This window comes from Megalobrama amblycephala, linkage group LG1 (genome assembly GCF_018812025.1).
Source record: "Megalobrama amblycephala isolate DHTTF-2021 linkage group LG1, ASM1881202v1, whole genome shotgun sequence".
In the NCBI taxonomy this organism is placed as follows: domain Eukaryota; kingdom Metazoa; phylum Chordata; class Actinopteri; order Cypriniformes; family Xenocyprididae; genus Megalobrama; species Megalobrama amblycephala.
In genome coordinates, this window is record NC_063044.1 from 71,524,774 (window position 1) to 71,639,632 (window position 114,859).

General features: G+C 40.6%; 1 protein-coding gene and 1 long non-coding RNA gene across 2 annotated transcripts; both read right to left on the minus strand.

Annotated features, from left to right (window-relative positions):
• Positions 1-8,056: 8,056 nt before the first annotated feature.
• On the minus strand, positions 8,057-102,134 carry LOC125277941 (suppressor protein SRP40-like; the record flags this gene model as incomplete). The annotated part of the gene is made up of 11 exons (XM_048206612.1): positions 101,735-102,134; positions 97,387-97,446; positions 97,216-97,293; positions 71,995-72,087; positions 71,824-71,901; positions 49,494-49,586; positions 9,080-9,139; positions 8,812-8,856; positions 8,588-8,665; positions 8,356-8,384; positions 8,057-8,080 (listed from the first exon to the last, which is right to left on the minus strand). Coding segments are annotated over exons 1-11 (1,023 nt in total), but the record flags the coding sequence as incomplete, so codon positions are not given.
• On the minus strand, positions 79,468-82,575 carry LOC125248789. The gene is made up of 3 exons (XR_007180381.1): positions 82,532-82,575; positions 79,860-79,931; positions 79,468-79,718 (listed from the first exon to the last, which is right to left on the minus strand). It is a non-coding gene; the product is annotated as an uncharacterized LOC125248789 (long non-coding RNA).
• Positions 102,135-114,859: the final 12,725 nt, after the last annotated feature.

Sequence of the window (114,859 nt, forward strand, 5' to 3'; positions counted from 1 at the left end):
TTGTATGTGTAAACAACATACCTGGCAATAAAGTTCTTTCTGATTTCTGATTCTGAAATATGTAGAGTTGTCCAGAGTAGGTCCAGAGTTGCAGAAAAACGTCACTCCTCCTACTTTAACTTGTCCTCTGTCACACAAGTTGTTTATTGATCCAGTGAAAACCACGGATGGGATGGTGTATGAGCGTAGTGCTATTGAGGATCATGTGAAGCAGTAAGTTATCTACAAATAAAAAGCTAACTATAACAATATTTTTAAATATAAAGCAGATTATTCTGGAATTTTTTTTTTCTCCCATGATTTAAACTGAAGAATTTACTAGAATTTGACAGTTTGACAGATCTACATTAGACAAATATTATATCGAAGTACCTCTTTGGGCTATTGTGTGGGGAAAATGTATGTTTTAATTTTCTATTTTTGACTTTCATTATAATTTTAGGCATGGAAGCACTGATCCACTGACGGAGGATGTGCTTCAGATCGCACACTTAAAGCCAGACCTGCACACAAAGAAGGCTGCTAAAGAATATCGCATGTTACAGATCAAGGAAAAACCCATTTAGGATTTTCCATTCAGATGATAATCTTGCCAATTTTGAGAGCAGATTTGTTATTATCCCTGTTTGGGACCCTTTGTTCTCACATTTTCTAAAGGGGGCTTGCTTTATCTTAATGTGTACAATTTTACCCCTTTTATTTCAGCAGTATATTGTAGCATATGCACACGTATCAGGATAATCAATAAACTTTGGAATTTTCAGAACGCTTTTAACCTCCTGAACTCTGCATGTAACTCACGAATCGGCTCCGGCCGGTCTCGGAGTGATTGTGACTGGCATTTTTGTTACCCTCCGAGGTAAGACAGAGGGCCCAATTTCCTAGCTCTTGGGACATCAAAGGGGGCCCCTCATGTGAGTGCCAGATCACATTCCAACACACACCACACGCACACAGACACACACACACACAAAAACACACAAACATGCATTGAAGACTGTATATGTAAAATATAACTATGCCAAAATGTACCCGTCATGTATCTCATGTTTCCTAGTGTTTAGACTTAGTTTAAATGACTGTATTTGTGCTAGTGTTCATTTTAATGATGGAATTTTGTCTGTAAACCATAACTCCTTCTACATGCTTTTCTTATATGTCAAGTTTAGATTCATTTTAAAGCTATTTCCACGTCTCATTCACCTATGTATCTTACATGGCTGTCAAATGCATTGATCGATTTGTTTAATGATGCTGTGAAGAAAGCACTCCATCTCGAAATCCGATCTGATAGTCATAAAGTATGCAAATTCAGTTAGGAGACCAGACAAATGAAACGCTTGCCTGCCAACTTTGCACCTATGTCATTGGCTACTCCAACTCAGGAGGTGTGTTCGCTTGATTTTCCATAAATGCATCAACAAGCAACTTTTCCTTTGTCTCCCGATCGTCTCTCGACTGCCCCTGAACTGCCTCAGGCGACAGCGCTGTCATCACGCGCTCAGCTCCTTCCGGGACGACCATCTCCTTGGACTCTCTCTCTTCTTTCTTCTCTGTCATCTTACGCGTCAGTGAAACCTCGTTTGAAAACCCCGCCGGAGAAACCCTCTCGAAAAGGACCAACCAAGCCAAGCACCTTGAAACTCTGCTGCACACCGACTTGAACCATATGGAAGTATTACTTTCTCTGAAATTAGTTTAAACTGATTTCTGTGCTGGCTCTCAAAAGGGTTAACTGTCGTAATTTGCCATTCTTTGACCATCCTCCCTTTCCTGTCTCTATTTTCCCTTTTGTATATATTTGTATATTCTGTATTTAGACGTATAACCTCTATATTAGTAGTTTTCATATATTAAATACATTATATCCATGCTTTTTGTTCTCTTACTCATTCAACAAAAACCAGGTCACTTTAACGTTTCGATTCTAATACAATCGCTCTATGTTTGATGCTATCATAGGAATTTATCCTCGTGGCCAGAGAAAAAACTTCCTTTGATAATATTCTATGAGGAGCTTAGTTTGCTGGACAAATGAACAGTTTCTCTAAATAATTATTAAACCAGAACTAATCATATATATAACTGATTACAATTCGTTGTAATGAATTCACCATATATGGTTAATTCCCCCTTGAGTCGGTATGTGCATAATAATTATTCATAAAGCTTTATGAATAATTATATTCATATTCCACCCATAAATTGATTAATAACTGTACAATTGTTACAATATTATTATATTTCTGTAATTCAAAATGTTGATTTTGGTTTTATGTTGCTTTAATCAGTTCATGACTCACTGTCAGTTTTCTGTTAGTAACAATTACTAAATTACAAACCAATAAAAGTCATATTAAAACCATGTGGGCAGTTTTATATTTCAATCCTTACAACTAGTATCTATTTTCATGCTATTAGTACTTATTTTTAGATTCTAGTATCTATTGTACTTACAAGTGCTACTAGTGCTTAGTTTTTATTTTTAGGTACTAGTACCTTTATAAATATACTAGTAGCCTACTTATTCATTAGATACTAGTTATTATTCCAATAGTTTCTAGTTTTTAATTATACTTAAGAAAAATGAACTGGTAGGCCTACTTATTTTTTTAGACCAAAGTTTTGCTGAACTTACTAGTATTTTTTAAATTTGTTTTTCTGCTTAGTATTCTAAGGTCACATATGGGTGTAATAAAGTGCACAAAAATAATTTTGATCTTCAATCTTTAAAAATATAGCTGTGAGCAGCAATTATCGGGGTTCAAGCATTTAAGGCCTTTGCGCCATTTATATGTTTGGGTTTATGTTGACCTGAAATGTAGGGCTGACACCATAAAATATGCCTGAAAAAGAATATGCTAAAACACAGAGAATGAAAAGGCTTAAACAGTAACACTTGATACACACCGAGCATACTGAACATACACACACACACATTTTTTTTTTTGTAGATTCAGTATTTGAAATATATGATGGGTAACAATTTTTTTTCTGCAAATCTCATCAGTATAACTCCATATTCAGGTTTTATTTTACTCATAATGCAGCACAACTGTCAAAACTAATACTTGAATGGAATTGATGAATAGAAGTGATGAATTCTGACAAAAAGTGATAGTAAATGCTAGAATGGTAATTATTATTTTAACCAGCAGGTGGCAGCAGAGTACCACTCATTGGCTCACTTTCATGTTTTTGGTATTGGTTTCAAAGCACATTTTCCGTGGTAACGCCATAAAACATTATATAGATATTTGTAATAAATGATATGTAAGAAAATGTTTCTTCCAGGTTTCAATTTAATTTTCAGGTCTCAATGCAACATTATTGCAAAAACATACCTCAAATGAATAAATGAAGTGGAAAACCTTGACAAAATATAATTTGTAAAGTTATAATGATTTATACATTTTAAATATGACTTCAAATGAAAAATCCCTTGGAAAAAAATAATACTGAGCAGAAGAATATATGCTATTACAGGTGCTGGTCATATAATTAGAATATCATCAAAAAGTTGATTTATTTCACTAATTCCTTTCAAAAAGTGAAACTTGTATATTATATTCATTCATTACACACAGACTGATATATTTCAAATGTTTATTTCTTTTCATTTTGATGATTATAAATGACAACTAACAAAATCCCAAATTCAGTATCTCAGAAAATTAGAATATTACTTAAGACCGATACAAAGAACGGATTTTTAGAAATCTTGGCCAACTGAAAAGTATGAACATGAAAAGTATGAGCATGTACAGCACTCAATACTTAGCTGGGCCTCCTTTTGCCTGAATTACTGCAGCAATGCGGCGTGGCATGGAGTCGATCAGTCTGTGGCACTGCTCAGGTGTTATGAGAGCCCAGGTTGCTCTGATAGTGGCCTTCAGCTCTTCTGCATTGTTGGGTCTGGCATATCGCATCTTCCTCTTCACAATACCCCATAGATTTTCTATGAGGTAAAGGTCAGGCGAGTTTGCTGGCCAATTAAGAACAGGGATACCATGGTCCTTAAACCAGGTACTGGTAGCTTTGGCACTGTGTGCAGGTGCCAAGTCCTGTTGGAAAATGAAATCTGCATCTCCATAAAGTTGGTCAGCAGCAGGAAGCATGAAGTGCTCTAAAACTTCCTGGTATATGGCTGCATTGACCTTGGACCTCAGAAAACACAGTGGACCAACACCAGCAGATGACATGGCATCCTAAACCATCACTGACTGTGGAAACTTTACACTGGACCTCAAGCAACGTGGATTGTGTGCCTCTCCTCTCTTCCTCCAGACTCTGGGATCCTGATTTCCAAAGTAAATGCAAAATTTACTTTCATCAGAGAACATAACTTTGGACCACTCAGCAGCAGTCCAGTCCTTTTTGTCTTTAGCCCAGGCGAGACGCTTCTGACGCTGTCTGTTGTTCAAGAGTGGCTTGACACAAGGAATGCGACAGCTGAAACCCATGTCTTGCATACGTCTGTGCGTAGTGGTTCTTGAAGCACTGACTCCAGCTGCAGTCCACTCTTTGTGAATCTCCCCCACATTTTTGAATGGGTTTTGTTTCACAATCCTCTCCAGGGTGCGGTTATCCCTATTGCTTGTACACTTTTTTTCTACCACATCTTTTCCTTCCCTTCACCTCTCTATTAATATGCTTGGACACAGAGCTCTGTGAACAGCCAGCCTCTTTTGCAATGACCTTTTGTGTCTTGCCCTCTTTGTGCAAGGTGTCAATGGTCGTCTTTTGGACAACTGTCAAGTCAGCAGTCTTCCCCATGATTGTGTAGCCTACAGATCTAGACTGAGAGACCATTTAAAGGCCTTTGCAGGTGTTTTGAGTTAATTAGCTGATTAGAGTGTGGCACCAGGTGTCTTCAATATTGAACCTTTTCACAATATTCTAATTTTCTGAGATACTGAATTTGGGATTTTCCTTAGTTGTCAGGTATAATCATCAAAATTAAAAGAAATAAACATTTGAAATATATCAGTCTGTGTGTAATGAATGACTATAATATACAAGTTTCACTTTTTGAATGGAATTAGTGAAATAAATCAACTTTTTGATGATATTCTAATTATATGACCAGCACCTGTACTTTGAAATATATGATGGGTTACTATGTTTTCTGCAAATCTCATCAGTAAAACACCATATTCAGGTTTCATTTTACTCATAATGCAGCACAGCTGTTATACTAATACTTGATATACTAATACTTAAAAACTAATACTTGAATGGAAGTGATGCATTTTGACACAAAAGTGATAGTAAATGTTAGAATAGTGATTTTATTTAGTCTAAATGTGAATTTAATAGAACAGTATTAGTGTGTAGTATGACAAATTACTATTTTAACCAGCAGGTGGCAGCAGAGTACCATTCATTGGCTCACTTTCATTTTAAAAGAGTATTGGTTTTGGTTTCAAAGCACATTTTCTGTGCTAACGCCATGAAACGTTCTTACAAGCACACACATTTTGTTAATATATACATTTCAAGAAATATGCCATTATAATTACAGGAGCATTGTCATTTTTCACCTTTTTAACTGTTATAGATGCACATTTTGCCTGATCTGACTGAAATTTTGCATGCTTGTTTTGAAGCATATGTAGAAGCTTCCTTGAGGAGTTACACTCATTTCAAGGGTTTTATCATTTGAAGTCATATTTAAAATTATAATAATTTTACAAATCACATTTTGTCAAGATTTCCTCTACATTTATTTATTTGAGGTATGTTTTTGTAATATCACATTGTAGTTACCTGAAAATGATGTTTTATAAAGCCAGCAATAATGCTGAGCAGAATGAGCCAATGAGTGGTCATTTGCTGCCACCTGGTGGTTTAATGGAAATTTCAGTATATATGCTATTATAATAATAGGAACACTCCAATTGTCATTTTTCATTTTGTCCGATCTGACTGAAATTTTGCATGCTTGTTTAGAGGCATATGTCACAAGTTCTAATTTTTAAGATGATCTCAGCTTTCCTTGAGGAATTTTTGGTACACTTGATCGAGGCCACAATTTAAAATGATCCTATTATATTCATCCCAATATAAAATTTCAGCTCTTTTGATAATTATTAATCTAGAGGGTCCAGAGAATTGTACTGCATTGGTTTTATTCAGATTAAGCAAAAAACCTAGGACTAGTTTGCAAAAGTAGTTTATATGTATTGTATGACCCAGCATTCAATACCAGCAGCTGGTTGCATTATGGGTATTTGTTTGTTTTGAGTTGATTTATGTGTTATTTAAGCAAGATGGTTGGGTTTTTGCAAAGTTATGTGTGTTTATGTTTAAAGTTAGTTTGGGTGGGTTTGGTTCATTTACCTAAAAGTTTTCCATTTGTAGCTGAAAATGGTGTCGTGTAAACGCTCCACAAAATTTTAAAATTTCACACCCATCAGTCTAAACTGGGTTCAGAGATGATCTCAGAAGATGTCATTTCCTCTTCTTTGTTTAAGCGAGTTTCTTTAATAATCTGTGTGGTCAAACTAACAGAGTTCTCACACTCAGCAGTGAACATGTTTCCAGACCTCAACAGTGAGATCACACCTCTGAAAATACCTTAGAAAGCATATCTAAACTATAAAACTAGACTAAAGATCACGCAAACAGTTCTGAAAACACTAGAACTCAACGAGGACAAAAGAAAAAGTGTGTTAGTTTGACCACACTGTTTAGACATGGAGAAAGCCATACTTTCATTTGCATATTTAAAGTCCTTCTGTGGTGAAAATCAAGTTTTTAATGTTGAAATCTCTGGTGTTTCTGACATCACAAGATATCTTGTAACCAATCATGTCAACGTGTGGGCGGGCTTTAGCATATCATTAACAGCGAACTAGCAGAGGAGTCTTGAGAGAAGACAGGTTATCCTGGTATATTTTTCTGTTGATATGAAAAATCATGTAGATTTAGCAATATGGCGGGTATATGACATATGTTATGACGTTATGATGAAATATATGTCTTTCTCCACTGATGTTCTGAGTTTCCCTGGACCCCTGGTTGAGGACCAGTCCCTTATGAAAATTAAACATGGTTTATGATAGTAAAACGTAATAACCATGTTTTGTTTTTTTATTAAAAAAATACCAGGGTTAAACTATGGTTAGTGTAGCAAACCCATGGTTGATTTGTGAGCATGTTTTTTATGTTAACCATGGTTTATTTTTGGAAGTGTGAACAGAGGTTTCTGTGTCTCATCTACAGAGTCTGCTCAAGAAAATATGTGTAATGATGGAAAATATATTTCACCACAAATACATGTTTGACATTGACTATTTTATTATTGACAAAAATATCATATTGTGATGAACACTTACATCAAATATACATCAAATACATCAAAAATACATCAAATAGCTTTGGCTGTTCTCATAATTAGTGCAAGCTGACAGTTAATTAACTGCTGGAGAAAATACATGATTTAATGAGAATGATGTAAGAGAGTTAAAAGTGTCGTCATTTTCTAGACTTTGTCCAAACCTGCAGCTCTGAATGAATAATAAAGACACTAGCATTAACTGATCAACAAGCAGACAGAAACTATACAAAAAACATGCTGAACTGAGAAAAATAAGCAATAACTACAAATAAATCAGAGCATCACTTGGGTTTGTTTGTGAACATGTAAAAGACATTGAAAGTATTTATAATGGCACTGAATGACACCATTAGGACTCAGTTCTATTAGATTCATATTCTTCTGCCCATGTGGTTTTTGTGTCATTATTTGACTGATTTGTGATGGTTCTTGTTCACAGAGGCATAAAGTTCACTGCAGTTTTCCTGAGATCCAGCTTTTGCTCCTCTGATGGAAGCATAAGTCACTTTATCATCACAGCGAACCTGAATGAACATCACAGTTATTGTTTCAACACACAATTATTACAGCATGATGTTTGAGCTCAATTCATGACACAAATTCAGAAGAAAACACAAACTATCATGTTGAGAGAAGCTGGACAACATCAAGGAAGTGTTTCTCACCTTCTTCTTCTGGTCTTGGTTTTTACTGTACGCAGTGACCTCAGTAATAAGTCACATGATCATCTGTCTGCTCCTAAACACCAATGAAAATGTTCAAAATCACCAGCAGTGTCAAATATACACAAATATGCAGAAATTGACGATGAATCATATTGATTCACTGGCAGTAGATGAATGTAAATGGTTGAGTGTATTTGGTTCATCATGTTTCTGATCTGTGAGTTTTAGAGCAGATAACAGTTCAAATACACTAAATGTCATGCATATAATCCAACTAATACGAGTGTCATATTTCAGGATCAGAGCTTATAAACACTAATAACTCATGGATCGACCTACAATACTCACCTCAGAGTCATCAGTTCCTCTTCTGTTATCTGAAACATAACGTCAAGAGAATATTGATGATCAAACACACAATACAGTCTCCAATTAAACTGATTTTAGAATAATTCTAGTGCTGTAGAATAGAAACATTAAACTCTGTCTGAGAGGAATTCTGTCTAAATTACACGTTTATTTCATCAGATGTTTTGGACTTTTTGTCTGTTATAAAATATGAGAAACTGTAAAAACTCACCGTCTCTTTTTCTGCGAATCATCCAGAGAATAAGAGCAGGAAGGAGAACAGCGAATGAAGCGACAACAATCACAATCACTGAGAGAGAGACGATATTACAGTCATATTAATACTGATGTCCACTGAGCTCATTTTCACTACAATGAGTTCATTTAGATCCTGATTCTAGAAAAACTCCAGAGTGTGAAAACAAGCACTGAAATGAGGATGATCTTCATACACACCTAGAGAGGTTGGAGTCAGTGTTGATGCTGTAGTTGATGGCACAACTATTAAAAACAAAATCATATTTGAATGCATGAACACAACATCAACATAGTTTCTTTTCACATTCATTTTCATGTTTCTGGATTGTAGGTGATGTGTGAGAGAATGTGAAGTGAGAATGTGATGTGGATTACAAATGAAACATGTCTCGAGTCAAAGCTTGTGATCAGATGAAGATTCAGTTCATTTAGACACTGATTCAGAAATGAGTGTGTTCATACACACCTTGATTCAGAGAGATTGGTGTGACATCTGGAGTCAGTGTTGATGTAGTTGATGTTACATCTATTAAAAACAAAATGGAAACACAAAAATCATACTTTAGTGCATGAGCACAACATCAAGACGTTTCTTTTACAATCTAGATCAGCTTCATATCAGTGTGAGTCTCAGTTACGCTGCTGAAAGATGATGATTTGAGTTTTTAATAAACACTTACTATGATTTTAACCATTTAAACTGATTAACTCAGTTCTGTCTTTCACATGTGTGATGAAAGAGGCTAGCTGTATGTTATGATTATTATGATTGTTTTATATCCATGCATCAGACAACAGACTGTAGAAGAAAACATTATAGTTATAACTCATATGTATTAAAATGTATAGAATAACCACTGAAATAAGAAAGTCATGAATAAACACCTTGTTGTTCAGTAAATCCAGGTGTTTGTGCAGCTGCTGTCCTCTCAGAGTTTGGAGTATTTAATGACTTCTGATTCTCTGTACAAATGAAAGGATGGATGAATTAAAGCCAGTGTGAACCAGTGAAGTGAGAGACTGATGATGTGTGACAGTGATCATGTGATCATGAACCTTGTGTAGGAGCTGCTGCTGTAGTTTGGCTTGATTTCTTCTCAGAGTTTGAGAAGATGAACATTCAGATGTTCATCTGTAGGACATTAACATCATATTTTACAGTAGTAATAGTTGTCTTCTCACCTGAATACTTGACAGTGTATCTGACTGAGGTCTGGAGTTGATTTCTGAGAGTAAGCTGACATCTCCACTCTCTGTTGTCATCTTCATTCAGGAGTGTTGTAGTCAGAGTGATGATACAGTGATCTGATGAGAATAATATCTGATATCTGGAGTCTGTCTTCAGATCAACACCAGCCTGATTCACCCACAACAGCTGAAGACCTTCAGAACTGACCAAATAATCACAGGGGGATCCAGTATATGAATACAACTGACAGGAGAGAGTCACAGAGCGACCTGGACTGATCTCAGTCTGTGATGGATGATGATGATGATGATGATGATGATGATGGAGACACTGAAACTGAACACAAGACACAAATCACAGACTCTTCAATCATCATGTGAGTTTAAAGGGAGAATCTGCTCTTTTTAAATTGATCACATAATCATAAACTTACCATGAAGAACATGCAGATAAACACGTGCATCAGTTCCTTGTTGTTCTCCATTCACATATTGTCTGCAGCTGTATAATCCATAATCTTCTTCTGTGACGTTCTTGATGTTCAGAGAGCAGTCAGACCCCAGACTCAGTCTCTCATGTCTCTCTGTGTCTTTCTTCTTCTTTATCCCTTCAGTAATCAGTTCAACTGCTTCTAAATGTGTGAATCTGTTATAGATCCATGTAGTTGATTTGCAGTCAGAAAGAGTATTATTACAGGGCAGACGGACATTTTCACCAGAATTGATGAACACATGAGCATCATCCACTCCACTGGTACCTGAAACACAGTATATTTGAGTGATCATTATGATCTATATTAATAAATGAAGATATAAAACATATCAGCATAAAAATCAGAATATGCAGCTCATACAGTCTTTTTCTCCCTCACTTCACACAATCATCTTACTCTCCAGAATAAAGTGTGTGTCTTGATCATGTAGCTGTTGAAATCTCTGAATATGAAGATAATTGTTGATCATCAGATGTTTGAGTGACTCTATGTCCAGTATCAGGAATAATACAGTATGATCTGTATGTATCAATACACAACTCTGAGATCACAACGTGAATGTGTGCAAGAATAAACTGAGCATGTTCAAATCAACTCTTTCCAGACTAATTCCACTAAATGTCTTTAGAGAAAATCCAGATTTCTTTACCTGTGAGAAGTGAAGAGAGAATGATCAGTCCCAGCAGACACAGATCACACTGATCAGCCATTTTCTGTTTCTGTCAGTCTTTCTCTTCATTATATAGTTACAGCTCCTCCTTTAATCATCATCAGCTCCTCCTGTGGTTGAGAACTTCCTCTGATCTGAACTGAGTGTTTAGTCCTGACACTAAGATACAGCTCTGCATTTCACTGACAGTCACTAAAGTCAAAACAAGAAGTGATCAGAAAGATCTCTGCTGTGAAACTGTGTTTAATGTGAAAAGCTCTGGAACAGAAAGTGAGCTGAACTGGACAGTGACATCTGTCACACTGTCACCGGTTCAGTGTCCGGTGTCGTTTCAGTTGTATGTGTGTCTCTGCCTGTTGAAACTTTATTATTAAACCCTGTTTTGGATTTAGTCTTCTTCGTCTTCATGCATTACAGAAGACCGGATCCATTATAGATTACGCAAGGAATTTTGCGTTCTGAGCCACGATTTCTTGTTATTTTCGTCTTGCACACTCAACTGCCCCTACGAGGACGAGACCCTGAAGTCGTTGTTCTGGATCGGGGCGAACTGTCACCGTCCTGTTGACCTCCCAGATATCACCGGATTAAACTGGAGAGAAGTTATCATCCGGTGTCTGGAGAGCATCAGTCAAAAACCAAACCAAAACCCATAATCAATAACATATTACTAACAATTAATTATAGGTCATGTGCCTCAACAAGTAAAGTCATCACATAATGATACCATTACCTAAAGATTAATTAAAGCAGACAGCAGGAAGTATGTAGCTTTGACCATCATGGTAATTCACACATATGAATTTTTGCTATTAGTTAATATAATAAGTAATTAAGAAATTAGACCAGAGATGCAGGAGGTAGGGGTTTAGCAAAGTGCTGCTTTAGACAATATTCAAAGAAATTGTCGTTGAGCATAAAAAGCTTCAAATTTACAGTGTAATGTTTATTTATAATTTAAATAATGTTTTGCTATGGCATGCATTAAATACATATTATATGCAATAAAGTTAATAAAAACCATGCCATTCATTTGTAAGGCCGTGTCACAGGACTGTCAGGCCGGTCGGCCATTTTAAACAGCCATTACTCAGCCTGCTAGCATAAAAACTGTTAACATGCAAGCAAGGATTTTCAGTAACCCTTTTAGACATGTTTTGGATTTAAAACTTTTTCATTATTTTTTGGGATGTTTTACTGTGACAGGGCCTGACCCTTTAGCTCATCCTCCTCAAAAATAACATACAAAAACATGCTTAAAATCTCTGTATTTAAAAAATGAAGCACATGATTTGTAGTATATTAAGTACAAAATTAGTGCACGAAAATAGAGCACTTTAAGTACACAATAGAAGTGTACTGGTTTTTCACCCGGGTGTATCTTTTTGATCAGGGCATCTATGTATTATTATATGCAAACTCCTCCTCCTCATTTTTCCATTACAGACTTATTTTGAATGTTGTTCAGGAAACAGAGGTACAATCAGTTATCCAGATACAGAAGTCACTCAATGTTCACCAGAATAAAATCACTGACAGCCATTTACATTCATATCTCCAATAGGTTCATCTGAGAAATGTTCAAACTTTAAAAGAACAGAGGTACTCATCATTACTTTGATTTCAATGTGATGAATTCATTAAGAGCATGTAGTGTTGAAGCAAACTCATCATGTTAATGTATTTGGTCTTGGGAATTGATCTGCTACACTGATGCTGCTGTTATTGCTGCTTCAGTAAGACGCTGCTGCATCAACAGACAAACATCAATGTGACGTCCATAATGACATCAGACATCAAGTTTCCATTGTAAGTGAACACTGAAACTCTGACTCTATTGCAAAGACTTTGAATACATCATATGAATGTTCATGATGTCACCGTTTACACAAATTCATGTTTGGTTTTGTTGTTTACAGGAAGAAAATGAAGGTATCCTTTTCAAAAACTTGGACCTTTAAACCTTTTATTCCAAATTTTCATGTAAATGAATGATCAAAACACATAAAAAGATTTTTACATTTTTAGCTGCAAATGGTGTCGTGTAAATGCTCCACAAAAGTGTGAAAATTCACACCCATCAGTCTAAACTGGGTTCAGAGAATGATCTCAGATGATCTCATTTCCTCTTCTTCTCTTTAAGCGTGTTCCTTTAATAATCTGTGTGGTCAAACTAACTGAGGTCTCACACTCAGCAGTAACATGTTTCCAGACCTCAACAGTGAGATCACACCTCTGAAAATACCTCAGAAATCATATCTAAACTATAAAACTAGACTAAAGATCATGCAAACAGTTCTGAAAACACTAGAACACAAAGAAGAAAGATCTTTCTGAAGATGAAAAGCATGAAATGGTGCAATGTTGTGCAAAAGGCATGAAAACAACTAATATTGTGTGAAACTGAATGGAGATTATCAAATTATCATAAGATTTGTGAGTGATTTAGAGCACAGCAGAACTCGGTCAGATAAAGTCTTATTAATGAGAGTTCCTGTCAAAAAAATAATTGTATTAAAAGGGCAGCTATTAAAAAAGCCAGTGTTGAGCAGCAAACAGGTATTTGAAGCTGCCTGTGTCTCTGGAGTCTCGAGAACCTCTCCATGCAGGCTGGCAGTTGTGCGTAAAGATGCATTTCAGCCACCACTAACCAAACCTCACAGAGAGAAACCTTCTCGGCATCACGAGGTACTCATAGTGGCCAGTAGGAGTAATGAAGGCGGTCTTCCACTCGTCCCCCTCACGTTTCCGGATGAGGTTGTACGCGCTGCGGAGGTCCAACTTCGTGAAAACAGTGGCACCACGGAGATGTTCCAGGGCCGCTGGGACGAGAGGAAGGGGATATCTGAATTTTACTGTAATCTTGTTGAGTGAGCGATAGTCGATACAGGGCCGCAAGCCTCCGTCCTTTTTCGCCACGAAGAAGAAGCTGGAAGCAGCAGGGGAAGTAGACGGTCGGATGTATCCTTGAGCGAAGGCCTCCTTGATGTAATCCTCCATGGCCTTCTCAGACAGGTAGAGCACTCACACACAGGAGACGAGGCACACAGAGGGAAGGAGGCACGCTGGAGACAGGTAAGTATGGAGTGGGGAGTCGTTGAGGTAAGCATTAACGTGAGTATCTGCAAACGAGACCGGACATGGAGTGCTGTGTGTGTGTGCTCTTTGTAGTGCTGTTGATTGGTGCAATGATGAGGTGCAGGTGGCGGTGATCAGTACTCTGGGGATGGAGTGCGCTGTGATTGGTGGATGTTGGAACCTGACGTGTCTGTGACAGTCTGAGAATTTTGGTCTTATTTTAGTCAGAATTATCCATGACTATTTTCGTCTAGTTTTAGGTAATGAAAACTGATGACATTTTAGTCTAATTTTAGTCAATAAAAATTGTATTTTAGTCTCTTTTTAGTAATGCAATTCTGTTTAACCCAATCAGTATAGTATAAGTACCTAGCATTTTTTTTTTGTTTTGTTTTTTTTGTTTTTTTGTTTTTTTCCTAATCGACATACACAAAAGTAAAGACTCATAACTCAAACTGTAGCAAGTGTAATGGGTACAGAAAGTTTACTGTTAATTGTATATATTGTTTATTAGAATTCACCCAAAAATTGTTTGTATACATATACCTGATATATATAACTGCCTAATTGAAATGTGAGCGCTTTCACCTTTAATTGTGATGACATCATGGCATGTCATTTCCTGTTCTGGCCCCTCCTCTTCCTCTTTGCATTGGTGATGCACTGGAGAGGTGAGGTTATTTTGGGCTCTTGTTAATCTTTTTTTAATCCTTATTTTAATTGTTGCTTTTATACTTATATTTTTGCTCCAATTTATGTATATATTCTTATTTTACACATCTGTGTGGTTATTTTTGTCATTTTATTCTTTTTGAGTTAAATTTGTCTTGTATGTGGAAATGAAGCACATGGTGACAGGTGTACATCATATTAATTTTAGGAATCGATGGTGACTCTCATTGTATTAAGAGGCTATTTTTATTTGTTTATCAGTTATGTTTTCGGTTACATTTATTTTCTTGTTAAATGTGATTTATTTTACCTCATTGCATTGGTGATGCACTGGAGAGGAATCGAGGGTGACTCTCATTGTATTAAGAGGCTGTTTTTATTTGTTTATCAGGAATAAAAGATCAGCGAAACTGCGAATGCTGTCCTGTTCTTCCTTCCAACGCACAACACAACGCAGAGAACAGACCAGTTACACTTGGTGCCGTGAATATTTCGGGTCATCAGATCAGCGCTTCGCAGATCGCCGTGGTTGCATGACGGATCGCGCTTCGTCGATCTTCTTCCTCATCGCCATCTCTCGTGGCGGCTCCGTGCTCGCGCATAAAGAGGGCGCGTGTGTGAGAAGGACAGCGTGTGACATCGCGGAACTATCATGAGGATACAAGCAAAGACGATTTCAGTCCTTTGAAGCGATCAAATGTCACTTTTTCAAATGACCGTTATCAGTCTGTAGTAGTTAATGAAGAGATGTCATATCGATCACAAGTTCAATATGGAGTACCACAAGGCTCAGTACTAGGACCGTTGCTTTTCACTCTGTACATGCTGCCCTTAGGAGAGATAATTAGGAAGCATGGTGTTAGTTTTCATTGCTACGCTGACGATACTCAGCTCTATATTTCCTCGCGCCCTGACGAAACCTACAAATTCACAAAACTAACAGAATGCATATCTGACATTAAAAACTGGATGACAAGAAATTTCTTATTATTAAATTCAGAAAAAACTGATATCCTAATCTTTGGACCAAAAACTTCCTCACGAAAAAACCTTGAATACTCTCTAACACTTGACGGATGCTCCATTAAATCTTCGTCCTCAGTTAGGAACCTGGGTGTGCTCTTTGATACCAATCTTTCATTTGAAAGTCATGTTTCTAGTATCTGTAAAACCGCCTTCTTCCATCTAAAAAATATATCTAAATTACGACATATGCTCTCAATGACAAATGCGGAACAGTTGGTTCATGCATTCATGACCTCAAGACTAGATTACTGTAACGCTCTACTGGGTGGTTGTTCTGCTCGGCTTTTAAACAGACTACAGTTGGTCCAAAATGCGGCAGCTAGAGTTCTTACTAGAACCAGAAAGTATGACCATATTAGCCCAGTTCTGTCAACATTACATTGGCTCCCTATTAAACATCGTATAGACTTTTAAAATCTTGCTACTTACTTATAAAGCTCTAAATGGTTTAGCTCCCCAGTACCTAAGCGAGCTCTTGGTGCATTAGTCCTTCACGTCTATTGCGATCTCAGAATTCAGGCCAGTTGATAATACCCAGAATGTCAAAATCAACTGAAGGCGGCAGATCCTTTTCCTATTTAGCACCTAAACTCTGGAACAATCTTCCTAGCATTGTTCGGGAAGCAGACACACTCTGTCAGTTTAAATCTAGACTAAAAACACATCTCTTTGCTCTTGCATACACATAACACATTATCAGTACATTAACATTTTTCAAATCCGTTAAAGGATTGTTACGCTGCAATAATTAGGTCGGCCGGAACCGAGAACATTTCCTATAACACTAGATATACCTGTACATCAGAATAAGAATGGCATCTACGCTAATATCAGTCTCTCTGCTTATCCTGAGGTTTGCCGGGTGCTGGATCCAGGCCGTATCCAGATCAGATGGAGAACCTGTGTCTGGATCCTGACTACAACGTAGCCCAGGAGACAATGGGCCTACAGATCCAGTTCTGGCTGCATCTATAATTCAGATTTTTAAATCCCCGTATCCGCTTACATATATTTATATATAATCTATTTTTAATCTCTATAATAAAAATGTATAATTCAGATTTTGATCTCCATATCCATTTACATATATTATATATATCTTCCAAGGGGTTTTTTCCCTCCTAGGACTTTTTTCCCAGTGTTAGCACGCTGGGTTTTTCTCCTAGGGGGTTTTTTCCACCCCTGGGAGTCAGCCGACATTGGCTTAATGTAGCACCATCTTGTATATGTATTACATATTACCACGCTTGCTTGTACAGCTTATTTATAACCACTTCTCTTTTTTCTGTGCTTCTAACATGTAAAGCTGCTTTGAAACAATTGTAAAAAGCACTATATAAATAAATTTGACTTGACTTGACTTGTTCCAGTCTACCGCATCGTCCTCATCTCCTGCCTCGTCTTCATCGTCTTCCTCGTCCTCCCCATCTACAAAGGAAAGTAAACAGTTATCATCCATAAAGTGTTCTACGTGTCAAGATATCCTCCTGTGTTCAGCTTGTGTCTGATACCTCTGTTTAATAAACTGTTTCACTCTGCACTTACCTCTGTGTCCTCGTCTGTGTCTGACAGGTATTACATTAACAGTAAAGAACTGTTTTGGATGACAGGCAAATCTCTGTTTTAAAGTGAAGGAATTGTAATCTAAAACATTACCACTCTCATCCATTAGATCATCATTGACCAAATATTTCTATTTAACCAGTCCTCGGAAAATAAAGATTTGTTTCTATGTAAAATATATGTGTTATTCCAGATAGAAGTATTGTGGGGTACTTCTTAGTGAAATGTTGATAGTTTCACTGAGAGTTTAAATAAGTCACATTTGAGAAGAAAATAAATAGATTTGTTTACCTTAAGATTTTGAACTTCTAAATCAAGTTCTTCAATGTGCAAGTCAGAATCACAGCGATCTCTCCAATCATTGTTAATGTGGGGAATTAAATTTGTTATTTATCAAATAAATTATTACACTCTATTGGGGAGGTCTCTTAGCCCCACTTTTTGCTCTTTCAGTCGTGTAAATTCTGTGTTTAAATTCCATCTCCATTATCACGAGACCCACGACACTCAACGATCACGGCATCCTCTATCCACCGGTGTTTAGCGTTTGTAAATGCCGCGCTTAAAGACACTGCCATCGGACGATTCAGAGTTCCTATTCCCGGAGTGAATGCAACCAGGAACATGCCCGAGGGAGAAATGAGTTCCCTGGGAACTATCTTAGTGGCTAGTTCCTATAACTGAGTTCCTAGAATTATTCGGTGTGAAAACCCCTTTTATGAATGGTCCATTAAATCATTAGGCTTGTTGGACTTGAAGTGGCGCTGCACAGATCGATCGGTGTGTGACATCAAAGTACTGCAAGAGCGTTTAGAGAGCAGAAGGATCCATATGGGTTTGAACCACTCTTGCTCTGAGACGAACAGTTCTGCTTCGTCTTTATATTTTCGTTGGCAAAATTGAGCAAAACAGACAATATTGTCTAAAATAACATGATATTAACTTCTTATTTATTGAATGTTGTATAAAATCAGCATCACATTTGCGCTATTCTAGGGTGCGTATCCCAAAGTGAACTATGGTCGTAAGTTCCATCATTACCAATAGAGTTCAATGGAACTTACGACCATAGCTGAATAACAGATACTTTTGGGAAATGCACCCCTGTACAGAAGAACTGCACCTATACGTAAGTCTGGGGGTGGGCCAAATGCGTTAAATGCGTTAATCATTTTAACAAATTCTTTTTTTAACATGATTAATTAATGATCATGAGGCAGAACAGAACAGAAAGATGATTATACAGTCTGTCCATTACTGTACTTAAAATTATATTTAAAGCAGTTTATACCAACCACAAGAAAATGACTTTGACACTGTATGGAAATATGCATATAAATGAAAATAAATCTTGACTGTTAAAAAAATTATAATAATCAGATTTTGAAGGTGTCACTATTTCTTCAGGGAGTTTTTCTCTGTTTTCTGAGAAGAAGAAAATCAAACAATGAACAATCCTCTGTGAGTTTTTGCTGTTTTAAATCTTGTTTCAGATGGTCTCCAAATTCAGCAGTATTTTATTGTAACATTGTAGGCATCTCTATTTCCTCTGGGTGCTGCGAGTCCTTCCTCCCTGCAAAATAAAAGCATCGACTGACCTCTCGTATGTGTTTTTACCATGATTGCAGATTGTTCCAGATCAGATGAGTGTGAATCATCAGATTGTGTGAAGCTCAAACTCACCAGCTCTTCTTGCACAGATGATCTGAAGAAGAATCACAGTAGGAGCAGCAAACACTGCCATCCCAACAATAATCAAAATCACTGCAGGAAACATGTGTGGAAGAAGAAGAAGAAGAAGAGAAACTGGACATGACTGAAGTCAAGGGGATTCAACTATAAAAGATTATAAAGCATTTAATACACATTTAAATTCCAGTGGTTATCTGCATTAATGAACTGCATGCAAAGACATTTAATTCCAGGGCCATTTTTTAAATGAGATTTATAATAAGCTGCAGCTGTTCTCTCTCAATCTGACTGTTACAGGAGGCCCTCTTGTGGCCCGAGAGAAAAGAGGAAGGATTTTACTTCATAGAGTCAAAGTTCATGATGAGTGGCTCTAACATCTCTAGAGAGAACAGTTATACATTCAGATAGTGGTTATACATATGATTCCAGATAAAAAAAAAAATACTTTTCTTCTACAAACTGATTTATTTCAGCTGCTGTCGTTCTTAAACAATGTTTGTGAAAAGCTGTATTTTCTCTGCAAATGAATATGTAGAGAAGTTCCTATAGTTCTACTGTAATTGGCATTGTAAAGCACTGAAATGAGTAAGACATGCATAAAAACCTCGCTGAGAAGCAACTGCAGATTTTCTGTGTGCAGCTGAAGTCGTCTCAGAGTTTGAGCCGCTGACTGGAAACTGTGTCTCTGAATCAACTGGAGCTGCAGAAGATGAAGGTTCAGATGAGTCATACTGTACAACATTAACATCAGTTTGCTCTGAATGACATTATTAATCGTCATCTCTGTGTCAGAGAGTCTGTGGAGTTATTGAGTTAATATAAGGAAGTCATGAATAAATACCTTGTTGTTCAGTAAATCCAGGTGTTTGTGCAGCTGTTGTCCTCTCAGAGTTTGGAGTATTTAATGTCTTCTGATTCTCTGTACAAATTAAAGGATTGATTAAATTGACTGCTGAAGATGAATGTTCAGATGTTCATCTGTAGGACATTAACATCATATTTTTAAAGTAGTAATAGTTGTTTCTCACCTGAATACTTGACAGTGTATCTGACTGAGGTCTGGAGTTGATTTCTGAGAGTAAGCTGACATCTCCACTCTCTGTTGTCATCTTCATTCAGGAGTGTTGTAGTCAGAGTGATGATACAGTGATCTGATGATATTAATAATATCTGATATCTGGAGTCTGTCTTCAGATTCACCCATGACAGCTGAAGTCCCTCATAACGGACCAAATAATCACAAGTTGTATCATAATATGAATACAACTGACAGGAGAGAGTCACAGAGCGACCTGGACTGATCTCAGTCTGTGAGGATGATGATGATGATGATGATGATGATGATGGAGACACTGAAACTGAACACAAGACACAAATTACAGACTCTTCAATCATCATCTGAGTTTAAAGGGATGGTGTTCTTCATAAATTGACCACATAATCATAAACTCACCATGAAGAACATGCAGATAAACATGTTCATCAGTTCCTTGTTGTTCTCCATTCACATATTGTCTGCAGGTGTATAATCCATAATCTTCTTCTTTGATGTTCTTGATGTTCAGAGAGCAGTCAGACCCCAGACTCAGTCTCTCATGTCTCTCTGTGTCTTTCTTCTTTATCCCTAAACCAAACAGTTCAGCTGCTGCTGAATGTCTGAATCTGCTGTAGGTCCATGTAGTTGAGTTGCAGTCAGAAAGAGCATTATTACAGGGCAGACGGACATTTTCACCAGAACTGATGAACACACGAGTCACTTCTGCTCCAATCGTACCTGGAACACAAGTACATTTGAGTAATAATTCTCAGTGTCAAATGCCAGTGCATTCAGGAATAAAAACGTATTTGCAAATAGAAAATGAAGAATAAAGCATGTTCAAACTAACTTATTCACAGACTCCATGACATTAAAACATTGTTTTGTAAGCATTTATATTTAACCCTTTCATGGGAGTTTAAAGAGCATGCAGAAATGCATTTACCTGTGAGAAGTGAAGAGAGAATGATCAGTCCCCGAAGACACAGATCACATTTGTCAGCCATTTTCTGTTTCTGTCAGTCTTTCTCTTCATTATATTGTTACAGCTCTTCCTTTAATCATCATCAGCTCCTCCTCTGTATATTAGCTTACTGTGTTCAGACATAAAGTCTAGCATGCATGTCTCTTCCCACCAGTCTAAATTGAGTTCAGAGATGACCACCGCTCTATTGTGGTTAAACTAAGCTCTCACATTCAGCAGTAACATGTTTCCTCACCAGTGAGATCACAGATCTGAAAACACTACAGAAAACGTGTAACGTCACATGCACAGCACACAGACACCTACCTCAATTAAAACTAGACAAAAGTTTATGTAAAGACGTGTTGTCTAACTCCAATAGAGTTAAATTAAATTCAGTGTAAATGCCAATCCTAATGCGTCTTTTTCATTATCTACACGGATATTAAAATCACCAACAACAAGGACTTTATCTGCAGCTAGAACTAACTCTGATAGAAAATCAGCAGATTCTTTGATAAAGTCTGTATGGTGTCCTGGTGGCCTGTATACAGTAGCTAGCACAAATGTTAGGCGGGATTTGTCCCTTACACTTAATTCTTCAAAAGAATTATAAATTTAACCTCTGAGTGTTCACAGTGTCAGGACCCACTCATTGTTGTAATCATACTTTAGATCTAATATTGATGCCGTTGAAATTCTGCAGCAGAGTGACGACATCTCAGATCATTATCTAGTGTCGTGTATACTACATTTAGTCAACTGCCTCTCTGCCATAAATATGGTAGAACTATGACTTCTACCACTAAAGATCGCTTTATAAATAATCTTCCTAATCAGTTTCATTGCCTTGGCAGAACTCAATGTTGTCATGATCATGAGTTGGAGTGCCCTGTTTAGCCACCAGAGGGCACTCCAACATGGACTTTTGTCACTTGTCAGAACTTCATTTCCCATAATTCACCTCCTGGACTCATTATCCTCGTTTCATTGCACTCAGCTGTTTTGTGTTTGCTCATTAGTTCTGTCTATTTATACTCTGTTGTTTCTGCCTTTGTTTGTGGTTCGTTGTATTGTTACATGCACTTTGTGTCTCTGGTTTTCTATTTTTTGTGGACTGTTTCTGTCGAGTTTGACCCTTGCCTGTGTCTGGATTAAGTTTTGGATTACCATTAAAGCTGCGCTTGGATTTTATCATCTTGTCTCTGTCCATTCTGTGACAGAACGAACCACCACTGCAAGATCCAGCAGCATGAGGGTTTTTCTGCCAGCCACGGGCAGGGAGCATGTGGCTTTGCTGGGGGCGGTGAGGGCCTTGCGACAGGGAGAAGAGGAGGTTGGGTGTTTTGCCCAGTTTTTCTGGGCAATGGTGGTGGGGCTAAGATACAATGATGAGGCTCTTAAGGACTTGTTTAATGGCTGTCTAAGGGACCCTCTGTCGCAATGGGAGATGGAGGGGCTTCGGGTCCTGGGTTTTTGGGACTTTGTTGGTTATCTCTCCCATAGAGTCCACTGGGCAACACCTGCTCAGCCAGAAGGCGCTCCAGCCCGTGAGTCCACTCCAGAGCCCGCTCCAGCCCATGAATCCGCTCCAGAGTCCACAAAGGAGGTGGGCGCTGAGTCTCCGCTTCCCACACATAAAAAGAGGAAGAGGAGGAGGAAGGCTTATATCCCTCAAGATCTGGAGGCCCCCCCAGAGTCCGCTCCAGCCAGTGAGTCTGCTCCAGCCAGGGAGTCCACTCCAGAGCCCACTCCAGCCAGTGAGTCCGCTCCAGCCAGTGAGTCCGCTCCAGCCACTGAGTCCGCTCCAGCCAGTGAGTCCGCTCCAGAGCCCGCTCCAGCCAGTGAGTCCGCTCCAGCCAGTGAGTCCGCTCCAGAGCCCGCTCCAGCCAGTGAGTCCGCTCCAGAGTCCACTCCAGCCAGTGAGTCCGCTCCAGAGCCCGCTCCAGTCAGTGAGTCCATTCCAGAGGTTGTTCTCTGTTTTCCCAAGCGCCTTGCCCTGCCGGCGCCAACTATGCGCCTTGCCCTGCTGGCGCCAACTATGCGCCTTGCCCTGCCGGCGCCAACTAAGCTCCTTGCCCTCCCAGAGCAGCCCGAGCCCGCTGGATTAAGGCCATCTGCCCTGCTACCGCCGTCTGACCCTTCTGCCCTGCCTCCGCCATTCAAGCCTTCTGCCCTGCCGTCGCTGCCCAGGCTTTCTGCCCTCCTGCCACTGCCCGGGCCGTCTGAACCGTTGAAACCCGCCTGGTCTGTTCCTCCAGCACCGCCCTGGCACTCAGCCAGGACTTCAGACCTGCTGGAATCCGCCTGGTCTGTTCCTCCAGCACCGCCCTGGCACTCAGTCAGGACTCCAGACCTGATGGAACCCGCCTGGTCAGTTCCTCCAGCGCCGCCCTGGCACTCAGTCAGGACTCCAGACCTGATGGAACCCGCCTGGTCAGTTCCTCCAGCGCCGCCCTGGTATTCAGCCAGGACCCCGACCTTCTTAGAGCCCCCGTGGTCTGTTCCTCCGGCTCCTCCCTGGCCTTCAGTCAGGGGCTCTGGTCCTGGCCCACCGTCCCTCCCCCTGGTCCTCCTCCAGTCCACCTCAATCCTGAGAGTTTTGTTTTTGTTGTTGTCTCATGGAGCGTCTGGTAGCCGCTCCGTAGGGAGGGGGTACTGTCATGATAATGAGTTGGAGTGCCCTGTTTAGCCACCAGAGGGCACTCAAATATGGACTTTTGTCACTTGTCAGAACTTCATTTCCCATAATTCACCTCCTGGACTCATTATCCTCGTTTCATTGCACTCAGCTGTTTTGTGTTTGCTCATTAGTTCTGTCTATTTATATTCTGTTCTTTCTGCCTTTGTTTGTGGTTCGTTGTATTGTTACATGCACTTTGTGTCTCTGGTTTTCTGTTTTTTGTGGACTGTTTCTGTGGAGTTTGACCCTTGCCTGTGTCTGGATTAAGTTTTGGATTACCATTAAAGCTGCGCTTGGATTTTATCATCTTGTCTCTGTCCATTCTGTGACAGAACGAACCACCACTGCAAGATCCAGCAGCATGAGGATTTTTCTGCCAGCCACGGGCAGGGAGCGTGTGGCTTTGCTGGGGGCGGTGAGGGCCTTGTGACAGGGAGAAGAGGAGGTTGGGTGTTTTGCCCAGTTATTCTGGACAATGGCGGTGGGGCTAAGATACAATGATGAGGCTCTTAAGGACTTGTTTAATGGCTGTCTAAGGTACCCTCTGTCGCAATGGGAGATGGAGGGGCTTCGGGTCCTGGGTTTTTGGGACTTTGTTGGTTATCTCTCCCATAGAGTCCACTGGGCAACACGTGCTCAGCCAGAAGGCGCTCCAGCCCGTGAGTCCACTCCAGAGCCCGCTCCAGCCCGTGAATCCGCTCCAGAGTCCACAAAGGAGGTGGGCGCTGAGTCTCCGCTTCCCACACGTAAAAAGAGGAAGAGGAAGGCTTCCATCCCTCAAGATCTGGAGGCCCCCCCAGAGTCCGCTCCAGCCAGTGAGTCCGCTCCAGCCAGTGAGTCCGCTCCAGCCAGTGAGTCCGCTCCAGCCAGTGAGTCCGCTCCAGCCAGTGAGTCCGCTCCAGCCAGGGAGTCTGCTCCAGAGCCCACTCCAGCCAGTGAGTCCGCTCCAGCCATTGAGTCCGCTCCAGCCATTGAGTCCGCTCCAGCCATTGAGTCCGCTCCAGCCACTGAGTCCGCTCCAGAGCCCGCTCCAGCCAGTGAGTCCACTCCAGAGCCCGCTCCAGCCAGTGAGTCCACTCCAGAGCCCGCTCCAGCCAGTGAGTCCGCTCCAGAGTCCACTCCAGCCAGTGAGTCCGCTCCAGAGTCCACTCCAGCCAGTGAGTCCACTCCAGCCAGTGAGTCCACTCCAGCCAGTGAGTCCGCTCCAGCCAGTGAGTCCGCTCCAGAGCCCGCTCCAGCCAGTGAATCCGCTCCAGCCAGTGAGTCTGCTCCAGAGCCTGCTCCAGTCAGTGAGTCCATTCCAGAGGTTGTTCTCTGTTTTCCCAAGCGCCTTGCCCTGCCGGCGCCAACTATGCGCCTTGCCCTGCTGGCGCCAACTATGCGCCTTGCCCTGCCGGCGCCAACTAAGCTCCTTGCCCTCCCAGAGCAGCCCGAGCCCGCTGGATTAAGGCCATCTGCCCTGCTGCCGCCGTCCGACCCTTCTGCCCTGCCTCCGCCATTCAAGCCTTCTGCCCTGCCGTCGCTGCCCAGGCTTTCTGCCCTCCCGCCACTGCCCGGGCCCTCTGAACCGTTGAGGACGGAGGGGGTACTGTCATGATCATGAGTTGGAGTGCCCTGTTTAGCCACCAGAGGGCACTCAAATATGGACTTTTGTCACTTGTCAGAACTTCATTTCCCATAATTCACCTCCTGGACATCCTCGTTTCATTGCACTCAGCTGTTTTGTGTTTGCTCATTAGTTCTGTCTATTTATACTCTGTTGTTTCTGCCTTTGTTTGTGGTTCGTTGTATTGTTACATGCACTTTGTGTCTCTGGTTTTCTGTTTTTTGTGGACTGTTTCTGTGGAGTTTGACCCTTGCCTGTGTCTGGATTACGTTTTGGATTACCATTAAAGCTGCGCTTGGATTTTATCATCTTGTCTCTGTCCATTCCGTGACAGATGTTGCAACAGAAACCATTGACTCTCTCTCTTTTCCAGCACATTATTGCTCCTTTGCACGTACAGAAGATTAAGGAAATTAGTCCAATGCAGTGTTACAATCACACTTTCAGACTTAAGAGAGAAGCCCAAAAAATGGAACACAGGTGGAAGAAAACCAAACTTGAAGTTTATCGAATTGCATGGAACGAGAGCATGATTTAATACAAAAAGGCCATACCTCTAGATCTGCTTATTTTCTGACTTTCTTAGAGGAACACAAACACAATCCTAGATATTTATTTGATACAGTAGCTAAATTAACAAGAAATAAAGCCTCAAACTCAGACATTTCCAAACATCACAGCAGTAATGACTTCATGAACTTCTTTACCAACTGTTGGAAATCTCAGAAGCATAGACCAGGAGACTTTGGGATCTCTTGAAGCAGAAGTTACTCTTTATTGAGAAACACGCTGTGCGTCGCTGTGGTCATCCAAAATCTAACTAATGCAGTGTATACATGATGTTTTATAGGCATTCAGTGGGCAGTCCTTAAAGGTGTTGCCCTTACACACAGCCTTAGAAGTGACCACTAAAACAAAAGCATCTAAAGACAATACAGGAAATTACCCCCGACTGTGCCCCAAATGGTATAAACAGTAGCTGCTTACGAGAGCTAAGACTATGTAAACATTCACACATAGTTTGACTTCCAATAGGAAGATCAAAGCATTCAAATGCATAGGTGCTAATCCAATCAGTCTGACAGTTATTTAACCGCTCGATAAAATAGATGATTTAATGAGAATGATGTAAGAGAGTAAAAGTGTCCTCATTTTCTAGACTTTGTACAAACCAGTTTCAGTTTCAGTTTCAGTGCAGCTTCAAAGCAATAAGATGACAAGATGGCGCCGATGTTCATGGCATGCATGCCGTCAGTCTCTGAGACTCTCAAGCCTGTTTGTACTATGTTTTTTTAATTGCTTTTTAAATTATGGCATTTTTAACTCACCTGTTGTCTTAAGTCAAAGCGTGTCTCCTGGGCTAGTTTACGACAGGCAAACTCTGCTGAATATTGGACTTTTGGTAGATGGACAAACACCTCAGTTAATGCCGGGTACTGGCGGGACTCTTCCGCCACTGTTGGCGTCTGTGCCGCCCTACCTTTGTCGGGTGCAATGTTTGCCGCCGGGAAAGAAATGACGGAAGCGTAGAGGGAAAAGAGGTTAAACTTAAACTTGCCCTTGGAAGTAACCGGAGGAGATACGGGGTTCAAGCTCTGGTAGTTGACGGAATGGACTGCTCTCGTTTTGTGATATGGCGCTCCATGGAATCGTCATATAACTGGAATGTTCCGATTCTCCCTACTTTTACTGGATCGCTACAAGTGTTTCGCTCACCGCGTCTTCGACTCGGCGGGGAGAGATTGTGTAATATTAAACCACTGAATCGGACAATACATGCTGATGATGATACAATGAAGCTGAAGATCAGTTGAAACATGCTGAAACAGGACTTTGTGCAACCTGTACTAAAAAAACCCAACTTAGATCCGACTGACCTGACAAATCTTTTTTGTCAAAAATTTTAGAAAAAGTGGTGTTTAGTCTGTTACATGTTTTTTTAGAACAGAATAAGATTGGTGAACTTTTCCAGTCCGGCTTCAGAAAGTATCATTCCACGGAGACAGCCCTTGTAAAAGTTTTTAATGATTTATTGGTGACTGTGGATGCTGGTGATTCAGCAGTGTTAATTTTATTAGATCTAACTGCAGCCTTCGATACAATAGATCATACAGTGCTGTTTTCACAGCTAGAAGAGTACGTAGGTTTGCAGGGTAAGGCCCTAAATTGGTTCAAGTCATACTTGACTGACAGAAGCATGGCAGTACAATATGGATCATATACATCAAGAACAACATCGCTCATATGTGGTGTGCCTCAAGGCTCTATCCTGGCCCCCACACTTTTTTCACTTTACATGCTCCCATTGGGGGATATTTTTAGAAGAACAATATAGCATTTCACTGCTATGCGGAGGTTTTACAAATATATCTACCGTTAACTAATAGAAATAGTCTAGAACCTTTAATGTCCTGCCTTTCTGATATTAAAGCATGGCTGGCTTCTAATTTCTTATATCTTAATGAAAACAAGATGGAGGTTGTAGTGTTTGGCCCCAGAGGAGCAAAATGCATGCTCTTATATCATCAAGACTGGACTACTGTAATTCGTTATATAAAGGAATTAGTCAAGCGTCTATCTTATGGCTGCAGAAGGTTCAAAATGCTGCCTCGAGATTATTAATGAATATTAAAAAACATGAACACATCACTCTGTCCCTGGTCTCCCTGCATTGGCTTCCTGTACAGTACAGGATTGATTTTAAGTTACTTTTACTAGTATATAAAGCTCTGCATGGCCTTGCACCATCTTATTTATCAGATTTGTTAACTGAACATCAAACGGGAAGAACATTGAGATCAACAACTCAAAATCTACTTAAAATTCCAAGGACCAAGTTAAGCCGGAAAGGGGATTGTGCATTTGCGGCAGTAGCACCTAGACTTTGGAATAGCTTACCCAGGTACGTCAGGGATGCTGATTCCGTACACGTTTTTAAAATACAACTTAAGACATACTTGTTTTCTATGGCATATCCTTCTTCTTGTTTATTATTACTGTTAATGTGTGTATTGCTATTATTAAAATTGTATTTATTAGCAATGCCAAGGTCATGGGTTCAATCCCAGGGATTGCACATACTCAGATACAAATGTATAGTATAATGCAATGTAAGTTGCTTTGGATAAAAGCGTCTGCCAAGTGCATAAATGTAAATGTAAAAGACATTGAAAGTATTTATAATGACATTAGATTCATATTAGATTCATATTCTTCTGCTCATGTGGTTTTTGTGTCATTATTTGACTGATTTGTGATGGTTCTTGTTCACAGAGGCATAAAGTTCACTGCAGTTTTCCTGAGATCCAGCTTTTGCTCTTCTGATGGAAGCATAAGTCACTTTATCATCACAGCGAACCTGAATGAACATCACAGTTATTGTTTCAACACACAATTATTACAGCATGATGTTTGAGCTCAATTCATGACACAAATTCAGAAGAAAACACAAACTATCATGTTGAGAGAAGCTGGACAACATCAAGGAAGTGTTTCTCACCTTCTTCTTTTGGTCTTGGTTTTTACTGTACGCAGTGACCTCAGTATAAGTCACATGATCATCTGTCTGCTCCTAAACACCAATGGAAATATGAAAAAAGTGTCAAATATACACAAATGATTGAAGATGAATCATTGTTCACTGGCAGTAGGATGAATGGAAATGTTGAATGATGGTCATTGGTTCCATCATTTTTATTATTTTTAATCTTCATTTATTTTATTCTTTCTGCTGGACCCAGAGATAGAGGAAAATGCTCTTATATTGATAATTTGGGTAACATAAAAGGAAACAAAGGGTTTATCACCCAGCCCTCCTCCAGGGAAGGGAGTGGTGCGGTCACCATCTCCTGATGAGCAGTCCCGACCATCTCTGGGTCGCCCGTCTTAGGGCCTCTTGCCCTTGGCTTTGCCTCCCTTCTTGGTGGGGGCCTGGATGGACTGGGCGCCCCACTTGCTACCAGCTCCTCGGCGTGGGTCTGGACGGGCTGGTCGCCCTGCTAGAAATCGACACCGCTTGGATGGAGGCTGCTGCTACAGCACGGGAGGAAGCAGCATCTGACCGCCAGGGCAGGATGTGGCTGATAGCTTCAGACGGCTTCTGTACAGCCGAGAACTGCTGGGCGAAGTTCTCGGCTGCGTTGCCAAAGAGGCCAGTCTGGGAAAGCATAGTCATCATTTATTTCAGGATTTGACTCGGGCAACGCTTCAGTTCCCAAAGGATGCAACACAGCCAAATCATCATCTCCAGAAAAGTCTGGCTCACCCTCCAATGCAGCGATCAACATTCGATCGGTCGATACGGCTGGTACACACCTTTCAGATGGTCCAGCGCGTTCCCTCTGCAGCTCTACTGGCTGTAGAGTGCAGGAGGGATGAGGGTTCCTAGAGGGTTGGTTCCCTGAAGGAAGTGTGATCACCGTAATCCTCAGGTCACCAGCACCACTGCCTGAAGCAACCCTCTGAGGAGGATTGGATCGTAACATCGACACTGGGATTCTGCCTCTTTTTAGGAGTTTTGACCTCAACTCTGAGATGGTCATCTTCCCGCAATGGGTACATGACTCATCCACAAACATTGTCTCAGCATGCTCGGTGCCCAGACACATAAAAAACAGTGATCGTGACCATCCCTTGGCGCCAGGTAACGACTGCATTCAGAAACACAAATAGAATGTCATCTGACACAAGCTCTACTAACGTAAGCTTATTCAGCATTCTCTGCATTGCACGGTATCGTTTCTCTCATCAATTATATTCCACCAAGAACCATAAGATCATCTAATGCAGGTTTATTGGAGGTTCCTAGTTTTAGATGAAAGAAAATCGGTGATGCGGCCTTTGCAAATTATGCAGCAAAATTATGGAATACACTACCATTGTCACAGTTCCCTCCTGTTCTGAACTCCATCTCCCATGATCCTCCCTGTTCCACACCTGCACTCATTTCCTCGTCAAGAAACTCTTACAGAGTTCCTTTGTATTAGATCAAAAGGGTGCTTCTACTAAATACTGAGCAAAGGGTCTGAATACTTAGGACCATGTGATATTTCAGTTTTTCTTTTTTAATAAATCTGCAAAAATGTCAACAGTTCTGTGTTTTTCTGTCAATATGGGGTGCTGTGTGTACATTAATGAGGAAAAAAAATTAACTTAAAGGATTTTAGCAAATGGCTGCAATATAACAAAGAGTGAAAAATTTAAGGATTACTGATTACTTTCCGTACCCACTGTATGTCCCATGCTAAGAAGTGAGCGATAGTACTAGCCCTGCTAGTAAGAAGAAGACAGAAAACAGCAAGGCAGAAGAGGCTGTGGGTGCATGAAACCCTCAGGCCCAGAGAACAGTTTGGAGAGTTCAGGCTTGTGAAGGAGCTCTGTTTCTATTGGCCGCGCGGGTAATCATCACAGAGCGCAGCTGAAACATTTGGCTATTTTGAATTCTGCTTTGGTGAATGCAGTAACAAACCGTCCTAGTGCCATGCAAGCCATTGAAATAAATGGGTTTCATAGCGCAGCACAGTGCGTTCCGCGTCCTGTGTGAAAGTGCCTTCAGACATCAGTCGGCTTGCAGTCTCGCGTTTGTAGGAAGCAAAAACCGGCTGGACACATTTTTTTAGGTCCAAAAAGAGGGCATGTCCGGGAAAATGTATCATCACCCTATTAACATTATATTTTACAGTAGTAATAGTTGTTTCTCACCTGAATACTTGACAGTGTATCTGACTGAGGTCTGGAGTTGATTTCTGAGAGTAAGCAGACATCTCCACTCTCTGTTGTCATCTTCATTCAGGAGTGTTGTAGTCAGAGTGATGATACAGTGATCTGATGAGAATAATATCTGATATCTGGAGTCTGTCTTCAGATCAACACCAGCCTGATTCACCCACAACATCTGAAGACCCTCAGAACTGACCCAATAATCACAGGAGAATCTATAATCAGAATACAACTGACAGGAGAGAGTCACAGAGTGACCTGGACTGATCTCAGTCTGTGAGGATGATGATGATGATGATGATGATGGAAACACTGTTATAGTTATAGTTCTGTAACACTTCCGGGGCGCTCCTATGATTGAGCGACTCGCGGTTAAGGCTCTGTTTGTGTGTATTTATTGTTTTATATGTTTTGTTTTGTTTTGTTTTAAATTTGCGTGCACTTAGCGTGCAGTTTCTTCTTGTATGATGCATGCCGTTTTTAAATTATGGATACTGCTATTGTGGACTTTTTTGTGCGCTCAACCTGTTTGTGCATGTGGGAGCCTACCAGCTGACTCACAATCAACGATCTGTGGCTTAATGACATACACTCGACTTGAACTTCTAAGCCTGCGACATATTCCGTCAAAAATACCTATTTCGCCACTTCTGGATTTAATACCCAAGCATTTGCTAAGGAAAAGAATTCGACGGAAAAGAGGATCAAGAGGAGGTATTAGAAACCGTGTGAGAAGACGTGGAAGTAAGCTACCTTTACCTGCTTTTATTTTATCAAATGTGCGTTCATTACGGAACAAGGTAGATGAACTGTCTGTCTTGATGAAGACTGATTCGGACTTTCGAAACACAAGTTTGCTTTGCTTCACTGAATTGTGGTTGTCTGAAGATGTTTCATTGAGTTTGGATGGATTTACTTTTATACGATATGACCGGGACACTGTGAAAACAGGGAAGGCTATCGGAGGCGGTCTTTGCATGGCCGTAATTGATAAATGGGCAACTAATTTCACGGTGCGAGAGACTGATTGCTCACAACACTATGAGATTATGACTGTGTCGTTTCAACCTCATTATTTACCTCGTGAGTTCACTCAAGTGACTGTGATTCTTGCTTATGTTCCTGGCCTGATAATGCCCTTGCAGCTGAACGTTATAACAACGCTGTGTCCAGAGCAGCTGATCAGCCTATCTTTTTGCTTGGAGATTTTAATAGCTGTGATGTTGGATCATTTCTTCCACAGTTAGAACAATATGTTACAGTTGCAACACGTTTGAACAGAATGCTGGATTTGTGTTTTGGTAATATTCCTGGTGCATACGTTTCTAAATCCCTTCCTGCTCTTGGCTTCTCAGATCATAATGTAATATTACTGTTGCCAAAATACAGACAGCGACTGAAATCACATAAGATTCAAACAAGGGCCATTCAGGTTTGGAATAATGACTCTGTGGAAACTCTGAGGGGGTGTTTTGAAGCAACTGACTGGGAGATGTTTTTCCGGAGCAGCGAGGGGAATTTGGACTTACTTAATGATTCAATTTGTTCATATATGTCTTTTTGTGCTGGTAATGTTATTCCAACTAAAGAGGTGAAACTTTATCCAAACAATAAGCCATGGGTTGATAAAGAAATGAAACACTGTATCAATCTTAAAAAAAAGGCATTTATTGAAGGTGACAAAAGGCGTGTAAATGAATTGAGGAAGGAACTGAAGATTAAAACAAGGGTAGCCAAGCTCCGATATAAAGATAGAATGGAGGAGAAATTTACAAGAGGGAATACAAAAACTGCATGGCAGAATCTTAATATGATGATGGGGAAGCAGGTTTCAGCTCGTGTGCAGTGTTCAGATCCTACCTGTGTTGAACAGTTGAACAATTTTTAAGCAAGGTTCAATGTGATTAGCTCTGTGAAGGTCTGGGACCTGATTAAAGATATCAGTGTTCCCACTCCTGTCAGTGTGGATGAGCAAAGGGTCATTTCCATTCTTTCTAGACTAAAGCCTGGGAAAGCTCCAGGCCCAGATGGTCTTGGTAGCCGTATATTGAAGGAGTGCTCAGCTCAATTAGGTGGAATGGTGACTCAGCTCTTCCAGTGGTCATTGAACACTGGACATGTTCCAAAAGCATGGAAAGAGACGATGATAATTCCTGTTCCTAAAAAATCTAATGCTAAAGAGATGGAAAATTTTAGACCTGTGGCACTCACCTCAGTTCTCGGTAAATGCATGGAGAGGGTGGTAGTAGGAGAGCTCTCTGCCAGTGTAGGTCAGTGTTTAGACCCGCTTCAGTTCGCTTACAAGTCAAAACGGGGTGTTGAAGATGCTTGTCTTACTCTTCTAGATACTGTTACTAGACATTTGGATGCTCCCAACTCGCTTGTTAGGATTTTATTTATGGATTTTACATCTGCCTTCAACACAGTTAATATTAATTTATTGTTGGACCGTCTTCAAAAATTGCAAGTTAACTTGACTCTTGTGCAATGGATTAAGGGTTTTTTAACGAATAGACCCCAATATGTTAGAATGGATGACCACAAATCTAGTAGTATTATTATAAATACGGGAGTTCCACAAGGTTGTGTCTTATCACCTATTTTATTTTCCATATACACAAATGAAATCATGTGTGGAATTAAGGGCATATCACTCTTGAAATACGCAGATGACATGGCGTTGGTGGCTTGTATGACAGACAAGCAGTCCCTGGTCATATATAGGCAATTTATTGAATCCATGGTTGGTTGGTTCCATGACAGTTCCTCAAAACTGAACATAAATAAGACTAAAGAGCTGTGCTGTGGGGGGGTTCATCCATCCAAAACTTATTCTTCACTTTGTGAACCACTTAGGTTAGGGGGGCAGGAAGTGGAGCAGGTTGAATCCTTTACATATTTGGGCACTATGATTGACAGCAAATTATCTTTTACACAACATGTGAATGGTGTCTGTAAGAAAGCTAATCAGCGTTTATTTCTTCTGAGACAGCTGAAAAGATTTAATGTTAGACAGGATATCATGACTACAGTGTATCGGTCACTTGTGGAATCTGTCATGACGTTTAATATCGTTTCTTGGTATAGTCTACTCTCAGCTGGAAATAAGGAAAAATTATCAAGAATTATTAAGCAGGCATCAAAGATTATTGGGGTCTCACAGCTTCAGCTTTCAAATCTTTATTATGCGGCAGTTAAGAGGAAAGCAGTTTATATTATCTCAGATTGTACACATCCTCTTTACAATGCTTTTCAGTTACTTCCATCAGGATGCCGGTTTAGAATTCCTTTGGCTAGGAAGAAGGCTTACAGGAATTCTTTTGTGTCCAATGCAGTAACTATTTTAAATAAGGTTAAGTGATTTTGTGTTTTTAATTCTAGGGTGTTTTGTTTTACAATGAACTGTGTTGTGGATTGTATGTATGTATTGTTATGTTGTATTGTATGAGAGCCTCTTAACCTAAGAAAAATTTCTATCATTGTTGATAGACAATAAAGATTCTCTGAACTCTCTGAACTCTCTGAACTCTGAAACTGAACACAAGACACAAATCACAGACTCTTCAATCATCTTTTTAAACTGATCACATAATCATAAACTTACCATGAAGAACATGCAGAAAAACACGTGCATCAGTTCCTTGTTGTTCTCCATTCACATATTGTTGGCAGCTGTAAAATCCATAATCTTCTTCTGTGACGTTCTTGATGTTCAGAGAGCAGTCAGACCCCAGACTCAGTCTCTCATGTCTCTCTGTGTCTTTATTCTTTATCCCTAATTCAATCAGTCCAACTGCTGCTGAATGTGTGAATCTGTTACTGTAGATCCATGTAGTTGATTTACAGTCATAAAGAGCATTATTACAGGGCAGACGGACATTTTCACCAGAACTGATGAACACATGATCATCCACTCCAATGGTGCCTGAAACACAGTATATTTGAGTGATCATTATATTATATATTAATAAATACAAACAAAACATACCAGCTAAAAAATCAGATTCAAATCATAGTCTTTTTTTCTCATGATCTCAATCATCACACTCTCCAGAATAAAGTGTTTGTCTTGATCATGTAGCTGTTGAAATCTCTGAATATGAAGATAATTGTTGATCATCAGATGTTTGAGTGACTCTATGTCCAGTATCAGGAATAATACAGTATGATCTGTATGTATCAATACACAACTCTGAGATCACAACATGAATGTGTGCAAGAATAAACTGAGCATGTTCAAATCAACTCTTTCCAGACTAATTCCACTAAATGTCTTTAGAGAAAATCCAGATTTCTTTACCTGTGAGAAGTGAAGAGAGAATGATCAGTCCCAGCAGACACAGATCACACTGATCAGCCATTTTCTGTTTCTGTCAGTCTTTCTCTTCATTATATAGTTACAGCTCCTCCTTTAATCATCATCAGCTCCTCCTGTGGTTGAGAACTTCCTCTGATCTGAACTGAGTGTTTAGTCCTGACACTAAGATACAGCTCTGCATTTCACTGACAGTCACTAAAGTCGAGACAAGAAGTGATCAGAAAGATATCTGCTGTGAAACTGTGTTTAATGTGAAAAGCTCTGGAACAGAAAGTGAGCTGAACATCCAGAAACCAACCAACTCCATAAGAAAGAATTGTGTTCACTTTTTTAGACTAAGTATCTAAGTAACCACATTAGCTAACTAACCACCAATAAGTGAGCAGTAAATGCTATTTTAGTGCAATGCAGAAACATTCATACATTAATCCCAATTTCAAAAATTAAAACTTTAAAAATTTGGAAACACTTTACAATACGAGGCACTAATATGAAATAATGTATTAACTATTGCACAGATAATCATGAGATAATGTATGACTGAATGAAGAAATAAACCATTATGATTTAGTATTAACTAATAGTGTAAATTCATGTGTTAATTACCACAGTGGGCCCTATAATACACCCGGCGCAATGCGACACAAGGCGCAGCGCAAGTGTGTTTGCTAGTTTGCGTCCAGCGCCGTTCGCGTTTTCCCGTTCAGCGCCACGTCCTTAAATTAGTAAATGCATTTGCGCCAGTTAGTGCGCCGCTGGTCTAAAAAAAGAGGTGTGTTCAGGCGCATTGCTATTTTAAGGAGCTGAAAATAGACTGCGCCATAGACCAACTCAAACCTGGTCTAAAGTCTAAAGTCAATGGCGCAATATTTTTTTTGTTAGAGCGCGTTGGTAGAAACTGCGCCTCTGGGCGCGTCCACAGTGCACGTTGACTTTGCTTATTACACACAAGGATGCGCATCACACAAACATGCCAAATATTAAAAACAAAAGGATTACAGTGTAAAAGAATATTATTGTGTAGGCTACATAAATATAAAAATGTAATGATGAATAGTTATTGCGTGTATTAGAATTAGGCTACCTATTTTCAATTCAGCCTATTACTACTTATAATGATGAACGAAATTGGCTAATTAATTGAACAATCGTGTCAATACACACACATATATATATTAACTGACTTTAACTTCGCGCACGAGCAGATCGGTTTCTTCGCTTGAAAAGCGTTCAGCTTTTCCGCCAACAAATTCCGCCATGTAAATAGCAATCCGCCATGGCGCGAGCGCATCTCGCTCTTAAAGGGAATGGGAGATGACACTCTGATTGGTTTATTGAACGTTACGCCCATTACTCATTAAGAGAATAGGGACAACCCATTTCAAAAATGCGCCCCGGCGCACGGACCGTTTTTCCGTCGTTAAAATAGCAAAAGTGGATTTGGACACGCCCTGAGTGCACCTGCGCCGTGCGCTTTACACTTTGCGTTTAGATCGTTAAAATAGGGCCCATTGGGTCAAATAATGTACTTTATCTTCCAGTTGTTTGCTTTAATTAATCATTAGCTAATTATTTTTAAAGGTATAATTAGTCATGTGCCTCAACAAGTCAAGTCATCACACAATGGTGTTTCCATCTGAGTGTTTCTCTGTTCACTGCCTTCACATGTTCACAGGTTTTAGCATGAACACATTTTCACATGTGCACCATGAGGCTTTTACTAGATCAAAAGGCTACTAAGTTTGTGCTTGTGAAACCACAAATTCACAACCTTCAGAAGTGAAGCAGCTTAAATGAGCAGATGCATCAAGATCACACTTCATCTATATATAGCTAGATGAATCATAGGAAGATAAATAATCTGTGATGTTTATTTCGTTTGGTCAAAGAACTTTAGGCTTACTTCACACACAAACAATTTCATAAAAGTTTGCTGTGAATTAAATACTCTTACCGTAAAGCAGCATAATTCCCAATGTTAATTATGAAAAATTCTAAATTGCCCTAATTGTTATCCAAACTGTAACTGATACATTTTCTCATTGTAAGTTCATTGAACAATTTGTTCAAGAGTGTGCAATTATGAAATATGCACATTTTTTTACACTAGTACTCAGAGTTTGTGAAACCACAGACAGATCAGATCTTCAGAGGTGTTGATGAGCTAAAACACTTTACATGATCTGATTCATCAACATCACACTTGAGATACTGATGCTTCTCATAAATAAAGATAAATACATTTTTATGAACCAAAACTAGCTTCATAGTAGCACGTTATAGGATGTTCTGAACATATGCATATTGGTTAATTGTTTTGTCTGCTTAAAGCAAAGGTTTTCAATTGTTTGATGCCAATGAACCTCAAATAAGATAAATTACCTTTGATCGACCCAATGATCAGATCTAAAGCTCTAGATCAGGGATGGGCAAACTAAGTACCCATTAGTTTGTTAATTTTCCTGGTTGTTACCCCCTTATTCCCCAAACTTTACATATTGTTCCCTTATACCTACACATACATACTTTATAGGTACAATATAATTACCGAAAGGTACTCTGTTAATTCTATTTACTTGTTCAGTACTTTTGGGCTGTAATCTAAAGCATTACCTGTGTAAAACAATATATAAAGGATTGTATTTCTCCATACAACTTTTCCTTCCCCTGTGTTATTCTGTGTATTGTATCATACTCTATGCGTAACCTTTTCTCTAGTTTAAATTGAGCGAGGTGTCTGTGTGCGGTGCACTTAGTGAGACATTACATGATTTCTGTAGTGTTTTTAGAGCTGTGATCTCACTGTTGAGGTTTAGAAACATCTTACTGATGAGTGTGAGAACTCACAGTTTGACCACAATAGAGCAGTGATCTTCTCTGAACCCAGTTTAGACCGATGGGAATGAATCTGGACACTAGCATTTATGATACTATGTCTGAAGCTAATGTGCAGATGAGGAGCTAATGAGCTGATAAAAGAAAAAGCTGTAAAAAATATAATGAAAAGAAAGGCTGACAAGGCTGATTTGTGTTTCCTGGAAAACATGAACATGATCTCTGAGGCAAGAGCACCTTCTACCACATGCCTATATGCCCAAAAATGGTATGTTTTTTTTTTTCCGGCTGCTGTTCAGCCCAAAATATAGACCCCTCTATCTTGTGAGATCATATAAATACTCTAATTTCTACTGGAGCTGTTGAACGACGGATGCACCCCGTCTACGGTCAAGGTGTATGTGGCAGCTATTGCAGCAAACCATGCCCCTATAGCTGGTCAGACTAAGTCTTGGTTGTCAAATTTCTCAGGAGGCTGAGAAACCACCTTGCCCCCACACAGTTCTATCTTGGGACCTGTCCACAGTCCAGAAGGCATTCAGAGGAACTCCGTTTGAGCCACTTACAATGGCTTATCTTCAGCCTCTCTCTGTAAAGACCACCCTTCTGTTGGTTCTGGCATCGGTCAAATTACTTGTCAATCTGTAGGCTGTTTCAGTGGATGTGTCTTGCCTCAAGTTTGGGCCTAATGTGTGAAAAAGTATTTTCCCCTATAGTTACTAACTCCCCAAAACCATGAAACCTTTTTCATAATGGTTTTCAGCTGAACTAAACACAGCCACTCCTGATTACTGCAGCTCTGTTCAATCAACTCTTAAATACAACTTGAAGTTATCTGAAAGGTCTTACCTGGTAACACACTACACTGTAAAAAAAATTCTGTAAAAAAAAAAAGTTGAAATACATGCTAAACGTTTAACATTAATGGAAAAATGGTCAAAGACCATCAAGATCAGATGAGCAGAAACACAATAACTACAACTGACTTCCAGCCACAGCCTTAGATGAAATCAACTGCAAAGGAGCAGAAGCTGTATGACTCTGTAGCCCAAGACTGAAGCTAAGCAGGGTTGAGTCTGGTCAGGACTGGATGAGAGACTCCTGAAAGACTAGGCTGCTGCTAGAAATATGGTGTTAGTGAGGCCAACAGGGGGCGCTGCTGTAGATGTGACATAAATAAAGTAAAACTGGTTTGAAGCTGGTTATTGTGTTTGTGTTGTTTAATCCTCCTCTGCTGAAATTGAGATATTTAATGCCATACAGTCTTATATTAATGAGAACTGTGTAACATGGCTTACAGCGGGGATCATGTTCATACAATCTCACAAGCAACAATCATAAAAGACTATTATAAATCATATAGTGTGAACACGGCCTAAGACTGTGGCTGGAAGTCAATTGTAGTTCTTGTGTTTCTGCTCATCTCTTTTCTCTTTTTTTCTCTTCAGTGATTCTGCTTGTTAACAGCAGGTGTTCATCACTAGTGCTCAGTCATCATTTAATTAATCGCTTAATTATCTCATTAACTCCAGCACTGCTTCACTGTTACTTTTTTTTTTTTTTTTTTTTACACTCTGCTGTTTTAAACTAAAAGAGGAAAAATGTGGTTTTACCATTCATTTGCATGAAAACAGAATTTTGGGGGCCTGAAAACTGGGGGCTTTTGAAAATGGGTTTCAAAGTTTTTGAAAAATATTCTGTTTTCATCTCCATGTAAACAACAAAAATGCAAAATTTTGAAATCAGTGACATCAAATTCATGTAGTGAATATATGAAAATATGTAGTGTTTTAAGTATACCGTTGTTGTGTAAACTTGCTGAGACACGAGAGACAGTGTTACAGTACAGAGGGGATCGGAGACACAAGTAAAGGTTAATGATGTTTATTGAAACAACCAGAGCAGTGCAGGTGAGTGAAGCCAGATAGAGTTCGTGATTGTGGGTGACTGGAATACTGATACTTGTTTCTTCTAGGATTCTTGGATGGAGGATGATCTTGGGAGCTGAAGACACACAGAGACACTCACAGAAGACAGGAGAACACTGAGGATCTAGGAGACACCCTGGAGACAGGTAAGTAGTCATTCGAGGAGTCTGTAAAGTAAGCATTCAGGTAAGTATGCATTAATGAGACCGGACAATGACTGTGTGGCTGTGAGTCTCTTTTCTAGTGCTGCTGATTGGGATAGTGATGAGTATCAGGTGTGTGTGATCAGAACTCTGGTGAGGGAGTGCGTCGTGATTGGGTGAGTGATGAGCATGGCGTGTCTGTGACATTACCCCCCCTCAGGAGTGGACCATGGACCCCGACGTCATGGTGGTCAGCCTCTGCCTCGTGGAGCTGGTCTGTTGGGGTTTCTGGCATGGAAGTCATCCAGAAGACTTGGATCGAGAATGTCAACTCTGGGAACCCATGATCTTTCCTCGGGACCGTATCCTTCCCAGTCAACAAGATATTCCAAGTGACCACTATGGCGCCAGGAGTCCAGGATGTCTTTCACCAGATATGCCACTCCGTCCTCCACAATGATCGGAAGGGGGCGTTCTTCGGCATCGCCAGGCTCTGTGGAGGGAAGAACAGAAGGGTTTTGAGGTTTCAAGAGGGAAACATGGAACGTGGGATGGATTCTGAATTCAGGTGGAAGTTGTAACTAATAAGTGACCGGATAAACTTGACGGATGATGGTGTAGGGGCCAATTAATCTGGGACTCAGCTTTCTGCAGTGTAGACGCATCCGAATATCTCTAGTGGATAACCAGACCTTATCTCCAGGTTGATATACAGGTGCTTGAGAACAACGAAGATCTGCTGTTAACCTGCGTCTCCTGAGGGCCCTTTGAAGTTGAAGATGAGCTGAGTCCCAGACCCTCTCGCTCTCCCGGAACCAGTAATCCACTGCCGGGACATCTGATGGTTCCCCGTCCCAGGGGAACAGTGGGGGCTGATAGCCGAGTACGCACTGGAAAGGGGTGAGACCAGTGGGGGGTTTACGGAGGGAGTTCTGGGCGTACTCGGCCCAGCCCAGGAACTGGCTCCAAGAGTCCTGGTGGCCATGACAGAAGGTACGCAGGAAATGGCCAATCTCCTGTATCTTCCGCTCCGTCTGCCCGTTTGTCTGGGGATGGTATCCAGAGGAGAGGCTAATGGTCACATCTAAGAGGTTGAAGAACGCCTTCCAGACACGGGATGTGAATTGAGGTCCTCTGTCAGATACAGGATACAGGGCTCTTGGCTATTGCACATTCCCTGCACCCTTCTACGTACCTCCTGACATCCGATGTCATGTTGGGCCACCAGAAGCATTGTTTTAACAACAAGAGGGTTTCATTGACCCCTGGGTGGCCAGTGCCCAGCGACGAATGTGAGGAGTGAATGAGGGGAATGCGTCATGTCCGTGGGATGTAGAGCAAAACTTGGGGGCAACCCGGCGGGGTGTTGGTGGAGGCATTGGACTCGGGCAGTGTCTCCTCAGACCAGGTTATGGGACTTACAATGAGATTCTCTGGAAGAATGGGCTCTGGATCTTCAGTGTTCTCCTCGGGACTATAGATACGTGACAGAGCATCAGATTTTACATTCTTGGAACCAGGACGATAGGAAATTGTAAAGTTGAATCGAATAAAGAACAGGGCCCATCTGGCTTGATGTGGTTTCAGTCTTTTAGCATCACGCAGGTACTCCAAGTTTTTATGATCAGTTAACACCAGAAATGGATGACGGACTCCTTCAAGCCAATGCCTCTATTCCTCCAGGGCGAGCTTGATGGCAAGAAGCTCCCGGTTGCCGATATCATAATTAATCTCCGCCGGGTTGAGTTTGCGGGAGAAGAAGGCACATGGATGGAGTCTACTTGGTTTCCCCTGCTGCTGAGACAAGACCGCTCCCACTCCTGTGGTAGATGCATCTACCTCGACCACGAAGGGAAGTTCTGGATTTGGATGAACGAGCGGTTGTGACGGCGGTCTTGAGGTCTTCAAAGGTTTGCTTTGCTGCCGGATTCCAGGACAGAGACTTGGGCTTGCCACGGAGCAGGTTGGTAAGTGGAGACGTGACGATACTGTATCCCTTGATGAATCTTCGGTAAAAGTTGGCGAATCCTAGGAGTCTTTGCAGTTCTTTCACAGTCACAGAAACGTGAAACGCCAGTCTTTTATAGCAGAAACCTTCCTCTCGTCCATGCGGACGCCACTGTGATCGATGTAATATCCGAAGAACTGCACTGAGGGCTGATGGAACGTACACTTTTCTGCTTTCAGGAACAGGTTGTAGTCCCTCAGGCGTTGGAGGCAGGGGCGCCGTTGGCACGGGGGACAGGGGGGTCGGGACCTCCGCAGTTTTAAAAAGACAGAAATTGACCCCCGCACTTTTGATAAGGGCTGCTTCAATTAGTCACACACTATATCATCTTTTAGCTTAGGATATTTTCTTTCAAATGAGACCATTTTCACGTTTCTGTGAGCTTCCGTTCGTAAATAATCAGCTGTTTTGTCGCGGATGTGAACAGGAAATGCGCTCTCTAACGGAGAAACACAGGATCTCCAAACCATCGATCAAAGCGTGCTAACGTTTTAGGACAGGTTGATGGTATATAAATCATGCCCGAACGTTGGCGTTTGTCAATCAAGCCAAACCGTCCATTCAGAAACCGAGAAATTTGACACTTTAAGGTAAGGAGGCTGATCTCTCAGGTTGACGCGCGAGCTGGCTTGACTGAAGTTTTCGTGAGGATTTATAGTTTATGGACTGTTTTGATTTCTGTAATTACATCTTGAAAGGCAAAAACATTGATGGCATCTATAAAAGAGATATCTGAAATAGAAACGAAAGTGATATTGCCTCATCCAGTGGAGGACGCACGAGAGGAGATCTGTGCGTTCCATTGGTATGTGTATACTGTAATAGTGCATTTGCACAATGCTTATCAGTGGTGTGCACTTTGATCGTGAAAGTAAAAGTGCCTTTTGCGGTCACTTCGCGGTGTTCCCGATGTGAACGTGAGCTCCAGTCCATTACAATTTAGAGCGGTTAAGGCCCGGGTATACTTCATTTCCCCCGTTCTGTTCAGTCTCGTGCGAGCCTTTCAGAGAAACTCCTTTGCCCATGAGCGCCGAAAGACCATGGGAAAGATGCGTTCGGCGCATGCATATGTGCACCGCACATTGTCATAACACCCACACACAACACCTGGTTCGACCTCCTCTCTCCCCCCCCCCATGCTGAGTTCCTGACTTCTCACACCGCTCCTTCCCCTCAGGCCATGCAAACCTCACAAATCTACTATCTTAGTTGTTTTAAGTGACATCAATGTAATGACTGAGACAAATCAGACACAGTTATTTGCTAGTTAACCAATAGTTTTAAGCTCACTCTGGGGTCTGGCTTCCATCCCCCGAGAAGTTCTCAGTTACAAGTTTTATTGCACCAATAAATGCCGCATGGAGAGCAGAGAAGAGACACACAAAAATGTGCATCTTTCCTGCATTATCCACACATAACACAGACTCTCTTGCATTAATGTATAGACAGATAGTTCTATAAATGAACATGCACAATCCCAGGAAATGAAATATTATCCATTATTACCATTGCTGTATTACAATCATTGTATTCACGTATGTATGTGTATGTTTTATGATACATTTAAGGTAACTTCAATCATGCCATGTTTAGTGTCTATGCGTTCGTATCGGGAAGATTTAAATGCTTGTGTATGCGGTATGTCCATACCTGCTCAACACATAAGTATTACAAGAATCTTTAATAGTTCTTATTCAAAAACTCAGCTTGTTAATCTTTCTTGGTTGTAAAAGCCCTGACAGGAGGTGTGTTGTCACCCGGAAATACAACACCTTCATTGGCTGCATCAACCTTAAGAGGTTGGACTTTGACCAGAGGTTAAAAGCTAGAGAACAATGCCACACCCTCTCTTTTTCCCTGCTTCTGGACGACCGAACGGATCTTCTTGCGGCCGGCCTAGGCCAGGTCTGCAAGGCCTGTAGGCCTCGGCCTACAAACTAGCCATGTGCTCAACATCCAACATAGAAAAGACTGGCAACAACTTCAGATGAAATCCTCAAGATCTCTCCTCAACCTGGCGATCTGACGCTCTTCAACCTAAAGGCATCTTGCAAGTATCGTACATTTTAACACTAAACAGCGATTTAGTATTAATTTGTAAGACTTACATTTGCCATTGCTGAAGAAACTGATGATTCCTTTCCAGGTTGTCTTTGACTTATTCCTATAGCTCTAGTAACAGTACCTCTTCTGGTTCAACCCTATCATTACTCATTCTTACCTACAGTATGTATGTGTGTGACCTTTGTTGTATGTTATGTGTTTGTTTGTTAGTTTAGTTATGTGTTTGTGAGTTAGTTAATAAAGATTGTGCACAATACATGTTTGGTTCTGACTCTGTCCGCTAATAAATTGCCTCTTAAGTGATTTAGATCCTGAATCCATGCTCTAAGTAGCACGGTACAATAAGAATGTTGTTTTTCCATAACCTGGAAATGAACATTTCTTAGAATTATTAAACAGTCAACACTGAGTGTTCCCTGGACAACAGGTTAATTGATTGTAATATTAAGATTACTGTAGCTATATCCAGTTAATCTGATTAACAGATTTACATATTCATAATTAATCATAATTAATAAATCATATTGAGTTATGAATAATTATTAATATTTCCCATTTGAGTTAATTCGCTACATCAATGTAAATACTTCTGGTGCGACTGGTAATGATGGTTTCACTCCCACATCAATAGAACAGACAAGAATAAAGAAAACAAAACTGTTCTCCTGGTGTGGGAGATGCCACAAAAAAAAAGCTTTATTAACCATATGTTTGTTCCCCAAAACCAGGCGTATGACCCTTTGGGGCACGAGAAAGGTCCAATAAAAGCTGCATAAATATTTGGGTGCTAAATGTTTACTGTCCTTTTGTTAAGACTTGGGTATTTAAAGGGATTTGGCAAACCACTCAAGGAAGAATCCGTAGTCAGAGCTTCCCGCACAATTGCTGTGTATCTCTCTATTTGTCAGGTATGCTGACTCTTTGAAATTCTTTTTAATATCTTGTTTGGAATTGTATTTTGTATTTTATGCTGATCAGTTGTGTGATGTATTCTTTTTGATTCTTTTAATTGATGTTTTATCCTGCCTGGCAAAACCAATAAATGTTAATCTTGATTTATCTTGGATTCCTCTAAATTCATTATGACTAGTAGATTATTGGAGTCCGTCATTTCCGTAAATCTGTGTCAGGACAGGTTAAACTAGAGAGCCCCATGAAAGGAGCATGTAGCACATTATGGGACTTTTTGAGTTTGTCTGTTATTGGCTTGGCAATTTGCAGTACCATGACTAAGAAAACTGTATTTTTGTATGAACAAGCATGTGGCGGTTTGACTCAAATGCATTAGTAAACTCTGCACCCTCTGACCAAGAATCATAAACTGGCGAATTTATGTCCGTGAGAACGCAGTCGGCCGATGCGAAATTCTCTAAGCGATGATGGGTCTGTAATGAACGAATAACTGAAAATATGAGATCCAGATTAATCAAAGATCTAAATTAAAGCACAACTAATCTTATGATCAGCTATTACATCAGAAAAGGACATACACGCAAAATACCTTCGACCAGACCACTAGATGCCGTCGTTGGGCTAGTGGGTGGAACCTTACACGATCACGAACCTGTGCAGGAACTCCCGGAGCACCTCGTGCATGAAATCCTGAAATACGGAGGCGGCGTTGATGAGTCCATAGGGCATGACGCAGTACTCATAGTGTCCGGTAGGGGTCACAAAAGCCATGTTCCATTCATCCCCCTCACGTATATGGATGAGGTTATATGCACTGTGGAGGTCCAACTTAGTGAACACAGTGGCGCCGCGGAGATGTTCCAGTGCAGATGGGACGAGAGGAAGAGGGTATCTGAACTTGATTGTTATTTTGTTGAGGGCTCTGTAATCTATGCAAGGCCGCAAGCCTCTGTCCTTCTTGGCAACAAAGAAGAAACAAGGAAGCAGGGGAAGTAGACGGGCGGATGTAACCTTGTGATAGAGCCTCATTGATGTATTCCTCCATGGCCTTCTCCTCCAGAACGGACAGGGAATAAATCTTCCCTCTGGGCACTGGCTCACCGGGGATGAGGTCAATAGCACAGTCCCATGGCCGATGGAGAGGCAGCCTGGAGGCCTTCTTCAGACAGAAGACGTCACTGAAGTGGGAATAACAATCAGGAATTTCTGTGGAACGTTTTTCAAGTGGACTCTCAATGGACGTGGCACAGACTTGGATCTTCTTAGAACTTGGAAAACTTGGAACAGGACTTGGAACAGGACCTGGAACAGGACTTGGAACAGGACTTGGAACAGGAACTTCAGGAAAACATCCAGGAAAACATTGGTTACCCCACTTCAGGACATCTCCTGTCCACCAGGAGATGATCGGGTCATGTTGCTCTAACCATGGGCGCCCCAGAATCACGTCAGATGTTGAGTCCTCCAGAACCAGCAGATGGATCTCTTCATGATGTAGAACACAGATTTGCAGTTTTAGAGGTCCCACCATATAACGTACTTGACGGAGAGGGTGTCCCGTCACCAAGTGGATCTGGTAGATTTTCGGCATAACTGTAAACAAATCTATTTATTTTCTTCTCAAATGTGACTTAAATTTATTTAAACTCCCAGTGAAACTATCAAAATTTCACCAACAAGTCGTTTTATGTTGGAAATTGACACACACACAATGTTACACAATGTTACACCCCACAATACTCCAATACTTTGTTATTTCTGGAATAACAAATATATTTTACATAGAAACAAATTTTACAAGGACTGGTTAAATAGAAATATTTTGTCAATGATGATCTAATGGATGAGAGTGGTAATGTTTTAGATTACAATTCCTTCACTTTAAATCTTAAAGTGATTTAAAAGTATCTTTTAAGATTCTGAACTGCTAAATCAAGTTCTTCAATGCGCAAGTCAGAATCACAGCGATCTCTCCAATCATTGTTAATGTGGGGAATGAAATTTGTTATTTTATCAAATAAATTATTACACTCTATTGGGGAGAAGTCTCTTAGCCCCACTGTTTGCTCTTTCAGTCGTGTAAATTCTGTGTTTCCATTCCATCTCCATTATTACGAATCCCACCACACTCAGTGATCATGGCATCCTCTATCCACCAGTGTTTAGCGTTTGTAAATGCCGCACTTAAAGACACTGCCATCGGCCACTTCAGAGTTCCTATTCCTGGTGTGAATGCAATCAGGAACATGCCCAAGGGAGGAATTTGTTCCCGGGGAACTATCCTAGTGGCTAGTTCCTATAACTGAGTTCCTAGAATTATTTGGTGTGAAAACCCCTTGTCTGAATGGTCCATTAAATCATTAGGCTTGTTGGACTTGAAGCGGCGCTGCACAGATCAATCGGTGTATGACATCAAAGTACTGCAAGAGCGTTTAGAGAGCAGAAGGATCCATATGGGTTTGAACCACTCTTGCTCTGAGACGAACAGTTCTGCTTCGTCTTTATATTTTCGTTGGCAAAATTGAGCAAAACAGACAATATTGTCTAAAATAACATGATATTAACTTCTTATTTATTGAATGTTGTGTAAAATCAACATCACATTTGCGCTATTCTAGGGTGCATATCCAAAAGTGAACTATGGTCGTAAGTTCCGTCATTACCAATACAGTTCAGTGGGACTTACTACCATAGTTGACTAATGATACTTTTGGGAAATGCACCCCTGGACAGAAAAACTGCACCTATACGTAAGTCTGGGGTGGGCCAAATGCGTTAAATGCGTTAATCATTTTAATGCATTTATTTTTTTTAACGTGATTAATTAAGGATCATGAGGCAGAACAGAACAGAGAGATGATTACACAGTGTTCATTACTGTATTTAATATTATATTTAAAGCGGTTTATATATGAACCATAACAAAATGACTTTGAACACTATGCAAATATCCATATAAAGGAAAATAAATCTTGACTGTTAAAACAATTATAATAATCAGATCTTGATGTCGTCATTTCTTCATGGTGATCAGAGTTTTTTCTCTGTTTTGTGAGAAGAAGAAAATCAAACAATGAACAATCCTCTGTGAGTTTTTGCTGTTTTAAATCGTGTTTCAGATGGTCTCCAAACTCAGCAGTATTTTATTGTAATATTGTAGGCATCTCTATTTCCTCTGGGTGCTGCGAGTCCTTCCTCCCTGTAAAATAAAAGCATCGACTGACCTCTCGTATGTGTTTTTACCATGATTGCAGATTGTTCCAGATCAGATGAGTGTGAATCATCAGATTGTGTGAAGCTCAAACTCACCAGCTCTTCTTGCACAGATGATCTGAAGAAGAATCACAGTAGGAGCAGCAAACACTGCCGTCTCAACAATAATCACAATCACTGCAGGAAACGTGTGGAAGAAGAAGAGAAACTGGACATGACTGAAGTCAAGGGGATTCAACTATGAACAGTTATTGATGAAGCATTTATACATTTAAATTTTTAATGGTTATATCAGCATGAATGAACTGCATTCAAAATGAACTGTTCTCTCTCAATCTGACTGTTATAGGAGGCCCTCTTGTGGCCGAGAGAGAAGGGGAAGGATTTAACTTCACAGAGTCAAAATTCATGAAAAGCAGCTCTAACTTCCCTAGAGGGAACTCAGTTATACATTCAGATAGTGATTCTAAATAAGATTCCAGATAAATAATAATAATAAGAAGAAGAAGAAGAACTGAGTTTGATTTATTTCAGCTGCTGTTGTTCTTAATGTTTGTGAAAAGCTGAATTCTCTGAATAGGAATATGTAGAGAAGTTCCTATAGTTCTACTGTAATTGGCATTGTAAAGCACTGAAATGAGTAAGACATGCATAAAAACCTCGCTGAGAAGCAACTGCAGATTTTCTGTGTGCAGCTGAAGTCGTCTCAGAGTTTGAGCCGCTGACTGGAAACTGTGTCTCTGAATCAACTGGAGCTGCAGAAGATGAAGGTTCAGATGAGTCATACTGTACAACATTAACATCAATTTGTTCTAAATGACATTATTAATCGTCATCTCTCTGTGTCAGAGAGTCTGTGGAGTTATTGAGTTAATATAAGGAAGTCATGAATAAATACCTTGTTGTTCAGTAAATCCAGGTGTTTGTGCAGCTGCTGTCCTCTCAGAGTTTGGAGTATTTAATGACTTCTGATTCTCTGTACAAATGAAAGGATGGATTAATTAAAGCCAGTGTGAACCAGTGAAGTGAGAGACTGATGATGTGTGACAGTGATCATGTGATCATGAACCTTGTGTAGGAGCTGCTGCTGTAGTTTGGCTTGATTTCTTCTCAGAGTTTGAGCTGCTGACTGGAATCAGAAGATGAATGTTCAGATGTTCATCTGTAGGACATTAACATCATATTTTACAGTAGTAATAGTTGTTTCTCACCTGAATACTTGACAGTGTATCTGACTGAGGTCTGGAGTTGATTTCTGAGAGTAAGCTGACATCTCCACTCTCTGTTGTCATCTTCATTCAGGAGTGTTGTAGTCAGAGTGATGATACAGTGATCTGATGAGAATAATATCTGATATCTGGAGTCTGTCTTCAGATCAACACCAGTCTGATTCACCCACGACAGCTGAAGACCCTCAGAACGAACCCAATAATCACAGGAGAATCCAGCATACGAATACAACTGACAGGAGAGAGTCACAGAGCGACCTGGACTGATCTCAGTCTGTGAGGATGACGATGATGATGATGATGATGATGGAGACACTGAAACTGAACACAAGACACAAATCACAGACTCTTCAATCATCATGTGAGTTTCAAGGGAGAATGGTGTCGATTGTATATTGACCACACAATCATAAACTCACCATGAAGAACATGCAGAGAAACACGTGCATCAGTTCCTTGTTGTTCTCCATTCACATATTGTCTGCAGCTGTATAATCCATAATCTTCTTCTGTGATGTTCTTGATGTTCAGAGAGCAGTCAGACCCCAAACTCAGTCTCTCATGTCTCTTTGTGTCTTTCTTCTTTATCCCTCCAGTAATCAGTTCAACTGCTGCTAAATCTGTGAATCTGCCATGGCTCCATGTAGTTGATGTACAGTCAGAAAGAGCATTATTACAGGGCAGACAGACATTTTCACCAGAACTGATGAACACACGAGTCACTTCTGCTCCAATCATACCTGAAACACAAGTACATTTGAGTAATCATTATGCTATATATTAATAAAGTATATTTATTAATGACAACAGGACATTCTCATTGTCAAATGCTAGTGCATTAAGGAATAAAACAGTATTTGCAAACCAACTTATTCACAGACTCAATGCCATTAAAACATTGGTATGTAAGTATACTTATATTTAACCCTTTCACAGGAGTTTAAAGAGCATGCAGAAATGCATTTACCTGTGAGAAGTGAAGAGAGAATGATCAGTCCCAGCAGACACAGATCACACTGATCAGCCATTTTCTGTTTCTGTCAGTCTTTCTCTTCATTATATAGTTACAGCTCCTCCTTTAATCATCATCAGCTCCTCCTCCTCTGCTCATTTGCTTACTGTGTTCAGACATAAAGAGTAGCATGCATGTCTAGACTCATTCCCACCAGTCTAAATTGAGTTCAGAGATGACCACTGCTCTATTGTGGTTAAACTAAGCTCTCACATTCAGCAGTAACATGTTTCCAAACCTCAACGGTGAGATCACAGCTCTAAAAACACTACAGAAAACATTTAATGTCACACTAAGTGCATAGCACACAGACACCTCGCTAAAAGTTTATGCAAAGACTGTGAACACTCAGAGGTCTAGTTTCATGTATAATTCTTTTGAAGTGATGGTGCTTTATGTAAGTGACAAATCCCATTTGACACTTGTGCTGGCTACTGTATACAGGCCACCAGGACACCAACAGACTTTATCAAAGAATTTTCTGATTCAGAGTTAGTTCTAGCTGCAGATAAAGTCCTTGTTTTGGGTGATTTTAATATCCATGTAGATAATAAAAAAAAACCTCATTGGGATTGGCATTTACAGACATACTAAACTCTATTGGTGTTAGACAACACATGTCAGGACCTACTCATTGTTGTAATCATACTTTAGATCTAATATTGTCACATGGAATAGATATTGATGCTGTTGAAATTCTGCAGCAGAGTGACAACATCTCAGATCATTATCTAGTTGTCACAGGCACGCCAGGCTCCACAGTCACCCAATCACAGCGCACTCCCTCACCAGAGTACTAATCACCCACACCTGTCACGCATCAGTACCATCACCAGCAGCACTACAAAAGACACAGCAGCACTCACAGTCACTGTCCGGTCTCGTTAATCCATGCTCACCTGTTATGCTTACTTCCAGGACTCCTCTAAAGATTACTTACCTTTCTCCAGCATTCTTCACGTCTCCTAGAGTTCTCCTCATCTCCTGTGAGTGTCTCTGTGTCTCATCTGCTCCACGTCTGCCTGCCATCCACGATCCCTGGGAAAACAAGACAAGTATCAGTTCCACGATCACCATCTGCCATGAATTATACCTGCCTTCACTTACCTACACTCTGCTTACCATCTCTGGTTGTTCAATAAACACTACTTGTATTATACCTGTGTCTCCGTCTCCTTCTGTATGTAACAGAAGATTGGACCAAAACCGTCTGAACAACCAAGATGAGCACTCCCAATCCGTTTCCAGACCTTGTTGATGCACTTCGCCGCACACTCACCAGCACTCCCACAACAACACCACCAGCTCCCACTTCTGCATTCCCCGCTGCATCTCCTTCGCCACCCGCAGTCTCCAGATCCATGGCCAAACCGGCGCCCTTCTCTGACTCGGCGGAGGACTGCAACGGATTCCTGCTTCAGTGTTTGCTGGTCCTGGAGATGCAACCACACCTGTATCCCAACGACAGCTCCAAAGTGGCATTCATAATCTCTCAACTCGACGGAAAGGCTCCTCACTGGGCTGAACCACTCTGGTCACAGAAAAACCCCATTGTTCAGTCTTTGTCAAGCTTCACTGCTCATTTCAAGGAAGTCTTTGGAAAACCAGCCAGGGATTCATCAATCGCTGAGAGATTATGCAAACTTAAACAAGGTTCAATGTCTGTGACTGACTATGCTCTCCAGTTCAGATCCCTAGCTGCATCAAGTGGTTGGAACAAGCAAGCCCTCATTGCCACCTATCGTCAAGGTCTGGATCCCCGTGTGCAGTTGCATCTCGCTGCATACGAGGATACCATCAGGCTCGAAAGATTCATCCAACTCTCCATCAGATTCGCCACTCGTATGCAGTCGTGTCTCGAAGAGCACCAGGGCCAGTCGTTCTTCCCATTCATCCTCCGCCAGCCAGAATCTGTCAGCCTGCCAGAACCAGCCAGCGAACCCATGCAAATAGAAAATTCGCGTCTCTCTTCTGCTGAGCGGCAGAGGAGGCTGACCCAGAATCTCTGCCTGTACTATGGCCGCGCTGGGCATTATATTGCTGAATGCCCCACTCGCCCCGTGCGACCCATGGTGAGTGTTATCATGCCTACGTTGAATAAGATGAAACCACTCACCATTGTTGTAAACCTTACTGCTGCCGACTTCTTCTGTCTTCCAGTTAATGCTCTCCTCAACTCTGGGTCAGCCGGAAACTTCATCTCCGGAGCCCTCTGCCGCCAGCTTCAACTCAAGACAACATCCACGCCGAAAATCTACCAGATCCACTTGGTAATGGGAAGACCCCTCCGTCAAGTGCGTTACTGTGTCGGCCCTCTCCAACTCCAAATCGGCATTCTTCATACAGAGGAGATCCACCTGCTGGTTCTGGATGATTCAACGACTGACTTGATTTTAGGGCACCCCTGGCTAGAGCAGCATAACCCCATCATCTCCTGGAGAACAGGAGAGATCCTGAAGTGGGGTCACCAATGCTTCACTGACTTTCCTGAGTTTCCTGTTCCTAGTCTCGTACATTCCAAAGAAGTCCAAGTCTGGGTTACGTCTGTGGAAAGTCCACTCGAAAACCACTCAACGGACATACCGGCATGTTACTCCAACTTCAGCGATGTCTTCTGTCCTAAGAAAGCCTCCACGCTGCCTCCTCATCCGCCATGGGACTGCGCCATAGACCTCATGCCTGGTGAGTCAGTGCCCAGAGGAAAAATCTATTCCCTTTCCATCCCGGAGGAGAAGGCCATGGAGGAATACATCACCGAAGCTCTGTCTCAAGGCTACATACGCCCGTCTACTTCCCCTGCTGCTTCCAGCTTTTTCTTCGTGGTGAAGAAGAACGGAGACTTGCAGCCCTGCATCGACTACAGAGCTTTAAATAAAATCACCGTTAAATTCAGATACCCGCTTCCTCTCGTCCTATCAGCGGTGGAACATCTCCGCTGCGCCACTGTGTTCACCAAGTTGGACCTCCGCAGCGCATATAACCTCATCCGAATACATGAGGGGGGCGATTGGAAGACAGCTTTTGTGACCCCTACTGGTCACTATGAGTATCTTGTGATGCCGTATGGACTCGTCAACGCCCCCTCCGTAATTTAGGATTTTATGCATGAGGTGCTCTGGGAGTTCCTGCACAAGTCAGTTCTGGTTTGCATCGACGACATCTTGATCTACTCCTGGAGCTTGGCCAAACATCGCAGTCACGTTGCGGAGGTCCTCCAATGCCTGAGGGCTTTCCATCTGTTTCTAAAAGCCGAAAAGTGCACTTTCCATCAGCCCTCAGTGCAGTTCCTGGGATATAACATCGATTGCAGTGGCGTCCGCATGTATGAAAGGAAGGTTGCTGCTATAAAGGACTGGCCCATCCCCACCTCTGTTAAAGAACTACAAAGATTCCTGGGTTTCGCCAATTTCTACCAAAGATTCATCCAAGGTTACAGCATCATCACCACCCCACTCACGGATCTGCTACGCAGTAAGCCCAAGTCTCTGTCCTGGAGTCCAGCTGCCACGCAAGCCTTCGACACCCTCAAGAAACACGGCGCACTCCCCTTATTTTACGCATCACACACGTCATTGGGCACTGGCCACCCAGGGGTCAATGAAACCCTCTCGTTGTTGAAACAACGCTTCTGGTGGCCCAACATGGCAGCTGATGTCAGGAGGTACGTGCAATGGTGCAGGGGATGTGCCATCTCAAAGAGCCCTCGTCATCTTCCCTCCGGGAAACTACAACCTCTGCCCGTTCCCAACCGCCCCTGGTCACACCTAGGAGTAGATTTCATCACAGATCTTCCAGTCTCCAACGAATGCACCTGTATCATGGTGGTAGTGGATCGGTTCTCTAAGTCCTGTCGATTAATTCCCCTGCGAGGACTTCCCACGGCAGTGGATACCGCTGAGATCATGTTCAACTATGTTTAAGATACTATGGACTGCCTGAAGATATTGTATCTGACCGTGGATCTCAGTTCACCTCATGAGTCCTGAAATCTTTCTTCAAGCTCCTAGGTGTGACCATAAGCCTCTCCTCTGGCTACCATCCCCAGACAAACGGGCAGACGGAGAGGAAGATACAGGAGATTGGCCATTTCCTACGTACCTTCTGTCACGGCCACCAGGACTCCTTGAACCAGTTTCTGGGTCGGGCCGAGTACAACCAGAACTCCCTCCGTCAGCCCACAACTGGACTTACTCCCTTCCAGTGAGTATCAACCCCCACTGTTCCCCTGGACCGGGGAACCGTCTGATGTCCCTCAAGTGGATAACTGGTTCCAGGAGAGCGAAAGGGTCTGGGACTCAGCTCATCTCCAACTCCAACAAGCCCTACGCAGGCACAGGATGACAGTGGACCTTCGATGTTCCAAAGCACCCAACTACCAGCCGGGACAGAAGGTCTGGCTGTCGACCCGGGTAATGTCACAGACACGCCAGGCTCCACAGTCACCCGATCACAGCGCACTCCCTCACCAGACTACTAATCACCCACACCTGTCATGCATCAGCAACATCATCACAGGCACTACAAAAGACACAGCAGCACACGCAGTCACTGTCCGGTCTCGTTAACGCATACCTACCTGTTATGCTTACCTCCAGGACTCCTCTAAAGATTACTTACCTTTCTCCAGCGTTCTCCACATCTCCTAGTGTTCTCCTCATCTCCTGTGAGTGTCTCTGTGTCTCATCTGCTCCACGTCTGCCTGCCATCCACGATCCATGGGAAAACAAGACAAGTATCAGTTCCACGATCACCATCTGCCACGAATTATACATGCCTTCACGAATTATACCTGCCTACACTTTGCTTACCATCTCTGGTTGTTCAATAAACACTACTTGTATTATACCTGTGTCTCCATCCCCTTCTGTATGTAACACTAGTCTCGTGTATACTACATTTAGTCAAGGTTGCTAAACTGCCTCCCTGCCATAAATATGGTAGAAGCTTGAAGCTGCACTTGAAGCTGGTTATTCTGTTTGTGTTGTTTAATCCTCCTCTGCTGAGATTGAGATATTTAATGCCGTACAGTCTTATATTAATGACAACTGTGTGACATGGCTTACAGCGGGGATCATGTTCATACAATCTGACAAGCAACAATCGTAAAAGACTATTATCTATATCTAAAGACTATTAATCATACAGTGTAGTTCTTGTGTTTCTGCTCGTCTCTTATTTTTTTTCTCTTCAGAGAATCTGCTTGTTAACAGCAGGTGTTCATCACTACTGCTCAGTCATCATTTAATTAATTGCTTAATTATCTCATTAACTACTGCTTCACTGTTACTTTTTTTTACACTCTGCTGTTTTAAACTAAAAGAGGAAAAAGTTTTTATGTGGTTTTAATTCAATTCACATTTATTTGTATAGCGCTTTTCATGATACATATCGTTTCAAAGCAGCTTCACAGAGAATGCATGTCAACATTACAATTTAAAGAATGCAGTTAGCAAATAATGTAATAATTTAAGCAATTAATTTACAATCACTGTTAGCAGTTTAACTGAAGGTAGAAGCAATGAGCTCCTGGAAAAATGAATTACATATTAACAATAATTAGGATATATATTTAGGATAATTAGGATATTAGATTCTCAGCCCACTGAGAATCCTGTTGAAAGTGCCCTAGTTATTGGTGATTCTATTACACGGAACGTGAAAATAGAGACACCAGCCACCATAGTCACGTTTGCCGGGAGCCAGAGCACCTGACATTAAAGCAAATTTAAAAGTGCTGGCTAATGCTAATCGCAAAATACTCTAAAATTATAATTCACGTCAGCACTAATGATGTTCGACTTCGCCAGTCGGAGATCACTAAAATTAACATTAAACTCTAATAAGTTTAATTAACATTAACATTAAAGAGGTGTGTGAACTCGCAAGTACAATGTCAGGAGAAGTAATTTGCTCTGGTCCCCTTCCTGTTCGTCGGAGTGATGAGATAGTTAGCAGATTATCATCACTCAATGGCTGGCTGTCTAAGTGGTGTCCACAGAATAATATAGGTTTCATAGACAATTGGAAAAGTTTTTGGGGCAGACCTGACCTGTTGAAAAGAGATGGTATGCATCCGTCCCGGGATGGTGCTGCTCTTCTCTCTAGTAATATGGCACATAGTCTTAGAGATGAAACAAACTACGGCTAAACCAGACAAACTGGCTAAACCGACCGTCTGCTAGCTGCCTCATGTTACAGAAGTCAGATAAATCCCAACACATAGAAACTCTTTCACCACGATATTATCACATAGAGACTGTGTCTGTACCCCGAATTAGTAAATATGTTCAACAAATAAAAAAACAGTTATAATACTAATGAACAAATGATAAAGCTTGGGCTGCTGAATATTAGATCCCTTTTTTCAAAAGCACTTATTGTAAATGATATTATCACAGACAATAATCTAGATTTGCTGTGTTTGACAGAAACCTGGTTAAAACTGGATGATTACATTACTTTAAATGAGTCTAGCCCTCAAGTTTACGATTATCGACACAATCCTCGACAGAAAGGCAAAGGGGGAGGTGTTGCTATGGGTTTTGTTTTTCCTCGCTCCTTATTGGCTGTCACATTTGATTTGCGACTACCATAGAGCGTTTGCGACATGCTGAATTTGAGTTGCTGTGTTAGATTCAGCGCGACGCTTAAAAGGATGGAAATGCAGACCAGAGGAATGTTTGCAGCGATTAAACACTTTAATTTCATTCTGTTACTCACACAAAATTATGATTTGCTGTCATTTGGCTGGTAATGTAGCACATGCGTCGTTTTGTCTGTTCTGTATACTGCTTTTTGTAACGTTTTAATTAAATTATTGTGACTAGCGTACATTTATCTGCCTGTTACACTACATATATTGTCAAAATGGTTATGCTTAAGGTTATAGGGTGGAGTAGGGAGCTTAGAATTATTCTTTTTATACAACAGTATATCAACTAAGATAACAGTCACTGTAAATATATCTATATTGCGTTTTTATTTTTGTGAAGTGGCTAAAAAGTGGTCATGTTTAGGTATGAGGGGTGAGTTAGGGGCTCAAAGATTTCTATATAATAGTAAAATATATTTGCATAAAAATATTATAATTTTTATATAAAAATATATAATTTAAATATTGGGATTCGTATAGATTTTTATATCCTTTAACTGAAAGATATACTTTGCATATGGCAAATAAATGGTATATTTACAAATTGCAGTTTGTACATAATTTATAAAGATGATCTGCAAATGGATCTGCTCGATTGTTCCTGTCTGCCTCGCTGCTGGTGGTTTGCGTCTCCGTATAGCTTTGTTTTCTCTTACGTTTATTTATTGAATCTCTTACTTTTATTCATTGTTGCTTATATTATTATTATTGCCTACCACATTAATCTGACGTCGCTAGCTTGTAATCTTTGAATCTAAATCGCTGTTACAACGCGTTTGCATCTCGCTAGCTTGTTAACTTGTCATCAGTCTCACGCGCTTCTCTTCCAACGCGTTCATCAAACAGCTGTGGTAACTCGGATCGAATCAGTCTACAAACACGGTGAGTCATGTCATCCTCTCACAGAATTGTTTCCTGTTCCATCTGTCACATGTTCAGTATAGCTCTCTCTGTCAGCGACGAGGGATTTACATGTCATAAATGTAGGGAAATAGTCAGGCTGACAGAGAGAATCTCAGAATTAGAGACACGCATCCAAACTTTAATCGAGGATAGTAAGAATACAGGGGCTTCAGAAACTGTTTTGGATGCGACTAGCTTAGTGAACTCTGTACATTGTTCGGTTCCGGCTGTAGAGCCCGCGCAGCAGGGCACTTGGGTAACGGTGAGGCGGCCTAGCATCAAACAGGTTCTCCCCACTCAGTGACACACCCACTGAGAATCCTGTTGAAAGTGCCCTAGTTATTGGCGATTCTATTACACGGAACGTGAAAATAGAGACACCAGCCACCATAGTCACATGTTTGCCAGGAGCCAGAGCACCTGACATCAAAGCAAATTTAAAAGTGCTGGCTAATGCTAATCGTAAATACTCTAAAATTGTAATTCACGTCGGCACTATTGATGTTCGACTTTGCCAGTTCGACTCTTACATCTAGATATTATCACATAGAGACTGTGTCTGTACCCCGAATTAGTAAACAAAAAACTTCTAAACCCATTTAATGGCAAAAATGTAATTGATGTTCAACAAATAAAAAATAGAGATAATAATGATAAACAAATGATAAAGCTTGGGTTGTTAAATATTAGATCACTTTCTTCAAAAGCACTTATTGTAAACGATATTATCACAGACAATAATCTAGATGTGCTGTGTTTGACAGAAACCTGGCTAAAACCGGACGATTACATTACTTTAAATGAGTCTAGTCCTCAAGGTTATGATTATCGACACAATCCTCGACAGAAAGGCAAAAGGGGGAGGTGTTGCTGTAATTTATAGTAATATTTACAGTATTAATCAGAAAGTCTTTCAAATATAATTCCTTCGAAGTGATGGTGCTTTACGTAACATTATGTAAGTTGACATTTGTGCTGGCTACTGTATACAGGCCACCAGGACACCATACAGACTTTATCAAAGAAATTGCCGATTTTCTATCAGAATTAGTACTAGCTGCAGATAAAGTCCTTGTTGTTGGTGATTTTAATATCCATGTAGATAATAAAAAAGACTCATTAGGGATTGGCATTTACAGACATTCTAAACTCTGTTGGTATTAGACAACACGTGTCAGGACCCACTCATTGTCATAATCATACTTTAGATCTAATATTGTCACATGGAATCGATATTGATGCCGTTGAAATTCTGCAGCAGAGTGACGACATCTCAGATCATTATCTAGTCTCGTGTATACTACATTTAGTCAAAGCGGCTAAACTGCCTCCCTGCCATAAATATGGTAGAACCATCACTTCTACCACTAAAGATCGCTTTATAAATAATCTTCCTGATCAGTTTCATCGCCTTAGCATAGCCAGACAGCTTAGAAGACCTCGATGTTGCAACAGAAACTATTGCCTCTGTCTTTTCCAGCACATTAGACTCAGTTGCTCCTTTGCGTTTAAAAAAGATTAAGGAAATTAATTCAACGCCATGGTACAATGAGCACACTCAGGCCCTAAAAACAGCAGCTAGAAAAATGGAGCGCAGCTGGAAGAAAACAAAACTTAGAAGTATTTCGCATTTCGTGGAGAGAGAAAATGATTGAGTACAGAAAGGCCTTAAAAACTGCCAGATCTGCCTATTTTTCAAAACTTTTAGAAGAAAATAAACACAACCCTAGGTATTTATTTGATACAGTGGCTAAATTAACAAGAAATAAAGCCTTCAACTTCTGATGTTTCCAAAGAGCATAGCAGTAATGACTTTATGAACTTCTTTACTTGCAAGATTGATAATATTAGAGAGAAAATTATAACCATGCAACCGTCTACTACAGTATTGTGTCAGACAGTGCATTGTAGTGTCCCTGAAGAAAAATTCAATTCATTTTCTGCTTTAGGAGAGGAAGAATTGTCTAAACTTGTTAAATCATCAAAATGTGTCAACAACATGTATGTTAGACCCTATACCGACTAAGCTATTGAAAGAGATGCTTCCGGAGGTCATAGATCCTCTTCTTAATATTGTTAATTCATCTTTATCACTAGGATACGTACCAAAAACTTTTAAGCTGGCTGTTATTAAACCTCTTATTAAAATACCACAACTTGATCCTAGAGAATTTAGTCAATTACAGGCCGATTTCAAATCTCACTTTTCTATCAAAAATACTAGAAAAGGCAGTTTCATCACAGCTATGTTCCTTTTTAGAAAGAGAATAGTATCTGTGAGGATTTCCAGTCAGGATTTAGACCGTACCATAGTACTGAGACTGCTCTCATTAGAGTTAGTAATGATTTGCTCTTATCATCAGATTGTGGTTGTATCTCTCTATTAGTGTTACTGGATCTTAGTGCTGCATTTGACACTTTTGATCACAATATTCCTTCTAAATAGACTCGAAAACTATGTTGGCATTAGTGGAATTGCATTGTCATGGTTCAAATCATACTTATCTGACCGTTATCAGTTTGTAGTAGTAAACGATGAGATGTCATATCAATCACAAGTTAAATATGGGGTTACCGCAAGGCTCAGTACTAGGACCGTTGCTTTTCACTCTGTACATGCTACCGTTGGGAGATATCATTAGGAAGCATGGCGTTAGTTTTCATTGTTACGCTGATGATACTCAGCTCTATATTTCTTCACGCCCTGACGAAACTTACCAATTCGCTAAATTAACAGAATGTATAGCTGATATAAAAAACTGGATGACCAGTAATTTCCTACTACTAAATTCAGAAAAAACAGAGATTCTAATTTTTGGACCAAAAACTACTTCACGCACTAACCTAGAATACTGTCTAACACTTGATGGCTGCTCTGTTAAGTCTTCGTCGTCAGTTAGGAACCTGGGTGTGCTCTTTGATTACCAATCTTTCATTTGAAGGCCATGTTACTAGCATCTGCAAAACCGCATTCTTCCATCTTAAAAATATATCTAAACTACGACATATGCTCTCAATGAAAAATGCCGAACAGTTATTTCATGCGTTCATGACCTCAAGGCTAGACTACTGTAACGCTCTACTGGGTGGTTGTTCATCCCGCTTGATAAATAAACTACAGCTCGTACAAAATGCAGCAGCTAGAGTTCTTACTAGAACTAGGAAGTATGACCATATTAGCCCAGTTCTGTCATCACTGCATTGGCTTCCTGTTAAACATCGTATAGAATTTTAAAATCTTGCTAATTACTTACAAAGCATTAAATGGTTTAGCTCCCCAGTACCTGAAGCGAGCTCCTTAATGCATTATAGTCCTTCACGTTTATTGCGATCTCAGAATTCAGGCCAGCTGATAATACCTAGAATATCAAAATCAACCGCAGGCGGTAGATCCTTCTCCTATTTGGCACCCAAACTCTGGAACAATCTTCCTAGCATTGTTCGGGATGCATACACACTCTGTCAGTTTAAATCTAGACTAAAAACACATCTCTTTAACCTGGCATACACATAACACATTATCAATTTATATTTTCAAATCCGTTAAAGGATTATTAGGCTGCATAAATTAGGTCAGCCGGAACCGGGAACACTTCCTATAACACCAGATGTACTCGTTACATCAGAAGAAGAATGTCATCTACGCTAATATTAGTCTTTCTGTTTATCCCGAGGTTTACCGTAGTCAACCGGATCCAGGCCGTATCCAGCTGAGACCAAGGACCTGCGCCTTGACACGACCACAATGCAGCCCTGAAATATCAGCAGAGATCGAGTTGACTAGATCATCCACTGTGAAGACATCATCAACACGACAGCCAGTGCCACAGTTCCTCAACAAACCGTCCATACCAGCGTGATGAATACGATCCTCAACTGGATGGAACTGAAATAAATACTTTGATTGTTGCGATTCTATCAGACTTATGATAGCAAACTGAATCGTAACAAAGCACTGTTCGCCAGAGGAGAACTGGCCCCCTGACTAAGCCTGGTTTCTCCCAAGGTTTTTTTTCTCCCTTTTAACAGCTATTTGCCACTTGTTTGCCACCTGATGTCACCTGTTGGAGTTTGGGTTCCTTGCCGCTGTTGCCTTTGGCTTGCTTAGTTGGGGACACTTGACATTTGACTTGACATTTGATATTCAACAGTATTCTTGACATTTATTCAACAGTGCTTTGATCTGCCTGCATTGACACTATTCTTGAAGAGCTGCTTGAAGAGCAAAAACTATGTACCAGTTATCAATGTAAAGCTGCTTTGATACAATCTGCATTGTAAAAAGCACTATATAAATAAAGGTGACTTGACTATATAGAAATTTGGGAATGTGCATGTTGATCCAGATGATTGCGTCTTCTGAAGTCCTCGCAGGAGTTGGCGCTGTCTCTTCATAGGTGTTGGTCATCTGAGGTCTTCTTAAGAGGCTGGATCCAAACTGAAGCTGAAGTCCTCTCTAGTCACCTCGGGACATTATCAGGAAGGCTATTCCAGAGTTTCGGAGCCAAATGTGAAAACGCTCTCCCTCCTTTAGTGGACTTAGATATCCTAGGTACAACCAGAAGTCCAGAGTTTTGTGATCTTAAAGAGCGTGAAGGATTGTAGGTTAAGTACACAGGAGCTAAACCATTAAGAGCCTTATAGGTCATTAGCAATACTTTATAATCGATACGGAACTTAATAGATAACCAGTGTAGAGATGATAAAATTGGTGTTATATGATCATATTTTCTTGACCTGGTAAGAACTCTATCAGCTGCATTTTGTACTAATTGTAGCTTGTTTATTGAGGAAGCAGGACAACCAGCTAATAATGCATTACAGTAATCTAGTCGAGACGACATGAAAGCATGAACTAACTTTTCTGCATCAGAAATAGATAACATATTCCGTATCTTAGCAATGTTTCTGAGGTGGAAGAAGGCTGTTTTTGTAAAATATGAAATATGATTTTCAAAGGACAAGTTGCTGTCTAATATAACACCCAGGTCTTTAACTGTCGAGGATGGAGTAACAGTACATCCTTCTAAATGCAGATTGTAGTCTGAGAGATTCTGTGTACAGGTTTTTGGCCCAATAAGTAATACTTCAGCACACTCTGTCAAATTGGATAATTTAGAGATTTCATCTGGTTGTGTTGAAATATATAACTGAGTATCATCGGCATAGCAGTGGAAACTAATTCCATGTTTTCTTATAATATTGCCGAGTGGCAGCATGTATATTGAAAATAGCAGAGGGCCTAACACTGATCCTTGCGGCACTCCATAGTTTACTATCGTTTCTGTCACAGTGACGAACTCCGTGATTCCCTCCTCTGGCCAGCAGAGGGCGCCCTCACCCGAATATTGACACTCGCACATACACTACATTTCCCATCAGCCCCGTACCTGGTACTGATCACGCCACCCAGCTGCAGCTCATTGGTTAGGTCTATATAAACTGTTCCTGCACTAGTCCTCATTGCGAGGTCTTGTTTACTACAGTGCATTTCTGAGCATTATTTCCTGATTTGCCTATCTGTTGTGACCCAGTTTGATTACCCGTTTACGATCCTCTACTGCCTACCTTCTGGACTATTTGCTTTGTGTTTTGACCTGTGATTGCTCTCCACCTGTCCTGATCTCCTGCTTAATTTACGACCACGACTTTGTCTGCCCTCTGTCACTGTATCTGCCGGTTCTGACCACTGCCTGTTTGACCTCATTTCTATAGTGTCGAACGCAGCACTGAGATCAAGTAACACTAGTATTGAGATACAGCCTTGGTCAGAAGCTAGAAGTAAGTTGTTTGTAATTTTAACGAGCGCAGTTTCTGTGCTATGATGAGATCTGAATCCTGACTGAAATTTATCATAGATAGCATTTTTGCAAGAAGGAGCACAATTGGACCGACACCACTTTTTCTAGTATTTTAGATATAAATGGAAGATTTGAAATGGGTCTGTAATTTGCTAATACATTTGGATCTAATTGTGGTTTCTTAAGGCCCTGGTATACTTCAAAGGAAATCGAAGAAAGAACTGATGTGACGTCATTTAGAACAAAATCAGGCCAAAACGAAGTTCGTTTTGTATTCTTTTTGGAAGTTCGAAATGGCTTGCCAAAGCGAACTTTCAGGAAAAGTTCGTTCCAGCACCAAAACACCTTCATACTACCATTGGTCAGTGATGATAACGTAACAGGAGGTGTGTGCTGAGGCTCCGCCTTCATTCGCGTTGACCGCGTCTCTGACTCATTTGATCTGTAGAGTTTGTTGAGGTAAGATCTCCGCAGGTGAAAACATGAACAGACTAGATAGCTGCTTTATAGTACAAAATGAAGTTGTGCTTGTAAAAAAATGAGGCACTAACACTGTTTTTTATGTTTGATACTGTAAAGCTGCTTGATTTTAAGCAATCTATTGAATAAAGTGCTATATGAAGACGTGACGTGACTGGAGTGCTACTTTGCAGAGCTAGTGCTAACATTCCCATGCTGTTATGATCAGACGCTTTTCTTATGCTTTCTATATTAAATGCTTGCTGTTTTCTCATGTTTGTTGTGTTTATTTTGTTACTGAGAAGAAAGTGCACGGCACATAATTACAAATTCATCTAAACGTCGCTCTTAGCAGTGTGGACGGCGTCAGATGTTCGTTTACAGTATACCACTGGTCACACATTTCAAACTTCGTTTTGCCCCTAAACGAAGAACGAATATAAGTTTGTTTGAAGTATACAGGAGCCTTTAATGAAAGGCTTAATAACTGCTATCTTGAACGGTCTTGGGACGTGACCTAGAGATAGAGACGAGTTGATAATATTGAGAAGAGGCTCTTCTGCTACAGGTAACAATTCTTTCAGTAGTTTAGTGGGTATTGGATCTAATAAACATGTTGTTGGTTTAGATGCAGTGATAAGTTTATTTAGCTCTTCCTGTCCTATAGTTTAAAGCACTGCAACTGTTCTTGAGGGGTGATAATTGAGGTTGAATCATAAAACTCTGTTAAAGGTTGTACATTTACAATTGTATTTCTGATACTTTCGATTTTCTCAGTAAAGAAATTCATAAAGTCATCACTACTAAACTGCAATGAAATGTTTTGTTCTGGTGATGTCTGTTTATTTGTTAATCTAGCCACTGTACTAAACAAGAACCTTGGATTGTTTTGGTTATTTTCTATGAGTTTGCGGAGATGCTCGGCTCTGGCTGCTTTTAGAGTCTTTCTATAACGGGACGAGCTGTCTTTCCATGCGATTCTGAAGACCTCTAAACGAGTTTGTCTCCATTTGCGTTCTACATTACAAGTTTCTCTCTTGATAGCGTGGGTAATACTGTTGTACCATGGTACAGTATCTAATGTACTAGTGAAAATGGTGCACATGCTGCTAGTCATTTTCTCGAGATCATTTGTGTGTTTAGGTACGATGAGCAGCTGAGACAGATCAGGCAGTTTATTTGTGAATATATCTATAGTTGTTGGGAGAATTGTTCTGCCTAGTCGATATCGCGGTGCAATTTGACAAATATCATCAGTATACAGTACACAAGTTACAAGGTAGTGATCAGTGACATCATCACTTTGCGGTAGAATTTCTATAACGGTTGGATTGATTCCATGTGATATAATTAAATCTAGTGTATGATTAAAACGGTGAGTGGGTCCAGTGACGTTTTGTTTGACCCCAAAGGAGTTTAGTAAATCTGTAAACGCAGCCCCTAACGTATCATTTGTATTGTCTACATGAATGTTAAAATCTCCAACAATCAGCGCTTTATCGACGTTGACCAATAGATCTGAGAAAAAGTCTGCAAACTCTTTTAGGAAATCAACATAAGGCCCTAGAGGTCTATAAACGGTAGCCAAAGCAAGATATAGTAGTGACTTTTTACTCATATCTGAGAGTGTAACATTTAGCATAAGTGTGGCAGGGGGGGGCGTGGTTCAGCGAAGTCTGCAGCAGGAGAGAGCGTCGGGAGACGCGTGGTAAATGAGTGGGTTAAATGTAAATCATGAACACCTGTTTCTTATTCCAGTAATTGGCACGGAGACAGGATAAAATGCCAGGAGAAACAGGAGTGTGGGAGAGAGAGAGGGACTGCTGACTGAGAGACACTGGGACTGAGCTGGAGAGCACTACTGGAGTGAAGCCCGTCTGTGGATGTGGATTGTTTATTGTGCGTTGCACAGACTTTTGTTTGGACATCTTGTTATTGAAATAAAAACTCAGTCAGCAGTCAAAGTCGACCCTGTCCTCTTCCTTCCCTACGAACTTGAACTTATTACACTGGTGCCGAAACCCGGGAAGGAAGAAGGGAACCGCCGCCATGCACTCGACCTCTGCCCAGCCATTTGCGGAGATTATTTCATCCCTCGCGGTCATGCAACAGGAACATCATCAAGCCCTGCTGGACCTGCGTACGGATCAGGAGCGCCGCTTTGAGGTCATCATACAGGTCCAGCAGGAAGACCGCGAGAGGACTTATTTGAAAAATTGGCGGAGGCTTCTGGGTGGCCCCGGGTGGAGTGGCCGATGCGCCTGGTCCCCCTGTTATCAGGAGAGGTGCAGGTGGTGGCGCAGCAGCTCCCTGTACAGAACCTCCTGGTCTTCGACGATCTCAAGTGGGCCATTCTGCAGTGCGTCGGCCGGACCCCAGAACAACATCGCCACCGCTTCCACTCATTGTTGCTGGGGGAGTCCGGCCGGCCATTCCTGATGGCCCAACAGCTCCGGGACTCCTGCCGCAAATGGCTGCTGGCCGACGGAAGCGACGTGGAGCAAGTCATCGATCGGGTGGTACTGGAACAGTTTACCACTCGGCTTCCGAAGAAAACGGCCGAGTGGGTCCAGTGCCACCGACCCACGTCGCTGGATTCAGCCATCCATCTGGCATGCCCAGGGGTCGGCGAACTTTTACCATCAATCTCTCTCTCTCCTTCTGTTCCTCTCTCTCTCTCTAAACCTGTCCCTCTCCCCAGGTCCTGTCCGCCCGGCCCGCCTCGTGGGGCGGGGCGGAACTGAACTAGGATCAGTTTCTGGATCTAGAGCCCTGCCCAGGGGGGCGGGACTGTCTGCTGTCGGGCTGGACCCCGCTCCTGTTTCTCCCCTCTCTCCGCGCCAACAATTTAACCCACTCTTTGCCACGAGAGCGGCGGGTAGGTCTGGGCGGTCTGTTAGCGTTGCGGGACCCGGAGCATTTTGTGGACAGGTCTCCTGTCATTGAGGTGGGGACAATGATCCGGGTCCCGGACATCCCACAGGCTGCCCCTGGTCAAGCTGGCCGGTACCAAATACCTGTGAGTATCAAGGGGGGTACCTATCAGGCTTTGGTGGACTCAGGTTGTAACCAAACCTCCGTTCATCAAAGCCTGATTTCGTCCGGGGCATTGGATACAAGCCGCATGGTTAGGGTGCGGTGTGTGCACGGGAATGTGGTGGAATATCCTATAGTGCCAGTTATTATTCAATTCAGGGGTCAAAAGCATAGTGTTGAGGTGGCAGTTAAACCGCACCTCCGGCATCCGTTAATTTTGGGAACCAATTGGCCAGAGGGACTGAACCGGGACCACTGGGTTCTGCATCAGGGGAACAGAGCGAAATCGAGAGACTTATTCTCTCGGAGTGTGATGATTTTCCCCTGGAGCAGTCTCAGGATGAGACGCTGAAACGTGCATTTGAACAGGTCACTACCATCGACGGTCAGCCTCTCCATCCTGGACAACTGCTGACTTATCCATATTTTGCAATTATAAAAAATAGGTTGTATCGAGTGACCCAAGACACTCAGACAAAAGAAGATACAACCAAGTTGTTAGTTCCTAGGAGCCGCAGGGAAATGCTTTTTCAAGCGGCTCATTCTAATCCAATGGCTGGTCATTTAGGACAGGTGACGACACTAAATCGCCTCATGACCCGATTTATTTGGCCGGGCATTCACGAGAATGTGCGCAGGTGGTGCGCTGCTTATCGTGAATGTCAGTTGGTAAACCCACTGGCCACCCCAAAAGCGCCTTTGCGCCCCCTCCCATTAATGCAGGTCCCCTTCGAAAGAATTGGCATGGACCTCATCGAGCCAGCGATCAGCACGAGGACATCATTTTGCATTAGTCATTGTGGATTATGCAACACGATATCCGGAGGCAGTGGCTCTCTGCAACATTTCCGCTAAGAGTGTTGCTGATGCACTGTTTTCTTTAATCTCCCGAGTGGGGATTCCCAAGGAAATCCTCACTGATCAGGGCACAGCGTTTATGTCACAGACATTACGCGAACTTTATGAATTATTGGGCATTAAATCGATTCGTACCAGCGTCTTTCACCCACAAACAGGCGGGCTGGTCGAACGTTTTAATCGCATGCTTAAAACAATGATTCATAAATTCGTACAGGAAGACACCAAGAATTGGGATAAATGGTTGGAACCCCTGTTGTTCGCTGTGCGAGTGGTCCCGCAAGCCTCCTCAAGGTTTTCCCCCTTCGAGCTTCTCTATGGTCGTCAGCCCAGAGGGGTGTTAGAAGTCATAAGAGAAGCTTGGGAGGACGGACCGTCTCAATCAAAAAACGAAATTCAGTATGTACTGGACCTGAGAACAAAACTCCACACTTTGGGGCGGCTTTCTATGGAGAATTTGTTACAGGCCCAGGACAAACAGAGCCGGCTGTATAACAGAGGAACCAATTTGCGTAAATTTGCACCGGGAGATAAAGTGCTTGTATTGCTCCCAACGTCAAGTTCAAAATTACTTGCAAATTGGCAAGGACCATTTGAGGTAACACGGCAAGTTGGAGAGCTCGATTATGAGGTAATACGCTCAGATAGGAGGGGAGCACGTCAAATTTACCACCTCAATCTCCTTAAAAAATGGAATGAGGGAGAATCAGTGATGCTGGCGACGGTGATTAGCGGAGAGGATGATCTCGGGCCGGAGGCGAATGTCAAAAAACAATCCCTCACTCTGGCCCCAGGGGGAGATCATCTCTCGCCCTCCCAGCTCATTGATTTAACCAAATTACAGGCAGAGTTTGCTGACGTGTTTTCTCCCCTACCTGGTCGTACAAATCTCATTCAGCACCGTATCGAGACAGAGTCGGGCGTTGGTTCGCAGCCGTCCATATCGCTTACTTGAACACAAGAAAAAGTAGTTCAGGAAGAATTAGGAGCGATGCTTGAAATGGGGGTAATAGAAGAATCCAGCAGTAACTGGGCGAGCCTGATAGTTTTGGTTCCTAAGACGGACGCTCAGTGCGGTTCTGCGTGGATTACCGGAAGGTGAATGCTGTGTCGAAATTCGACGCGTATCCAATATATATATATATCCCATCACTACCTACCAGAACACGTTCTTCCAGTGACCACCAACCACCTGCACACCAAACAATTCAGGCACTACAAGCATTCAACAAAGGAAATGCTGTATTTAAAGGCAAAACATACCTTCTACGAATACGCACAGCAGCGCCCCCTGTTGACTAGGCTACACTAGCTAAGCTTAGCTGGCTAAACCCTGCAAAAGCTAGCAAACCTTTGCAAAAGGATAACGCGAGTATCATTGTTCAATACCTAAGTGAAGAGATAAGACTTACTCATAAGTGCCCTGCACAGGAGATGGGGGACACGATAAGCACAAGCGAAGGCCAGGCAGCGCAGAGTACTGAGCACAGAGTAACTCTGATGTCCGATGTGCAGTAGGCAGTGCAATGTATCACTTTAGAATATTTATCGCCATGTGGGGTAGCATGACTGGATGATAAATTTGTCTTGTATATTTGTTATTGCAAAGTTTATTTTCTATTTCAACATCAAAATGTATAAGAAGGGAGGACTTGCAGTCATTTTTGAGTAAGAAAGGGAACATTTCAGTATTATTTTTATACCCAAGGGTATTGCATTAACAACAGTAAAGAACTGTTTTGGATGACAGGCAAATCTGTGTTTTAAAGTGAAGGAATTGTAATCTAAAACATTATCACTCTCATCCATTAGATCATTGACTAAATATTTCTATTTAACCAGTCTTCGTAAAATTTGTTTCTATGTAAAATATATTTGTTATTCCAGATAGGAGTATTGTGGGGTGTAACATTGTGTAACATTGTGTGTGTGTCAATTTCCAACATAATACGACTTGTTTGTGAAATGTTGATAGTTTCACCAACATATAGTTGATAGTTGATAGGGGCAAATGCGTTAAATGCGTTAATCATTTTTTTTTTTTTTTAACGTGATTAATTAATGATCATGAGGCAGAACAGAACAGAGAGATGATTATACAGTCTGTCCATTACTGTATTTAAAATTATATTTAAAGCAGATTATACCAACCACAAGAAAATGACTTTGAACACTGTATGGAAATATGCATATAAATGAAAATAAATCTTGACTGTTAAAACAATTATAATAATCAGATTTTGAAGGTGTCACTATTTCTTCAGGGAGTTTTTCTCTGTTTTCTGAGAAGAAGAAAATCAAACAATGAACAATCCTCTGAGTTTTTGCTGTTTTAAATCTTGTTTCAGATGGTCTCCAAACTCAGCAGTATTTTATTGTAATATTGTAGGCATCTCTATTTCCTCTGAGTCCTTCCTCCCTGCAAAATAAAAGCATTGACTGACCTCTCGTATGTGTTTTTACCATGATTGCAGATTGTTCCAGATCAGATGAGTGTGAATCATCAGATTGTGTGAAGCTCAAACTCACCAGCTCTTCTTGCACAGATGATCTGAAGAAGAATCACAGTAGGAGCAGCAAACACTGCCATCTCAACAATAATCACAATCACTGCAGGAAACATGTGTGGAAGAACAAGAAGAAGAAGAAGAAGAAGAAGAAGAAGAAGAAGAAGAAGAAGAGAAACTGGACATGACTGAAGTCAAGGGGATTCAGCTATAAAAGATTATAAAGCATTTAATACACATTTAAATTCCAGTGGTTATCTGCATTAATGAACTGCATGCAAATACATTTAATTCCAGGGCCATTTTTTAAATGAGATTTATGATAAGAAGCTTCAGCTGTTCTCTCTCAATCTGACTGTTACAGGAGGCCCTCTTGTGGCCTGAGAGAGAAGAGGAAGGATTTTACTTCATAGAGTCAAAGTTCATGATGAGTGGCTCTAACATCTCTAGAGAGAACAGTTATACATTCAGATAGTGGTTATAGATATGATTCCAAATAAATAATAATAATAATAATAATAATAATAATAATAATAATAATACTTCTACGAACTGAGTTTGATTCATTTCAACTGCTGTCGTTCTTAAACAATGTTTGTGAAAAGCTGTATTTTCTCTGCAAATGAATATGTAGAGAAGTTCCTATAGTTCTACTGTAATTGGCATTGTAAAGCACTGAAATGAGTAAGACATGCATAAAAACCTCGCTGAGAAGCAACTGCAGATTTTCTGTGTGCAGCTGAAGTCGTCTCAGAGTTTGAGCTGCTGACTGGAAACTGTGTCTCTGAATCAACTGGAGCTGCAGAAGATGAAGGTTCAGATGAGTCATACTGTACAACATTAACATCAATTTGTTCTAAATGACATTATTAATCGTCATCTCTCTGTGTCAGAGAGTCTGTGGAGTTATTGAGTTAATATAAGGAAGTCATGAATAAACACCTTGTTGTTCAGTAAATCCAGGTGTTTGAGCAGCTGTTGTCCTCTCAGAGTTTGGAGTATTTAATGACTTCTGATTCTCTGTACAAATGAAAGGATGGATTAATTAAAGCCAGTGTGAACCAGTGAAGTGAGAGACTGATGATGTGTGACAGTGATCATGTGATCATGAACCTTGTGTAGGAGCTGCTGCTGTAGTTTGGCTTGATTTCTTCTCAGAGTTTGAGCTGCTGACTGGAATCAGAAGATGAATGTTCAGATGTTCATCTGTAGGACATTAACATCATATTTTACAGTAGTAATAGTTGTTTCTCACCTGAATACTTGACAGTGTATCTGACTGAGGTCTGGAGTTGATTTCAGAGAGTAAGCTGACATCTCCACTCTCTGTTGTCATCTTCATTCAGGAGTGTTGTAGTCAGAGTGATGTTACAGTGATCTGATGAGAATAATATCTGATATCTGGAGTCTGTCTTCAGATCAACACCAGTCTGATTCACCCACAACAGCTGAAGACCCTCAGAACGAACCCAATAATCACAGGAGAATCCAGAATCCAACTGACAGGAGAGAGTCACAGAGCGACCTGGACTGATCTCAGTCTGTGAGGATGATGATGATGATGATGATGATGATGATGATGATGATGGAGACACTGAAACTGAACACAAGACACAAATCACAGACTCTTCAATCATCATGTGAGTTTAAAGGGAGAATGGCGTTCTTCACAAATTGATCATATAATCATAAATTTACCATGAAGAACATGCAGGAAAACATCTGCATCAGTTCCTTGTTGTTTATTATTCATATTGTCTGCAGCTGTATAATCCAGAATCTTCTTCTGTGACGTTCTTGATGTTCAGAGAGCAGTCAGACCCCAGACTCAGTCTCTCATGTCTCTCTGTGTCTTTCTTCTTTATCCCTTCTGTAATTAATTCAACTGCTGCTGAATGTCTGAATCTGTTACTGTAGATCCATGTAGTTGATTTGCAGTCAGAAAGAGTATTATTACAGGGCAGACGGACATTTTCACCAGAACTGATGAACACATTCTCATCATTCACTCCAATGGCACCTGAAACACAGTATATTTGAGTAATCATTATGCAATATATGAATACATTAAATGTATTAATGGTAACAGGGCATTCTCAGTGTCAAATACCAGTGCATTCAGGAATAAAACAGTATTTGCAAATGTGACATATCAGAAAAATCAATGTTATGAAGAATAAAGCATGTTCAAAGTAACTTATTCACAAGACTCCATGCCATTAAAACATTGTTTTGTAAGCATTTATATTTAACCCTTTCATGGGAGTTTAAAGAGCATGCAGAAATGCATTTACCTGTGAGAAGTGAAGAGAGAATGATCAGTCCCCGAAGACACAGATCACACTGATCAGCCATTTTCTGTTTCTGTCAGTCTTTCTCTTCATTATATTGTTACAGCTCTTCCTTTAATCATCATCAGCTCCTCCTCTGTATATATTAGCTTACTGTTCAGACATAAAGTCTAGCATGCATGTCTCTTCCCACCAGTCTAAATTGAGTTCAGAGATGACCACCGCTCTATTGTGGTTAAACTAAGCTCTCACATTCAGCAGTAACATGTTTCCTCACCAGTGAGATCACAGATCTGAAAACACTACAGAAAACGTGTAACGTCACATGCACAGCACACAGACACCTACCTCATTTAAAAATAGACAAAAGTTTACGTAAAGACGTGTTGTCTAACTCCAATAGAGTTAAATTAAATTCAGTGTAAATGCCAATCCTAATGCGTCTTTTTCATTATCTACATGGATATTAAAATCACCAACAACAAGGACTTTATCTGCAGCTAGTACTAACTCTGATAGAAAATCAGCAGATTCTTTGATAAAGTCTGTATGGTGTCCTGGTGGCCGTTGAAATTCTGCAGCAGAGTGACGACATCTCAGATCATTATCTAATCTCGTGTATACTACATTTAGTCAACTGCCTCTCTGCCATAAATATGGTAGAACCATCACTTCTACCACTAAAGATCGCTTTATAAATAATCTTCCTGATCAGTTTCATCGCCTTGGCAGAACTCAATGTTGCATCAGAAACTATTGACTCTCTCTATTCCAGCACAATATTTCTCCTTTGCACATAAAGAAGATTAAGGAAATTAGCCCAATGCATTGGTACAATCACACTTTCAGACTTAAGAGAGAAGACAAAAAAAATGGAACACAGGTGGAAGAAAACCAAACTGGAAGTTTATTGTATTGCATGGAAAGAGAGCATGATTTATTACAAAAAGGCCATACCTCTAGAAAGCAAAAAGCATCTGTAGCCAATAAGATAGTGAAGTGACATGTGGCCAAGTATGGTGACCCATACTCAGAATTTGTGCTCTGCATTTAACCCATCCAAGTGTGCACACACACACTGTGAACACACACCCGGAGCAGTGGGCAGTTATTGCTGCGGCGCCCGGGGAGCAGTTGGGGGTACGGTGCCTTGCTCAAGAGTCTCACCTCAGTCGTGGTATTGAGGGTGGGGAGAGAGACCTGAGACTCAAACCCATGACCTTTGGGTTACAAGTCCGACTCTCTATCCATTAGGCCACGATATCATTAGAGACTTTTAATAGGAGTACTGGTAATGCGAACTAACACCTCTCCAAGATTTTGGACATAAAAGATTAAATTTAAAATTGGTTAGGATAGATGTATCTGAATTTGGCATCCTTAAACTTGTTGTAATTGTTGTTTTAGACTGTCAGGGACAGTTCCAGTGCTTAGACTCAAATATATAGATGCTGAATAACATCTGAACCAACAGTATTTACAAGTTTAAAATAAGAGCCGGCATGACAGTATGAGGAAAGACAGCGGGCCTTAAATGTTCAAATTTATTTTTGCAAGAAGGAACAGGGTCAAGAAAAGACTAAGAGATCCATGGACTCTCATGGGTGTCTGAATCAAATTGCAATGTTTGTTGTCTCAAACTATAATGTTTGACCACACTGGTTATTAAAGAAACCCACTCCCATCAGTCCAAACTGGGTTCAGAGATGATCAGTTCTGTGTGGGTTAAGATCTAATTTCCTCTTCTAACCTGTGTGGTCAAACTAACTGAGTTCTCACATTCAGCAGTAACAGTCTCGTCTACGAAGTCTGCTCAAGAAAATATGTGTAGTGATGGAAAATATATTTCAGCATAAATACATGTTTGACAGACTATTTTATTATTGACAAATAAAATATAATATTACAAGAATTGCTGAAAGCAGCTGCTCAAATGGTTCAAACACTAAATTTTCATTCCTGTCATGTGATAAACGCTTACATTAGTGTGTCCAAACTCAGTCCTGGAAGGCCATTGTCTTGCAGACTTTAGCTCCAACTTGCCTCAACACAGCTGACTGGAAATTTCTAGTATGTTAAGTAACTCCTTGATTAGCTGGATCAGGTGTGTTTATTTGGGGTTGAAGATAAATTCTGCGGGACAGTGGCCCTCCAGGAGCAGGATTGGACACCCCGGGGTTACAACATCAAGTAGCTTTGGCTGTTCTCATAATTAGTGCAAGCTGACAGTTAATTAACCGCTCGATAAAATAGATGTTTAATGAGAATGATGTAAGAGAGTTATGGAAGTAATTTAATGCCAAATGTTTTTGAAATAAAAAGCTTGTTGAATTGCACTAAATGAAAAAAAATATGCATTACATTAGCTGTGCTTGCATTTTGATGCACTGTATTTTTAAGGCTTGCATTTTTATAGGCTGAAATTCAACATGGTCGTATATTTAAGCTGTGAATATTTCAATTAAAAATATTTCACACACATTTTCATTATTAAAAATTCAATTAACTCATATTCACCTTTCAGATTTCACTTCCAAACTGTTCATTGTTTAAAAATACAACTATTAAAATTCGACTAGCAATTTTCAGTCCATTTTATTTCACTTTTCAAATTTGCTTCCACAAATTCAGTGGTTCAAATTCGGCAGAAAATTCAACATTTCACATCCGGGGAACTGCAGGAAAAGCAGTAGAGTGCCGATGCATGATATCCATCTGCTGTTAGTCTTCTTCACCAGCAGGTGCCGCTAGCGGCTGTTTACAAAGACGAGCAACAGCTAGTAAGTCATCATTCATTCATAAAAACGGATTTATAGAATTAGAGCAAGCAGTAAGTGAATGTGTGATGATTATCAGGGCCAGTATACATGCAGAAAAGCTGATAAAGACACAAAAGCTGCATTTATGTTTAATTCAGTGTCTTTACGGTTACTTTCCCTGTGTTGGCTACAGCTTTCTCTACAGTGAACAAGATAACGTTATTTCCCAATGCTGGTGTACAGATCAAACGTTAAATCTGAGGTAGACATATATTTCTCTCTGTTGTTTAGTTTCTTTAACTTTATATCGCGGCGCTGTGTTGTAATACTATGGTTTCCCTCATTCGTCATAGGATTCCCCTGCCAGGACATGTAAAACTCTTAACACAGCTTAATGGACTCGAACAGTGATATAAAAGACCATTTTTTTATGTAAGCTATACTATAGAGGCTCCAAGAAAGCAGATACTGGCATAAAGGTAGTTTGACGCTGAACGTTTGATATTCGCAAATTTAGGGACCGTCTCTAAAGTTACAACATTGGTATTCACGTTTCTACCTTCAATAGCGTTTAAAGAGAATGACTTAGTCACGAAACCAACTGTAAAGTGTTCATCTAGGTCCCAGGTATAATGCAAACATTTTAGATTTTTGATGTTTATTCAAATAAAAGGTAACACTTTATATTAACTAGTTAATATGAACTGCACTTCTACAGCACTTATTAATCTTTGTTAATGTTAATTTCAGCGTTTACTAATACATTATTAAAATCAATAATTGTAGGCCTATTTGTTAACGTTAGTTAATGCACAGTGAACTAACATGATCAATGAACTGCTGTATGTTTATTAACGTTAACAAAGATTAACAAATACAGTAACAAATGCAGGGGCGTAGTTTGCGGGGGGGATGGGGGGAGGTAACCCCCCCCAATATTCAAATCCATCAGTTACAACCCCCCCCCAATATTTCAGCATGAAAATCACAGTAGATCTATACTAACATATGTAATTCATTTATTTTGTAACAATAATTTTGTTTCTAATCGAATATGAGTTTGTCATAATAAATTAGTCAAAAAATATCCCCCTTCCATTGAACCGATTGGTAACGCCCAACCAATGAGCGTTGCACTTTCACCAAAACAACGCGAGTGGAGCTCTACTGTTTGAATGGAGAGCACGGGTAGCACCAAAAAAAGAAGAGAACCGCTGCCCAGCTGACTATATTAAACTTCTGTTCAAAGAGGGACGTTAAAAAGAATTAAGCATGTACTGAGAAGGAGGTATGAAAACATTGTAATAGCTACACTCCACATATATTTTAGCTAGCTAATCCATTGCAATTTAGCCATAACTATCAGTGTAACTGTAACCAGTTACTAAAAAAGCCGTCTATTTTGTTACTTCATTTTTCAATAGCGTCTGTAATTATCAATGACAAAAGTATTCACATCGGTGTTTGTTTTCTTCCTCAATTAATATGACTTTTGAACGATTTAAGTAGTTCACCCATTAAAACGTCGAATCGCTGACACCTACTGGCGGTTTCAATTTTTAACATAATTTCTTTCTTTTTAGAATCACTCCGTTATGTTAGAATTTGATGAATGGTTATAGATAAATTCTATAAAGTTATGACAGATAGATAGATAGATAGATAGATAGATAGATCTAATCTTTTTAATTAAAAAAAATAATAACAGGCAGCATACCAACGCTCAACCCCCCCCAATGTTGAAACCAAATCTACGCCCTTGAACAAATGTATTGCTCATGGATAGTTCACATTAGTTAATACATTATGAATCTTATTGTAAAGTGTTCCCAAATAAACTGTCAAGTAATATGTAAATATTGCTATGTATTTCACTACTATATGAGATCATACAAAAAAAATGTCATAATTTAAAGCTCAATAGCATGTGAAGAGAATGATTTACAATCACAAAACCAACTGTAAAGTGTTCATCTAGGTGTCAGGTCCAACAGTGATGCGACCTCTCTCTCGCTCTCTCTCTCTCTCTCACACACACACACACACACACACACACACACACACAAATCAAAGTACATGCACATATGCTTTTTTTTTACAGATTTATCACACAATTTCTGCTTAATTCATTTTATTTTTCCTGCTCATATAAATGCTTTGGCAACACAATGTAACATTTGTATAAGCAGGATAATATATGATCAGGTAAAATAAAAATGAAAAAAAGTAGAACGAATTGTGTGATGAACGTGTAAAAAAAAGAAGAAGAGAGAAATAGTATATATGGATGTACTTTGAGTGAGGTGTGTTTGACTATGTATATGTGCATGTGTGTACAAGAGTTTTGTAGAAGGTAGAAACGTGAATACCAATGTTGTAACTTTAGAGACGGTCCCTAAATTTGCGAATATCAAACGTTCAGTGTCAAACTAACTTTATGCCAGTATCTGCTTTCTTGGAGCCTCTATAGTATAGCTTACATAAAAAATGGTCTTTTATATCACTGTTCGAGTCCATTAAGCTGTGTTAAGAGTTTTACATGTCCTGGCAGGGGAATCCTATGACGAATGAGGGAAACCATAGTATTACAACACAGCGCCGCGATATAAAGTTAAAGAAACTAAACAACAGAGAGAAATATTTGTCTACCTCAGATTTAACGTTTGATCTGTACACCAGCATTGGGAAATAACGTTATCTTGTTCACTGTAGAGAAAGCTGTAGCCAACACAGGGAAAGTAACCGTAAAGACACTGAATTAAACATAAATGCAGCTTTTGTGTCTTTATCAGCTTTTCTGCATGTATACTGGCCCTGATAAACATCACACATTCACTTACTGCTTGCTCTAATTCTATAAATCCGTTTTTATGAATGAATGATGACTTACTAGCTGTTGCTCGTCTTTGTAAACAGCCGCTAGCGGCACCTGCTGGTGAAGAAGACTAACAGCAGATGGATATCATGCATCGGCACTCTACTGCTTTTCCTGCAGTTCCCCGGATGTGAAATGTTGAATTTTCTGCCGAATTTAAACCGCTGAATTTGTGGAAGCGAATTTGAAAAGTGAAATAAAATGGACTGAAAATTGCTAGTCGAATTTTAATAGTTGTATTTTTAAACAATGAATATTTTGGAAGTGAAATCTGAAAGGTGAATATGAATAATTGAATTTTTAATAATGAAAATGTGTGTGAAATATTTTTAATTGAAATATTCACAGCTTAAATATACGACCATGTTGAATTTCAGCCTATAAAAATGCAAGCCTTAAAAATACAGTGCATCAAAATGCAAGTACAGCTAATGTAATGCATATTTTTTTTCAGTTAGTGCAATTCAACAAGCTTTTTATTTCAAAAACATTTGGCATTAAATTACTTCCATAGAGAGTAAAACTGTCCTAATTTTCTAGACTTTGTCCAAACCTGCAGCTCTGAATGAATAATAAAGACACTAGCATTAACTGATCAACAAGCAGACAGAAACTATACAACATGCTGAACTGAGAAAAATAAGCAATAACTACAAATAAATCAGAGCATCACTTGGGTTTGTTTGTGAACATGTAAAAGACATTGAAAGTATTTATAATGGCACTGAATGACACCATTAGGACTCAGTTCTATTAGATTCATATTCTTCTGCTCATGTGGTTTTTGTGTCATTATTTGACTGATTTGTGATGGTTCTTGTTCACAGAGGCATAAAGTTCACTGCAGTTTTCCTGAGATCCAGCTTTTGCTCCTCTGATGGAAGCATAAGTCACTTTATCATCACAGCGAACCTGAATGAACATCACAGTTATTGTTTCAACACACAATTATTACAGCATGATGTTTGAGCTCAATTCATGACACAAATTCAGAAGAAAACACAAACTATCATGTTGAGAGAAGCTGGACAACATCAAGGAAGTGTTTCTCACCTTCTTCTTTTGGTCTTGGTTTTTACTGTACGCAGTGACCTCAGAATAAGTCACATGATCATCTGTCTGCTCCTAAACACCAATGGAAATATGAAAAAAAGTGTCAAATATACACAAATATACACAAATGATTGAAGATGAATCATTGTTCACTGGCAGTAGGATGAATGGAAATGTTGAATGATGGTCATTGGTTCCATCATTTTTATTCTTATCTGTGAGTTTTAGACCATAAACATCTCGGTTACAAAGGTAACCCTCGTTCGCTGAAGGAGGGAATGGAGATCTATGTCGGAAAGACAGATGAATAGGAATCTCGCTACAGAGGCCAATCTACTTCGAGTTTAACTAAAACGAGCCAATGCACATTGGCATGCAATTATTTGCAGCAGCTGCTCTGCCTAGCAGCGTGGCTATATAATGAGCAGCAGGTGCAATCCATCTCTGTTCCCTCCTTCAGGAAACGAGGATTACCTTTGTAATGGAGTCGTTCCCATTCATTCGGTCATGTTCAATGTATTTCGGACAGACCGATGAATAGGAATCCCTACCAAAGTGCCACAGCCACTGCCCTCTTCCAGTGCCCTGTGCAAGCCTCCTGCTCCCCCTTGCCTAAAAGGATGGTGGGACAGGGCTTACACAGAGAGTGTTGATCACTGCTGTTCCGCACAACCCACTCAGTGAGATTATTGGATAACAATAGGAAGCGTGCCCTTTCCACTGGGAAAGGAACACAGCGAAAGCCATATTCTTCCCCAAAGGAGTTATGTGAAGTACATATAGACTAACCACATAGGGCTGTATTACATGTGGAAGTACTGGGGTGACTCCAACCTGATAAAAGATGGGTTCTCCCAAAGGGAAAGACACTGGCTTTGTTTAGGAGCAACTTTGGAACTACACATATGGGATCCCCACAGGGTCACACATATGGCAACCAACCTAAATCCGGTTCTCAAGGATACAACAGAGTATAGGCCTGGTGCTGGATGCTCTGCTACGTCCGGCTGCTGAGGGAGATGGAGGACTCAACAGGGTCTGCCTGAAGAGACCAATTCGGACCCAGAGATAGAGGAAAATGCTCTTATATTGATAATTTGGGTAACATAAAAGGAAACAAAGGGTTTATCACCCAGCCCTCCTCCAGGGAAGGGAGTGGTACGGTCACCATCTCCTGATGAGCAGTCCCGACCTTCTCTGGGTCGCCCGTCTTAGGGCCTCTTGCCCTTGGCTTTGCCTCCCTTCTTGGTGGGGGCCTGGATGGACTGGGCGCCCCACTTGCTACCAGCTCCTCGGCGTGGGTCTGGACGGGCTGGTCACCCTGCTTGAAATCAACACCACTTGGATGGAGGCTGCTGCTGCAGCACGGGAGGAAGCAGCATCTGACCGCCAGGTAGCTTCAGACTGCTTCTGTACAGCCGAGAACTGCTGGGCGAAGTTCTCGGCTGCATTGCCAAAGAGGCCGGTCTGGGAAAGCATAGTCATCATTTATTTCAGGATTTGACTCGGGCAACGCTTCAGTTCCCAAAGGATGCAACGCAGCCAAATCATCATCTCCAGAAAAGTCTGGCTCACCCTCCAATGCAGCAATCAACATTCGATCGGTCGATACGGCTGGTACACACCTTTCAGATGGTCCAGCGCGTTCCCTCTGCAGCTCTACTGGCTGTAGAGTTCAGGAGGGATGAGGGTTCCTAGAGGGTTGGTTCCCTGAAGGAAGTGTGATCACCGTAATCCTCAGGTCACCAACACCACTGCCTGAAGCAACCCTCTGAGGAGGATTGGATCGTAACATCGACACTGGGATTCTGCCTCTTTTTAGGAGTTTTGACCTCAACTCTGAGATGGTCATCTTCTTGCAATGGGTATCCACAAACACTGTCTCAGCATGCTCGGCGCCAAGACACATAAAAAACAGTGATCGTGAACATCCCTTGGCGCCAGGTATTGACTGCATTCAGAAACACAAATAGAATGTCATCTGACACAAGCTCTACTAGTGTAAGCTTATTCAGCATTCTCTGCAATGCACGGTATCAGCTGTGAGAATAGCTGTTCAGCGCCACCAATAGCACACTGCCGCAGCTGCGAGCGCGGCTATTCAACACTCCCATTCAAAGTCAAAGTAATGAGTTACATGAAAGTAAGAGGAAAATATAATAAATAATAAAAATAAAATAGGTTATACAAATATTAAAAAAAAGAAAAGAAACCAAGTTAATGGATTTAAAAGACTGTGGGATGGAATAATTAAAGTGTTTGTTTCCATGAAATCATATAGGGGCATGATCATGTGCTGTGCTGCAGCCTACAGTGATGACAACTCTGACCGGTGATTATAGAAGGTGGGTCAAGTCTTTCCAAGTCAGATGGCTCAACTACGAGTCAAGTCACAAGTCATTGTTGTCAAAGTCTAAGTCAAAGTCGAAAGTCATCTTTGATTGTCAAGTCGAGTTGCAAGTCATCAAATTTGGGCTTTGAGTCCAAGTCAAGTTCAATTCATGTGAATCAATTCCACAACCCTGCCGACTGAATGGGAACAGTACAAATACTGTACTGTTTTATTAACATTTTTATTATAACATTTCATTATATAATCTAATACGAGTGACATATTTCAGGATCAGAGCTTATAAACACTAATAACTCATGGATCGACCTACAATACTCACCTCAGAGTCATCAGTTCCTCTTCTGTTATCTGAAACATAACGTCAAGAGAATATTGATGATCAAACACATAATACAGTCTCCAATTAAACTGATTTTAGGATAATTCTAGTGCTGTAGAATAGAAACATTAAACTCTGCCTGAGAGGAATTCTGTCTAAATTACACGTTTATTTCATCAGATGTTTTGGACTTTTTGTCTGTTATATAATATGAGAAAGTGTAAAAACTCACTGTCTCTTTTTCTGCGAATCATCCAGAGAATAAGAGCAGGAAGGAGAACAGCGATTGAAACGACAACAATCACAATCACTGAGAGAGAGACGACAGAGAGACACATTCAGCATTATATATATATATATATTTAAAATGTGATACTTGTGATGAGGATTTCATAGAAATTTCAGTTTTATAATAAGTTTATTATAAATGATAAGTGATTGTCATATTGCTGTCAGTTCATACAGTAGATCTGTAGCTGAAAAGTGTTTGTTTGTTTTCACTGTACAGAACAACTGCTCGATGACCATGAACACTGAAACACAGCAATATTAATCCTGACGTCTTCTGAGCTCATTTTGACATTAATAGAGTTTCTTTTCAAATTCGTTTTCATGTTTCTGGATTGTAGGTGATGTGTGAGAGAATGTGAAGTGAGAATGTGATGTGGATAACAAATTAAACATGTCTCGAGTCAAAGCTTGTGATCAGATGAAGATTCAGTTCATTTAGACACTGATTCAGAAATGAGTGTGTTCATACACACCTTGATTCAGAGAGATTGGTGTGACATCTGGAATGACAAGAAAATGTGCAAGACAATAGTTTCTCCCTGGTTGTTGTTTTAGTAGGATTAAGACACGTAAAGTGCTTTAATGTCCCAGTGACGCAGCCATAACACATTGCTTTCAATTAGAACTGAGAAACATTTCATGTCTAACCTCCACTGAGGCAAAGTATCAAGTCTACTTTTTTTGTAGAGCCCTTTCTACTACAAAGTAGACCAAAGGACTGTACAGCAACACAACAAAAACAAAAATCTACAATAACAAAAAACATGAATACAAACAATACACATCATCCAGAAGTCAACAGTTAAAAGCCATAGAAAACAAGCATGTTTTCATGCAAGATTTAAAAACATCAACTGAGGTTGCAGATCTGATGTCACGTGGAAGGGTATTCCAGAGTCTTAGGCCGGCATCCGAAAATGCACGAGAGCAGTTAGCAATTAAATTATCTTTGAGATCTACCAGAGCTCATATGAATCAGGCCCCAAATATATTCTGGAAGCATCTCATGGACAGCTTTAAAAACGTACAGTAACACCTTGTACTGAATCCGATATTTAACCGGAGACCAATGCAGCTTTTCCAAAACTGGAGTAATATGCTCCCTTTTCTTTGTGTTAGTAAGGAGCCTCACTGCTGCATTCTGGACCAATTGCAATTTTGATATAAGAGTTTGGCCTACTCCCAAATAAAGTGCGTTACAGTAGTCCAAACAGGAGGAGATAAATGCATGTATCACTATCTCAGCAACAGACAGGTTTCATTATTGCAATAGTCCTCAACTGAGAGAAGCAACTTTTCACCACACTTTTAATCTGATCATCAAAAGTCACACAAAAAGTCATCAAAATTACACACAAATTTCTTATTTGGGACTGCACATTTGTTGTCCATGTACCTAACACATCGTTTATGTCACAGTCAACCTTATTTGACCCAAAAACGATTACTTCAGATTTATTCTCATTAATCTGTAGACAATTTTGCTCTAGCCAGCACTTCACCTCCTCAAGACATAGTAGCAAAGATGACTGAAAAGTTGATCCTCCTGATCTAATAGGTAGATAAATCTGAATATCATCAGCATAAAGATGATAAGACATACTGTGTTTTTTTTTTTTTTTAAATAAGGCCTAAAGGCAACAGAAATAGTGAAAAAAAAAGAATAGGCCCCAAAATGGAGCCCTGAGGTACTCCACAGTCAATAGGAACTGAAGAAGAAGAAAATTCCCTAACCCTCACTAAGAAGGATCATCCCTTCAAATAAGAAGAAAACCATTTTAAAATCTATTCATGACATCCTTATGATAAAACACAAATTTTGTATACTACATACAGTTAAGCAGATGAGCCCAGAATATTAACTCAACGTGCAAAAGCGTTTTTCTCCCATATTATAAAGAAAATGCTCAGCTTGCATTGTAAGCTGTTGCATGATTTCAGGGCTCCTCTGCTTGTTGTAAATAGTATATATAGTGTTGTGTATATTGTACACCAATAAGGTACAAGATGTTTTCAGGTTAAGCGTTATTGGGGAATCCTGGAGTATGACATGTGAGGGCAACCCCAATATCACAGCACAGTCGCACAAGCTATGATAAGAGTAAAGGAAACAAAGCAACCAAGATGTAATTCCTTAGCATTCCTCAGATGTAATGTTTGTTATAGGCTACATCAGCATCGGGTGGGAAAAGCGTTATAATCTCATTCACGATAGAGAGAGCTGCTTGCATTCAGTCTATACACAGGGAAAGCAATCAGGAAGACATTGAATTAAATGTAAACACAGCTTTTGTGTCTTTATCAGCTTTTCCACATATATTCTGGCCCTGATAATCACCGCTTGCTCTATTTCTGTAAATCTGTTTTGTAAGGTCTCAATTCTTGTTCTTTTAGACTTAAGTGCAGCAATTGATACATGATATTTTAATCAATCGTTTGGAAACGCTAGTAGGTCTTTAAAACTGTGTATTAAATTGGTTTAAAACGTATATTAAAGGGAGACATTTTTATGTTAAACTTGGAGATCATAAGTCTGAAAAACACGAAATCCATTTTGGAGTCCCACAAGGAGGCCGTCTTGGTCCTTTATTGTTTTCATTGTACATGCTACCACTGGGTGACATCATCAGAGAAAACAATGTATATTTTCATAGCTATGCTGACGACACGCAGCTGTATATTTCTGTCGAGACAAACGATATGCGGCTATCAGTTCGATTACTACCTGCCTTATGGCAGTAAATGACTGGATGTGGAATAACTTTAAGTTAAACGAGGATAAGACTGACATTCTATTAGTTGGTCCTAAAATAAAAAGAGAAACGTTGTTTCAGAATCTGGTTAATGTGACTCCTTGGGTTCGACCAGAGATTACAAGTCTTGGTGTTATCATAGACTCAGACTTAAGTTTTAATTCCCATATTAACAAGGTGACAAAGTCTTCATTCTTTCACCTAAGAAACATATAAAATTAGACCTTTTTTAAACTATAAAGAAGCAGAAAAACTAATCCATGCTCTAATCTCAAGTAGACTTGATTACTGTAATGCACTTTTTATTGGTCTTCCTGCTTCCTGCTTCGCTACTGTTCGGACGCTCTTGGAACTACAAGGAGGGAGGGACCCAAAGGCACTCGAGACATCAGATTGTCACGAGTATCACATATTAATGCAGTAGCATCCTCTACCCCAAACACTAGCTCCCTACCACCGCCAATACATCTGGAGAACAGATTTGAAGTGTTAATGAATGTGGGTGAGGAATCTCCAGATATGATGAATGTGGGTGAGGAATCCCCTAACATGATCGGACACAAGATCAAATCAGCCAGCAGCTAACACCGATGCTAACTGCCGCTCAAGGTCGAGTAGACAGCGGCACTCAGCTCATAGAGCAGCCGAGCCCAGGACTCTGATAGTGGGTGACTCTATTATCAGAAACATTAGCAGCAGGGATACAACTACATGCTGCTTTCCACAAGCAACAGTTTCCGATGTAAACAGGGAACTTAACCCTCTGGAGTCTGAGGCTGATTTGGGGCTTGGAGAAGTTTTGACATGCCCTGACATTTGTGCTTTTTTCAGTTGTTCATAAACATATAAATGACAAAAGTGTCATTACACTGTATTCAGCACAAACTAGGCTACAAAAATATGGGGGACATGAGGAACATGTATGTACATGTTTGTATTTTTGAAGGAATAATGTTTATGCGTGGTTATTGAAAAAACAAAAAACTTAAGTCACTGAAATAAGGCCAAAAAAAGTATATTAAATCTGTGTTCACAAGACTTCTGGGTATTGGAGGTTGTAGACTAGAGTTTTTGCTTCAGAATTATGTAAAAATTATGCTGCCTAGTCCTTCATATAAAACAATATATTGATTTAGTTTTTGTAAGACATTTTTTGTCAAGAAACACAGTATGCGTGGAGGCGTGAATCATCATGAATAATGGGCCATTTACACCTGAGAAGACAAAAGAATCACATAATAATAACCTGAAATGACATGAGGCCTTTCAGTCAGGTAGGCTGTGAAAAAAACCCTCTGTAATAATGTCTCAGCTCATCATAAACAGCAATACTGTGAAATATTATTACAATTTAAAATAATGGTATTCTATTATATTCTTTAAAATATAATGTATTTCTGTGATGCAAAGTGTCTGAACAATTATGTTACCTCTATGACATTTCATATAGGCTTTTAGCTTAAAAGCATGCACATTTGGAGAAATATTGATGGATTCTTATATATTTATGTTAATTTTCTATACTGAGAAGTAATATTTATTGTCATCACAATGAGTGCTGGATACTGTGTTTTCAATTCATACTTGCAGCCGGAGGGCGCTCTGTACACCTTTAGGCCACAGATTCATATAAAGAAGAAAAGGAACTAGGAACTAACGGCATGTCTTCTAGAGATCGCTAACCATGGCTTTAACATCCAAATAAACACTTTTCAAGACAATAAATACACGACTGAGACAATGCATACAAGTATTGCCTCTGAATTTGCGTCTGAATAGCGCTGGCTCCGTGGGCGTGGCCGCATTAGCGGGTAATGAGCTGAATCTCAGACTTCTGACATGGCTCTCTTTTCATACAGATTACATAAACACAGAATGTTTGTTTTCAATTTGACTTGCACGATTTAAAACCTGACATTTCAACGTTTCTTTAGACATAAGTGTCATTTTTTTGTCATTAGTATTCATAAGTTACAGTTCATTTTCTGAGAACTATCAGATTGGACTTCGTTCAGAGGGAGATGACAGATCACAGATCATGTTAGTTTTCTTTATTTTACAAAAAGCACAACATTGTGTTTTTACTCTGAGTGTACACAAATAAAAGAAGACATTCTATAGTTTCAATTGATATATTACTTATGTCTCTATGACAAGAAATGATGGAGTATTTTAAGTCTGTTTTGCTGCAATGTGAAAAAAAACCTGCAAAACGCGCCGGCGCGTTTTCGGACCTCAGGGAGTTAAGAGCATTATGCTTAGAAGACTAAAAGTTCAGTCGTTCATCAGCGGACCACTCCCAGCAAGAGGAACAATCGATTTACACGGTTGCTTGGGCTTAGCACATGGCTGCAAAAAACCTGCAACTTAAAGGGACTGAATTTCATCGACAACTTCAATCTTTTCTGGAGTCAGAGACAAATGTGACCCGTCACGGAAACCAGGGACACAAGTCGGCAGCACAACATTCGCGCAAAATGAGAAAGAAGCGTTTTTTTTTTTTTCAAAATTGGTGATTTTCGTTTTTTTCCAGAATCTGTTAGTTGAGATCACGAAGAAGCCTCTCCGTGTTTGAGATGGTAGTATTGGTATATTTAAAAGCGTACATTTTAAGTTTGAAATCGGCTTGTTTTTGAGATTCTATCTCGCAGTAGGGGCGTGTCATTGTCTGTTTGTATTTCCATACTGGAATCGGATAGGCCGGCTTTTGTTTCTTTTGTTATTGCCCCCGCCCTCCAAGGGAAGCGTGGCTACTTAGTATGCAGCGCCGGCTCTGCTGGATTCTTTAGCTGCGGAAAAAAAGTGGCGAATTATTGGACATTTAGAGGCAAACAGACGGTTACATCCACGAAGAAGACCCCGACAAAGAGAAAGTGTGCCCGAACGACTTATTTCATTGGAGGCAACGAGATCTGCAAGAATACTTTTCTGTTTCTTATGGGGTGAGTTTCCATAAACATCAAAATTTGTCATTTTGTGTTCATTTTAAGAACACGTACACATTTTCTCATGTGTCTATTGTTATTAGCTAGCTCAGGACTGTCGTTTTAATTTAATTACTATAACGTGCTTTTAGATGGTAATGTTAGCATCTGCTATTAACACTCTGAGGTCTGAAAACGCGCCAGCGCGTTTTGCAGGTTTTTTTTCACATTGCAGCAAAACAGACTTAAAATACTCCGTCATTTTTTGTCATAGAGACATAAGTAATATATCAATTGAAACTATAGAATATCTTCTTTTATTTGTATACACTCAGAGTAAAAACACAATGTTGTGATTTTTGTAAAATAAAGAAAACTAACATGATGCGTGATTTCTCCTCTCCCTCTGAACGAAGTCCAATCTGATAGTTCTCAGAAAATGAACTGTAACTTAGTGAATACTAATCACAGAAAAATTAAACTTATGTCTAAAAAAACGTTAAGATGTCAGGTTTTAAATCATGTAAGTCAAATCGAAAACAAACCTTCTGTGTTTATGTAATCTGTATGAAAAGAGAGCCATGTCAGAAGTCCGTGATTCAGCTCATTATCTGCTAATGCGGCCACGCCCACGGAGCCAGCGCTATTCAGACGCAAATTCAGAGGCAATACATGCATTCATCGTCTCAATCGTGTATTTGTCTTGAAAAGTGTTTATCTGGATGTAAAAGTCATGGTTAGCGAGCTCTAGAAGACATGCAGTTAGTTCCTGTTTTCTTTTCTTCTATAGATGAGTTTTAGATGAGTTTTTGTTTCTTTAGCGCCCTCCGGCTGCAGTATGAATTGGAAACTCCATTCATGGAATAGCCTCTTCTTCTTTTAGATGAATTTGTGGACTAAAAATGCACAGAGAGCGCCCTCCGACTTCAAGGATGAATTGAAAACACCAGCGCTCATAGTAATGACAATGAATATTAAATAAATATAACTTCTCTGTATAGAAAATTGACATAAGCATATGAGAATCCAATATTTCTCCAAATGTGCATGCTTTTAAACTAAAAGCCTATATTCAGACTCTTTGCATCACAGAAATACATTATATTTTAAAGTATAATATAAAACCATTACTTTATATTGTAATAATATTTTTCTGTATGTTTCATATATCATGATTAGCTTGAGACATCACAGAAGGTTTTTTCCACAGCCTACCTGACTGAAATGCCTCATTAATATGCAAGTCATTTCAGCTCATTACTATCCAATTCTTTTGTCTTCTCAGGTGAGAATGGCCCATTTTTCAGTGGTGATTCACGCCTCCATGCATACTGTGTTTCTTGGCAAAAAGTGTCTTACAAAAACTAAATCAATATATTGTTTTATATGAAGGAGTAGGCAGCATAATTTTTACATAATTTTGAAGCAAAAACTCTAGTTTACAACCTCCAATACCCTAAAGTATTGTAAACACAGATTTACTATACTTTTTTTGGCCTTATTTCAGTGACTTAAGTTTTTTGTTTTTTCAATAACCACGCATAAACATTATTCCTTCAAAAACACAAACATGTACACACATGTTCCTCACATATTATGGTAGCCTAGTTTGTGCTGAATACAGTGTAATGACACTTTTGTCATTTATATGTTTATGAACAACTGAAAAAAGCACAAATGTCAGGGCATGTCAAAACTTCTCCAGGCCCCAAATCAGCCTCAGACTCCAGAGGGTTAATTTGAATAATGCTTCAATTGCTTGAAGTGACTGGTGTGAATGACTTAGCCCATGTAAACCTGCCTGTTAGCATTCTTGAATTGAATGCGATGCTAATAATTTTAGCCCATGGTGGAGAAAGTGCTACTTGATATTCTTAACAAGGATTTACTAAAGTAATAGTAAATGTATCAGATTAAATTCCTACTTAAGTAAAAGTATAAAGTATCCGTAGCCGTAAAATGTGCGTTATTAAGTCAAAAGTAAAAGAATGAAGAGTTTAATGTACAGGATTTTTTTAATCCTTTGACTCAAACGAGGTCTAACCACTAACTGAGGTCTAAACCAGAAAAGATAAATTAAAAGATAAATTACTGACATTTACAATGCACATTATCCTTTATTGTTAATAGTATGCGGTCCGATTTTTCCCGTTGCGTCTGTCGTTGCTATGCAACCATGCAGCTTTACAGGGGGGAGCTTTACAGGGGGTATGGCTTATCTGAATGAGATGTAAATGAGCCCTATTGTCACTCCCAGCAGGTGAGAACAGGCGAGAACTGCACAAGTTTTAGAGGCATTTTCTCTCTTTAGAGCTTTTTTGAGTGCCTACCTTCAAATGGCCACAACTTCTCCAAATATTATCAGATTTCCATGTGTTACACATCATTGGAAAGCTTGGAGTCTACACTTTCAGAATCTGTGACATATCTCAAAATGCCCCAGAACCGACTTGTGTCCCTACTTTCCGTGATTGGTCACAAATGTTCACACATGATGGCCTGCACCCAAACAAACTGGGCTCAAGAGTGCTAAAGGACAATATCTACTTCTGCCTCCATCATCCTTCAGCAGTGTGTGCAAATCCACTCAATCTGAATGGCACAAACACACCTGGACAGAGTACAACTGACCACAGGACTTCATTTCAGCACCTGAATGGACATGCGGTTGACACATCCCACAAGGTCAATGATAACACCACGCAGCCATAACAACCACTGCTCACGGACACAATCCTGACTAAGCCCTGCCCACAGAGCTCACCGAGAGACAGTGACGTGTTAGAACTGCTCCAAGATTCAGCACCCAAGGACGACTTTCGGGAAAACAGCCAGGGAAGCCAGGACAACATATTACAGCCTCCGGTAACACCAGAGCAACAGCCCCTCTCACTGGACACGTTATCCCTCTCTCCAGCATCCCCACTTCTGTGTTTCTCAGAGAAAATGGAGGAACTGGTGTATGCTGTAACCAAACTCTCCCACTCTTTTGCTGCGAGCCCCCAGATATCAACAAAAAAGCGTCAAGCCCCGAAACCACCAAAGCCTGTGGGCCCAGCTCGGCCTCCTCCTGCGAGAGCTCTTCGGCCCCTGCCACAACGCCAGGGCCCTCACTCTCCTCCATCTGTTCTAGGTGAACCAAAAACAACCGATAACAGCTCCCAGTGATGTGTGTCGGGTCGCTGCTATGATAACAGTGACTTTATCAAATGTTTACAGAACAAGCGGGAACCCAGTGTGCCTGTTGCTTTCTCTATTTCTGTTTTATTATGTGATAGAAAGCCTAAGGCCTTCTCAAACCATTTGGCAAACCCATTTAATCTGCTACCTATTACACGTCAAACTAAGATTACTCTAGAGACAGAAAGTAAGACTGTTAAGTTAGCACTTTTAAACATCTGTTCACTTAAAAATACATCACTTCTAGTCAATGACTTAATAACCACAAACAACCTAGATTTTATTCTTCTAAATGAAACATGGCTTGAAGACAGTTGCAGTTCAACAGTCCTGAATGAAACAGCCTCTCCTAACTTTACTTTTATGAGTGTCTGCAGAGCTGGTAGGAGAGGTGGAGGTGTTGCTGCTCTATTTAAAGATGTCTATCAATGCAAGCAAGTGTCATTTGGGGATTACTTGTCTTTCAAATACCTGGGTATTGTGTTAAAAGGTGCTCCTCGCATTCTACTTATAGTTATTTACAGGCCTCCAAAATACTCTCCAGCCTTTGTGGAGGACTTTACAGAACTGTTATCAGCAATTTCCTCTGAGTTTGACTGTTTTGCTATTACTGGGGATTTTAACATCCACGTAGAAAATGCAGAATCCAATATGGCAAAAGAAATCCTAACAGTTTTGAATACTTTTGATCTGACTCAACATGTACATGGACCTACACACAATCATGGACACACTCTAGATTTAATTATTAGTAAGGGTCTAAACATTTCATCCATTGTCATTAAGGATGTAGTGCTATCTGATCATTTCTGTATTTTCTTTGATATATTGATCTCTTCGACTGTTGAAGCTAGATCTATCTCGGTCAAAAAGCGATGCTTAAATGAGAATACTAGTGCACTGTTTATGAAGGCTATATCTTTAACACCAAGCATATCTGCAGACTCTGTTGATTCTTTCCTTGATTCTTTTAACTCAAAAGTACAGAACGTTATTGATAACATTGCTCCTGTGAAAGTCAGGAAGAAGAGTGGCAGACAAAAAGCACCGTGGAGAAACTCAACAGCAGTGCAAAATATGAAAAGACAATGCGGAAAAGCTGAGCGCATGTGGCGAAAGACAAAACTCGAAATCGATTATAACATCTATAAAGATCTCCTTCATGCTTTCAATGTGGAACTAGGCAAAGCTAGACAGACCTTCTTCTCAAATATTATAAACAGAAACTTAAACAACACCCGCACTCTTTTTGCTACTGTAGAGAGACTAACAAACCCCCCAAGTCAGATTCCCAGTGAAATGCTTTCAGACAGCAAATGCTGTGAGTTTGCTTCCTTCTTCTCTGAGAAAATTAATAATATCAGAAAGGCAATCAGCACATCCTTGAGCTGTACTGGGGTAAAACAGATCAGATCACAACCTCAGAAAGTAGCTATTATGTCTGTTTTCGAAGCAATTGATGGTAAAATTTTGGAAGAAATAGTACAGCACATTAAAACATCAACCTGCGCCCTTGACAAACTTCCCACATCTTTTTTTCAAAGCGTGTTTAACTGTTTAGAAGCAGATCTCCTAGAAGTGGTAAATGCCTCACTTCTCTCTGGGACTTTTCCAAAATCCCTGAAAACTGCAGTTGTTAAGCCCCTCCTGAAAAAGAGCAATCTGGATAACACCATATTGAGCAACTACAGACCAATCTCAAATCTTCCTTTCATAGGCAAGATCATTGAAAAAGTTGTTTTCAATCAGCTGAACAAGTTCTTAAGCTTGAATGGATACTTTGACAACTTTCAGTCTGGTATCTGACCTCATCACAGCACAGAGACAGCACTCATAAAGATAATAAATGATATTCGCCTTAACACAGATACAGGTAAATTATCAGTGCTGGTTCTTCTCGATCTCAGTGCTGCGTTTGACACTGTCGATCACAACATTCTTCTTGACAGGCTGGAAAACTGGGTTGGGCTTTCTGGGATGGTCCTTAAATGGTTCAGGTCATATTTAGAAGGGAGAGGTTATTATGTGAGTATCGGTGATTATAAGTCTGAGTGGACATCCATGACATGCGGAGTCCCTCAAGGTTCAATGCTTTCACCCCTCCTGTTCAACCTATATATGCTGCCACTGAGCCAAATAATGAGAAAGAACCAAATTGCATATCACAGCTATGCAGATGACACCCAGATTTACCTAGCCCTATCACCTAACGACTACAGCCCCATTGACTCCCTGTGCCAATGCATTGATGAAATTAAAAATTGAATGTGCCTAAACTTCCTTCAGTTAAACAAAGACAAAACTGAAATCATTGCGTTTGGAAACAAAGATGAAGTTCTCAAAGTGAACGCATACCTTCACTCTAGGGGTCAAACAATTAAAAATCAAGTCAGGAATCTTGGTGTGATTTTGGAGTCAGACCTGAGTTTCAGTAGCCATGTAAAGACAATAACTAAATCAGCATATTATCATCTCAAAAATATTGCAAGAATTAGATGCTTTGTCTCCAGTCAAGACGCAGTTTGAGGTGTCTTGGCAAAAGGGGAGACTGAAACTTTGTTTCAGCTTTGACAACTTTGACAGCAGTCCTGTCATGTGAGGAAGATCCATTCAGATCTGCTCTGATGGATAGATCCGTTTAGATCCACTCTGACGGACAACAGCAACAACAACAACAACAAAAATCTCCCTAAGACTTCCTAGCTCATCCATCCAGATAGCAAAATTCTCTGTTTTTACTGTTATTTCTATTCCTTATGTTCTATTTTTATTATTCTTCTTTATGTAAAGCACTTTGAATTACCATTGTGTATGAAATGTGCTATACAAATAAACTTGCCTTGCCTTGCCTTAGTCTCCCACAACAATCAATTAATAGACTTCAGCTTATCCAAAACTCGGTTACTAACCAAAACAAAAGGGAACTGCAAAAAAAGGGAACTGCTGGCTTCCTATAAAATTTAGAGTCGATTTTAAAGTTCTTCTCATCACATACAAGCTTGTAATGGAAAAGGACCCAATTATATTAGCAGTTCTCTCATAAATTATATTCCACCAAGAACCTTAAGATGAACCTGAACTCCATCTCACATCATCCTCCCTGTTCCACACCTGCACTCACTTCCTTGTCAACTCCCCATCATCACAGATCACTTGACTGGACTTTACATCAGCACTGCTTTATAATGATCACTTCCCTGACTCCTGGGGCCTCGTTTATAAAACTTTGGACGCAAAAACAGGCCCTGAAAGTGCTACGCCAGTTCCGACGCAAAGTGGTGATTTATAAAAACAAACTTGACGGGAAAATTTCCGCACCTCCACGAAACTCTGACCCATGCGTCGGACATTTTGGAACAGAGCAGTTTGGCGACACTGATGGTTAGCTGAGGGACTAACGGCAGATGAAGGAAAACATTTTAAATCCTCATTATGAGTCCTAATTATAAATACAATGCATGTTCACAATAACAGTTTAAATAATAATAATAATAATAATTTTATTAATTTTAAGAGATTTAAACTCGCATGAAAACACGTTTCATTTTGATATACACATTTACATTAATATTACACTTTCACTAATGGCGATAAGCACTGAAATTACATTACGCAGTCATTAGCAGAAGTTAAACAAACGTGATATGAATTCAGATAGTAGATGTGCTACTTTCGATCACTTTTCCTGTGACACGCTGCTTTAATGACAGCGAGGAGTGATAGGCGCACAATCTTTAAACTACACTGCAGATGTTATGACAAAATATTTTAGCGAGAATGACGATCAGTGATGCACACTTAACTTCGATATTATGGAAGACACTGCTGGATGGTCGAACGGTCCATTGTCCAGTGTGAATAGTTCCAATGATAATATCTTACTCTGCTATCTTATCCTGCAGCTGCAGGAGGTGTTGATGTCATGTGAAGGATCTTCAAACAATTACCACTGTATTTGAAGGATATAATTTGAGGAAAATGGTAAGATTTGCACTTTTTCTTTTTAAAATACTTTGTCAGTGACACGCTGAGACAGACGATTACACTGCAATAAATAAGTAGGCCGATCTGTTTTCACTAAAAATAGCCAATAAACTTCCTAAAAGACATGTTCACCTCATCAGCAAAACTGCATAAATTTGATTTGAATTGTTTAAAACAATTAAATACTATTTGGCCAGTGGAAATGTATGAATCAACTCTATTCTAAAACCTTTATCTCAAGTATTTTATACAATTTTGTTTTTATGCATATTTTGATATATTTATTCTAAAACATAAGAATATTGGATGATTTTTAGCAATGTAATGTGTATGGCACAAATGTTAACCATGGTGTCACGGGGATGGGAACATGCATGGAAATGATATGCAGATGAGGTTATGCATAGTAAAACTAGGCGTCATAAGCTCATATGGTGATTTCGGGGAGGAGACAAGGTGGAGATGCACGCACGCACAATCTTCCGTTGACTGGGCTTTATAAAGGGATTTGTGCGCAGGTTCTTGTCACGATCACCTGTGAGAGTGCCCTTCAGCCATTAGAGGGCACTCCGTCCCGGACTGTCATTTCCACCTGTCTCATGGACTACATTCCCCATACACACTTCCCGGACTAATCACCACTCATCATTGCACCCAGCTGTTTGTATTTGGTCATTAGTGCGTCTATTTAGTTTGAGTGTTTGCTGTCTGTATGTGTGGTTCATTGTTGAATGTCACCCCGCGAGTCTGATCCCTGGTTTTCTTTTCCCCGTTTTGGTTTGTAGTTTCTTGTTTCTTGTTTCTTGTTTCGTGTTTCTTGTTTTATGTTTGGACTGTTGTTTTGGATTCTGACCCCTGCCTGTACTCTGGATTACGCCTTATGGATTTGCCCTCAATAAACACCATTGCTGCATTTGGATCTTCCTTTTGCCTTTCTGTTCCGTGACAGTTCTGGCATACGCATGGTTTTATAAATCTGATTTTTTTCGTGCGTACACAGAATCTAGCTTTTGCACGTACGTACACTTTTAGGATGAAATCTATGCAAAGTTTTATAAATGAGGCCCTGGTCTGTTCTATTGTTATGTTTATGTACAGTGATTTGTATATGTACATTTCTGAAATTACACAACTTACAGATCAGTCTAAACTGTAATGTTGACATGCATTTTCTGTAAAGCTGCAGTGGAACATATATTGTGAAAAGCGCTATACAAAGAAAGATGAATTAAATTGAACTGAATACACACCTTGGATTCAGAGAGTTTGGTGCACTTTCTGGAATCAGTGTTGATGTAGTTGATGTTACAACTATTACAAACAAAATGGAAACATAAAAATCATACTTTAGTGCATGAGCACAACATCAAGATGCTTCTTTTACAAACTAGATCAGCTTCATATCAGTGTCAGTTACGCTGCTGAAAGATGATGATTGATGATGAGTTTTTAATAAACACTTACTATGATTTTAACAAAACATTATAGTTATAACTCATGTATCAAAATGTCATAGAATAACCACTGAAATGAGAAAGTCATGAATAAACACCTTGTTGTTCAGTAAATCCAGGTGTTTGAGCAGCTGCTGTCCTCTCAGAGTTTGGAGTATTTAATGACTTCTGATTCTCTGTACAAATGAAAGGATGGATTAATTAAAGCCAGTGTGAACCAGTGAAGTGAGAGACTGATGATGTGTGACAGTGATCATGTGATCATGAACCTTGTGTAGGAGCTGCTGCTGTAGTTTGGCTTGATTTCTTCTCAGAGTTTGAGCTGCTGACTGGAATCAGTGTTGTTGAATCAGAAGATGAATGTTCAGATGCTTCACCTGTAGGACATTAACATCTAGGGTGACTGTATTTTAGTTTTCAAAAAAAGAGTAAACTTGACAAGTGCATTGTGTTCACAATCATGCAAATATATTATTGAGCTTTAATACATAAAGTAATATAACAGTCCTTGATTTCCATTCAAGTAGGCATGAAAGTCTTTGCAAGATGTGTTTAAAGTTGTTTTGTGAACACTGAAGCCCCTGCTGTAACACTTTCTATAAAGACCATGCTTATAAAGAATTATAGCTCCATTCATACTTATTTGTAAGCAAGTATTCGTTATAAACATATTTATAAAGACTTATTAAGACCTGCTATACCGCATTATAAGAACAGTTATAGTTACATTTATATTATTTTTTTATAATTACTTTTAAGTCATGCATTTTCCTTTTCAATGCACATGCTCATAATCCATTATACACTGATTTATAAGTATTAATTAGTCAGTCATATGGTTCCATGAATCATCATAAACATAAAGATGCAACCTGTTATTATATTATAGTTACAATGACTTTTTATTCAGATTTATTTCTGTCATATTAGTGAATATATGGTTAATAGCTGTGTTATTGTTACGTGTGGCTGTTGTAGAGACGAGACGTATACGGATTTCCACAATAAACAGGTATTTAATGAACGAAGGAGCATAACAAACAACCAAACAAATGTAGTTAATAACGTCCAGTTTTGTGCAAGGGAATCCACCTGTGAGTGGAGAGATTGCTCGTGCATTTGATGCGCTCTTGACATTTTTCATTATAATAACGCCATAGAACCCGCAATAAATGAACTATAAAAGTGAGAAGAAAGTCGTGTCTGAACGTCGCAATTTTGTATTGGTTAAAACAAATGGAGAATATCTCGTTTTTCTGTAGGTGCTCGACCATTTCCGTGTGTGGCGCTTGATCGCGTTGGAAATATTTAACGTCAGGATGGATGATTACATGCTTTAAATCATCGATTTGGGCAGCTTTGAGCAGCTCTTGAGGTTCTTATCCAGTATGTGAGATGAAATCCTTGCTGGTGTAGTTGTGTTTACAGACTTTGATGAGGCTCTTTGCGCTGTCCACTCAGTTGTCATCAGCGGGAAAACCTCTCTCTATGATTGCATTGGTTGGTTATTTTCACAGCTAGAATATGACGGCTGCACAAATAGATTTTTTAATGCCAGTCACGGTTTTTATTATATTTCTTACTGTTTTATTGTAATTTCAGGGATGAAAACAAATTAGACATAAATTAAATGTGGAACACTACTTAAGTCTTGCGGGACACGGGACGCGGGACAAAGCTCCCAATTTCGGGACTGTCCCACAAAATGTGGGACGGGTGGTCACCCTAGAAGAGCTGCGTCACAGCGCGCAAATTCTCTTTTAAGTCTTGCACCTGAATGGACAAATTCACACAAAAAAATTATGTCAACATGCCCATTTTAGCGAGCATCCTAACAAACAGGTTATATCTCTAAAACGAGACAGACAACGTATGTGTTTCAGTATCAGTGTACTGAGTCTTTGAATTATGCTTAAAGGGGGGTATTGTGATATTTCATGTATTCTGACTTATTTACACTATTAAAGAGATGGATTCTCATGTTAAACATGGCCAAAGTTTCAAAACACGAGTTGGACGAATGATGGAGTATTTCTATGGCAATAGTGACAATAATGTCACTAATGAAGTGTGTTTTTTCCGTCTGCTCGAGCCCTTTTTTTGTTGTTCTTGTTGTCCATAACTGGACTTTTAAGTGTATTAACTTTGTCTGTAAGCTACAGCAAAATAAAGTATGGCATAGCAATAAACACAATCAAACCGGACAAAATATAATCATTAAGCCACAAAAAAACAAAAAAAATCAAGGGAAAAAAATTGTCAGACAGGCAAGACAGACTTCTGAAATGGTTCTGGTGTGAGTTGACACTGCGTAGAGGACAGAACAAAACCTCGCCGGAGCCGTAACGCACCGCAGATGTGTGCAGTGTAAACAAGGCTTAAAACTGGTCTGTTTTGTTGGCAATAGGCGCTCAAGTGCATATAATGTAAACACAAACATAGTGAATTCATAAATTCATTATTCATCATTCATACGCTATATTCATTATAGTGATTCAAAAATTATCCAGGAATAATGTGATGGTGTATTGTGTGTGTTTAAATACAGTTGTTTAGCTGACCATTGATATCCTGCAGCCGATCTCTACCCAAAAGCTGCGCGGGATCATCACTCTTTAGCTCCGTTCACAAGACATGCCTCCAGGAGCTCGGCTGTTTTCGGAAAGACTCAGTACATCGTATGCATCTTTTATAAAAAAGATAAAACTAAAGACTTTTCTGCGATATGAAGGATGCTATAAAAAATACCTAATTCAATGAGTCTGTATTGAAAGCGGTCTTTTGTGTGGGTGCAACACCGGAACTGAAAAACAACTTTGTCCTTCAGAGAAACCTTGAATCATTATTCCCGAATTTGTTTGTGTTGGCTGGGTATATAGCCTATCTATAGTATTCAGTCGGCTCTATATATTCTAGCCACCAGATTACGTTTTTTGAAGTCATTGTTATTTATTTAGAACATTATTTTAGAACGTATTATTTATTTGGTGACGCGTCATGCAGCCACACAGACAGATATGTATCGCGTTTATTCTGTTTTTCCTTTTTATTCAAAATATTCACTTGTTAACTATAGGCTTCTATGTATTATATTATATATTCCGAATGTCAAATATGTGGAAGTGAATGTGTTGTTCGCTTATAAGTAACTATAAATATAATTTAAATGTAACTATAACTGTTCTTATAATGCGGTATAGGTCTTAATGAGTTTATATATATATATATATATATTATATATATATATATATATATATATTTATAGAATAGTAATACTTATAAACAAGTATAAATGGATCTACTAATCTTTATATGGTCTTGATAGAAAGTGTAAGATATAAAGTAAGAAATAAAGAAACTACATAATCAAATGTAAAACTAAAACAGCATAGTCTTCACATAAATTAAATATACATTTTCATACGATTATTCATTCAAAAAGTTATTCATTCAATTGCAGTGAGTGATTTTCTCTTTTTCTTTGTTGTTTGACAGACAGCAGCAGGTTTACTTTACTAGGCTGGCTTTCACTTTAAGACCTAATCACGGATTTCTATTGACACGCATCTGATATAGTTCCCAACTGTTTCATTTAAGACATAACTGATTGTGTTTACATGAATACTCGTGAAGACAGACATTTTGATGTAACAGTATGTGTGTATTTAACCATTTGAGTAGGCTATAATAAGCAGCTGCGAAAAAGAACTAAAGGGATTGTGCGCTGTCATGCTGCATTCACACGGGGGATTGGCGTTAACGCTTCTCGTTTACATTGAATGGGTGACGCCATACGTTGCTGAACTGAATTGTGGGATCTGTCACATCACTTGCATTGCTCATCATGGCAGAAGTTTAAGATTTCTCAACCTTTCAAGCGCCAACGCAGGCGTTAGCCAATCAGATCGCTTTATGCAAACACTCTAGAGCAGCCAATTGCAGTCATGCAACATTGGAAAGTAATGTGATTGGCTGTTATCACTGTCAACACAAGCTTCAGACTCGCCCTCCTTCAAGCGTTGTGTGTGCACGTCTGGTGCGTGTGGGAGTGTGGTCTATATGTCTAGTCGTTTGATTGTTGTTCCACCATTCGGTCAGCAGCAAAATATGTATACTGTATGTCCCATGCTAAGAAGTGAGCGATAGTACTAGCCCTGCTAGTAAGAAGAAGACAGAAAACAGCAAGGAAGAAGAGGCTGTGGGTGCATGAAACCCTCAGGCCCAGAGAACAGTTTGGAGAGTTCAGGCTTGCGAAGGAGCTCTGTTTCTATTGGCCGCACGGGTAATCATCACAGAGTGCAGCTGAAAAGTTTAACTATTTTGAATTTTGACTGCGGCGTGTGCGAAAGCTGTGCGTCTGCTTTGGTGAATGCAGTAACAAACCGTCCTAGTGCCATGCAAGCCATTGAAATAAATGGGTTTCATAGCGCAGCACAGCGTGTTCCACGTCCTGTGTGAAAGTGCCTTCAGACATCAGATGGCTTGCAGTCTCGCGATTGTAGGAAGCAAAAGCCGGCTGGACACATTTTTTTAGGTTCAAAAAGAGGGCATGTCCGGGAAAATGTATCGTCACCCTATTAAAAATCATATTTTACAGTAGTAATAGTTGTTTCTCACCTGAATACTTGATAGTGTATCTGACTGAGGTCTGGAGTTGATTTCTGAGAGTAAGCTGACATCTCCACTCTCTGTTGTCATCTTCATTCAGGAGTGTTGTAGTCAGAGTGATGATACAGTGATCTGATGAGAATAATATCTGATATCTGGAGTCTGTCTTCAGATCAACACCAGCCTGATTCACCCACAACAGATGATGTTTCTCTGGATTAACCAAATCATTACAAACTATGTCATTATATGAATACAACTGACAGGAGAGAGTCACAGAGCGACCTGGACTGATCTCAGTCTGTGAGGATGATGATGATGATGATGATGATGATGATGATGGAGACACTGAAACTGAACACAAGACACAAATCACAGACTCTTCAATCATCATGTGAGTTTAAAGGGAGAATCTGCCCATTTTAAATTGATCATATAAACATAAACTTACCATGAAGAACATGCAGTAAAAGATCTGCATCAGTTCCTTGTTGTTCTCCATTCACATATTGTCTGCAGGTGTAAAATCCAGGATCTTCTTCTGTGACGTTCTTGATGTTCAGAGAGCAGTCAGACCCCAGACTCAGTCTCTCATGTCTCTCTGTGTCTTTATTCTTTATCCCTTTAGTAATCAGCTCATCTGCTGCTGATTGTCTGAATCTGTTATAGTATATCCATGTAGTAGATTTGCATTCAGAAAGAGCATTATTACAGGGCAGACGGACATTTTCACCAGATCTGATGAACACATTCTCAGTCACTTCACTGGTACCTGAAACACAATATATTTGACTGATCATTATGATATATATTAATAAATGAAAACATAAAACATACCAGCATAAAAAGAAGATTCAAATACAGTATTTTCCCTCACTTCACACAATCATCACAGTCTCAGAATAAAGTGTTTGTCTTGATCATGTAGCTGTTGAAATCTCTGAATATGAAGATAATTGTTGATCATCAGATGTTTGAGTGACTCTATGTCCAGTATCAGGAATAATACAGTATGATCTGTATGTATCAATACACAACTCTGAGATCACAACGTGAATGTGTGCAAGAATAAACTGAGCATGTTCAAATCAACTCTTTCCAGACTAATTCCACTAAATGTCTTTAGAGAAAATCCAGATTTCTTTACCTGTGAGAAGTGAAGAGAGAATGATCAGTCCCAGCAGACACAGATCACACTGATCAGCCATTTTCTGTTTCTGTCAGTCTTTCTCTTCATTATATAGTTACAGCTCCTCCTTTAATCATCATCAGCTCCTCCTGTGGTTGAGAACTTCCTCTGATCTGAACTGAGTGTTTAGTCCTGACACTAAGATACAGCTCTGCATTTCACTGACAGTCACTAAAGTCAGGACAAGAAGTGATCAGAAAGATCTCTGCTGTGAAACTGTTTAATGTGAAAAGCTCTAGAACAGAAAGTGAGCTGAACTGGACAGTGACATCCAGAAACCAACTAACTCCATGAGAAAGGATGGTGGTCACTTTTTTAGGCAAAGTATCTAAGTAACCACCAATAAGTGAGCAGTAAATGCTATTTTAGTGGAATGCAGAAACATTCATACATTCCCAATTTCAAAAATAAAAACATGCTGCTTGAAATAAAAAAAAAAAAAAAAACACTTTACAATACGAGGCTCTATGAATTCATTCATTCTTAACTAATGCACAGATAATCATGAGATAATGTTTGACTGAATGAAGAAATAAACCATTAACATGTAGTATTAACTAACAGTGTAAATCCATTTGTTAATTACTACATTGGGTCAACACATGTACTTCAACAGTAATTAATCATTAGCTATTGATTTATAAAGGTATAATTATGTTATGACTTATCTTGTTGAGGCACATGACTGTTAACTGATTCGAAATGAATTCAGGACCCATAATCAATAACATATTACTAACCATTAGTTAATAGTCATGTGCCTCAACAAGTAAACTCATCACATAATGGCTGTTTCTATCTGTGTGTTTCTCTGTTCACTGCCTTCACATGTTCACAGGTTTTAGCATGAATACATCATTAATCTTAGTTTGTTTTTCACGTATGCACCATGAGGCTTTTACTAGATCAAAAGGCTACTAAGTTTGTGCTTGTGAAACCACAAATTCACAACCTTCAGAAGTGAAGCAGTTTAAATGAGCAGATGCGTCAAGATCACAATTCATCTATATATAGCTAGATGAATCATAGGAAGATAAATAATCTGTGATGCTTATTTCATCTGTTCAAAGAACTTAAAGCTTACTTCACACACAAACAAAATTACCATTTCACAAATGTTTGCTATGTAATGAATATATGTAGTGGAAAAGCATCATAATTCCATATATTATATGAAAAAAAAAATTCTTCTGTTTACTTAAAAGATCATATGAAAGCACACTTAATCACATCACACAAAACTAAAACTGATGGCTAAAAAAGTTTGTATGTCAAAGCATCATTTGGTTAAATTCTAAATCGCCCTTATTGTTATCCAAACTATAATTGTGTTAAGTCTCAATGTAAGTTCATTGAACAAATCATGAATTTTGTATTTAAATATGCATATTTCCCCCTTTTTTTTTTTTTTACACTACTCAGAGATTCTCACAGTTTGCGCTTGTGTTTGTGAAACCACAGACAGAGCAGATCTTCAGAGGTGTTGATGAGCTAAACCGCTTTACATGATCTGATTCATCAACATCACACTTCAGATACTGATGCTTCTCTGAAAGATAAATACGTTTCTGTGAACCAAAACTAGCTTCATAAACTCTGTGATTCCCTCCTCTGACCATCGGAGGGAGCCTTCACCCGAGTACTAACACACACACACTACATTTCCCATAACCCACTGCCTTGGACTAATTACCCGCCAGCTGTACCTTGTTTACCGGACTATAAAGGACTCCCTTACACTCCACTCTAACACAAAGTCATGTATTGCCGTGGTGTACAATTCTGAGCGTTATCCTATTGTTTGACTGATTACCTGTTACTGAACCTGCTGCTTACCGTTGACGAACCTCTGCTGCCTATCCCTGACCTGTGCTTTGGATACTGTTCTGTGAGTGTTATCTGCCAGCCCTGACCTCTGTCTGTCTTTTGATTACGATTCTGCCTGCCCTGTGTTATACCTGTCTGCCCCTGATCTACCCTGCTTGTACGACCACGATCTGTTTAATAAAAGCATGCAAATGGATCCCAGCCTGAGTGACGATTCATTACAGAAGACTTCGCCAGCACAAGATCCAGCTGCTTTCTCCCACCTGTGTGCAACCATGTCGGCCCAAGCCAGCCAGCTCGCTGCTCATCAGCATCAGCTCAATCGACTCACCTCGCTCACTGAGGAACTGGTGAAGGCACTGCAGGGGCTGCAAACACCTGTGCCTCCGATGCCACCACCGCTCACTGCCGCCGCCATTACCCACGCGGCTGAGACGCCACCATCGAACCACCCGCGCTTGTCTCTGCCAGAAAAGTTTGACGGTGATCCCTCGAGGTGCAAAGGCTTCATATTGCAATGTTCGCTATACATCAACCAACAACCTGCATTGTATGCCAACAAAGCTGGTAAGATCGCTTTCGTTTGTTCCTTGTTTACTGGCAAAGTGCTTGAATGGATTACTGCTGTATTGCGAGATGATGGTACCGCATTTCCCTCCTATGAGTATTTTATGCAGAGGTTCAAGGAGGTTTTCGATCACCCTAGCGATTGCAAAGGGGCTGGGGATCGGCTGATGGAACTGAGACAGGGACGTAAGACCACCGCCGAATATGCTTTGGCATTCCGCACATTGGCAGCACAGACGAACTGGGTGAGTGATACGTTGAAGACCTGTTTTCGGAGAGGGTTAACGCATGAATTACAAGCGGAACTCGCATGTCGAGATGAAGGCAGGACTTTAGATCAGTTAATTGAGCTCACCATCCGAGTTGATAACCTCATCCGTTCTCGCAAGTCTATTACCCAGTCCGGAGCTCGCACAGTAAGTCCCATGGAGTCTGATGGCACTGAAGCTATGCAAATGAACACTTATCATTTGTCTGAGATGGAGAAAAGTCAGAGGCTGGTCCATCGTCTGTGTTTATACTGCGGAGGCCCAGGACATGTACGGAACAATTGCCCAGTTCGGTTCCGTCCCGAAAACCCACAGTCGGTGAGTGATGACAATCCGTCTTATCAGTCTGACATGTGTGTTTCTGTTCCCGTTTCCCTACAAGCTGATGAACTACAGTGCAACACTCATGCCTTGCTGGATTCAGGAGTTGTGGGGGAACTTTATGTCTCAACACTTCGTCTGACAGAATCACATACCCATAATTACATGTTCTTGAATGAACAATGTCAGTCTAAATGCCTGTGTCATATTCCCACGTTACCTGTCAGAGTTGTTAAAGCGACCGTTCCCAAGAAGACTACTGATACCCCACCAGCTCACGACATCCCTGGGGAATATCACGATCTGGCGGTGGCCTTCAGCAAGGTGTGTGCATCCCAGTTACCACCACACCGTTCATATGACTGTGCCATTGATTTGCTTTCAGGAACCTCTCCACCCAAGGACCGCATCTTCCCACTATCCCAGCCAGAATCTGAATCAATGAGGAAATACATCGAGGAGGAATTAGAGAAGGGATTCATCCGCCCGTCTACCTCACCTGCTTCTGCGGGCTTCTTCTTCGTGGGGAAAAAGGATGGCGGTTTACAGCCTTGCATAGACTACCGCGGGCTAAACGAAATAACAATGCCAATAGTAATACCAACTCTACGCAAAAGCAGAAAAATGTGAGTTCCACCAAACCTCTGTGTCCTTCCTGGGTTACGTAATCAGTCCCGACGGGGTGGCTATGGACGAAAAGAAAGTGTCAACAATTCTGAACTGGCCACAACCCAAGACACTCAAGGAAATACAACGTTTCCTGGGATTCTCTAATTTCTGCGGTCGGTTTATCCGGAACTTCAGCGTCATCGCCTGCCCTCTGACAAGCATGGTAAAGAAAGGAAACACACTTATCATATGGTCTGTCTCCGCTACCCAGGCTTTCCAAGACCTCAAGAGATGTTTCACAACAGCTCCCATTCTCCATCATCCTGACGCGTCTAGACATTTCGTGGTGGAGGTCGACGCATCCAGCACTGGTCTTGGGGCCATACTCTCCCAGAGACAAGGTAATCCACCTAAACAATATCCTTGTGCCTTCTATTCCAGGAAACGCAATGCAGCAGAATGAAACTACAACATCGGGGATAGAGAATTGCTGGCTATGAAGGCCGCGTTCGAGGAGTGGCGGCATTGGTTTGAGGGAGCAACTCATCCGTTCACTGTTCTGACTGATCATAAGAACCTTGAATATCTCAGAACCGCGAAAAGACTGAACCCTCGACAAGTCCGCTGGTCCCTGTTCTTCTCCCGTTTCCACTTTACAGTCACATATAGACCAGGCTCAAAGAACGTCAAGGCTGACGCCCTCTCGTGGCAACACGAGGGTGAGTTCATACTGTCACAGAGATGAACTCCGTGATTCCCTCCTCTGACCATCGGAGGGGGCCTTCACCCAAGTACTAACACACACACTACATTTCCCATAACCCACTGCCTTGGACTAATTACCCGCCAGCTGTACCTTGTTTACCGGACTATAAAGGACTCCCTTACACTCCACTCTAACGCGAAGTCTTGTATTGCCGTGGTGTACAATTCCGAGCGTTATCCTATTGTTTGACTGATTACCGTTGACGAACCTCTGCTGCCTATCCCTGACCTGTGCTTTGGATACTGTTCTGTGAGTGTTATCTGCCAGCCCTGACCTCTGCCTGTCCTTTGATTACGATTCTGCCTGCCCTGTGTTATACCTGTCTGCCCCTGATCTACCCTGCTTGTACGACCACGATCTGTTTAATAAAAGCATGCAAATGGATCCCAGCCTGAGTGACAATTCATTACAATATGCATATTGGCTATTTCTTTCTGTTTTTATTTTTTATTTATTTTTTTTTTTTTTTTACTTTTATGTATATAGCACTTTTTACAATGCAGATTGTCTCAAAGCAGCTTTACAGAGATAATTGGTGCATAATTTTGGCTGCACAGCAGCTCTTAAAGAAAATGGTGTCAATGAAGGCAGATCAAAGCACTGTTGAATATCAAATGTCAAGTCAAATTCTTTTATCTGCTTAAAGCAAAGGTATTCATTTCTTTAACAATGAACCTCAAATAAGACAGTTGCCCTTTGATCGAATCTCTGATCAGATCTAAACCCCTAGATTATGGATGGGGAACCTCAGTCCTGAAGGGTCTCTATCCTGCAGAGTTTTGCTCCAGCCTTGAAAAAAACTCACCTGCCTGTAGCTTTATTGACCTGAGCTTGTTCAGGGGTTTATGATTAGGGTTGGAGTTGCAATTATATTGCCCATCTCTGCTCTAGATGAAGAGGTGGAGAATTTTTCTGAACATATGGAAATCAGCAGGTGTGACTGTCACACATAGCCCTCTCTCACCGGACTACTGACCACCTGCACCTGTTCATCAGACACTACATTTATAAATGAATCACCCAATGGCATTTACTAAGGTTTATGCTAGTCAATGTTCTGTTTTTTGCAACATTATTTAACACTTGAAGATAATAAGTTTTATTTTGTTGAAAATTAATTTTAGCACCCGAAAAGTTGCACAGCCATTCAGTCTGTGTATGCACAATTTCTCCAACCCATCAGATGATGATTACACACCTATATCTCCTTTTACTGTTTGATCAGGGCATCTATGTGATGTATTATTTACAAACTTAATTTTTCCATTACAGACTTATTTTGAACGTTGTTCAGGAAACAGAGGTACAATCAGTTATCCAGATAGAGAAGTCACTCAGTGTTCACCAGAATAAAATCACTGACAGCCATTTATGTTCATATCTCCAACAGGTTCATCTGAGCGAGTTCATTGAAGCGACAGAGTTTAAAATGTTCAAACATTAAAAGAACAGAAATACTCATCAATACTTTCATTTCAATGCGATGAATTCATTAAGACAGGAGCATGTAGTGCTGAAGCAAACTCATCATGTTAATGTATTTGGTCTGGGCTGAACAGATCTGCCACACTGATGCTGCTGTTATTGCTGCTTTAGTAAGACGCTGCTGCATCATCAGATAAACATCAACGTGACGTCCATAATGACACCAGACATCAAGTTTCCATTGTAAATGAACACTGAAAGGAGCCTCTTAGTGTCTAAGTATCTTGAACTATTGCAAAGACTTTTGTATGATACTAAATGTTGTTTGACCACACTGGTAATTAAAGAAACCCACTTAAAGTAACAAGAGGGAAACTGAACAACAAATGAACTTTGCATTATGTTGTGAGAGAAGCGCTTACACAAATTCATGTTTGGTTTTGTTGTTTACAGGGAGAAAATAAAGGTATCCTTTTTAAAAACTTGGACTTTAAAACCTTTTATTCAAATTTTCATGTAAATCAATGGTCAAAACATTAAAAGTTTTCCATTCGTAGTTGAAAATGATGTTGTGTAAACACTCCACAAAAGTGTGAGAAACAGCCATCAGTCCAAACTGGGTTCAGAGTTGATCTCAGAAGATCTCATTTCCTCTTCTTTCTTCAAGTGTGTTTCTTTAATAATCTGTGTGGTCAAACTAACAGAGTTCTCACACTCAGCAGTAACATGTTTCCAGACCTCAACAGTGAGATCACACCTCTGAAAATACCTCAGAAAGCATATCTAAACTATAAAACTAGACTAAAGATCACGCAAACAGTTTTGAAAACACTAGAACTCAAAGAGGACAAAAGAAAAAGTGTGTGTTAGTACTGGTTTTAGACATGGATAAAGCCAGACTTTCATTTGCATGTTTTAAAAAAAATCTTTATACGTACATAGGCTACTGATTTATACACAAACATGTGGTAAAATAAACACAATTTCTGGATGCATGTATACGTTTTTTTTTTTGGAGTACAGGGTTAGGGTTAGGGACACTGGCAGGTAGTCCAAGCCTCACGGGGTTAGTCTGCCAGAACTCCACATCCTGGCTGGTATGACGGCCTCTATTGCAATGTCTTTCACCAGTCGAATGATGATCAGGGCTCATTTTGCAATCTTCAGGTGTGCCCAACCCAGACTGACCCAGACAAACCCCAGACCCCTTGTCTGGTGCTGCATGTTTAGCTCCTCTGTCCACAGGTTGGGTCGCCCCAGTGGTCTGCCATTGTCCTCTGCTCTTGAACAGTTGCTGTTCTCCCAGGTATGGAGCCATCCTGTCCCAGTGTAAACCCCCCGTCTGTCCCCCAGGCCTCTTCCGAACACAGTAAACAGACTCTCCAAGCTTCTTCACTACGTAACAGGGTCCTACCCAGGCACAATCCAGTTTAGGTGAATGTCCCTTCTGCCTCTTCGGACTATAGACCTATACCAGCTCTCCAGCATTAAAATTGCGTCCCGTACAATGATGGTCATATGCCCATTTTTGGCGAACACCCGCCTGCAAAGCCTGACGACGAGCAAACTCATGGGCTGACTGCAGTCGGTCTTGTAGCTGATGGGCATACTCCAATCCAGGCGGGGCTCTCGGTGCATCTGGAGGTTGACCCATCAACAAGGAAGATGTTTTTCGCAGTTCTCTGCCCAGCATGAGGAGAGTTGGCGTACATCCAGTGGTCTCCTGCACCGCACTCCGACTTGCAAGCAGCACCATTGGCTACTGAAGATCCCAGTCTTTTTGATCTTGGCTCACACACAGGGCCAGCTGGGTGCAGGATGCCATACATGTGCACGTTGTATCATCAGCTCACCGGTTCTCAAATCGGACACGTCCGAAAGAAGCGGTTCTCGGTTGTGTACTGATGATCCGAAAACCGTTGCAACCGGTTCTACTCGAGAACGAGATTGAGATTCGAGAACCGCGAGAGCGATTCAAAAGAGTCGCTTGTTTGCTCTCGCTGTAGTTATCTTTATATCACCACAACTTTCACTATATTGCTTTTTAAATAACATAGAAAAATAAATTTGTAGAACTATTTCTGAACATAAGTTTGATCTATGTACAAAATATTATGTTCACGTTGGCATGTAGTTTATTATGTACAGTATTATGTACAGTATATGCTATCAATCTGCTATGGTGTATTTGGAAAAGCACAAAAAAAATTTTTTTGTATTTTGAATTAAGTCATAAACATATTTCCAGTATGTTTTATATTATCACACTGTCCGATGTTCAACAAAACTTGACTAACGCGCTTTTCGTTCTCTTGAAAAGTTAAACGCATGCGCAGTATCATCAGCTCACCGGTTCTTAAATCAGACATGTCCGAAAGAAGCGGTTCTTGGTTGTGTACCGATGATCCGAAAACCGTTGCAACCGGTTCTTGACTCGAGAACGAGAACGGTGACAGGCCGTGTATGTTCGTTTGTGTGTGCCGCGCATGCGCACTCATATCAGCTGCTCTGCTGCTTGTGCTCATCATCATCAGTTCTCTCTTCACAGCAGGTTAAGTCACTGTACTGTTGAAGTAACCGAATAACTCCGGGATGTTGGTTTATTTTGGAGAGGTAGTGTCAGGCACGTCAAAAAGTGAATAACTTTTGTGGATTCGTGTTTGCTAACTGGATATGCGAACTGTTTGGAACGATTCAGACTGATTTGGTGAACTGGTTCAACCGGTTCACTGAAAAGAACCGGTTAAAAAGAACCGGACATCACTAGTTCTTATTCTGTATTCAGAATAAAGAGATGAAAAGGCAGTTCTGCCCCCTGCTGTTTTGTTTTGCCTATAGAGACACTCATGGTCGTGTGGTGTATGGGACACGAGTGCTCGTACTAGTGTTTTGCATAGTACAAGTATACTAGCATAATATACCTCCTGTTAGTCCCACGCTTTACTAAAGAACTGCCAGTTACAATGGTGTCAGAAGTGGGATTGTGGTCATTTAGAAGACGCCAGTATGGAGCAAAGTATAGGCGAGTTAGAGGTTGCCTTTCAAGAGAACCGCATCATGCTAGAACGTCTGACGAACAAGACAACGTGGAGGAGTAGGGCTCTGCAGCGGCCTGATGGCTCCAGCGTTCCCTGGGAAGTGTACCGCTCTCCTAGTCTTGGGCAGAACGAACCACCGGCCATCACACCAACACTCCAAATCCATGGCCGGCTGGGCTTCCTTGTACGATTGCGCGCTAAGCTGCCACGATACAATGGGTTGACGCCCTGGAGTCCTACCTGGCACAGGTCAATCTGGCTGCTCTCCACGATGGGTGAAGCCACGAGGAGACAGCGACTTACTTGGCCCACACCTTGGAGGGTCCTGCGCTCCAGTTCCTCATTGATCTGTCTCCTGAAGAGCGGCGTCATCTCCAGACCCTCACCGCTGCTCTCAACCGTCGCTTTGGGCAGAGAACCTCCGCAGAACAGAGCAGGGAGAAGCTGACTAACCGACATCGATGTGAAGAAGAGAGCGTGGGCACCTTCGTCGCCGACATCCGAGTTTTCGCCCGGAAGGGCTACCCTACCTTCCCGGCCGCAGCGAGGGAAGAGCTGAGCCTCCACGCTTTCCAGCGGGGCCTTACGCATGAGCAGCTCCGCCAACATGTCTGCCTATTGTCACCCTGTGATCTGAGTGAGGCGCTGAGAGAGGCTGAGCGAGCTGAGGAGGTGCTACAGGCTGGGCCGGCGACAGGTCGATCTTTGCTCCAACGTCAGCTGACGAGAGCAGCCAAACAGGAGGTGGAAGGGGCCCGGTCGGAGGAGGAGGTCAGCTGGGTCCAACCAGCGGTGGAGGTCCTCCATTGGGTTCATAGGGCAGCTGGAGCCAGCCACTTCGGAAACTCCAAGACAGTGCGGTGGCTGCGGCAGCGTTTCTACTGGCCTGGATGTTGGCAGGATGCAGAGCTACACATTCACTACTGCGATGTTTGCATGGCGCAGAAGGGACCCAGCCAACGCTCTCATGCGCCGTTGCAGCAGTACCTAGTCAAGGCTCCCATGGAGAGGATTGGGGTGGACATTTTGGATCCATTCCCCATCACGGAGGCCGGCAAACGTTTTGTTCTGGTCGCAATGGACTATTTTACGAAGTGGCCAGAGGCGTATGCGGTGTCAGATCAGTGCTTCCACGTCAGCGCAGCTGCTAGTGGACGAAACGTTCGCCCGGTTCGGAGTGCTGGACAAACTTCATAGTGACCAGGGGCAGAACTTTGAGAACCAGTGAGGAACTTTGATTGTTCAGTGAGGTGTGCCAGCGATTGGGGGTGAAGACAAGAACCACTCCCCTCCACCCTCAAAGCGATGGACTGGTTGAGCGGTTCCACCGCACCCTGGCCACCCAACTTGCCATCTTGACCAGTCAGCACCAGAGAGACTGGAACCAGCACCAGACTCTGCCCCTGGTCCTGTGGGTGTATAGGACAGCAGTGCAAGAGTTGAGCCAGTGCACACTGGCGGCGCTGATGTTTGGGAGGGGCTCCGCATGCCGGTGGACTTGGTGTTCGGGTCACCCCCTGAGACTGAGATTGCTGGTGTACTTCAGGCGATTGAAGGAGCGCCTGAGCACAGTCCATCAACTGGCCAGGGATGCTCTAGTGGATGCTGGAGCCCGCCAGAAGTGCTGCCAGTTATTACAATATATATGAACCTCATTGGTTCTTGCTGAAGCTCAAACATAGTGCGTGACACATTTACGTTTACATTTAATCATTTAGCAGATGCTTTTCTCCAAAGCGACTTACAAATGAGAATAGTAGAAGCAATCAAATCAACACGAGTACAACAGTATGTAAGTGCAGAGTCAAGTCACAGTTTAATCAGTAAAGTGCTCATAGCAAGGGATTTTTTAAATACACAAATAGATTATTAAAAGAGTAGAAATTGAACAAAAGATAGATAAATAAAAAGTAAGTGCTACTATTACTGGGTCAAGTGTTGATGAAAAAGTTTTTTGAAAATGGCTAAGGACTCAGCTGCTCGGATAGAGTGTAGCAGGTCATTCCACCAGCCAGGAACAGACCCGGAGAAGGGATTTTGTGCCCCTTTGGGATGGCACCACAAGGCACCATTTATTTGCAGAATGCAAGCTTCTGGAGAGTGCATAAGTCTGAAATAGTGAGTTAAGTTTAGTGGTGCAGAGCCAGTGGTTGTTCTGTAGGCAAATATCAGAGCCTTGAATTGGAATGTGAGCAGCTATTGGCAGCCAATGCAGACTTATGAAGAGAGGTGTGTCATGCGCTCTCTTCGGTTCCTTAAAGACAAGTCTTGATGCAGCATTCTGGATCAGTTGTAGAGGCTTGACAGTGCATGCTGGAAGGCCAGCCAAGAGAGCATTACAATAGTCCAGTCTGGATAGAACAAGAGCTTGGACAAGAATTTGTGTGGAATCCTCCCATAGGAATGGTCTAATCTTCCTAATGTTGTACAAGGCAAATCTGCAGCCACGAGATAGCTCGCAAACATCTCATCTGATGGGGGCATCAATATATCTCTAATCTCACACAACCAGCAGCAGATTGATAACACAGACTGGGGGTTGCCTATGGGAAATGCTGATAGTGCAAGTAAACAGCCCTCTCAAGAGCTGAACGTGCGCTCCTCGCCCAAACAAACAACGCACAAGTAATGTGTGTTTAGATTTCAAAAGCTTGAACACAAACCCACATATCACTCAAAACTTATATAGAGCACTGTCTGCTGATCATGTAAGAGATGACGCATCCTCAATCAGCAAAACACTCTCATCAGCCACTGAAGCATGAGAAAAAAAAACACCTCACAAACACTTCAGCGAACTTCTTCTGTGCGTTATCAAGCACAAACGACTGTCCCTCTTCCTTTGAGAAGAGAGACACGAGAATGGAGCTTCCTCAGCAGGAAACGATCACAGCGCATGCCACAGTACTCTCAAGCACTGAGCATGCATGCTCTAACAAAGGACACGCAAGTCATGTGTGTCATCAAGTATCAAAAATCTATGACACAGATGTGCACACCGCTTGAAACGTTTGGTTAAACAAGCCATTCTTACATTAACAGCGTTTCAAAGAAAATGAAAGACGAAAGAGGATGACTTGTTCTCTAGGTGCCCCTTAAGTGCGTTCAGGTTGCACTAGTAGT